The sequence below is a fragment of the Atractosteus spatula genome, chromosome 3, assembly GCF_055471065.1.
Source record: "Atractosteus spatula isolate fAtrSpa1 chromosome 3, fAtrSpa1.hap1, whole genome shotgun sequence".
NCBI classification, from domain to species: Eukaryota; Metazoa; Chordata; class Actinopteri; order Semionotiformes; family Lepisosteidae; genus Atractosteus; species Atractosteus spatula.
The window spans coordinates 42,939,346-43,079,137 of NC_142708.1; the positions used below are offsets into that span (position 1 = coordinate 42,939,346).

At 39.5% G+C, this 139,792-nt stretch overlaps 3 protein-coding genes across 5 annotated transcripts; 1 reads left to right on the plus strand and 2 right to left on the minus strand.

The window, feature by feature from the left end:
• Positions 1-20,981: 20,981 nt before the first annotated feature.
• Positions 20,982-35,540, plus strand: LOC148837805 (uncharacterized). The gene is made up of 4 exons (XM_088911137.1): positions 20,982-21,021; positions 21,188-21,517; positions 22,446-22,724; positions 35,452-35,540. Exons 1-4 carry the CDS (start codon positions 20,982-20,984, stop codon positions 35,538-35,540), a joined length of 738 nt encoding a protein of 245 aa, XP_088767263.1.
• Positions 35,541-36,466: 926 nt separating this feature from the next.
• Positions 36,467-70,575, minus strand: LOC148837806 (programmed cell death 1 ligand 1-like). Of its 3 annotated transcripts, XM_088909833.1 has the most exons (8): positions 70,410-70,575; positions 62,865-62,924; positions 60,396-60,512; positions 55,427-55,783; positions 50,614-50,901; positions 48,829-48,978; positions 42,845-42,891; positions 36,467-36,640 (listed from the first exon to the last, which is right to left on the minus strand). In XM_088909833.1, the coding sequence occupies exons 3-8, from the start codon at positions 60,451-60,453 to the stop codon at positions 36,617-36,619; spliced, it is 924 nt and encodes a 307-aa protein (XP_088765959.1). In that variant the 5' UTR covers positions 60,454-60,512; positions 62,865-62,924; positions 70,410-70,575; the 3' UTR covers positions 36,467-36,616. The 3 variants fall into 3 exon arrangements, with proteins under 3 accessions (XP_088765959.1, XP_088765958.1, XP_088765960.1); XM_088909832.1 differs by lacking the exon at positions 62,865-62,924; XM_088909834.1 differs by lacking the exons at positions 36,467-36,640; positions 42,845-42,891; positions 62,865-62,924 and having other exon boundaries at positions 47,914-48,978.
• A 19,771-nt stretch (positions 70,576-90,346) lies between these two features.
• Positions 90,347-110,957, minus strand: LOC148837807 (programmed cell death 1 ligand 1-like). Its single transcript, XM_088911804.1, has 8 exons — positions 110,854-110,957; positions 105,569-105,628; positions 104,016-104,372; positions 102,571-102,852; positions 99,253-99,378; positions 98,453-98,506; positions 96,336-96,392; positions 90,347-92,921 (listed from the first exon to the last, which is right to left on the minus strand). The coding sequence occupies exons 2-8, from the start codon at positions 105,621-105,623 to the stop codon at positions 92,905-92,907; spliced, it is 948 nt and encodes a 315-aa protein (XP_088767930.1). The 5' UTR covers positions 105,624-105,628; positions 110,854-110,957; the 3' UTR covers positions 90,347-92,904.
• Between the last annotated feature and the right edge of the window lie 28,835 nt (positions 110,958-139,792).

The window sequence follows — 139,792 nt, forward strand, 5'->3', positions numbered from 1 at the left end:
CTGTCTTGCACCATGCGTGATCTCACCATCCCAATGCCGACGCTCTCTCGTGGTGCCCCTGTGAGGCCGCGGACTGCCGCTACTGCGCCCCGGCAGGAGCAGCGGGAGGGGGCTGTCCGCACTGTGGCGGGCCTGTCAGATCTGGCGCAGCAACAGGCAGCTGATCCTGATGTGGGGCCGGTGCTCTGCTAGAAGGTGGGAGGAGCTCGCCCCGCACCCCAAGTCCGTCAAGGCCCTCTGCTCCCTGTGAGAGGCCTTGGAGTTAAAGGACGGGGTGCTGCGGGTGCACTCCAGTGGCGAGATCTGATGGTGCCACAGTCACTCCGCGGGGCTGTGCTCTGAGCGGTGCATGGCCATCAGGGCGTGGGGCATTTTGGCCGTAAAAAACCCTGCAGCTTCTCTGAGGCCATTTTTTGGGGGGTCTTTGCCACTGGGATGTGGAATGGTATTGTAAAACGTGTGCTGAATGTGTGTGGTGTGCATGGTGCAGAAGGGTCCCCCCCGAGCGCTCTTGGGTCCCCCTCCAACAACACCAGGTAGGGGTTCCTATGGCGTGGGTGGGGGTGAATGTTTTGAGCCTGTTTCCGTGCACTGAGGCCGGGAACTGCTATGTCCTGGTGGCAATGGACTATTTTACGAAGTGGCCGGAGGCCTATGCCCTCCCGGACCAGAGTCTCCCCATCGTGGCTGATGCACTACTGGAAGGGATGTTTGCCCTGCTAAGGGTGCCAGAGGAGTTACACAGTGACTAGGGGCGTAACTTCGAGTCCCAGGTCTTCGCCAGAGTGTGCCACTGCCTGGGGATCTCTAAGATGCGGACTACCCCACTGCATCCCCAGAGTGACGGGTTGGTGGAGAGGTTTAATCGGACACTCACCACCCAGGTGTCCCGGCACCAACGGGACTGGGACCGCCACCTCCCCCTTGTGCTCTGGGCGTTTCGGACCGCGGTCCAGGAATCTTCCGGGTGCACCTCGGCCTTGCTCATGCTGGGCCGGGAAATGCGAACCCAGGTGGACCTGGTCTTTGGCCCGTCACCCGGAGACGAGTTGGTACCGCTGGCTGGATCGGACTACGTGTGGGACCTGCGGCAGCAGATGCGGCGGGTGCACAGCTTTGCCCGGACCCACCTGACTCAGGCAGGAGTCCGGCAGAAGTGGCACTACGACCTGCACTACAGGGGGGCTGTCTTTCAGCCCGGGAACTTGGTTTTGGTGTACAGCCCACGCTGCCACAAAGGCCTCAGCCCTAAGCTGGCGCCATCGTGGGAGGGGGCCCACTGAGGTCTTCGGGGTGATGGGCGAGGTCTGCTACTGGGTTCGGTTACGAACACGGGGGAGAGTGGTGGTCCTGCACCAAGACTGCCTGGCTCCCTACCAGATCCGGGAGGAGGAGCCACACAGGGAGGCACCGGAGGAGCAGCCGGAGCCGGAGCCGGAGCTGGCCAACAATGTGCCAACAATGGGGTGACCGCGGGCCACCAGCTGCCACCGCGGCGCAGCGGCCGCTCACGCAGAGTTCCGCAGCCTTTAACCGAGTATGAGTACAGCTTAAGGGGGGTGTTCAACGTCGGCAGGATGCCAGACGCTTCAGGTGGGGGCAGTGTAATGCCCTTGCCCGGTGGTGAGGAGGAAGAGCACCTAGGCACTCATAGTACCGCGGAGCAGGCTGGGAGTTGTAGCCGGGGGGGAGTCTGAGGATCAGCACGATGACCAGCAGCTGACCCTGCATATGTAAATAGTGTTATAGTAGTTTTAGTGTCCTGTGTAGCCTTATAGGTGTATAGCCTGTTGATAACGAATTACCACCCGAAAGATGTGTACGTGTTCCGTTGGTCTCCTCATATCCTGTGTATATCCTCCGTTTGTTTTTTTTTGTGGTTTTAAGAGGAGAATAAAGCAGTCGCTTGGTTTACTATCGCATCTCCACTTGTCTTTTGTCCTGAAGGAACCTGAAAACGCTACAATATTTTGGAATGAACGCGCCAATTATGAATTGTCAGCACATCTGTGTTTTCCTAGATCATCGTGTTTTAATTTTAAATATGCCAGACTAATATTGCTATTGGAAAATACACAGCGTTCCCCCCCCAGATATATGAACCCTCGTTCGTTTATTTTATGAATGGTCTTTTTCTAAAAAAAAAACCTCTCATTTTAATGACGTTAGCAACGGGCCCCCTTAGATCTGTGCCCGGATGCAATTGCACTCATTGCACCCCCCGTAGCACCATTCATTATTTCATTAAACTACAGCTATTCAATTTAATCCTACAAATGGGCTTTAATATTATTATTGTTTATGCGCTATGAATTATGTTTACTAAGAAACCTTTAGAAGTTTCTTTGGACTGAGGTTTTTTTGCAAAGCATGCAAACCTAATCGTACTACCTTGGACTGTCTAAGTTTTAGGATTCATCAGCTGATTTTGAGGCTTCAACGACATAGAGTAAGGTGGATGCTTTTACTTATATACAGGAGAGTGCGGCTTCGTTTTCAATAAAAAACGGACTTTCAGTCATTGTGTATAATTCATTTTTTAAGAACAGGAAGTCTTCAAGAGTAAATTATGACAGTGTTTTACTAGCTCTGCTAGTTTCTGATACTCACTGTACTCGGTTGGGTGATGTGCTCTTAAGTGTCGTATTAGGTTAGTTTTATTAAAATTCTTTGTGTTGCTCCCCCACCGAGACACGTTAGTTTTACAAACATTGCAAATAGTAGTGGCTTGATCAGGATCACATAAAAACTGCCCGATGGATGACATGTTTTCATTCTATGACACATGGCAAAATTTTGGTTCAAATATGAAAGATAAAAGGAACTTTAGCTGATCGCCGATCACATACAGTATTATAGCGTTTTCAGGTTCCCTCAGGACAAAGGACTAGTGGAGACAATTTTGATTTTTAAGAACTTTATTTTCTTTTCACAAAAATACAGGGAATCACAAAATGGAAAGCTTTACAATTATATACATACTTAAAACAGTATATATGATTACATCTCATTAAGTTTTGACGCAATAATAGCTATATAGCAACAATTTCTCCTGTTCTGGTGCAAAGCACATTCTTTACTTAAACATGATAATGTTTTTCACAGCTTCTTGAGATATTGTCCTGTGCCGTCTATTTCCCACAGATTTTCTGCTGCCTTCTCTCCACTCTCTCTCTCTGAGGTAGCACTGCAGCCCGGACTGCAACAGAACAGCCCTGAGACCCAGAACACACAACACACAACACCCACCCCCAACCCGCAAAGACACACCCACCTCCACACAACCTGACACCCCTACAACCCCCACCACCAACTCCCACTTACCCAGTACCCCCACCGTAGCAAACACCACACCCACTGCACCCCCCGGCACCCCAAATCCCCTCACAACTCCACTGCCCAAAAGCACATCCACCTTGCCGAACACTCAGGGTGACCCACACACACACCCGGCCCCACCCAACTCCTCCACCTCACACACTGCACCCCCCCAAGCAGCCGCCCGCCCGGCAGCACAGCGCCCCTCCAGCAGACTGGACACCAGAGGCAGACGCATGGAAGTAGCCCTTCTCATCGACTCCAACGGGAGGTACATCGATGAGCACAGGCTCTTCCCGGGATTACAAACAGCAAAGCTCTGGTGTCCGACGACAGAGAAGGCCCTGCAGCTGCTGTCCAGGTCGGTACTGGGAGCCCCTCAGCACATCATCATCCACACCGGCACCAACGACCTGAGGACCCAGAGGGAGCAGGTGGCCCAGTCCATCAGGAGAGTGGCAGAGAGGGCCATACAGGAGTTCCCTCGCGCCCGAATTGTCATCTCCACCCTGCTGCCGAGACAGGACGAGCAGCACCACACCATCCAGAGAATCAACGCCGAGATCTCACGGTGCTGCGCCCTGCTCCCAAACGTCTACCTGGCCCATCACTCCACCCTTGGACCACAGCACCTACACGACCATAAACACCTCAAAAAACAGACCATTGGACTCTTCACAAAAACTCTGAAAGACACCACACTGGGCAGACACCCGAACAGCACCCCAGAGAGAAACAGGAGGACTACCAGAGGAACGCCCCAGCACCCACACCCCCAACCCAGACCAGCTCAACCCACAAAGAACAGAACCAGCACCACCCTACAGCCCTCCAACCCAGACCAACGACCTAACAGGACCAGAACCAGCGCCCCACCCCATGCCCCTCACCCAGACCAGCAGCTGAACCGGACCAGAACCACAACCCCTCCCCACCCAGCACAACTACAGAGCCGGACCGAGCCCCTCCTGCACAGCTACGCCGCAGCCCTGGCCAGACCAGCAGTCCCGAGCAGTTTGGAGCTGGGAGAAATCCGGCAGCTCCTGAACCTCATCTGCACCCGGCTTATGAGCTGAACTTCCACCACCCACAGCGACAGACAAAAACCCAGCACAATACTTGTTTCTGTCGATGATGTAAATGTCCAACACAAATTTGATACAGTTCCAGAAAACAATAACAACTTGCAAAGATAATTCAAGCGATAACAATGAGATCTCTAAAGATAAGTATGTGGAACATTCAGGGTCTGGGCTCGTCAGCATTTGGGCTGAAGAGCACTGATCCTGAATTTATCAAGGATGTAAAGGAGACAGACATCATGATCCTACAGGAGACATGGTGTCGGGGAGACTTGGCTACCCACTGTCCCCCAGGCTACAAGGAGATCATGGTGCCCTCTGTCAAAAAACCCCAAATCACCCGGGGCAGAGACTCTGGGGGGATCATTGTGTGGTACAGAGCGGAGCTCAGTCACTCCATACAATTAGTAAAGAAAGAAGAGTCACGAGTTTGGCTTAAAATCAAAAGAAATACCATCTGTACAGAAAACGAGGTTTTCCTGTGTGCTGTCTACATCCCGCCCTCAGAATCCCCCTACTACAGTGAGGGAATTCTCCCCAGTCTCCACACGGAGATCGGTCACTTCCAGGGCCAGGGAAACGTGCTGCTCTATGGTGACCTCAACGCACGAACAGGCACACTGGCAGACTTCACCAGCACACAGGGAAACACTCACATATTCGGACAATCCCCTCTGTACCACACACCGGTCACCTCACACAGGTGCAGCCATGACACTACGGTCAACAGCACCGGGCGCGAGCTGCTGCAGCTCTGTCAAGGGCTGGGCCTGTACATCGTCAACGGCAGGACTAGAGGGGACTCTCTAGGCAGGTTCACCTACAGCTCAGCTCTGGGTAGCAGTGTGGTGGACTACGCCATCACCGACCTGGACCCCTCCTGTATCAGTGCCTTCACTGTCAGGCCACAAACTCCCCTCTCCGACCACAGCCAGATCACACTCTACATGAAGAGAGCACACCAGTACAGAGACACACGGACACAGCCCAGCCAGCTGTATGACCTCAACCAGGCGTACAGATGGGACACAGACAGCCTGGACAGATACCAAACTGCACTGGGCGATGACGAAATTCAGACACTGATGGACACATTCCTAAACACTCCGTATCAAACCAACAAATTAGGCATCAACTTGGCCACACAAAAACTAAATCACCTATTCCACAAACTAGCATCAAAATCTAAGCTAAAAACAACTAAATCAAAAAACTACCAAAAAACAAAAGCAAAAGAAAAGTGGTTTGATACGGAGTGCAAAAACATCAGAAATGCACTACGAAAAGTCTCAAATGAAAAACACAGACAACCACACAACACAGATCTGCGACTCAGGTACTGTGACATGGTAAAACTTTACAAACACACGCTGAAAAAGAAAAGAAACACATACATAGACAAACAACTTGCAGAAATTGAGGAGTCACTAAATCAGAACTGTTTCTGGGAGAAGTGGAACAACTTAAACAAATCAAAACCAGAAGAATTGGCCATCCAAAATGGAACAATCTGGCAAACATACTTTGAAAGTCTGTATGAAAAGCTCCCAAATACAAATCAATCAGACCAAAACACCATTTATGAAAAACTCAAAATTTTGGAATTGGCTATCAAAGACAACCAAAACCCCTTAGACTCCCCAATCACTGAGCAGGAGCTACTGGACAAACTCCAGGCCCTCAGACCACGCAAAGCCTGTGGCCATGATGGTGTCATAAATGAGATGCTGAGACACAGCAGCCCAAAGTTGCAACAAGCCCTGCTCAAACTCCTCAATCTCATCATGACAGCTGGATGTTTCCCCGAGGCCTGGAACCAAGGACTGATCACGCCCATCTATAAGAGTGGAGATAAACTCGATCCCAGCAACTACCGGGGCATCTGTGTGAACAGTAACCTGGGGAAGGTATTCTGCAGTATCCTGAATACACGAATACTGGCCTTCCTTACCGAACACAATGTCCTGAGTAAAAGTCAGATTGGCTTCTTGCCAGATCACCGCACATCTGATCACATTTACACCCTGCACACACTGATAGACAAACACGTCCACCAAAAACACAAAGGAAAAATTTTTGCCTGTTTTGTCGATTTCAAAAAAGCATTTGACTCGATTTGGCATGAGAGATTGTTTTATAAACTACTCCAAAGCGGCATAGGGGGCAAAGTGTACGACATAATTAAATCAATGTATTCAGAGAGCAAATGTGCAGTGAAAATTGGAAACAAAAGGACTAAATTCTTCACCCAAGGCCGCGGGGTGAGACAGGGCTGCAGCCTGAGCCCAACACTGTTCAATATCTATATCAACGAATTAGCAGGAATGTTGGAGCAGTCTGCAGCTCCTGGTCTCACACTACACGACACAGAAATCAAGTTCCTGCTCTACGCAGATGACCTGGTCCTGCTGTCGCCCACAGAACAGGGGCTGCAGCAGAACCTGGCACTGCTGGAGCAGTACTGTCAGACCTGGGCACTGACAGTCAATCTGGACAAGACCAGAGTTATGGTTTTCCAGAAGAAAGCCAGACCTCAGGGAAACAGGTACAAATTCACACTGAACAACAACACATTGGAGCACACATCCAGCTACACATATCTCGGTCTCACCATCAGCTCTTCCGGGAGTTTTGACCTGGCAGTGAAGGCACTGAGGGAGAAGGCACTCAGGGCTTTCTACGCAATAAGAAAGAGGCTCTTCAACATCAACCCACCAACAAGAATCTGGCTCCAAATACTTGAAAGTGTAATCCAACCCATTGCCCTATACGGCAGTGAAGTGTGGGGTCCCCTCACAGACCAGGATTACACCCAATGGGACAAACACCCCACAGAAACTCTGCACATGGAGATCTGTAGAAACATCCTCCGTGTGCAGAGAAGAACTCCTAACAACGGGTGCAGGGCCGAATTAGGCCAGTACCCACTATTGATAAACATACAGAAAAGAATATTCAAGTATTGGCTACACCTAAAAAACAGTGACCAAAATTCCTACCACCACAAAGCCCTGCTGAGCCAAGAGCTGAGCCCAAAACAGAGCCCCCTGAGCCAGCTGGTCCTGAGGCTCACCGACCTGAGCCACACCGACACTAACCAGCCTCAGGACAGCACTGCTAGAGCACCACAACCCAGACTCAACCACATCACAGCACAGATCAAACAGCAATATCTCACACACTGGGACACACACACACAGACACAACATAAACTGGAATGTTACAGAACCTTAAACAGACAATACACACTAGCTGAATATTTGACCAAAATAAAAAATAACAAACAGAAACAGACCCTGACGAAGTACAGGCTCAGTGACCACAACCTGGCCATAGAAACTGGGCGACACAGGCAGACCTGGCTGTCCAGAGAGGACAGGCTGTGCTCCCACTGCCAGCGGGGAGAAATAGAGACAGAGGTGCACTTCCTACTGCACTGTGACAGATACTCTGGGATTAGAGAAACATTCTTCCCGAAATTCAGAAATCTAATCCCAGAGTTCCCACACCTGCCAGAATCACAACGGGTCCCAATCCTACTGGGAGAGGGAGGAGGGAACTCAGTTGAACTGGCAGCCCAGTATGTGATCTCCTGTCACAGCCTGAGGAACAGTGAGTCTGTCTCCCAATAATGCTCCAGCCGCCTACAGAATATGTCAATATTGTATAATATGTCTTTGTTGTAAATGTCTGTAATATGTCTGTAGATTTTATTTTACTTCTATTTTTGTTTTGTTTCATGTAAATATCATTACTTTCATTTGCTTTGGCAACACTGATTGTACCCATCGGTCATGCTAATAAAGCACCTTGAATTGAATTGAATTGAATTAATAATTTTCTCAGGTGATGAACAGGACCAGGCTACCTGCTGCCTTGACTGGGACCTCGATGCCTTTGAACACCCTGTCACCGACCAAGTGACCAGGTTTGGCTTAAAAGAAAAGAAACTTCCACACAGCAGTCTTCAAATGCAAACAAAACTGGATTTATTGCCATTAAAATAGGGATAACAAAAAAAAACCTTCACAGGAGTACTCTCCACACCTTTCCTCCAAGGCACCCTCCTCCCTACTGAGCTCTCCCAGTCCCTTTTATAGCCCCTCCTCTTCTAAGGACCATCCTCTTAAAGGGACTCGCTCACATTTTCTTAACAGAGATGGGCAATTTGCTCAAAATAAAGTATTCAACCATCCAAAAAAGCCTTATAAATTTTAACAGAGTCATGCAACCGTGATATATTTGCTTAAACAAAACACCTAACCTTGCATGGGTTATTTATAGATGGCTCACCAGTAACCTTTCCCTTTAAGATCATTTGTGTGATACTACAAACAGGAAAGGTGACTAGTGGCCATCTTGATCAACACAAAACAATACAGTACTCCAAATGGGGAAAACACTGCAGTGCTTTTAGGGAAACAACAAAAAAGGGTAAGTATCATTCACTTCATTCGTATCACATACACTCTCTCAAACATACCAGAAGGGTAGGGGGAAGTATTGGAGTATTTCACATTCAGAGAAAAAAAAACAAGCACTCTGTCACACACCCCCATGTTCCTCACTCTCCACAGGGCGTCTTTCCCACTGTTCACCACGGCCCAGATCCTGTCAAACACGTCAGGAGGAAGTTTGACAGGAGAGATGCCATATATAACGAAAGCAGCGGTCAGGGAAAACTGGGGCAAGAGAGCTTGCAACCAGTCTTCAAACTGGGCCCAGAAGGCCTTAGCAAAAAAAGCAGGACCACAGGAGATGGGTCACAGTCTCCTCCTCACCGCAGCCCACCCTAACACAGCGAGGGCTGGGGGTGAGGCCCCTGCGGTACAAGAAAGTTCGCACCGGTAAGCACTGGTGGATGACACTCCAGGCTAAGTCTCTGTGAACGTTGCACAGAAACTTAGAGGATGTGTGTTTCCACACCATCCTTGTTTGGGCTGATGTTAAAATGCCCATAGGGGTCTGCCTATTGTTCTGGGGTGCAACGAAATCTTCCAGTTTTTGGAAGTTTTTGGCAATTGGGTGAGATCTTAGAAAACTTTTAACTGTCCCATAAATTGCAGGGCATCTGTCAGAGAGTGAGACATCCAGCTTGGGTCTGTTACCCCACACTCTTAACACCTCCCTACCTACCCAGAGCCTGGCAAAATAAGTCGAGGTACGCGCTTCAGGTGCTGTTGCAAAGCCTCTCAGCACAGAGGCCAGGAAAATGCACAGCAGCTTCGTAGCAATATCTGAGACAGACTTCCCCCCTGAGGGTAGCAGCCTGTACATTATTTCCCTCCTGAGTCTTTCCTGCTTCCCACCCCATAGAAATTGAAACATCAATCTCCTCAGCACTGCCGCAACACGGTGTGGGATTGGGAAAGTAGAAGCCAGAAAATTCAAGACAGGCAAGAGCTCGGCTTTGATGACCAGCACCTTCCCTGTCATGGTAAGGTCTCGGTCCTTCCATTGCATAAGTTTTTTGTTTAAAATTGGCAATTTGTTCTGCCAATTTACTGTTCCCATCTCTTCTCTAAAATACACCCCCAGGACCTTAATTCTCTTCTCTTGCAGCCTGAGATCATGTTCTTCTTTTGGCTCCCTCCAGTTCTGATAAAAAATCTCACTCTTGGATTTATTAATTTTTGCAGAGGAAGCCAATGAGAACCGATCACAGCACTGCAGAGCTCTGCTAATTGAGGCATTGTCAGAGAGGAGCAGGGTGAAGTCATCCATGTACAGAGACGTCTTTACCTCTCCTCCCCCACTTCCAGGCACTGGTATCCCATTAATGGCCTTATCCTGGCGCAAGGCACAGGCTAAGGGCTCCATAGCCAATACGAATAACAAGGGGGATAATGGGCAGCCCTGCCTCACCCCAGAACAGACCTCAAAGGGGCGTGATCTATAGCCATTAACCATTACTCTGCTGTTGCTACCTGTGTACAGCAGGTTAATCCACTTTCTCATGATGGGGCCAAACTTCATGTGCTCAAGTACCGATGTTAAGAACTGCCGGTTCAGGCGGTCAAAGGCCTTTTCTAGGTCTACAACTAAAATGCACAGAGGGAGGGAGCGGTCCTCTGAGTACAGACAGACATCCCTCAACAAGGCCAGGTTGTCACTCATCAGGCATCCTGCTATCCCACAAGTGTGTTCTTTCCCTACTAGTGAGGCCACTACATATAGTAGGCGCAGAAAAAGGGCTTTGGACAGGATCTTAGTGTCCACGCCTAACAGGCTGAGGGGTCTCCAATTCTTTATGTCATTTTTCGCTCCTTTCTTAAACAAGAGAGAGATAGTGCTTTCTCTTAAGGAGTCAGGCAGCAATTCTGTCTTAAAGCTTTCCTCGAATAGGAGCAGTAGTGGATCCTTAAGCAGATCCCAAAAGGTGCAATAAAATTCTTTTGGGAGCCCGTCAGCACCCGGAGTTTTCCCCTTCTGTAAGCTCTCCATAGCCTGTCTCAGCTCTTCTACTGTCAAATCCCTCTCAAGTACTTCCCTATCTTCTTCGCTCAAAATGTTTTCTAGCTTTGAGGTAAAAAAATGAATTTCTTCATCCTTTACCTCTGTAGAGCTGTACAGTCTTGAGTAGAAGACCTCGATGCAGGTGAGGATAGCACTAGGCTCTGTTCTCTCTCTTCCTTCCTCATCAACTACACTTTCCATGACAGACTTGGAGCCTACCACTTTCCTGAAAAAGAAGCGAGTACACTTCTCATTTTCTTCCAAGAACTGCACTCTGCTTCTTAACAGCACTCCTCGATTACTTTCTTCCACTATGCTCCGGATGTCCTTTTTTAAAAGGATGATATCCTCGAGCACATCGAAGCCACTGTGCAACATCGTGTAGAGACACTGCAGCTGCCTCTGTTTCCTGGCTAGCACTCCTCTCCGTCTGGCAGCAGCCTTCCTCCCCTCAGCCATGAAAAAGGGCCTTGTCCTCACCTTCACCTCCTCCCACCACTCTCCTACTGACTTGTACAGACACTGCAAGGACAGCCACTGTGATAGTTTCTCCTTGTAGCGGGATACTACCCCCTCGTTCTCTAGCAGTTTTGTGTTGAGTTTCCAGGGGCCTGGGCTGAAGACAGTCCCGCCCTGGAGTTGCACTCTACACCCTAAAGCCTGATGATCTGAGAAGAAGACAGGCTAAAGAGTGACCCCAACAACTTTCACTCTCTCTGAGGCAAAGCAATAGTCAATTCTGGAGCTACTATTCCTCCCTGACCATGTATATCCTGCTGTTGTGGGATATATACATCTATATGTGTCTGAGAGTTTAAAGTCTCAAACTAAGTTTTGCAGGGCCAGTGAGCTGGAATCCAATTTTATCGGAGAGCTAGACTGCCTGTCTGTGTGCTCTAAGATACAATTAAAATCCCCTCCCACTATCACGTCTGTGCTACATAACAATAGGGGAGAGAGCTCCACCCTTCGTCCCACGTCAGTAGGACAATACACGTTGATTAGACGCAGGTTAACGGTCCCCCATTCAACATCCACACACAGCAACCTGCCATCTATGACCCTTTGAATACTTTTCAATTTGAATGCCCATCCTTTGAAAAGAATGGCCACGCCAGAGGCTCTGTTGTTATTGTCCCCTGACCAAACAGAAGGCCCTTTATCCCACCTATCTTCAAAGCTTTTATACCTCTCTTGATAGGCTAAAGCACACTCCTGCAACATCAACACATCTCCCTCTCTCTGCTGGAGGTAATCAAAGACAGACTGGCATTTAACTCTGTCATTAATACCTCTGGTGTTAAGAGAAATTATGTTTAGAGCCATATTACATACAGTAAGAAAGTGGAACCAGTCTTTACAAAACACATTTCTCTTCTGTCTCACCTGTTACCTTCTTCTTTTTCTTTTTCTTCTTACCAATTTCCTGCCAGCCATCCTCTGAATGAGCCTTCATCAGGGTGGCAGCAGTAAAAGCGTTCACGGAGTCCATTTCAAGGAAGGGGGTAGAGAGGGGGGTAGAGGGGTTCCAGCTGTCCCCATCGCCATGCTCTCCTTCCTCCTCGCTTGGGGAGAAAACAGAGTCATTTTACCTTTTCCCCAAGTCAAGTTCCTGGGAGCACTGAGGGGAATGGGGTGCAGCCGATGCACCAGTCTCCTCTTCTCCCTCACCCACCAGCTGCTGCAGATCCTCTGTGATGGACTGGATGGAGGAGAGGAGGGCATCTGTAGCACTTGCAGAGTCTGAGAAAAGCAGCTCTGCTGAATCCTGGGCATCCTTGCTGGACCCGCTCCACCGCGGGGCCCCACACTGGCCCTCGTTCTGAGGAGCAGGAGCAGGAGCAGGAGCAGGAGCGGGAGCGGGAGCGGGAGCGGGGTCTCACCCCCCTCCAGACCAAACCAAAATTTGTGCCTCTCCAGAAATACCTCAGATCTACTCTACGGATCCTCAGCTAATAGTACATAACCATGGTTTTGTCATATAAGTGTCTTTGCTAAAGTTTCCGGGGTTTATAAGACTACTTGCTGTTCCCAGACTGGGACCGTGCAGTGATGGTGCAGGGAAAAGTGTAAACAACAACCGTGATCCCAACCAAAGTAATGCTGACACTGAAGATCAAAGTATTGCGACCAAAACCATAGCTGTGACACGGAGTAAGCATACAATAAAAAAACGGTTCTTAGGCACAGAGTGGATGACTGGCAATGTTTTGAAAAGGCATAAACTGTAATGCATCTGTAAATCACCCAACAAACAAAAAACAAAGGTGGAGTGCGATGCTTGCAATGAGTGGTTTAACTTTGTGTAGGTATTACATAGAATGACAAAGATATTGAATCTGTGGGGTTTCTGTGTTGCTCAGAAAAATGTGATGTTAAAATCATGGCATTAAAAACTGGGTTCGGTTTCTTGAACAAATGTGAAGCAATCAGCAGTGTAATACATAAGTCATATGCAACCAAAAAAAAAGTAACATTGATGTATCACATGTCAGCATTGGAAACAGCACTGGATTATCTCATTTTTGGGGCTTATTGTGGTAAGACAGACAATAAACAGATGGTTTCCCAGGATAGGGAGGTCAAGCTAAATGGTGACACAGAAGTGGAAAATAGTATTGCATGTAGTGCATCCGTCACCCACGGAAATTGTTCCTCATGTTATTACCTCTGAAAGCAAAATGCACAGTATGGATGCCAGAAGAAGTGGTGTCGATGGTATGACTCTAGATGGTAGCTGTTATGAGAACACCCCTGAAATTAAAACACACAAGATAAGGCATCCGGACAGTAGTGGGGACCTGACACTAGGTTGAGAGCACAGTGGTAATTTTCCAAAACCAGCTATAATAACCTGGGAAACTTTGCAGAGATAATTTTATCAGAAAAAATCGAGGTGAAGTTTTTCAGAAGCACAATACAAACAAAATTACACTTTTCCCTTTCCTAGGAACTGCCTTTGCTGTCTTAGTGCAGCATCTCAAGGGAAGGTAATACTGTACATGGGAACATGTGTTTGGAGCAAAAATCAATGAGAGAAACCAATATTGTGACATAATGTTTAAGTCAAGCAGGTTTAACAACTGTATTAGAAGATGTTCTAGGAACCACTGTATCTGAAAATACATGGGTACTGTGGTCATAAGTCCTGTAAAATAAGCTACTTGATAGTGACAAACCAGCTGCAGTTCGATTTTTGAAACAGACACCTGAAAGTGGAGATAAAACTAGCATATGTGAAAGGATTTATTCAAATTATACTAGCTGCACCATTAAAGGTGGTATGTTTAGTTGAATCAGGTGTTTGATTGTAGCATGACTAGACGTGCAGCAACCCAGCTTTTCGGGATGTAACACAGGGAATTGTTAAATCGGATTTGGCCAAGAAACAAGCTTTGTATTAAGAGGCGATTGTATGCAGTCCTGTCCCACCAAGACACTTATATGACAAAACCATGGTTATGTACTATTAGCTGAGGGTCTGTAGAGTAGATCTGAGGTATTTTCGGAGAGGCACAAATGTTTGTTTGGTCTGGAGGGGAGTGAGACCGCTCCCTGTCCATTGCTGCACGGTCCCAGTCTGGGAATGGGAGGTGCTCTATAAACCCCAGTTACTTTAGCAAAGACACCTATCTGACAAAACCATGGTGATTTTCTATTAGCTGAGGGTCTGTAGAGTAGATTTGAGGTATTTTTGAAGAAGCACAAATTTTGGTTTGGTCAGGAGGGTGGTGAGACCACTGCCTGCACCATCACTGCACGGTCCCAGTCTTGGAGGTGCTCTATAAACCCCAGCAGTTTTGACAGAGACACTTATCTGACAAAAACAAGGTGATTTTCTATTAGCTGAGGGTCTGTGCAATAGATTCCATCTACCTTTGGGGAGGTACAAATTTTCCCCATCCAATTCTGCACTGCAGTTTTTCTAGAGGTTATACACCCAGACCAACAATATTAATAAAGTAGTTCAGGTGGGTAGCTGCGTCAGCATGCGTAGGCTGCATGCTCAGGTGGGTAGCTGCGTCAGCATGCGTATTTGCAGCCTACGCGTATTTGCAGCCTACGCATGCTGACGCAGCTACCCACCTGAACTACTACCGCCTACAGCTGCTGCGACCCACTATGCCTTCCTCCAAATCTTTTTCTAGATCTCTTCGTCATACCTTCTCTTCCTCCCTGGGCCACTTGCCCGCTTCTCTCACTAAACCAGCATTCTGTCTCTTCACAGCTATCTGTTCCAAGACCAGGCTTTCTAACCACCTTCTATTCCTTTACAGATGTCGTCGACATAATATCATCCCTAAAGGATTTCGCCTTAAATTTAATACCTTTTCTTTTGACTCTGATACCACTCAGAGACTTCTAAAACAATTTTCTAGGAAACTAATGCTCTCTACCATTTTCTCCCTCAAAAAACAGATTATCCTTTCCGACAACAACATCAAAGAGGCTAAGGAATTTCTACGGCTGACAACTCCACATCATCTTCCCTTCATAACTAAACTCATTAGATCTCTCAACTCTGAACTCTTCCAGTTTCTCACTACAGAGAAGGACAAAAAACTCAGTCACCATCTACAGAAGAAAACCATCAACACCCCAAACACCCTCACCAACCCTAACCTTGTTGTCACCATACCTTCTGACCTTTCCCTTTCACAGGATGAGCGATCCCTCCTCAGCAAAGGGCTCAGTTTTGTACCAGTTCCCAGGAAGCTGGACATCCCCCAGACCAATGTCGACCTTAACCGCTTTTACCGCAGGATCAGTCTCAGAGCACATTTTGCCGACGATTCCTCTTCACAGGCAGCTGATAACAACCCGGTTATTGATGTCATTAACAACATTAATCCCAAACAGAGCTGTTGGACTCCCCCCTCTGGCCGTTTTCCACCAGTTGATTATTTCATCAACCAATGCACTAATCAAGCTCCCAAGGCACTCTCTATACCCAGTAAACACAGGTCTAACATCACCCAAGGAGAAAATCAGGCGCTCCAGTCTCTCCGCAACAGGGATGATATCGTCATCAAACCAGCAGACAAAGGAGGCGCTGTTGTGGTGTGGCGTAAGGATCTATATATCTTTGAAGCCTCTAGACAACTAACTGACACTTCTGCCTACCTCCCTCTTCAACAGGACCCTACCACTGACTACCAAAAGGAAGTGGTATCCACCATTTCTCTTCTTATCAGCAGTAATGAGCTCCCCCAGGAGGCGAACCGGCTCATCATGGAACATCCGCAGGTATCTCAATTTTACCTCCTCCCCAAAATCCACAAACCGGACACCCCTGGACGCCCCATCGTATCAGCATGTAACTGTCCAACTACTTACATCTCAGCCTTTCTCGACAGCCTCATGAGACCGCTGGTTGAAGATCTTCCCTCATACATCAAAGACACCAACCACGCGCTCCAACTTTTTAATGATTTCCAATTTCAGGCTACCGAATGCTACATTTTTACCATGGACATCACATCTCTGTACACCGTCATTCCCCATAATGACGGCCTTACAGCCCTCAAGCACACGCTGGACAAACGCACAGTGCTTGATCCACCCACCCACACCCTGGTACGCCTTGCAGAATTGGTCCTCACACTGAACGCATTCTCTTTCAATAATCTTTTTTACCAACAGGTCAGTGGAGTTGCCATGGGCACCAGAATGGGACCCAGCTATGCCAATATTTTTGTCGGCTGGGTAGAAGAACGCTTCTTCGCTTCCTACACTGGCTATGTCCCTGACCTCTACAAACGATATATTGATGACTGCGTCAGTGCCGCCACATGCTCCAACGATCGGCTTGAGTTCTTCCTGCACCATTTCACCAACTTCCACCCGTCCCTCAAATATACGGTTAACATATCTTCCACTACTCTTCCGTTTCTAGACATCAACTTCTCCATCAACTACCCCCGACTGTCCACTTCAGTTTATTACAAACCCAAGGATTCACACAGCTACCTCCTGTACAGCTCATTTCACCCCAACCACACTAAAAACTCTCTTCCTTTTTCACAGTTCCTTAGGCTACGACGATTATGCAGCGACGACATCGACTTCCAGAACCAAGCCCTCGAAATGTACTCCTTTTTCATCAACAGAGGATACCCCAGCAGTGTGATTGACAGGGCCCTTGCCCGAGCCAAAAACACCCTCCGGACCATCAACCCGATCAGGAACCCCCGCCGTAACAACCGCATTCCTTTGGTGCTTCCTTACCACCCTAACACACTTCCTATCCCCAGGACCATTAACCACAACCTACAGGATGATCCCTCCATTGGGGCCCTCTTTTCTGATCGCCCTATCATTTCATTTCCCCGACCACCTAATCTGCGTAACCTCCTTGTTCACAGCTCCCTTGACCGCCCTCAACAACCATCCACACCAGGCACTTTCCCTTGCAACAGAGCTCGCTGTATCACCTGCAAGTACACATTCACCACCACACTCATTCAAGGCCCCTCAGGACAATTTCGGATCACCCAGACAGCATCTTGTACCTCCAGCAACCTTATTTACTGTATCTCTTGCAGTAAATGCCCAGGCATCTACATTGGAGAAACAGGAAGGAGACTCGGAGACTGCTTCAGAGAACACGTCAGGGCTGTGAAGATTAAAGATCTCTCCAAGCCCATTGTTTCTCATTTCACCTCTGACGGCCACGACCACTCTAATCTCTCTGTCTGTGTTCTCAAAGACGGTTTTCTGAACTCATACATCAGAAAGACCACCGAAACCAAAATTATTCTGCAGCTAGGATCACACATTCTCCCTTCTCTTAACGACAGACTACTGTTCTTTTAAATTTTCTCCATTCATTGGAAGTTTCATTTCATACCTCTCTGCACCCATTCTGACTTTACACCTCTTGATTGTCCTCTCTTTCTGTCCCCTGCTCCCGCCTCTCACTCCTCCTCCCTCCCAACCTTTGTTCTCCCGCTACTTTACCTTTGCCTACTGCCCTGTCTCTCTCACACCTGAAGAAGGCTCCACGGCCGAAACGTTGTGTTCTCTTTCTTCTTTTTTTCAGCATGGAATAAACCTATTACTTGTTCCTTTGCAATATTAATAAAGGCTTAAAACTGAATGAAGAAGGGTGATTTGCTATTGGCTGACTGTCTTAACATTGTATGTTTCACCACTTTTCATGGTGCAAAAAACAATTTTTGTCCCTGGCTATAGTTTAAAAGCTGATTGAATTTAAATATAATAAAGGATTTGATTTAATTACAAATTTCAGATACAGCTCCTTTAAAAGTTTTTTCATTGAACAGAAAAAAACATTTCTATGAAAAAAATGACAATGTTTACAGTAGTATAAATGGAAGAAATGTGCTGTAAAATTAATAAAAACTTCTAATAATCTTAGATTTGTCAAACTTGGAGATTAGTGGAGGCAATTTAAAAAAGGACCCTCTCAAATTTTGGCAGAATGTTCAAGGAATTACAGTTAACCACGAAGAAATAACAAAGCAGGTGTTTCAGCTGCTTGTCACTTCGCTTAATGTTGCTATACTCCTCATACGCTACTGTAGTAGCTGAAGGGCTTTTATTTTGATTGAAATTTGGCTATTTACATACTGTACACTTTCGGATCATTCCTGTCGTTTAGTGTAGCTTGTTCTCACGCTCATGGAAGTAGTGTTAGTGGGGCCAGCAGTGGGTGTTCATCCTGCAGTCCACATGGGTCCTAATGCCCCAGTGACAGGGACACTACACTGTAAAAAGGTGCCATCTTTCGGATGAGATGTGAAACCGAGGTCCTGATTCTCTGTGGTCACTAAAAATCCCAGGGCATTTCTCGAAAAGAGTAGGGTTGTTACCTGTCCTGGCCAAATTTCCCATTGGCCCTTACCAATCATAGCCTCCTAATATTCCCTATCTATGAGTTGGCTTCATCACTCTGTTCTCCTCCCCACTGATAGCTGATGTGTGGTGAGCATTCTGGCGCACTATAGCTGCCGTCGCATCATCCAGGTGGATGCTGGACATTGGTCGTGGTGGAGGGGAGTCCCCATTACCTGTAAAGCGCTTTGAGTGGAGTGTTCAGAAAAGCCCTATAAAAGTGCAAGCAATTATTATTATTTCAATTAGTTTGTTTAAAAACTAATCCATTATCCAGTGAAACACATTTTATCTAATCTCAAATACACATTAATTTCTTTCATATATACAGAAAACATGGCCTCAGGAGACAGATAGACACATCATAAATACAGACTAGTTTATCACATTGTGCAAATTCTTTTGTCAGTATGGCCGAGAGATCTGGACCAATGTCCAAGAAAGGTTCCCACAATGTTATAGTCCCAGCATCCCACCATCAGAGGGCACCTCAACATCTAAGCTTACTTTTTCTGGACAGCAGAGGCGCAGATTAGCCAAACAGCAGCAGCCATCCCCTGCTCGCCTAGTGTTCCTTCATCACCATGCCTCCTCTCCCTAAACCTATTTAAACCCTGCTCTTCCTTTAGGTGGTACTCAGTATTGTTAAAAAATTTTGAGCTTAGGCTCTTACCTATGCTGGATACTTCCTGGACTTCTGGTTTTTGGCTTGTTTTCTGATCTTGGTTCTTGGTTTGTATCTCTGGTGCTTGATTTCTAATCTGATTTTTGGTTCTAGACTTTTGCTTGCCTCTTGACCCTGGCCTTGGATTTCCCTTACTACATGGATTAGGATATTTGTGATCTCGAAACCAGGATAGGGTCCTTCCTTGTTTTGTTAAACTTTTCGCCAGTTTAACACACATGATAAAAAGCATCTAAGTTTTGAATGTAATAGACAAGTTAAGTAATCTAAAGGCACATATTCCAGTGTAATCCTATATTTACTATAGTAGGCATCTTATCTGAGATCTACAGCAAAAGGATGTTTTTCCTTGCACAGAATGTTGGCATGTATAAGAATATGGCATATTTTAAAGCCCTTTTTGTTAGTATTTTAGGTATATCGTTGCTGGGAAGGCCACCTAAGTAATACAGTGGATGTATTCCAACCTTAATTCCCCAAATTTTCTGAATTTCCTGGGCCACATCCCACCAGAACTTTGTAGTGTCACAGGACTGTAGGCAATGAGTGATACTGCCCATGTCCTTTTTGCACTTAGGGCAGAGGAGAGAAACCTGTTCCGAATTTGCTTTTATGACTGGGGATATATGCACTGCCTGTATTATCTTAAGCTGAATAGCTTTCATCCTGTTAGTTATTTTTTTAGCATTCTCCCAGACCTCTTGCACATCTCCTCTGTTATCCCTATACTCAACTCAGTCTCCTAGATTCTCCTCAGGCTCTGAGTAGTGGTATTAGGGTAGCTTTTCATAAAAAAAGCTAATAATGCTGTTCCCTTTTGTGAGAAAATGTCTCTTAACAGAGGAGAAACAGACATGTTTTCCTTTATAAAGTCCCTTATCTGCTAATAGCATAAAAAATATCATTAGAATTTTTAAAATTATCTGATTAAAGGACATCAGTGTAGAATCATCAAATCATTAATATTGACAATCACTCTTGATGTCTATAGTGTAAAATCAGAATCCATAATGCCTTGTAAGAAGTCAGGATTGTCAGTAGTTCGGAATAAATGTACAAGCTAGTCCTGGTCTCCCCTTAGTGTGGCTTGACTGTACTGCTTATTATTGGTTTTTCACAACACTCTGATTGACTTAAAATTTTTAAGGAACAACAAGGACATTTTGATAGTAAAGAGTCAATATGAATCCAAATTGAGGAGAGATAATTACATACCCAATCAGCTATAGATCCTATGTGGGCACTTACTGTAACTAGTATCTTTTAACATAATCAACAAGTGAGGTCTAGGCCTCAGTTGACACTTGGTAGGTACAATACTACCATCTTAAGTAGGGGTATCCAGTTGCACGATATAAAAAAGTTAAACCAGCCATTTAAGTTTGTCAAGATTTTGTGAGAGAATATAACAGGAATCATTTGAATAGGATAAAGTAACCGAGGGAGGAAGTTCATTTTTAGAAGTGAAATTTGTCTGAGTCAGTAATGGGGAGTGTGTTCCACTGCTCTAGGTCCTGCCTAGTTCTGTTAAAGAAGGAGATTAAGTTTAAATGATTTCTCATTATTGCAGATTCCCCGGCATGATGGTCCTGGTGTTTGTCCTTAGTGTGGTTTACTTTCAAGGTAGGGGTTCATAATATTCATTCACTCACCTCTGAAGAAGTACTGTCCACAAGAAATTAAAGTGATGTATGTAGTCCTGTCACTCTTACTGTTGTTTACTTTAAGGGAGCTGATGTTTCACTTGTGTTGCCTCTGTCTGTAACTGCTCTCTGTCACTGTTTCTCAGTGTCTTTAGCTGTTGTCTCTGTGTCTGTAACACATGGGGACACAGTTGCTCTTCCTTGTGATGGGGGCTCCTACAGTGGCATTCCAGACCAGATTTATGTCGACTGGCAGACTGCAGACTGCCGTGTGCTGGAGTTTCACAGTGGACGAATCTACACTGGAGCTGGGTTCGGAAATAGAGTAGAGTTGTCCAGAGAGAGGATCAGACAAGGAGATTACTCCCTGAGCCTTTATAATGCTACATTTTTGGATGAAGATATATATGAATGTCGATTCATAAATGACGAACACAAGAGGATATTCCTTGGAGCAGTGAAGCTAACAGTTACAGGTAATCTCCATTTTTGTCCATGTAATCTGAGCGGATTGAGGGGATCAGTTGTGTAAAGAATTATCAACAACCTGACCTACTGTTATTTTACCTTTTTGTTCTTTTGGGTGCACCAGCATCTGTAGTTTTTTTTTACAAACTCCATCTCCTTCATCCCATCCCAGATCAGAGCAGATAGTAAATTTTAGATCTTTAACCTGGCTGTGGCAGGGGCTCAATTCAGATGTTATGGGTTTGCGGCTGAATTATTTCTTCAGGGCAGAGAAAGGGAATTGTGAGACAAGACCATGTGACTTGACTGGTATTGCTGACTGATCACTTTTCAATTTCTTTTGTAGGTCACAAGGAGAATACCAGTCTCTCCTGCGGGGAGACACTCAGTGTCCCTATGCACACACACAGCAGGATGTAGAACTGTGGTTCAGACCTGACCAAGGAGAGTCTCGCTGGCTGTGCTCTGTGGTGAACGGCACTGTGATCCCACAATCTAGCAAGCTGAAGGCATTGGTTCAGTACCAGGTGTTGAAGATCTCCTGTGTAAAAGCTGAAGATAGAGGCACTTACATAGTGCAGGACTCCAAGAGGAAACCCATCAACACTGTTCATGTCACTGTGGGAGGTGAGGAGTGGGTCTTAAGTGTGTAACTTGATATTTTCTTTCATGAGTATCAATATCTGATGTTTGGTTTAGTAGGAGTAGTTAAATGTGATTAGGTATTTATTTTGTAACATTAAGGATGTTATGTGCTTTTAAAGTATTTAAATATATTTTATTTGACTTGGTCAGAAAACAAATACCATGTTCTATTGCAAAATGTTGCTTCAGTTTTAAGACTTTAATATGATAAATATGGTATCCTCTTAATGAACACTCAATAGATGATTAATTGCTGTGTGCATCATTCTTACCCTTTACCTTTATTTTCAGCTCGATCAGATGTCCTCACCCTGCAATCCGGACACAATCTGTCTCTCCCTCTTCACACTGCTTTTCCAGTGGAGGTGCTGTTTGATCTTGCAGGATCTGCTGAGTCTCACAAAGTTATACTGAGCAGCGCAGGTCTCCCTGGCCCTGGGTATGAGCAGAGGGTGTCAGTGCAGGACAGCTCTCTGATACTGTGCTCCCTCACATCAGCTGATCAGGGAAACTACATAGTGAGGGACCTTCAAGGAAACCCCATCAGCACTGCTGCACTCACTGTGAAAGGTAAGACTGTTTTTGGCACAGGAAAATTTGAGTTAAACTAGCCTCCTTGTATTATTTATTAGACAAACTAATACACTGATAAACTGAAATTGATAAACTGTGTAATGCAAGTACTTAAAAAATTAGCACCTTGGTTCAGTTGTTTCAGTGCTGGTACATTTTCTCTTTGAAGTCTTATGCCAATTGCTCAGGTTCCAGTATGTCAGTTGGCATTTTGTATAAATGAAGTGAAAAACACAGTTCTTCCAGCCCCTTTCCAGCCAGCTATAAGATGTGATTTGAAACGGATCAGGATGTGATCCATGACCAAGTGCCAGGTATATCAACTAGTAATCTAGAACACTTTAATTCGAAGAAACCCTTGTGCTGGGTATTTTTTTTGCTGTTCTAGGTAATTTGCTTTTTACTTTATTTTCTCGTTTTTGTTTTTTCAGAGGTTATGACCACATCATGGCCTCAAATTGTTGCAGTCATCACCATGGTAGTGATTATGCTTGCTCCGTGCTGTTCTCTCTACAAAATGGGTCAAGAGAAGAGATACAGTACGGTATGAAAACCACAGTTCCACAGTGTGAAACTCCAGCAAATTAATCTGATAGCCAGGTTAGAGTACACAAGATACTATTTAGTTCATCTGCTTGTCATGTACTCTTGGTAATATCTCTGTGCTTTAATAACTTTAATAAGAGTTAGAGGTAGGGGTCATTTTATTAGGTTGATCAGAGTCCCATTAATAGCACTATGTAAACAAGATCTAATAGTTCTACAGGAAGGAAACTGCATTTTCATGGTACACTTAAAGCCGGCAAGACAACAAGTGAAATGTTTCAACAAGTCACCACACGGTGGAGTTACAGCCTTATGATAGAGAGCATCTGAGGTTGCTTATACAATATGTTGTGAAACGTAAAAGGCAATTCATTTATGTATGACATTTAGAATCACTTCTTTCAACCTTCACGCATAAGCAGACATTGAGAAATGATCAATTATTTTGACTTAAAATCCCTTCATCTTGAAGAGGCCTCTGAGTAGATCGTCAGACGTTCCATGTCTGTAGCCCCATCATGAGGGTACAATTCAGATGTAGTAGAAAAACCTGTGATGCACACATGCTAATTCTCTGCTCAAGCCTTCAGCTTTGTCTTGTTTATTACAGAGTATTAATTCTAAAATGTATTGTTTTACATATTGGAATTATACTAACAGACTAAACCTGTCATCATAACAAGTGTTGGCAAACAAATTCTTATTTAAGATGTTTACTAATCTCATTGAAATATATTGATTCAACCCTGGCTCTCTGTTATAGTTCCTGTTTTGGTGACCAACAAGAGGCAGCTTGCAGTCAACTGTTACTCTTCTGGGTAGCCTAAATTATCTGGGTCCAGTTTATATTTTTAAATTAATCCACAGTTTTGAGTGAAACCAAATGGTATTGTAATGTAGACGTAAGTGAAATTACCTACCCCAAGGCCAAAGAAGATTGTCAAGGTAATAAATTACAAATGGAGTTAATGAAAGTCCGGTAGGGATGACAACAACCAAATTCAATCAGACTCGGCCGTCAATAATTAGCAATCACCCCAACGTCATTTCCTCTCCTAAAACAGTATAAATACCTATGTGATCCCCTTCTCTCTCTTGCGTACATCTTTTCCATCCCACCTCCACCCCGTCTCCACCTCTGCAGTGTCTCCTTGGTTACTCTGCAGGGGAGTCCTGGCCTCCTCGTCCTATGGTCACGAGGTCAGCCATCAGCCTTTCATGACACTTTATTCTTGGGTGTTGTTATTCTTATTGAAATGCAAAAAGGACACTGGAAGAGTAAAGCTGGAGAAAAGTACTGTCAAACATTAGAGGATAAACTGTTTCAGACCTAAAGCTAGGAAAAAAAATCACCTTTCATCAGGACAGTGATCCTGAGCACTAGGCCATATCTACATTGGAATGGTTTCAGAATAAGAAACTGAATGTCATTAAGTGGCCTAGTTAAAGTCTTCGCTTGAATCCTATTGACAACCTGCAGAAAGACTTGAAAACTGATGTTCATAAATAGTCCTTAAGCATCTTGAGAGAACTTGAGCAAATCTGCCAAGAAAAATGTTAGCAATGTTTTTGCTAACATTTACTGTAACTTTTCTAAGAAACAGAAATGTCTATGCATCTTTTTGTAGTTCGACACAATAGGACAACATAAAAGGGGTCTGCATGTTTGCAAGGTATGTTAGTCTAGTGTATATACATACTGTACCAATGTGTATACATTTGGTAGCAATACAATTCTGATGGGGAATTATCCCTGTAATGTGTGAACTAAATATTGAATTAAGGTGGACTTTTACGTTTAACCAAAGCACTCATGATTTACAGCAACAGCAGATATTTGCAGTATATTGCTGATCTACAGCATATTGAAGGCAGTTACTGTGTTCTTTCAAAACAACACAATCCTTCAATTTCCTCCATTTTTCATTGTCTTGGTGAACAAAAAGTTTACAGAAGCATTGAATATTATTTATATTTACAATATAATATTGTTACAAATAGGGGGTTATGAAAATTGTGAAAATCATGAATTTGACCAAGCAGTTTAGTCGATAAGTAAAATAATTATTCACAGCCCCCAACTTGTAAGTAATTTCAGAATATACCCAAGCGGTTGATATAATTAGAAGCATATGAATTCTTTGTCCTCTGGCACAGCTTTGGTGAGAACAGTAATAATCCAGGAACACTTGGTTAAACAAATATTTATTAAAAATGACAAGACACAAACTACACTACACACAACAAAACTCAAGTTACTCCATGTACACTATTTACAAACAAGGCATTTCAGAGGCCTAACATTCCAATAACCCAGAAAAAAACCCACACTGCTACTAAGCATTAAACCCTTAATGCCTCCAGAGGCCAAATAAGGGATAAGCTGCCTTCTAACGAAATACAATGCAACCTGCAGTTAAATTTCTCTCTGCACCCTGGATGCCATAAAATAAGTGGGAGCCTATCTCCCTATGTTAGAAATGCACCTGAAGCAGGAAAGACATCTCTAACCAAGGTATCCTACTCAGGAAACTCAAGTTCCCTAAAAACACGAAGAAAACACAGAAGAGCAGTTTCTCTTTAGTAAGGTTCAAATATAGTACTTGGCTCCAGTCAGGTTTTGTTTGGATGATCATAAAGTAGGGGCTCTCGCCTGGTGCAAGTCCCAACTCTTCTCGACTCTCCTCTCTTTTTCTTCCCTGCTTCTTGTTCTTTCTTCTCTTCTTTTTTTTGTTTCCTTTGTTCTTAATGTCATCTTATATTGTGTGTTTCTGTACTATTCATTGACAATCATTAACCCACAACATACTTAGATATACAAAGCGAAACTTTACAATTGTTTCTGCTCAAGGGAGACCTCAGCAAACATCCTCTCTGCTTTGAAGCTAGAAGTGTTTTTAATCTGCCAAGTGTCACAAACTTTATCTAAAATCTAAGAGACACTGCTCAGTCACCTAAAACTGTAACGATATTATATATTTATAATATTATTATAAATTTAAAGTATATTTATTTTTTTAATTCAAGTAAAAATATTCTTTCTCTTGGTAAGTACAAACTTTACCCTTTTGCAGCAATTAAAATACATTGGACTGGACTGTATTGTTCAATGTTTAATTCAGGAGATATGAGAACAGAGATGGTTCACTGGTCTGTGTAAACATACAGTACTTTCATACCTTGGCCATGAGGACTAGATAGAGGGAACCCCCTGTGGAAAATGAGCTGAGGTAGTGAACGGGGAGGACAAGGGGAAGGGATTTATCATAGCAAACTGTCAGCAAGGAAATCCTTTTTCCTGCTTCTATGCCCAAAGAGGAACCTAAGCCTGTATTGTGAGCAGGGGATTTCTTTAAATATTGTATGAATAAGCACTAAATATCTCAGATACATGCAGACTTTAGTTTCTTTTTTGTCATTGGAAATGCATTAAAAACAGATTATCTTTTCACATACCCCAGCTTGCTCTCCATGAGACACACAGAGAGAAAGCCCAGGGTCAGAGCACAGGGTCTGCCATTGTACGGTGCCCCCGGAGGAGTTGGGGTTAAGGGCCTTGCTCAGGAGCCCAACGGAGTAGAATTCCTCTGCCGGCTGTGAAATTTGACCTGGCAACCTTCTAACCACAGGCGCAGATCCTCTGCCACAGAGCCACCACTCTGCCCCTTTCTCAACAGATACAGATTAATTACCAAAAACAGATTATTACAGCTCATGTTCCACACAGAAATGCATGAAGTGCTCCACATGTTGCATTTCTTACCGATGGCCGGGGTCAGGGTTGCCTCCCGATCCCACAATAAATAATATTACTTTCTATCTAAACTTCTACCCAAAGCAACTTAACCATTCTTGTTTTTATATCTAACATTTTTCCATGTTTGGTTTTTCTGGAACAATAAAGCTAAAATACTTAATTGAAGAGCACTTAGGACCCCCATCCTGATATTTGACCCCACAGCTCTCCTGTCTGCAGGGCATTAACCTCACCCCAACTATACAGACACCACGTAGTAGGACAGTTTTTTAATGGTACCCTTAAATGAAAGAGTCAGTTTTATTTGTCTCCTTCGATTTATAGTGGTAATATAAAATTAATTTCAAGGCTTATGAGGGCAGCTGGAAAACCTAATTATGCTGTCCAAAAGCACATAGAAAACAATTTTCATTTAGAAAAGAAAATGATCAAAGAAATGTATGCAAATCTGTACAAAGATTTCCTTTAAAACTCCTACATTCCCTAAGACAGCAATTTACATTAAAAACAACTGCACCCTTAATATTTGAATAAAATAGGGGTGTTGGCAGTTTGTCGCCATAAAGCATGTTAAGGGGTGTATCTTGTCAAATTCAAAAATACATTATTGCCCCCCTCAGGCATCTTTTGGGAATGAGAAAATCAAGGGAAGTTACACTTTACTGTTGACATTTCCTGTAAATGTATACAGTGTTTGTCTCTTACAAAAGCAGGAATGAAAATGAGTCCTTTTATAAATCTGCTCTTTGTGTATTACATGTTAATAGGAAATTCCTCCCTCTATGCTATCTCTATACACAGCATTCTGATGGCACAATTAAAACTTTAACATTCTTGTAGTACTTTCTACCACGGAAGAAAAAAACGTTGGAATTTACTGTTTTTTTTAAACTAATGTTCAGTTTCTGTATGTATGCAGGTTCTTTTTAACATTGATTAAAATCTTTTTACAAATATCTATTTAATATTATTTAGAGAGAAGAACTGATATGAAACCATTGCAATATTTTTATGCAACTGCTTTATTCTTCAAAAGTCTACTTTAGACACTAAAGAAAGGTCTGTTTCTACTACTGGCAGCTTTTCTAGTATTGTATGTCTTTCCATGTAGTTCGAAAAGCTACCCACAGAGAGAGCTTTGCTGTCAAAATGTTTTGAGCAATTGGAAGTCCCCTTAATCACATTCCCAGTAAAACACATCACTTTCAATATGCAGTAGAGAACTACATTACTGGAAGGGTGTTCAGAAAAGCTATTTAAGATATTTATCTGATTACAGTTACTAGGGAAGTGTTTGTTTACTTGAGGAGAAATGAAACCTTATCAAAATATCTTACCTGAAAAAAATAATGTGCATTTTTAGGTTTGTTATCTCTGTAGCTGTTCTTGTAAATTGCATGCATGTGAATTGAATTCTGAGAGAGAGAGAATTAAAAGAATGTATATATGTATTCTATGTGAATAGAAGTAATACCTGCACTGTTTATTCTGTTAAGTGAAATTATTAAGTTATATTTATTTTTTAATAATCTTATTAAACTTTCATTCATCCCAGCAAAAGATAATTGTGATATATCATTGTGCTTTGGACTTTACTTTTGATTGCTCCATTTTTCTTGACACACATATGAAGGGAGAAAAACACATTGCATGGGATAAAAGCACAAACATGAGCTCAACCATTTTGGACATCTGCATTAAATTTCAGACATCAGCAAAATGGAAGCATTTTATGACCTGGGTATGATCAAACCTAACAATCTGAATTTAATAAAAGCAACTGTAGCACACACACTGTCCACACAAACAGGCCTTCAAGGACAGCTAAGAAGACAACCCTTGTATTTCAATTAATACTGTATGTAATCTCAAAGGCACAATGGATGAACAAGTTCATATTTAGAGTATAGACATTTCTGCATCCAATGGTGCTTTACTGCAGCAGTTAAACTTTAACTGTGAAGGGCCTCTGCACCATGGGGCCTCTGTGATGAAAGTGTATTTGAGGTAATTCAATTTTTCAGCAACAACATGTGAGGGAATTGTTTTATGGGGAGTGGAGTTTTGTAATCTAGTGCACAATGTATAGCATATGCAATTCATAGAATGTACCTTTTTTCTGTAGAACTTCTTATCTAACATCATAACATAACATAACATCATAACATCACTTTATTAGTCCTATACAATTTCTTGCATTAGGAATTCTTCTTTTCACATACCCCAGCTTGCTCTCCATGAGACACACAGACAGGGAGAGAAGCCTGGGGTCAGAGCACAGGGTCAGCTATTGTACAGCACCCCTGGAGTACTTGGGGTTAAGGGCCTTGCTCAGGGTGCCGACGAAGTAGGATTCCTCTGCCAGCTGCGGGATTTAAGCCGGCAACCTTCCAGCCACCGGTGCAGATCCTTAGCCACAGAGGCACCGCTTCGCCCCAAACCACATACACAAACAGAAAATAAATTCCACTGCGCTATATTTAATGTGGTGCTAGTTTCAGTTTAAGTGGCTCATTGGTGTTGTGTACAAGCACAAAGATTCAGTTTTCCACTGTACTTGAATTTCTTGGTTTCCTTGGTAGGAAACAAACAGAAATGTGTTCTGATGGCATCAGGGAAATCTGTACAGCACAATTGTCTTGTGTACTGCATGTATTATTTTTCTTCTGGGGTGGTAAAGAATAAGTTAAAAAGTTGCAAAGTGTTAGAAACAACTTTCTAAAATCTCCCTTGTAACTCTGTATTACTTTCTAAACAAAGATTTTCCTTCTTTACTAATTTTTTTTAAGCGAAACAAAAAAAAACAGGAATCTGATGTCCTAAGAATAGAAGTTTTGTATTTTAAATGTATATATTGTAATTATAATAATAATAATTGCTTACACTTATATAGTGCTTTTCTGGACACTCCACTCAAAGCGCTTTACAGGTAACGGGGACTCCCCTCCACCACCACCAATGTGCAGCATCCACCTGGATGATGCGACGGCAGCCATAGTGCGCCAGAACACTCACCCCACATCAGCTATCAGTGGGGAGGAGAGCAGAGTAATGAAGCCAATTCATAGATAGGGATTATTAGGGGGCCATGATTGATAAGGGCCAATGGGAATTTTGGCCAGGACACCGGGGTTACACCCCTACTCTTTTCAAGAAACACCCTGGGATTGTAATGACCAGAGAGTGTCAGGACCTCGGTTTTACATCTCATCCGAAGGACGGTGCCTGTTTACAGTATAGTGTCCCCGTCACTATACTGGGGCATTAGGACCCACATAGACCACAGGGTGAGCACCCCCTGCTGGCCACACTAACACCTCTTCCAGCAGCAACCTTAGTTTTTCCCAGGCGGTCTCACATCCAGGTACTGACCAGGCTCACACCTGCTTAGCTTCAGTGGGTTGTCAGTTGTCAGTTGTGAGTTGCAGGGTGATATGGATACTGGCTTGCCTCTCCTCTTTAATTATGAGTTGAACTATGTTTTGTTCCTAATGTATAACCTTATCTTACGTCATTCTTATTATTTATTCATCGTATTTAAATATTTTAATGCGGAAAATTGATTTTTATCAATTGTTGTTGTTTTCATTTTAAATGAATTATGCTTTTCCTGAAGAGTTTTTAAATATACAAGACCCTTGCCAAGCCCATCTGCCATAATCTAACCATTTTATTGCTGTTTATGAAGTTACATTGAGATTATATAGTCAAAGTCAAATGCTTTAAATCACTGTGTATATATATATATCAATATACAATTGCTGTATGTATGCATTTGTACTGCAAGTCCATTAAACTCTGGAATGCCTATCAAACAGCATATTTTGACTGACAGATGAAAGTGAAAGAGCTTTAAGTTCCTCTTGTCAGCTGACTATGAGTAAGGCAGAGGAAATGATTAATGCAAATTAACATTGTTGTGAGAGTTCATATAATTTGGTTGCCATGTACCATATGATATACAGAATATTGTGCTCTACACAGAGGTGTTATAAAGGGTGGCACAGTGGCACTGCTTGGATCCTAGGATGTTATCTGAGTGGAGTTTTTATGTTCTCCCTGTGTTCCCCATGTTCCCTGGGTTTCATCCGGTTTCTGGTTTCTTCCCACAGTCCAAAAACATACTGGTAGGTTATTTGGCTTCTGAGAAGATTGGCCCTAGGTGTGAGTGTGTTTGTGTCTGTCCTGAGATAGAGTGGTGGTTTGTCCAGGGTTTTCCATGCCTTGTGTCCGTTGCTTGCTGGGATAGGGTCTAGCCCCCCACAACCATGAATTAGAAAAAGTTGTTACGAAATAGATGGATGGGAAGAGTTATAGAAGCCTCCATTATACAGTACTTTACATTCAAAATATCAGAAAATAATGTCTATTCTGTAATTGGTTATTGTGCACATTCGTTGAGGTTATGGCTGAGAGTGCAAAAATAAGTAAAAATTAGAAAAAAGAAAATGTTTTAAATGTGTCAGAAAAATCTATAAATCAAAGGGACAGGTAAAAGTTGATTCCATATTGAAAGGAAAAGAAAAGAGACAAGGTTTAAGCTGTGGCGCCTTCTTCAGGTGTATTTTCACACATCTCCATGAAAATATTGTTTGGTTTAAGAGGAAATGTGCTTTCATTTATTTCAGATGTATTAAAGATTCCATTGTTTATAAGTACAGTATGTATAACAGTTTTTAACTTTTTTTGTAAGCGTCATGCAGTACAGTTAATTGTCATACAATAGGTCAGTTGTGACCTGCATGGACGGCAAACGATTCGAATAAACAAATATTAGTCTCTTACCTATCATGCAAATACAATAGTTCAGGTGGGTAGCTGCATCAACATGCATAGGCTGCAAAGGAACAAGTAATAGGTTTATTCCATGTTGAAAAAAAGAAGAAAGAAAACAGTAAGCAAAGGTAATATAGTGGAAGAACAAAAGCTGGGAGAGAGGAGGAGTGAGAGGCGGGAGCAGGGGACAGAAAGAGAGGCCAATCAACAGGTGTGAAGTCAGGATAGGTGAAGAGAGGTGTGAAATGAAACTTGCAATGAATAGAGAGAATTTAGAATTTAGTCTTTGAGAACACAGACAGAAAGATTAGAGTGGTCATGGCCATCAGAGGTGAAATGAGAGACAATGGGCTTGGAGAGATCTTTAATCTTCACAGCCCTGACATGTTCTCTGAAGCGGTCTCCGAGTCTCCTTCCTGTTTCTCCAATGTAGACGGCTGGGCATTTACCGCAAGAGATACAGTAAATAAGGTTTCTGGAGGTCCAAGATGCCATTTGGGTGATCCGGAATTGTCCTGAGGGGCCTTGAATGAGTGTGGTGTTAGATGTGTCCTTGCAGGTGATACATCGAGTTCTGTTGCAAGGGAAAGTGCCTGTTGTGGATGGTTGCTGAGTGCGGTCAAGGGAGCTGTGAACAAGAAGGTTACGCAGATTAGGTGGTTGGCGATATAAGAAGGGGTGTCAGGAAAGAGGGCCCCAATGGAGGGATCATCCTGTAGGAGTGAAAAGTTGTCGTTAAAAGTCCTGGGGATAGGAATTGTGTTGGGGTGGTAGGGAAGCACCAAAGCACCAAAGCATCCTGGACGCCCCCTCGTATCAGCATGCAACTGTCCGACTACTATGCAAATACAATAGTCCACTTTGAAAATAAAATAAAATGTTGTACAGTTGGTGAATTAAGTGCATCAGCCAAAAGTAAAGAAAAAATTACCTCTGTCACAATAATGCACATAGTGGGTGACTCTCGCTGTTTTTGTTTAGTCTGAGTATTCAGAATTGAAAGTCTGGCAAGCCCACATCTTGACAATTGACTCCCATTCCAGTAATTTCAGATGTGTATGCTGATGAATGCAAAATCAAACAGAATATGTATTGTGATAACTGTGATTCATACAATGAATCACAGTATTCTTAGGCAGTTAAGTCAGAGCATTTATAAAAAATGCCTTGAAGGTAGTATTTCCTAATCATATTCATAAGCCTTTGTTTGTTAATATAATTTGTTTCTTTATTTACCTATAACCTATCCTACTATTACTTTGACAAGACAGGCAAATAAAAAACGGTGTGTCAAAATTGTGCTTTTCTGTTGGAACATCTGAAAGAATTTTTGTTGCCTTTTGATTTGCTGTTCAGGATAGTGTGACACCCCATGCTTCATCAAGTTCTCTGTATAGACAACAAAGGGGTAGGCCCTTTCTAGCGTTTTTAAGTTGAAAGTACTTTAGTGCATTTTCACACTGAATTTTTATAAAGTTTATAAAACTGTAAATTTGAGACAAGGAGAGAAATTGGTGTGTAACTGAGAGTTTCATTCTATCTCCTTGTTTCCAGACATGAATCTTTTCAAAGGTGATCTCTAGCTCTTCAAAGAACTGGAAAGTGATGCAGAAGTCAAATCTAAATAGACACAATAACATATCTCCAAAAACCTACATTGAGTAAAAATAACAATAACACAAAGCAGTAAATGGTACAAAGACAAATTACAGTACATAAATAAACTGTATACTAGAGTATACAGATCTGTGTTACAGTATACAGTACACATTTGAAACATACATTTTCCCTCAAAGAAAAATTACATGAACATAAGGTACATAAGAAAACATTTTCATGTTTGAGTAACGGTAGCATATATAAGAAGTAATAGGTTTATTCCACACCTGAAGAAGACTCCACGGCCGAAACGTTGTGTTCTCTTTCTTCTTTTTTTCAGCATGGAATAAACCTATTACTTGTTCCTTTGCAGCCTATGCATGCTGACGCAGCTACCCACCTGAACTATATATATAAGAATACACATCTTCTAATTTTCCACTCACTGGTAGGTTTTTATGTCCATACTGTACCTGAAATAGTCCCCTCATTTGACTTTGTCACTACTGTTCAGACTTTTGAGCACTTGAACAAAGTTTGCTCATTGTCTTGTTTACTCATTACCTTAATTTTCTTGGTCTGAGACACATTTTAAGGGTGCTTGGACACCTTTTCCCTTGCAATGTGTTCCTTATATCTTCCAGAACTACCAGTGCACCCATGGACCAGACAAGACGGTCATCCCACATGATTTCTCTTTTTATTACCTACCAATTCAACATTCAACACTACACCCATGACACAACAATGTCTGTCACTTCCTACCCAACACACAGAACATGACACAGTTTAACCACTCACACACCATATGAACACTATGGAGCCCATCAACCCAAGCCATGTCCCGAAGGAAATGTCCTGCAGCATTATTCTCCCAAGATCAGCTCCGGCCAGTGACCTGGTGTGCGTCCTTTTGCCACACGGCAGAAGTCTGTGTAGTCTTTTGGTGATCTTAGGCATCTCTGGCCATCCTGAACAAAGTGGTTCTTTAGCCTCCCCTTTGTTTAATCTGAGTCCAGTATGGGGGGGAGACGGTGCCATAGCCTTCCTCTGCTGATCCTTGTAGCATCCCTGGTATCCAAGTCCTCTCCTAGTGGTACTAACTGTGTCTCCTGTGTGAGTTCTCTGACTGGGACTTACAGTATGTCTTGGGTGTGGCCAGAGCTAACAGCACAGGGCTAATTAACAAACTGGCTGTATACAGATGACCAGGTATAAAGGTGCATTATCTATTTCTCTCCTTGCCTTTGAGTCCTCCTCTGGTCCAGGACTGGTTTATGCTGGCTCAGCCCTTACTGTGTGGTAATTGAATTATGTCTGAGCAAACAGTGTGCCCTTCAGTCTCTGTTTATTGGCACCTGCCCCACTCTCTGCACTTTGATGTGGGGAGGAAGCTCAAAGGACAAAGGACTGAAATAGAGACAGTGGCCACTCTAGGCAAATTTAAAGTCAATGTAGTCTATTTGACATGTTATCTAAGACCCTTTTTCACTTTGTAACATAAACATTGAATCAGTGAATCTGTACTATTGTTTTCTTGTCTATACTTCATAGAGTTTTAAAAAGTTTTGTAATGTAGAAATATATTATTGTGCTCTGGAGGTACAGTATACTAGTTTTACTCATCTGGATTATGACCATAGTCATTTAATGCCATTTAGCCCAAACAGCCCAGCTAACAAGGGGCCATCCTCATTTGGTTCCTTTATGTCTAGTGAGCTAGGACATTTGCTACTTGACGAGGTTGGAGGCTTATTCAGTGTGTTCTCTGCAACTATCTACCATCTGGAAATCTGTGACTAAGGCAGACCTGGGGAAGACAAGAGGTGAGTTGTGCTGACTAGGAATGGAATATTGTGAGAACTGGCACTGACAATTCTTAGCCGCATATACTGAGCTCCTTTCATTGGAGTAGATGGTACAATTTAGTGGAGGCCTATGTTAAAGAAGCCCAAACAAGGTAATAAAACAACAAGTCAAGGGGTATATTATTGGTTCAGAAAGCCCAGTCTAGTAAGACATAACTTTCTCTCTTTCATTCTCCAGATCTGAAGAGGCAAAATGCTGTGAATTCCACCTCCCTACAGATCCAAAGCACCAGCACTTCTGCCTACTCCTGGATGACTGAAAGATAACAGGTATTTCTGATACAGAAATAATAAAACAGAAATAATATTTAAAGGCAAAGGTCCATGCTTTTTATATTTAAGGGAGGATATCTTTCTTCTTAGTACCTACTAAGAGACAAAGCTTGTATCTCTTGCATTATATGCATTATATTGCTGCATTATATTGTTTAGAGAAACAATTCTCATACGTGTGCATTGGTTTTAGAGAGGAAAAAAGCCTTATGGAGGGTCTTTTGCAGTTAAGAAACCCGCATTACCACCCTCAATCGTGTCTCTGTTGGTGTGCACAAGGTTTGTCTATATTTGTAGGAAAAAGTCAGGATAGCTTTGGATGGTAAAAAGTCAAGACTAGCAGTTTTTAAAAATGACTTGCAAATCATTTTATAATTGTTTTGCTTCCCCTTATAATCCCATCTCATAATCCCAAGGAAATGGCTGAATTTCATTACTTTAAAGGGTGTGTTATCTGGTATTTATTTTAAACTGGTTGCAGGATTAGTTTTACTTTTACTTTTATACAAAATCAGTGCCCTCTTTTATTGAGTTGTGATTTATACCCTGGGGGACAGCAACACAGATAAAGTTTGCAACTGTAAGTTTATTCCACATAACTCATAAACGTGTGTGAAGGTACAAAGGATCTGTACTTGTATGAAATACAGAAGTACAGAGCTACTGTTAATATTTTCATACAACTTCCTATGTGTACATGCATACCTTCATTACACAGAAACATAAACTACAAACACATGTACAAACCTTAGCACATTCTAAATATTACAGCAATAAATTTGGAAAATAAAACATTTCTGGAATATTAGGCTGATTTGTATAAAAAAAATGTATTTTTTTGTTGTCATGTTAAACAAACCCAATAACACTTATGCATCAAAACAGAAAAAATGAAGTTTAATTAATACCATGGAAAAATTTTTACAGAAATAATAGATCAGAAGTGTAACTTTTTATGCTTATTGCCATGACTTTACAAATTTTTGCCTTTTATTTTCTGTACTTACTAAGCAGTTTTATCTTTAGGAGGCTTTTAGTAGTAAATCCCTTGAAGATGCAATGAAAAGTCTTCAGGGTATCTGTGTTTCCAAAGGCTGAAAAAAATAAACAACACTGTGTGTACAGTATTTATGGATAGTTGACATTCCGAATAAGTAGAAAGTTATACAATTTTCCAAAAACGTTTGTTCCATAACAGTTTGCCTTTCATCTTCTCAAGTAATCACACCAGTTTACAAGCAGTTAACAAGTTAGCAATAAAATAAGAAGCAATAAAGTAGATCAGAAAAATATTTTTTATATAAAAGAGTAGTATTGAAAATGCAGTTGGTCATCTGCACCAGATTTTAGAGTAGAGCAAAACTGTGTAGTCTGTTCTGCTCTTCTGTACTAAGTGAGCACTAAAATGCTGAAAAGTGGTACCTATTTATAACTGTCTAGACCTTCAGTTCTGTTCTAGAACAGGAAGTGAGATGTTTAGTTCTAGCATTGCATCTAGTCAGAAAGAAACAAATGAAATCATGCCAGACACATTAAAGCAGAAATATCTGCTTCTATACATAGACAAATGTATGATACAAGATTTCAACCTCACTGAAAACATCTAATGATAAACTGAAGCTTATGGAGTTCATTTGAAATATTTCAAGTACTGATAGACCATAAAAGTTTATCTTAGCAAGTTAACTTTTTGTTTGGGGTACTGTCATAATTTTGCTGTGGTTTATATTGACCATTAATGTCTTTAATACAAAGGACCACAGAATTACAAGCACTTGCCATGGTTCAGTGTAGTAAAGCACTGAAAATACACTTTGAAACTGCACACCTACTGTATTACTAAGAGGCATTCAGTCATAATCTCATAAATAGAAGCTTTGCATCATTGACTTTTTGTGGCAATGCTACACATTTATCGCCACAATCACAACCATGCTAGTGTGTTAGCTTAATTTTCCATGTTTTAAGTGGCCTGATATTAATTCTCACAGACAGATCCCATCTGGGCTCCTAGCTTGTTCACTGGTCTCTTCTTGGAGAAGTCTACACAGGGTGCTCAAGCAATTGCAAGCACTGAAAGACTGTGTCACCTAATCATACTTCCTTGATCACTAATATGATCATGGGAGACCTTCTGGGAAAAACTAAGGTTGCTACTGGGACGGTTGTTATGGGTTCAGTAGGGGGCGCTCACCCTTTAGACTGTGTGGGTCCTACTGCCCCAGTATAGTGATAGGGACACTATACTGTAAAAAGGCGCTGTCTTTCAGATGAGACATAAAACCGAGGTCCTGACTCTCTGTGGTCATTAAAAATCCCATTGAGTTTCTTGAAAAGAGTAGGGGTTTAACCCCGGCGTCCTGGCCAAAGTTCCTATTGGCCTTTACCAATCATGGCCTTATAATCCCCATCTATGAATTGGCTTCATTACTCTGCTCTCCTCCTCACTGATAGCTGATGTGTGTGTCACAGATGTCCGAAGGGACGAACCGTGGAGAGGCAGGACAGCGGAAAAAGACCCATATGTGTAGCGGCGGAATGGGGGATTAGCCCGGGCTGAGCAGTTCAGGAGTCATATAGAAACCAATGCCCTCAGGCAGCAGACGTGGGGCGACCTGGATGCTAGGCGGGTCTCAGGACATCCGAACGTCAATGCTGAGCAAAGGAGAATCAGTGACCCGGAAATATGTTTCTCTTTTTCTCTGTTTCTCTTCTCTCTGTCCCATTGTCCTCAATATTATACATGAATCCATGAGCACTGGCATTGTACCAATGGTCCTTAAAACTGCTGCCATTACCCCCGTGTCACAAAAGCCTAACATGGCTCTCGACAATCTTAACAATTTTCTCCCCATTTCCAACTTACCCTTTCTTTCTAAAATTCTAGAACATGCTGTCACACTTCAGTTTCATAACCACCTCATGACAAACAACCTTTTCGAACCCCTCCAATCTGGCTTCCGTCAACTTCACAGCACAGAAACTGCCCTGGTCAAAGTCACCAACGATCTTCTAATAGCTTCTGATTCTGGTTCCCTTTCTATACTCATCCTTGTTGATCTCAGCGCTGCTTTTGACACTGTTGACCATAACATCTTACTTTCTCATCTTGAGACTGTGTTTGGAGTTTCTGACACTGCCCTCAAATGGTTCAAATCTTACCTCACTGACCGCTGTCACTTTATCTCTCTCAATGGGTACAGGTCTGAAATTGGTCTTGTTAAGTCTGGTGTTCCTCAGGGCTCAATACTGGGCCCCTTGCTCTTCAGTATTTACATGTTCCCACTTGGTCAGTTTTTAAGATCACATGGCCTCAGCTTTCATTTTTATGCTGACGATACTCAAAAATACATCCATACCAAACCTGACACTGATGTGGCTGTCTCTATTCTATCTAATTGCAACTCTGACATAAAAATTTGGATGACTCAAAACTTTATCTTAACTGCGACAAGACTGAAGTCATGCTTATTGGCACCCCCCATCAACTTCCTAAAGCCAGTCCTGTAACCCTATCTGTAGATGGCTCTGTACTTGAGCTTCAATCAAAATGGAAAAACCTTGGGGTTATATTCGATTCTGGCTAAACATTCAACCCACACGTGCAGCATATTGTCAAAACATCTTTTTTTCACCTTAGAAATATCGCTAGACTATACACTATGCTATCATTAACTGTGGCTGAAAAGGTGATCAACACATTTGTATTCTCTCGAATTGACTACTGTAATGCTCTACTTGCCGGGGTATGTAAATCTAATCTGAACAAACAGCAGTATGTCCAAAATTCAGCAGCCAGAATCCTGAACAGGTCTAGTGTTCACATTACTCCTATCCTGGAGTCCTTGCACTGGCTTCCGGTCAAATTCCGTGTAGACTTTAAAATCCTCATGCTCACCTATAAGGTTCTGCATGGCTTGGCACCTCAGTACCTGTCTGAACTATTATCCCCCTACTCCCCACCTCGCAACCTCCGCTCTTTAAATTCTGCTCTCCTTACTGTCCCCCAAGCCCGTCTACATTGTATGGGTGACAGGGCCTTCTCCTGTTATGCCCCCAAGCTCTGGAACTCTCTCCCCAAGGATATCAGAGAGCCACCTTCTCTAAACTCCTTCAGATCCAGACTCAAAACCCTCTTCGTCAGAAAAGCCTTTACTTAAGTGGTTCCATTCTTCACCCCTCTGCTCTTCTTAGTACCACCATCCACGGTCTCCTCTATATATTGTAATCGTGTTTTATCTTGTGTATTCTTCTTATTTATTGTTGTATTCTTCTTATTTATTGTTATTGACATCCTGTAAAGCATTTTGAGAAGCCACCTTTAAAGGCACTATATAAAATAAAATTTTATTATTATTATTATAGTTTATTATATATATAGCCCCAGAGAGAGAGATACTGGAAGGACAGCAAAGTACTGGAAACTAGGGACAGGACAGAGTAGGAGCACCCTCTGGCTGCAGAGGGCATGAAAGTACCCCCCCCCCTTCATGGGTGGCTCCTGACGCCCATACAAATAAGTGAGCTGCACAGCACTTGGGGGAGGAAAATTTAACTGAAAGGAAACCTCCGGGAGTCCAAGGCTGAGAGCTGCCCCCTCCTCCAAGGTATAAATCTTTATTGGGTAGAAGAAGGGGGGGTCAGGTAGAGCTCTGGAGGCTTAAAACAAACAAACAAACAAAATAGACAAGTACACAAGCACAAACAACAACAGAAGTAAACCTGGGAGACCAGGGTAACAAACCACAAGAAACAGATAGGAACCAAAAGTTCCACAACACCGGGGTCAGGGGGACCAGAAAGAAGGGGAAATCAGGAAGTGAAAAACTCAAAACAAAAATAAAATCAAAAACCCGGAAAAAATACCGCAGACTGGGCCATAGGCATGTTAACATTCTATCACCGATATCGGAGTGGACAACCCGAGGAAAGCCAGGTCACAGCCCGCTTACAGGCACGGATGTCCAGAGTGATATTCAGCAATAAGAATGGAGGAACGGCAAAAAAGGCTCACCAAACTAATGCTGATATCGGCAGAAGACAACCCGAGGAAAGCCAGGCCACAGCCTGCTCACAGGTATGGGTGTCAGGAAGGTGATATCCAGCAATTAGAATTGGAGAGGAAAAAAGGCTCACCACCCTATCACTGATATTGGAGTGGACAACCCGAGGAAAGCCAGGCACATGACCCGCTCACAGGCACGGATGACTGGAGTAATATCCAGCGATGAGGACAAGAGGGCCAGCTCACCATTCAATCACGGATGCCAGAAAGACAACCCAAGGAAAGCCAGGCCGGAGCCCACTCACAGGCACAGGAGTCGAAAAAAGTATCCCGCGATTAGAATAGGAGAGCTGAGAGGGAAAAAAAACTGCGGAAAAACAAAAAGCGCCACTTGCTCAGTAGGAGGCTCAGCATTTTGTCACGGGTGTCGGAAGGGACGAACCGTGGAGAGGCAGGAGAGCAGAAAAAGACCCATATGCGTAGCGGCGGAACAGGGGATTAGCCTGGGCTGAGCAGTTCAGGAGTCGTATAGAAACCAATGCCCTCAGGCAGCGGATGTGGGGCGACCTGGATGCTAGAGGGGTCTCAGGACATCCAAATGTCAATGTTGAGCGAAGGAGAATCAGTGACCCGGCTGCAGAGGGCGTGACAGTGTGGTGAGGGTTCTGGGGCACTATGGCTGCCATCGCATCATCCAGGTGGATGCCGCACATTGGTGGTGGTGGAGGAGAGTTTCCATTACCTGTAAAGTGCTTTGAATGGAGTGTCCAGAAAAGCGCTATATAAGTGTAAGCAATTATTATAAAGCACAAGGCCAAAGTCACACTGAAGTGATGTGACAAGAGATCAAATGGCCTTAATTAATGAAAGTTCTATTATTATTATTATTATTATTATCCCTTTAACTCAATCAGCTCTGCTCTTTGAACTCTTTGCTCCTTGTTTTCTCTTCCAGCTCTTCACAAACCACCATTCACCCTTTTCATCTCTAACTACATAGGGTGATCCTGCACAGCCAACAAAGCCACAATTCTGACTCGGCAGCAGCTGGTTTGTTGCTCTCTCATACACACCTGTATACTGGTGGCAAAGCCAAGGAATACTCACAACTGCAACTACGCTATCTAGACCCCCTCTCAGTTGTGGGGTGGAGATATACAAGGTGATGTCCTACTCCTCCATGTACAAGACTTCCCCATCAGCCCTGGCTCAGCTGGCCAGCCCCCTGCTTCAGCAGCACTCTTCAACCTTGTTGAGCCTGGCAAATCCTACCATGACCCAGGAAAGAGATTGGTGTTCCTTCCTCATCTTCGAGCCTTTTTTTTTTGCAAGTCTTCACCACATCCTTCACTTTTGTTAGTCTGTTGGAAAAACCCTTTCCTAGATACCATACAGCCTACCTGTCCAGCACTTGTGATCTCCTCAGTGTAACCTAAGCTACATCTTTTCAAGCATCCCTTGCTCCATGAGTGCCACAAGCCTGTAAGCCAGCTGTTGCTGAGACTTCCATCCAAAGCTCTCAATCTCCTTTACTCCCAGCTGGAGCCTAGACACTGACTGAAACCCTTTTCCTCCTGGCTGTTCTTCCCATAAGCCCAGGGGAAGCCAATACCACACAGAGCCTATCCTGTCTTGTAGTCTATTTCAATTCACTGTCTTGCTCTGGATGCTAATTATTCAAACCTATTACAGCAACAAATTATTAGTAAGGTAAAACTAATCTGTCTTACGATGGTCTAAACCTAGTTCAAAATAATATGATATAATTACCAAGGCAAAACGTTGTTGAGGGAGGTAAGCTTGTGGGAATATATGCTATTCCAGTAACATGTAAAAACTGGAAAATTAAAGGGAAGTTATAAACTAAACCAAATCTAGACAGCTACTAGGATACTGATCTATAAAAAAGAAATTGTGACTCAGAATGCAAATATATAGTTACTATAAAAAAAAGTATTAACCCTGAGAAAAACACAAAGTTTCATACTGTCAGTTTTCCAACGAGTCTTCTACATTGTACTGTATATATAACACCCACAACTGATTTCAGTATATAATAACTCAGTGTTTTACAGTTACAGGACATCACTTTTATATTGTTCTAACGTAAAATAGAGCAAATGTAGATATTTTTGTAGGGAAAAAACAATACTTGTGGTTAATTATTTAATGATTAATATAAATGAATATTTACAAATCTAAAAAGAGATCATATATCAATATATGTACTTCCTGTTTTTTTATAGCAGCTGATGTACAGTATTTTAAAATGGTATGTAATGGTAATACTCACTTCCTTTTCCTCCTGCTGCTTATAGACAGCTGTATCTTCAATAGATCCTGGAAAGGAACAAAAACAAGAAAACAAAGATAACAGGTGAGTAGTATATCTGAAACCACATGACTGTTCATTTTTTAAATCAGTACTAATTCAACTAGCTTGGATGTAATTTTACCAAATCACACAGCAGGATCTCAGATTCTCACAACTGTGTTTCCAGTAAAGAAATGAATCACCATGACTATTCAAAAGCTTTTTCCCAGAAAAATCCCTTGTTCATTTTAAATGTTTAATCACATTCTGGGGTATCAGAAAGTGTGAAGAAACACTGGATCTTAACAGCTACAAGCACCAAAACAATTACACTGCCAAAAGGAAGCTAACAATATTTTGTGGAATATGCTGAGATTATTTCCTGGTAATAATGAAAAGTTAGTTCTCCCCACAAGGCAGGAAACACTGACATTTAATTTTATTAAAAGAAAATGTGCATTATCTATGTCATGAATTCCCCCTGTATTTTCTGTAATATATTTCTTTATCTTTCATTAACCACATATGTTTTTGTTAATTTCTTTTACTGTCAGTTTCAGATGCAAAAAATTCTTCCCAATTGGAATAAGAAACAATCAAATATAATTTTATACAACAATTAAATCAGAAATTCTTAAATTATGTGTAATAATGTAGTGTGCCACTTGAAAACACCAGAAGATAGTCAAAAGGCCTGCTAACAGGAAGAGGTAACTTGACTTGTTTTACATAGTAAGCAGTATTCTGTACCCACTGATCTGAGGAACTCATCCACCCAAGTCTTGAGAGCACTGGTGGTACTCACTTCAGCCACATGACCGGGTGGCTTATTTCAGACTCCCACAACCCCTTAGGTGAAATTGTCCTCCCATTCTATGTTTTAAATGCACTTTGCCTTAGTTTCCATTATTATTCTCACACATCACTGTTAATTCTGAAGAAGTCCATAGGATTAATTTTGTCAGTGCCTTCAAGGATTTAGAATAACCGAATCAGGTCCCCCTGAGCCTCTGTTTTTTCATATTGTGGTGCTCGAAATCTTACACAATATTCTAAATGGGGTTTTACTAGTGCATTGTACATTTTTAGCATAATCTCTTGATGTTTTTGTTACTTCCATATAACACTGTGCATAATTAAATTAAATGCCTTCTGGCAGTGTTTTCACTCCCCCAGTTCATAGTATGCTTCACCATAACAACCTTATGTACTGTACTGTATGTTCATATGAAAACATAAGCACTATGAGGGTTATGTGTGCTTCCTAAAACAATAACTCATAATATTTTCCAGCGAATGTATTAGTCTTTTGTTGAACACCAGCAGTAATAGAAACTTTAAAAAATGACAGATCTGTAGGCTCTATTGAATAAATTACACAGCCTTGTTGTTGAAGCCGGTGCCCTGGCTTCTTTCAAGAAATGGCTGGGTGAAATCCTTGAATCAATTAACTGCTAGCTACCAAATGTGCTAAATTGAGTCAAACGGTCTCCTCTTGTTTTTAACTGTTCTTATGTGTTATCTACTTTTAAAATAGAAAAAGATTTCTTGGAAAATTCCACCTCAATAAATAAGCATGAAATATTTGCAATTCATGACAGGCTTTAGTGTTTATGATCATAATTCAGGATAATATAAAACATGCACATACAATAATATAACTGCTTTTATGAAAGCAGCAAAGAATCGTGCATGTTGATTACTGAAAATGAATACTTGATTTGTAAAACTCTTGTAAGTAAGGTCACCCAGTGTTGGTTGTTTTACAAGTATATAATCATGACTGTGTTTTATGCACCTTTTTGAACAGAAGAATTCCCCTTTCCCTGTATTCATTTTATGGAGCTGCCCAAAATGAAAATGTAATCTCTAATACAGCTGGTATTTCTACACTGGAGAATTTCCTGTATTTGTTACTTCATCTGTTGGATGTCTTCCAGGTTACCTGAATCATCCTGTTTTGTATCATCACAACTTGTACTGGTAAGAACACTGAACTGATAGAGTTGCTTATCTTCAGAAATAAAAAGTATTGGAACACAGAAAGGCATTACTAATGTATTTAAACAGGCTGCTCCACACAAGGCCCTCTCCATTCATGCCGTTGACAGATACGATAGCAATTGTCTCCTTACTGTGAGGCATTTCATCCTCTATAATATTTTGCTTACCATATTCTTATACTGTACTTTCCTATTGCTAATTTTCTAGTATTCCTTTCACAAGCATTATTATCTTTCTGTTTTAAATGGTTTTATAATATCTTCCATGTTGTATAATACACACAGTATGAATAATATACTGAATGGGTATTAAGTATCTAGAAAAGTCCTTTGTACTTTCTGATCCTAAAATAGAGATTTACCTTATTTCAACCTCAGCCCCTTTGTTGAGCTGGCAGTATTCCAGTGTGCATCTGATGTATTCCACCTCTCCTTTTATAATACTATTATATATATTATAATAAATATAGAAAATACATATCAAAGAATGCCTAAATATTTGACACTGGTGGAAATCATATGTATTGATTTACTTTCAAATGCAACAATGTAATTTTTAATTTCTCTCAATATATATACAGTACATTCTTCAAAGAAGAAAAATAGATAAAGAACAGACCATTGTGGCCTGAAATCCACTAACACCTTTTGCTTGTTCACAGAAAAACTGAGGTGGGATATAGTCTATGAACAGAGTATTGTTCCATTTAGTGGTGCTTTATGTAGTGTGTAGCATCATGCTACAGAAGCATCAAGCACTTTCAAGATCTGTGAAGAGAATAATCCAGCCAGACTATAGTCAAGACCACAAAGTTAAGAAAACATAAGCAATGTGAAAGAACAGAGAGAATAAAATAACATTTAAACATTAAACATAGTTGTAATATTTGAAGAATGTAATAAGGTATACCAGATATAAATTAAGTAACTGATTTTGAAGGTGCTATAGAAATGTTACTTCTCTCATCCTAGCGTTAATCCCGCATCAGCAGGGTCCACTTGTCGGCACGCCTGTCTCCATTTGGTGGTTTGAACCAAATCTTTTTGCTGATGTTGCCATTAAACGTGACCAAGAATACTCCAACCGGCACGTCGCTCTGCCTACCGTCAGAGTGGGAGGGGGAGGAGAACAAAGTAATGTAGCTAATTCATAGAGGGGGATTATTAGGAGGCATGGGAAATTTGGCTAGGACACCAGGGTTACACCCCTACTCTTTTCAAGAAACACCCTGGGATTTTTAATGACCACAGAGAGTCAGGACCTCAGTTGTACGTCTCATCTGAAAGACAGTGCTTGTTTATAGTATAGTGTCCCCGTCACTATACTGGGGCATTAGGACCCACATGGACCACAGGGTGAGTACCCTCTGCTGGCCTCACTAACACCTCTTCCAGCAGCAACCTTAGTTTTTCCCAGGAGGTCTCCCATCCAGGTACTGACCAGGCTCACACCTGCTTAGCTTCAATGGGTTGCCAACTGTAAGTTGCAGGGTGACGGCTGCTGGCAGCACTATAGAAATGTTACTTAAACATTGAAAATAAATACTCTACTTAAAACATGTGCAATATATTCTCCTTTATGGTTAATCTTATTTCATAAGTGTACAGTTTCCTCAATGGACACTGATGTCTCACAAGAAAATGAATAAGATTAGGCTCTGGACGAGAAACACAGGGGGACAGGGATAGGAAAAGAGGAAAACAAAGACACGAAGAAAAGACAAAATGCCATGATATCTGGCAATGTACTGTTTATATGATCAGCTGCACATTCCTGCCCTTCATTCAGGTTCTGGAGTTGTGGTCAGAAAGGAGACAGAAAAACCCAGTCAGTGGAAATAGAGGACTTGACTTGCGCTCCCTGGGACTGTCGGGATGGAGGAGGATCCTAGTGAGATGACCAAAGAACTGTCCAGAACTTTCTTTCTCCTTTCTTTCGCACTGTAAAAGGAAGCATTCCGGGATTGCTGGACTGAGCTGATTAAGTACTCACATGGAAGAGAATTCTGGTGGAGGAGTTTTTGTTTTAATATGAGGGTGGCTCGTTGTTTGCGTTTTTTTGGAAGATGACGAAATGGAGAGAGACCGGACTGGGTTGCTGTGTGTAAAGAGTGCCCCTAGTTTTTATTCCTTTAATGTTGTTCTTATTTTTACTAGGGACTATGTTTTTTAAGAAGTGTGTCCCTTGTAGATACTTTTTCCCTTGTTTTTAAGTAGAAGGAGACACCTTATTGTAATTGGTGTCTATTATTATTGCTAGTATCTAGTAGAATAATACTGCAATAATTGTGTCTACTTGTGTTGTGTTGGTCTGGGTTTACACTGGTACACATCCGATAGGCTGTGCAGGGAGAAGGGTCCTAGCACTTTTAAAATTGCTAGGTGGGTTAGTCAGCTACAGTTGTGGCAATTGGACATGATTGTGACGTGTATACGCTTTATGAAAGTGAAGAACGGCCAAGTAAACATCTCTCTCATTATCCTTTTTTAATCATTTTGACAGTCCAACAATTGATTTAGCCATCAGTAAGAATAATAAGGATAAGAACAACCTTCAAAATTGAATGATTTTTCTTTCAGCTGTTTGGCCAATGCAAAAATGGAAGACACAAGTAACTTATTGTTCCCTATTTGAATTATTTAAAAAATATTCAGTAGTTAATCTCCTCTCCCTGTGTGATCGTCACAGTTCCATGCAGATCGTGCCCCCCCACCACCCATCCCATCCCATCCCACACACCTGGGATGCAAACCCAGGTCTGTGGTGTAACACAACAGGGAACCAACCGCGTGAGCTAAAGGAGACCTTTCTTTCAGCCTAGGCAGCTGAGGTCCCTGCTATGCGCAGTGAGGTCGCTGACATCACCGCACTAGCTCCACTACACCTGCATTGGATACCGTTCTGGTTTTTAACTTTGTCTTGTTTTCGTCTTGTCTGGATTTCCCGGTTTTTGGACTCTTGGACTTCGCCCTGGATTTCCCCCCCCAGACTCCCTCGGACTTGTTTGGCATGGCCACGCCCCCCGAGCACCAGTTCACCGTCGTCACGCCCCCCTGTTTGTCAACCTGCCCAGTTCCTAGTTGTCTCCTCCCCGTGTTTGCTTAGGGTCCTGATTTACACTTCCTGACACCCCCACATGCATTTCATGCATTCCTATCTTGTCTCTATTAACCGATGACATACAAAATTGTACTACACATGTGCACTGTTAGTAACATTAAACATTCATTTTATTGATGTACTCTAATATATACATCTTGAATACATGAGAAAAGCAGAAAATGTCGCAATACAATCATCAATAAGAATACTTCTCAACCATTTTGTCTTGATCTAGATTAGTGCTATTATTTAAGTTTACAATTTATTATTATTAGGTTGGTGGAGTTATAGCATTCAGTTTGGTTAATCTATGATTTTGAATCAATTGTGGAAAATACTTGTTAGCTCAAGATCAAGGTTTGTTATGTCTTATTAGGGATAATGATGCAGCCCTCTGAATATGGCTATGCACATTATAACAAACAACAAAGCAGAACTGAGTTTTTTGGAGTGACACCATGGATATATCTATCTGACTGTGGAAATAGCTAGTCTCACAGTACACATAGAAACGTTCTACAATGACACATTTGTATTTCTTTCAAAACAGATTTTACAGTCATTTTATTCCAAGAAAGGTCTATGGATACATCCAAAAGTGGTTTGTAGATGTGTTAACGTTAGTTCCTGTGTGCTAATGCTGAAAAACTAGAAGATTCCCTTAATTTCTGCTTCCTGTTTTATATTACAACACAATTTTAAACTTAGAACAGTGGTATTTTTGTGGTTCACGTTTGCAGAAGACTTAACAGTTTGAGGGCGTGTTTAGAATAATTCAGGTTTTGACACATGATATTACTAATGGTGGTGCTGTAATGTAGGGTTTCATTTAGACTTTTCTACAGTTACAAGCATACCTGCAGAGTGAAAACATTTTGATCTCTTCCTTTTCATGATGAACAGGAATCCTGGACATAAAAGCAGCAGAAGAAACAATCCCACAGTCAAAGGCACCACCAACTCCAAAGATGTGTGTGCTCCAATAGTTTCCAAAGTCATGTTCACATCTGAAAAAGTCAACAGTGATTGGGGAATACACTATACTTTGGTCTCAACCAAACTACAGTATGCTCATAAACCTGAAGTTTGCAGTTTGTCATTTTTCTTCAACAGAGCAAAGCTTTATATTTGAAATGTTTTTTAAATGACATTATCATTTTGCACTCTTGATTGATGGCATGAAATATGAGGAATGAAAATTAATATTTATTACATTTGATTACAGTTTTAAACAAAGGTTTATGGATAAAGGATTCAGAGTCTAATCAGTGTTCTCAGTAATAAGACCTTAAATAGGTAAATTGTCAATATTTGATAAAATGTTCAGTTCAGGGGTTGAAGCAGAAAAAAAGGATGGATGAGCTGCATGACCAGTCATAAAGTAAGAGACCTTAAATGACAGGGATGCCTTTTACTGAGTGTAAGTAACAACCTGTCTGAAGGCAATAAATAAATCTATCAAATCTGTAAATCTATTTTCTTTCTTCAGTAAGTGCAAATTAGATGGATGAGAAGAGAAAAAAAGATTAGAAACTTATCTACTCCTGGTAGAGACCAAATCTTTAGGCTTCTTTGATGGAGGAGTAGACTTAAGTGTCCATTTGCTTCTAAGCATCTTTCCACATCTTGAAAATGTTTTTTTTAGTTGACGTGACTTCTAGAGCTTTGAAAGGAAACGTGTGACAAGGGATAATGTGCAGTAGTTTTGAGATGCTACAGTATGTTCCACTCCCTTACACACAGGTTTATTCCTATGTTTGTGGGGATGCTATTATTATATCGTTTCATACTATTTGAGACTTATCCAAAATGAAAATCCATAAAGAAGAGATATCTGCTGAGTCGCAAAATGTGGTAGTCAGCAGCCCCTTGGAGTGGAAGGGGAGGTCAATATCCCCATATGAAGCTGCCCTTCCTGACACTGTCTCCTCTAAGGAGAGAAGAAGGAACAGGGGTACAGAGAATGAGAAGCGCTCACTTGAGCAGATTAGCCACAAGGAGAAGTGAAGCTTTTTGTTTTATTGCCTTTTTAGGATTTTTAGGACTCTTTCTAGTTTTCTTGAGTGGTTTAGATTCAGTAGCATTTTGGGAGTATGGAATAAGCTGCCCAGCCTTTGTTACTGAAGCCCATACCCTGGATCCTTTCACACAAGGCTAGATGAGGTCATCTGGCTGTTAAGGAGGCTCAATGGGCTACATGACCTCCTCTCCTTTGTAACTTTTCTTACAATAGCTTCTTATGATTTTAAGAAGCTTTTGTTTCCTCCTTTTAGTTTTTTTTATGAACCTATAGAAGAAAAATGACTTGCTATCTATTCTGTCGTTCTTCACTTGTCTAATATCTGCAGTGTGGAAAACAGGTTACGAACCTAGCAGTTGTTACTGTCGGGATTATTTAAAATAGAAAACTATTGGGTCTTGTGGGTCCTGGTGTCTGATGGTTGCCACAAGCTGGCACAGTCTATATTAAGAGTGTAATCATTTTTAGTTACCTTCTATTATTTTGTCTATTCTAATACTTAAATTTTTAAGCTTACTTTCTGAAAGATCTCAAAGGTCTCTACATCCACAACTTGTCTTGATAAAACAGTGATACTTTCTAAAGCAGAATTTAAAATGATCTTAAAGTTGGTGAACATTACCCATAAAAACGAGGGAAGCTGATGTCTCCTCATTTGCTGTACCGCTTTTGAAGGTGCAATTGTAGGTGACTCCGCATCCTGCCTTAACCTTGAAGTAGCTTTTCACAATAAACAGGCCTTCTTCGTTCTTTTTGTGGGTGGTTGTTGTAGTGTTGAAGGAATGGCCTGACATATCTGTCCACTGCACATCAGCCAAAGGAAATCCTTCTGCTTCACAGCTGAGCTCCAGGTGACCTTCTGGCCCTTGGCATTTCCCTGCAACTGCCGTCTTTATATTCCTGTATGGGGCTGACAGTTACATACTTTCTTAGTGTAAGCCTAGGCCTCTTTAAAGTGAAACATGCTGTAACAAAACACACCCTGGAAAAAAAGTGTTGTATGAAACCATCTGTATAAACAATGGCTTTAAGATGACTTTATTAAATATCTTTATTCTCCTTCCTTTGTCCTTTGAACAGCTATTACATGTTTACCAGTTTTATCAGGGGTCAAAAGTAATCTAATATAGACTAACTTAAAAGTAACACAGAATAAAACAAAAAATCACACAAATAAAAAAAAAACATTTCAATATATAAAAAGTCTTCTTTGGGCTCTCAATTTACTCAATGAATCAATGAATTAAGGTCTTTTTATCTTAACCCTTCTGAAAAATCTACTTTTCCAGAGCACTGGCAGTAGAGAAAACAATATGGTCTGAAGGTATTCTTAATTTAGATATTATTTGGATGATGATGATGATGATGATGACTGCCATGGTGCACCACACACCTGCTTTCAGTTTGGAGGTGAACAGAGTGATAAAGCCAATTATGGATGGGGATTATTGGGAGGCCATGACTGGTAAATGTCAATGAGAAACTCGGCCAGGACACTGGGGTAACACTCTTTTTGAGAAACACCCTGGGATTCTTACCGACCACCTTTTTACACTACAGTGTCCCCTTCACTATACTGGGGCATTAGGACCCACTCAGACTGCAGGGTGAGCACCCCCTGCTGGCCCCACTAACACCTCTTCCAGCAGCAACTTTAGTTTTTTCCAGGAGGTCTCCATCCAGGTACCCATCAGGCTCACATCTGCTTAGCTTCAGTGGGTTGCTATTAAGTGCTGCAGGGTGATATGGCTGCTGGCTACTGTATAAGCTCATTGGTTTTTCTTTGTTTTAGCAGGGTAATAAAGTCTCATACTCCTTTAATTGCTAATGTTTCTAAGATTGTTAGACTTTGGCTCCCTGCAACCATGAATTGGATGAAGTTAGTGTCCTGGTAACATCACACTGTCTTTGTACAGTACGAACAGTATGAAGGAGAGAGAACTTTGATGGAACTTAAAATGACAAAAATAAAACAGTATGGCATATATTAAGAAGAAGGCTAAATCCAGTGGACCTGTGTCACATTGGATCTGGGTTTGAAGCAGCAAATAGAGCTAAAATGGCTACAGTGACACACTTATCATATTGGTAATCCAGTATATGGTGCATAAATAACTTACACAAGGAAAGAAAACAAACCAGAACAAAGGCAGAAGATGCGCGGTAGAGTTTTTTGTTTATTTTAGAATATGACAGATCTTCAGTTTAATTTAAAATAGACTCTACTATGGTGTCAAGTTTAAACATTTTATTTGACTTTTCTTGTTTTTTCGTATAAAAAAAGTTTAAACATTTAACCTGAGCCTGCATCACAGAGTGAAAAGAATGGGTGTGGGGGGGCACCAGGTGTTAAGGGTTGTATTGATGTTAAGTCACATGATGAGCCATTGGAGCACTGTTGATACAGTTTTGCTCCTTATTGTGTTTCTAGTCGTGATAAAAGGCCCTCTTAACATAAGTGCCAGGCAATTATAGTACCACACCATGCAGGGATAATGTGTGGGGTTGCAAATAGGTTCGACTAAACCTGTGATTGAGAGAGGAGCCAAGACAGATCACAGCATTCAACTCAGAAGAGCATGCTGACACCAGGGACTCTACAGGGAGCAGCTGAGAATCATCTTACTCCCCCTCACCTGACACTCGACTCTGAAACCAAGGTGGGGGGGTGATGGGCATAAGGGAAGCATGCTATTCAGCACAGCCAGGACTGGAGAGAATGCCTGAGAACCATCAAAGGAACTACATGGAGGACAGAACCATGTACCATGAACGCAGGACAGCATTATTTTGGGGCATTCAGTAGGTGACTGGGATTCGACTGAATATCTGTGGCCCATCAAGAATGTATGTCTTTAGAGTTGTTTTTTTAATATGTGCTCTGAGTGTTCAGTGGACAGTGCTAAATGTTATTAAACACTAGAAAATAAAAAGGGCACTTTAGCCATACTACTGTCTGTTGCTGGTCTGTGCGTGCACTGGTGATTCTGGGAGATGAACAGAACCTGTGGCAAGAAAAAAAGGGTCCTAGCATACTTCATAATTGCTAGGATGTGTAGTTGTGCATGAAGCAAGGGTAATTCTTGTTCGAGAGGTATCAACAACACTTGTTTTAAACAAATATTTGTTGTTAGTTCTCCCAACAGTCTGGAGTAGAAAGGAACTGAGATGTTGAAAACAGGTGCATGCTAAGCACTGCTAACATGAAAAACAACTGAAATTAGTTTCTAGTGTTGCTCTACTGGCAGCCAACAAGATTGCAATTGCTGGGTTTACTGCTTTATTATTTGCTCTTATATATATTTGTGATTTTAATGACTTGTTTATGTAGTTGCCGCATTTGACTATGCACTCTGATTGTGATTTTTCATGTATATTTTGGGGAATTCTGTTTCCATTACGATTTTCCACCATTTTTCCATCTGATTTAACTTTTAGCATAAATAATTAAAAGTTATTTAAATGGATAATATATACAACATAAAACACAAAAGGCCTGGCCTCTGTAAAAATAAAGGATTTCTTTGCGTTATTGTGATGTCAATAACAGTAAAGTTTTCATGTAAAATCCACATGATATAAAACAATGTAAATATTTTGTCTTACAGATGCTACATTGTCCTGTTTTCTCCATTCAGTTGACAATGATGATCAGAAATGTTCATTAAGGAGAAAATTCATCCAGGGGAAAATAAAAAACGGAATGACATAGATCACATTCTGATATAGATCACATATCTGGTAAACATCTGTATGGCAGAAAGCAGGATGAACCTGGAATGGCTAGTACTGTTAAACAGGCACACTTAATAACACATTGGACTCTGTTTATTGTATTATAAATCTCATCCAATAACAACAGTAATAATCCTTCTCTACTGAAATATAAGAGATTACCCTAAAGGTGAGTTGGTCTATTTCCAGTGGCAATTCCAGCAGCAATAAATTGAAGCATCAATTCTATGTATTAATGTCTGTTGAGTTTATGTTTCATATCAATGTTTTTATCGTGCCACCACTGCCCATAAATCCTTGAGGCTGTCTGAAATGGCACAGCCATGCCTGCTGTTACCATCATCAATGTAGAGCAACAATTATGCCTCCTGTGAGATAGCTTTTATCAGATTTTTTCCCATGCAACAATTCACAGAGGAAAAGGCCTGGTATGTTACTACTTTACAGTCTTCAGGAATCATGGGATGTACCATAACAGGTATGTCATGCCTACCACTATGGGTAGGATGGGATTCTTGCTTAATGACTGGCAATATTGTGTTTTTTGATGATCCAGTATTGTGTGATTTCAGTATGATGATTGAACATTTCATACATTATTCTGCATATTACATAAAGTTCCAAGAACATATTTAGCAATAAAATATATGTGTACCTTCACTTTCAATATTTATGTTTAAGAAAGCCAGCCAGAAAATAGTGGAAATTTGAAATCCCTGTGACAAGAAATATACAACTAAAAACAGAATCATTATTTTCATTTAAGTACAAAGTCAAAGAGTATCTGACACCAAAACAGCCTTAAAGACGTCCACACCCACTCATGAAGATAATGGTAAATAGTGTGCATTCTCAAAAATACCAGGCTATTTTAGGCCACAGTACATGAAGCGAAAAGGACAAGAAGTTGTTCTGCATTTTGAATGCTGACATTTGAATGCTGATATACTGAATAAATATAGTGCACTGCATTTCCAGAATAATAAAACAAAAAACAACATATTATATGTCTTTGTTGCAATAATTTTATAATCAGAATTCCTTTGATATTTTTTACATTATATCTCTTTAGATTTTCCTTTCCTTTTTGGGACTGCAGTATTCAAGTAAACACGGTGACTGAAGACTAAAGAAGCGCACACAATGCACTTTAAATTTATGCAGGGACATCAGTGTTTGAACAAAATGAACCGAATAAGAATACTAGATCTATTCATACTGCTTTCAAGATATACTGAAGCACTGAAGTTGGTTTAAAAGATATTATATACAGTAAGGTGGAGACCAATTCAGAAGCAATCAAATTCAACATAGTGATTGCCCAAACATACAGAAATACAATGTCCAAACCCTTTCAGTCAGTTCCTGCCAGTAAGGTGTGTGTCTGTGCTTATAGAGGTTCAACGTATAGTGGATACTTGTTGCCATATTGTCCTGAAAATGTTGCACAATCCCATCTAATTGTTAGCATGTAGTATAACTATATTTTACTCAGACTTCCAAGGTTATAGGTCTTTGGACATACATTACTTGTATAAAAAGGAAGGTTATATAAATAGATATAAAGGTCTTAAAGTAATATTATGCACCTGCAGCATGCTCTTTGCTCTTTTGTTTTGACATTAAAGGTTTGCATATTAAAGTCCCAATAAGCTTTTGTAACAAGTGTAAAAGGTAGGTTCTTAAACAGCTCTCCGTACCTCTCACATTGAGGGTGGCCTCTTTATAGTCAGCTCCTCCCTGTTCAACAATGCACCTGTACTTCCCAGAGTCAGAGATGCTGAGATTGGACATCTGTAAGACAGCCTGGCCCTGCTTCAGCCTGTCCTTCTGCAGGTTCACTCTGCCTTTATACCTGGGGTGCTGGGTGCTCAGGTCCTCCTTTCCGCTCTCCAGCTTGTACACTTCCAGGAGAGGCTCAGGCAGGATGCGATGCCAGTAGACTCTGAGGCTGGACAGGGTCTCGCCACCCCCTGTAGGGAATCGACACTCCATAGTGACGTTCCCCCTAAACTCAGCCAGAAAGAAAGACTCAGCCATATCCACAGTGAAAAGAGCTGGAAAAAAAACAGAAAAAAAAAGAAAAATTACAAAAACCTATATGCTCTCTAGGGTGGAATGGTGGCACACTGGCTAGCATTGCTCCCTGTGGTACTGTGGCCCTGGGCTCAATCCCCAGTTCTATCTGTGTGGAGTCTGTATGTTTTCCCACTTTTTTACATGAGTATTCTCTGGATGCTCTGGTATCCTCCCACAGTCCAAAAACATACTGGCATGTTCTGGGAAAATGGGCCCTCGTGTCTGTGTCTCTGTGTTTACCCTGCGATGGACTGGCCTCCCATCTACCTGTACCTGTTGCTTCCTGGAATAGGCTTTGGCTTCCCCATGACCCAGCATCGGATGAAGGGATTAGAAAATGGATGGGTGGATAGATATACTGTATGTTCCACTTTACTGGAATACTTTAAACTGTATTTCACTTTATTAGTTTGGAATTCAAGACAATTTAATTTTCAGAATTTCCATGATATTTAGAAAGATGAATCATTATTATCATTTAAACTTCTCTTTCTTGGTTACACGTTAAAACTATTACCCGTGAGAGTTGTAGTTAGCTGTATATGTACTTCTACACAAAACCACATAAACTATTTTGTTACTATTTTTGGTATGCCCTACATTTACCTTTTAAATACATTGCACAGAATTTTTGTACCTAAGGATGTGGATATACAGTAACTGTGAAAAATGAAGTTAAGTCCAAGCTTTTACAAAATGTTCTTACAACTGTTGAATATTGAATACAGAAAGAACCCCTGTATTTGCTGTGAATTATTCAAACCAGTATAGCAGGATATACTGTAGCTCTGAATCATTGCAATTAATAGGAATATGGTCCCTTTTTATTTCACACTTTTAGAATTTTGGTCTCCAATTGCTTTCAACCTTCAAGATTTCAAAGGTAGAAAATGATGGGATACACCACCAACATTACAATCTTGTATTTTTCAATGTGAAATGAAAACAGGTTATGGGGAGAAATTAAAAAAAAAGATTTTGAAAGAAAAGTTCATGACTCACCATAGTTACTGTCACCTAGTTAGTTACTGTTATCCAAAGATGTTACTGCCTGCTGCAGTTGTCTCTAGATACTAACAATGCAAATCTAAGAAATGTGTAACATTGATTTTGAGAATAGTGATGTACTACTGTATCATTAGTGTTTGTATTTATTTTACATCTCCCCTCTAGTGTGGTGTCTCCTTGGCTAAGGATCTGAGGCTGTGGCTGGAAGGTTACCGGTTCGTATCCCATGGCTGGCGGAGGAATCCTACTCCATTGGGCCTATGAGCAAGGCCTTTAACCCCAACTAATCCAGGGGTGCCATATAAAAATGGCTGACCCTGCCCTTTGACCCCAAGCTTCTCTCCCTGTCTGTGTGTGTGTCTCATGGAGAGCAAGTTGGGGTATGCGAAAAGACAAATTCCTATTACAAGAAATTGTATATGGCCAATAAAGTGATCTTATGGAACAATACAAAAAAGCAAGTAGTGACAGTATTGTGAGTTTAGTGCAAAAGCAGCCGGCGGCAAAGTTGGGAAAGAAGGATTAAGAAGTGGTGTTCAGATGTTTTATGGCTTTGAGAAAGGTAGAATCTGCAGAGGGAAAATTTGCATTCCCTGTATTCCTAGGGCGGTTAACATTTTCTTAATTACCTTATCTGCCATTCTGAGGCTGTGTGTAGTAAAGATGGTCTGAATGGAGGGGAGTTCTGTACCAGTGATGGCCTGGGCTCCACCTCCAGTTTAGTTTTTTACGGTCATGAGCTGAGCAATTACCTTACCAAACTGTAAGAATGGTGAGAATGCTTCCTATTATACATCTGTAGAAATTTCAATGTTTTTTTTAAATGTGAAGCTGCTGACCATCTCCACAGCAGCCCCATTGATAAAAACAGGGGTATCCTCCTACCTGCTTCCTGAAATCATCATCTAGCTCCTTAATTTTGTTGACGTTGATGGAGAGGTTATGGTCTCGTCATCATACTACCAGGTCCTTAACCTCTTTCTGTTTCAGCATTGTTTCCAAACTCTGCTTTAGGACCTGATACTACAAAACAGTCAGTGGCTGTGAAGTAAAAAGCATCTTATCTTGCTTTGTAATTGGCAGAGTTTCACAAAGAATAACAACAGCCTATAAGAAAATCCTTTTGGGAATGTTTATTGAGAAGTTACACAAAAGAGTCTTTGTCTTCACCTGCTTGGCTGAGCGTCAACCACCTGCTCATAGGAGGAAGTTAGGAACACTGTCACGATCGCAAACCCCTCCTCTTAAGGTCGCTCCAGCCCTTCCTCGTTTGCCTCATTCCACGCACGTGTTCTTGTTCCTACCCCGTTTCAGTTCACCTTTAAAAGCCAGGCGCTTACTTCAATCGAGGCTCTGCATCTGATTTCCACATCGTGCGAGCCCGGGACCTGGTTGTGCCTGGCTCCGTTATGTTTTTAGCTTCCTGCTCCTGTTCCCATTCATCCCCCCCGGTCCCGACCCGGCACCTGTTTTTAATCCCTTGTTTTGGATGGATTACCCGGCCATGGATTTTTGCTTGTTTTTTGGATTCTCCCTTGGACTTCTTCTTGGATTGTTTGCCTCGACCACACCTCCCCGGATCACCAGCACTGCATGGACACGTCCCCTTGTTTTCATCCCCGTATTCCTGCATGACTTTTTCCCCAGTGTTTCCTCACTATTCTGGATTGTGTCGTCTGCACAGGGTCCGGAAAGATCTGTTCGTGACAGAATGCAGAGCCCACACCTGGACCCGCGGACGGCATTCTAGCAGCCTGGACTCTTTTTATTTTTGTTTTGTTTAGGGCTTCGGAGCCGCCCTGGAAAGGAGGGGGGTACTGTCGCGATCGCTACTCCTCCTCTTAAGGGCGCTCCAGCCCTTCCTCGTTTTTCCCATTACCCGCACCTGTTCCTAATTCCAGCCCCTCTTCAGTTCCACCTTAAAATCCAGACGCAGACGTCACTCGAGGCTCTTCATTGAATCCTGTTTCGTGAGAGCCCGGGTCCTGCTGCGTCTGGCTCTGTTATGATTTAACTTTCTGTTCCTGATCCCCTCCCGCCGGTTCCGACCCGTTTCCCGTGTTTTATTCCCCGGATGGATCGCCTGGCCATGGACTTTAGCTTCAGTCTTGGATTACCCGTTTGGATTTCTACATGGATTGTTCGCCCCGGACTCACTCCCTCTGGACACCTGCACCCCTTGGACACGCCCCCTGTCTCCATACCCTCTCCTGCATGACTTTTTTTCCCCAGTGTTTCATCACTAATCGTGTCGTCTGCATAGAGCCCGGAAAGAACTGTTCATGACAAACACCATGCAGAGTGAGGACTTCACAGACAGATAGCTGCAACAGTGGAGACGAGATGGAGGAAGGATGCAGAAAGGCGAATGCAAGGAAAAGAAAGGGTCATTCTATGGTACTTATAGCTTTTTTGGGAAGTGACATAATGGAAGAGTATGACTTAGAGTAGTAGAGGAGAAGAAGAGATGCTGTCAATCCAACCATGTTTTCATTAAAAACTGGGTAAAGTTTAAACTTTACTAAAAAATTAGTAAAGTTTAAAAGGACATCACTTTCTGCCTACAGTATTTGATAAACAAATGACATATTGATGAACAGTGACTTGTCTTTAATGGAGACCATCTAAATTGTATTGGGAAAGTTAATAGTTAATAAGAACTAAATTAAATTGCTTTTGAATGTCTGATAGAATATCTGCAGTTTCCTGTTCCATTCCTGCACAAGAAGAGCAGGGAGATACTGTCACGACCACGCAGAATCAAACACCAGACCTTTCCTGCAAATGCTGACACATTCTCACGACCATAGACCATCAGGCACCAGTTCTTCCCAATTCCTGCAGATGCATTAACTAATCATCCAATCGCACATCTCACTCTTCACTGCACCTTCTGCCTCCCAGTATACTTAAGGGCTCACTACCATCACCACAACCCTCAGTATTGGTTTCACCAGTGGAGCTCCCATCTCTCACTTTTTTGAGAAACTCCTGACTGTCGTTAAACTTCTGATCCTCCGGCTTTCTCACCTGTGACTGAACCTAGACTATGATTCTTGATCCTTGATTTGGCTTAGTACACCTGGCTTTTTCTCTGTTGCGCTTCTTTCCCTCTCTCTCACCCAACGTGTGAGATCTAGCTTTTTTGCACAGGGTCCCTCAAATCTAATTTTTGGCTACAGTGCCGTTACAAAGACATTAGGAGTGCTGACAATTCTGCATGACCTGGGGTTTGCTGGTCTGTGTCAAGCCTATTCCACTAGACTTCAGTGGTATATGATTTTCTGAAGATAAGACTCAAGCGCTCCTTTCTAATACTGAATGTCCTGCTTTCTATGACCAATAAATGCGTGATTTCCAAATAATTAATTGCACAGTATCTGAATATAAACATGCAATCTGGTAAAAGTAAAAATACTAACATTTTGGGATAACATCTTTAATACTATCTTAAACACCCTGCCACAAACTGGAGTGAATCTGAAACAAATTAAAACATCTTTGATGCAACACCTTGCATCCTTCCATTTACTAGTTGTACTTTTTCAGCCACATGCGGAACAGCTTTGCTTCTTTACATACCTGTATAAAAGGAGGGACATCTGATCAAGAGCAGAACGATCAATACATTTCTCCCCATTGAGTCCAGAGCTCTGCTCACACATTTAACAATGTTTTTTTTTTCAGAACCAAAGGCCCCTGCCAAGAAACATTAAAATGAGTTATTATAAAAGAACATTATAAATAGGTTTTGGCCACATTTACTTTGTACAACTATGTGGTCTAGGGCCCTCACAGTACATTGCATGTTAAGAGTTATGATTTCAGGGTAATATGCAGTAGAATCTCTGTTAAATATTTAAAAACTCTTTGGTAAATATTTAAAATATATACAGTATATAAAATACTATGTGAAATTGGGTCTTGACAAACTTGCTCTTTCCAGTCTTGCAATCTCTGCTGCCTTCCTTGAGCCATTCACTCACAGAAATGAGTTTTTTTCATGTTCTCCAATTACTTTCATAATCATCTGACTCTCTGGCCTTGGGGTTAAATGAAGAAGGGGTGGTGAACGTTTTGCTTACTGTATTGACGCAGATGGACACTGACCCAAGAAACAATGTTTGAGTAAAAGGAAAGGCATATTGTTTTTTCAGTTTATTTTCAAAATGATATTATTTTCTAGAAATTGTAAATTATTGATTAATATAAAACAGTAAATGATATTTCAAAGTGAACCTGGTATGTCTTCAACTCTTCAACAACTTGCCCTGAGACAGTTAGAATGATATTCTGACAGTGGCAACACACAGCCATTCTATTTGTCCATTTTGATGTACAGTATGCTTTGGTTCACTGAGTTTCTTGACAAAGGGAGCTGGGTCTTTGACCAAAACATCATAGTAAGTGCTAGAGTTCATCAGTCTTAACAAATGCTCTGGGATCATCTGTGCCATAGATTAATAATATTCTCAAAACGTCTGCCGCCATAGTGAACGAGTGCTTTATCAGCATGTGCTTCACCTTTTACAGTATGTCAAACAAAGGGATGAAGACCATGAGCATAAAGCTCAATCTGACCATATAACATGGTTCCAATTATAATCTAACATTACTCTGGTATTTTTAGGATGTCTCTTTTTGTGTTTCTCCCACAGAAGAGCCTTTTTTTCTTACAACTTGGCCAAAAATGACAAAATGGAAGATTTAGACACTTTGTATCCTGAAGTTGCCAGGATATTTTTGAGAACAACTGTTGTCTTTGGACTTAGGGTTGCCACCCAAACCACTTGTCTCACTGCCTGCAATGACAAGATACATTTGTGTCCTGTTTTAGGAAGTGATGACATTATGCTAGTATTTTTAAATTTCTTAATGTAGAATACACTACGTGTAAGATTCAGCATCTTAAAGATACTTTTTGAACAAACTTGTGAAGGTCAATGTCCATTTGCGTGCCATATCTCTGACCTTAACCAAGCATAAAGTGGTGAGAGTGCTAGCAGTACCTTCTTTAGAGTATAAAGCTAAGACTAGGAGAACACATGTTCTAATGCTGCATTTACTTTAAGGCATAAAAATGTTTAAGTTATTCTTGCAATTTGACAGGTGTGATTGTGATATTAAACCTTTTCTGACACAGAACTGGCATTTCCAAAATTATGGAAGGAAAGGGCCATGTGAAAAATAGGAGAAAGGCCAATTCACACAAAGACAGCAACATAGGATGTGTTGATATCCTGTTGTGTTGACATATAATTTTCATTGGCAATCCCTCCATCTTGGAAACCATCATGCTCATCTCACTTGTGCAAGAGAAGAAGCCACTTACACTCTGGTACAGTCACAGTAATTTCCCTAAGACTAATTTAAAAGAGAATGTATGTCACACAAGAGGAGATTAATCATTTCTGTTAGATGTTAAATAACCAAGGGGATTAAAAAGGAATGTGAATAATATCTGAGAATTCACCAACACATTGCTTGTTTTCCAAAATAATTGTGTACATTTTTTTATATGTGAAGTCACAGTAAAAATTACTTAAATGAAAAGTGTTGCAAACCCTAATTCTGCAGGCAGCTTTGTGCAGATGGCTGGCATTCAGTTTCATTCACACAAGTGTGTTGCACTTATTACTGTTTCACAGTCAATATTTGTGTTGCTGTAAGGGCGAGCAACACCCTTCTCATCCCAAAATACTGTCAATTTTATGACACTTGGACAAGAATTGAATGGTTTTGGATGTATGTGGATGGGTAGTGTGGGGGGAGTAGAGTAGAGTGTGGGGTTGTACTGGGTAACCTGTACCCACGCGCCATTAGGGCTACAATACAATGCATTGAAGAGCTTGGTTTTGGCAATGAAACAGAGACCTGTAGTCCTGCCTTAAACCACATGAGGGTGCCATCAGGCCCTATACTTGTTCTCCATGGATTTCCATGCGAGAAGTTACACTGTTTATCCCTCACATGAAGATCCTAATTACAAGTGTCTTTCATTCCTAAGAGTATAAAAGAGTTGCTTAGTTGCTTGAGAACTGCATTCCGTACCTCAACTTGCTTAGAGGACAACAGAGCTCATATTCTATTCATTCATGATCCAGACTGCACCTGTGTCAGAAATGCAAGAGAAGTCAGTGACCATGTTGGATTTTAGGCTGGTTCTCATTTATTGTGAAGTTTGCCTATCCAAGCAGAAACAATGGTCATAGATTAGGGCTCTTCCAGGTTAGTAGTGGGGAGCCAAAAGATAGAAAACCAAACTGGCCCCTATCACCTCTGTCAATGCAGAGAAGGAGGGGTGTTTTAGGCAAATTACTGGACAAATGGGAGTGAGCCTTGTGGTTGTTCTCAAAGAAGGTGGTGGTCATAGTTAGATAACAGCCCAGAGTAGCGTCAGTGAGCTGGGAGATGGCTTGAGGAGATATAGGAAGACAGAATACTGTACTGGCCCAGATGATGGACAGACGATGCAAAATGCATTTCCTCTGTGAGGCCTGGTCATAAATCTAAGGAGAGGATGGTGCTACTTTCTCCACTACAGGGAAAGAAGCTGAAGAAAGATCATTGACCAAAGGTCTAGGATTATACAAAGATGGCAATAAATACAACTGAGAGTAATACTAAGGAGATACTCAGGGCTGCTGGGCAAGTTTCAGGTCACCTACAGAAAAAATAGTATTTTATTAGGAAGGTTATTGAAAGTCATATAACAGAAGTAGACTTTAACATGTCCAAACTGTAGAGTGATTGAGACCTTCTTATAGCTATTACTCCACCCATCTTACAGCACAGACCTTCAATTGTTGGTTTTTATCTTTGTCTGCTTAGATCACAGAATGCAGGTCTTGTTCATATTCCACAAATTAATAAAATAACAGTTGGCAGTAAAGCCTTTAGTTACAGGGCCCCTAGCTTATGGAACAGTCTCCCACCCCATATTCGGGATGCCAAGTCAATCTCAGTATTCAAATCCAGACTATTATTTCAGCCTAGCCTAATTGCACCTTACATTATAGCCTGCTGCAATCATGGCTAGTGTTGCTGCAGTACATGCCATTGTGTGTCTCTGTGTTGGCTCACCAGATAGATACATCTGTTCTGACCAAATATCCTATTCTCCTCCCCACATGTCCGGGCTTGGCACCATCTGAGTTGGATGCTGCATCACAGCCATGGATTCAAGAAGGACATCGGAGATATAGCTATCGTTTAGGAGGAATTACTGGTCTTCAGAGATCTGCATGGAGTACTAACACACAGAAGACATGATGGATGGATGGATTAATACCCTCATCGTTTCCTTTTTTAAAATTATATAATGTTAGCATGCCCAAAGGGGTTGGGCAACCAGTTGACCTCTGACCCCTAGAGTTTTTTTTCTGCTTACTAAGGTGTTTTTGGTTCCTCTCCTCCATTGTCTTCTGGTCTTCTGTTCTGTATTGACAAAATGTATGGTCACTTGCATTGTTAAGTGCCTTCAGGCAACCTTGTTGTGAAAGGCGCTATATAAAAATAAATTAAATTGAATTGAATTGTCTGGACAAAAAAATTAATCTTCCCTAGACTGCAAATTCAGTGAAGAGAGGATCGTCAAGTTGTCATTAGAGGCTCAGGCAGCAACTAACATCATTTTATAATGCACTGAAGTGGTGTCAGAAGTGTGTGCATAGACAAGACCACTATAAGGTATGGTCCACTATTCTTCATTTTGTAATACTGGAATGTTTTCATATTCATGGTGCAAAGCAGGACTACTCGGTGGATAGGATGGCAGCCCAATGTAAAGCACATACAAAAAGGGACAATTTAGAGACATCAGTTAACTTGACAGGAAATCAATTATGAAATCAAATGAGAACATGCAGACTCCACACAAAGGCTCATCCTGTCAAACCCAGGACCAAAGAGTTCTCAAAGTGTTTTAAGGGCAACATCACTATCTGCCACATCACTATTCTGCCTGATACTAGAATACTATAACATAGCATAGTAGAACATATTACAATGTAGCAATACTGTTGTTGCCCACAGAAACAGTTCATTTTCTTAATCTTCTTTGACAGTCCACCATAAAAATGTACTCAGAGCCATTTGGTAATTCCAAGAGAAAGTGATCTCATATAATCAATATTATTTTTTATCATTTCCACCTTTACCATTGTATATTTGAGGATTTAAAACATCACGCAAGTAGTACTGATGCTAATAAAAGATTTCTTAAAAGAAAAAAGTCACAGTGAGGTCAAACTGGGCTACACACTGAAAATACTGGTTGCTGTGGGGATATCAAAGATCTACTGTACATTATTCTTCTGTGAGGCTGCACCCAAGGTACTGTAACTTGTTTGTGCTATATTATAAATTTGCACAAGTTAAATCTAAAATATATTTGAAGCTGTGGTCACTAATACTGTAAATTTACTGCAAAAGATTAAATATAAAGACCTGTCTACTCTGATCCCATTGTTTTGCAGTATGCTGATATAAATATATTTTGGTAAATTGCCGATATTTCAAAACTTTGGTCATTCAAATTCACACAGATAGAATGAGAGTACAGAAGTGACATGGATCAGCATAAAAAAACAACAGTGAGTGCAGGAATTGTTGTACTGGTCTAAAGTAAAACGAAAAGAGATTGCTACTTCACAGATGTGCAGTTTCTACACATGAAGTCCAACCAGGACATATAGATACTGATCACAAGAAAATAAGAGCATCAGAAAAGACTGAGAAGAACACAGATTTTCCCATTTTTTTCAGTTATTTACAGTTCATGGGTTCTTGAAAATGATTTCAGAGCACTTGTCATTTATAAGAAAGCTGCTTATTCCTAGCAAAGGTTGCAGCAGGGTATCATAGGTCTCAGAATTGTAGGGCCAGGGACTGATTGAGGCACAGGAAGACCAGGCAGACTAGTGTTATGCTCAGGGCAGCAGAACATTTAGACAAACAGAAAAGACTGAGATTGAAAGTTCTAAAAAAATACAGAAATCAATGGACTTGAACATGACAGTAAATGAGCAGCAGTCTCATTTACTCATCTTAGAAAAGTCTTATAAAAGACATTTCACATTCACAATCAAGTCAAACTTTAAACACTGAATGTCTACCCTGTGAGTGGGTGCCATAGTGACAAGTCTAAATGATCAAGTAAAGGTTTATTCCATGCCAAAAAGAGAAGAAAAGAAACACAACATTTCAGCTGTGGAGCTTTCTTTGTAATGTGACTATGTCCAAGCAAAGAAAACACTGGGCACCTGGGCACCAGGTCAGGGCTGTGATGTGGGTGGACCAGAGCACTGTAGACTCTCAGGGGGGTGGCTGGTAGAGTGCAGTCTTCTGCTTGATAAAAGCCAAGATATGATACAGTGAAAACATAATGATCATTAATTATATATATATATTATTACATATACATATACATATTATTATTATTGTTATTATTATTATTATTTACCCCTATAAAGTAATAGTAAATAGGTAGATATTTTAGATATAGACTCCAAACTAAAAAAGGTACTAAATGCTTCTAGTACAGTAAGTATATTAATGACATGTATTAAGAAATTCAGAAGATCCTTTATTGCATAATATTTCAACCACTTTGCTATGGGAAAACTAAAATCAGTTCAGGTACAAAAGAAAAGATCACAAAATTGGTGTAATTGCATTTGTTTCTTTCAAGCAACACTCGCATAGTAAATTGGTTATGAAAACCAGGAAGTTCTAACTTGAAGTAAATTGAAAATTTATGGTGAGGCTTGACAGTTTTAGTCCTTCAACTATTTCCAATGAGCCTGTCAGAAGAATTCATGCAGTGAAGGAAGGACAAAATTACAATATGCCACTGTGAAAAGTAGGTAGAGACCTAACCAGAAATGCTGACAGTAGGTTTCCTCAACATAATCTTAAACTTAAGCTTAATCTATTTAGGAAAAGTGGGTATATAAGCACTTTACAGGGAAGGATTCTTAATAGAAGGAACTAATCATTATATAACTATTGTGTAATATAATGAAGTAAAATGCATTTGGGACAGAAATGGGAAACTTCAAGAAAATGAAAGCGAAATAGCTGATGTTTTATATTAGTGTTTGCTCAGGTTTTTAACAAAGAAGCAGTCAACACAATGCCTCAGGCAGTGGAAGGAGCAAAATCTATATTAAATAATATAAACATGGAAAAGACAGATGTATTTTGGGTACTAGAAGCACTCAAAACTAATACATCCTCAGGGTCTGATGATATATTAGCAAATGTACTCAAGGAAACGAGAGATATTCAGAAGCTATTGATGCAAATCTTCCAACAGACACTCAGGTGCTGACAGACTGAAGAAGTGCTAATGCAGTGAAAGGCTAATGCATAAGAAAGGCAAAAATACTGAAACAAGTAATTATTGACCAATAAGCATGAGTTATATTACATGTAAGTTTATGGAAACAATTTTCAGAGCTAAACTAGAGGATTCACATATGGAAATAATAACTTAGGGGGAATAGTCAACATGGATTCAGAAAAAGCAGGACTTCTCTTATAAATGTGCTGGAGTTCTTAGAATAAGCATGAACAGTAATGCATACAAACAATGCAAATGATATGGTGCATTTAGATTTTCAGAAGGCTTTTGATAAAGTTTGTCATAAAAGATGCATTCAGGAAATGTAGGGATCTAAACTAAGACCACTGCTTCTCTTAATTTATATCAATGAGTTAGGTTCTTGTACAGTTATTAAACTAGTTGATTCCAAACTAGGAGGATCAGCAAACACTATAGAAGCAGCATATGAAGTTCTAAGAGTAAACAGACACCTGGCGGAAGACGTATAATATATACAAGTGCAGACAACTGTAGACATTTTTGCACATAGGAGATAAAAATATAAACTATACATACAAAATGGAAAAGACTGAACTAGAAGAGGCAACGTATGAAAAAGAATTAGGTGCTTACAGTATATTGACACATGATTTACATCTTCTAGACAATGAGGAGAAACAATAAAAAGGCAAACAAAATGTTAGTGTTAGGAATCCCTGGTGGGAAGATACAAGGATCCTGTGCAGACGCAGGCACGGATAGTAGATGAGGCAGGCGAACAATCCAAAACGAGAGGCAAGGTCGTGGTCAAAAGGCGTAAAGTAAATCGTAATCCAGGAAGAACACCGGTGGCAAACAGTCCGAGGTGAGAGGCAAGGTCCAAAGTTGAAAAGGCAGAAGGGGAGTCCGATATCCAGAATAAACGAGGTACGGGAAAACGCCAGGTAGAGCTCTCTAGGAGTAGACTCAATACTGAGCAGCGGGAAGCAGGTAAAGAAGGTATAAATAGCACTGCGCACCACACGGTGGAGTGTGTGCAGGTGGTTTAACTCATGCGGCGGCGTTTGTTAATAATCACCTGCTGCTGGTGCTGATTAGATCGCTTAAGAGATGGTCTTGACTGCCTGGCGGTCGTGACAGTTAGGTTATATAGTCAATTAAGTTAAGCCTCATTTAGAATATTGTGCACAACTTTGGTCACCACATACCAAAAATTGTACAGTATTGCTGCTCCGGAATCAAAGGAGAAGAACCAGAAGAATTCCAGAATTTAAGGGCATGCCCTAAACTGACAGGCCAAACAGTCTGAACCATACTAACATTGCACCTGATTAACTTCTTAGGTTTTTTATATTTTCTGTTTTTCTTGTGTAATTTGTTTTTTTTTCACCGTATACAAGAAATAAATATATAGTACAGTGTTGGAATATTTTGGGTGAGGAACAAAAACAAGGACAAAAAAGACAAGGGAATTCCACATTATTAAAATGGGAACTGGAACTGCAGAGACTAAAGAAACCTGTTTACTGTTGGTTTTGTTAGTAAACCTCTTAAGAATTTAGAAGTATCCTGCACTGGAAATCTCAAAAACACAATAACTATGAAAACAATAAAGTCTTCATAAACATGATTCAGACTGGTGAATCTTTGTGTACTGAGGAAAGTATTTCAAAAGACAAAAAACGTGTCACTAATTTTATTGTCATTTTGTAGCTGAAAGTAGTTACTCAGAAAATATTAGCCTTCTTATCAGCAAAAAAAAATGTTTCTACACAATGGAATTTTGTTGTCATTTTGTAATTTCCTGTAATGTTGCTAGTCTGCTAGTTTTAGTGCATATTTTTTAATTTTCCCATTAAAAACATATTTACTCTGTAAATCGTCACACTGCTTCTTCCAGAAAATTCTGTACTGTATCCCATAAAGCATGTAGGGAATCTTTTTACACAGAAGGAAATTGAACTGAACTTTGCTAGTCCATAATATGACACCATTGGTTGGGGTCTCTGTATCATGACTCTGTAAGCACCAAAGTGATGGTTACTAAACCATACCAAAAAGCTCAGGCATCTAACAGGATGTTACCAGAAAACCTTATATACCTGCTAAACTAAGGGTGAGCTAAATATGTATTTTGATTTTAGTTATCTGCAGTTATTTTAGGGCAGTCTCTGGGTAGGGTGACATGGCGGTAGTTCCTGTGTTTGGTTGGAAACCTTCTGCATGAAGTTTCTCCCTGGGGCTGTATTAGATAGTAATTTCAAATGGATAGAGGAGAGCAGTTCTTTTTATGATGTAATTATTTCAAATCTTACATCCAGACTAAAATTTGTGTTGGTCAGTGGCATTCTCTCTGTTTCACTATGTATGTCACTTAGTTCTAGCAGGGAAGAGCTCCAAAAGGAGTTGTGATTTTCTCTCTAACAAAACTACAAGATTAGAGATGCCTATCACGTCACTGGGCTCAGATATCAGTAGACGGTTACCACCATATTACAGTATATCAGGTGGCAATTCCATAACCCCATGCTGGAACTGATCCCAGATCCCCAAAACTCAGAAATAAGAGCACTATCCTCACTGCACTGTGCCGAATACACAACATAAAAAATAAAAATCGATTAAATTGAAAGCTGAGACAACGCACTTAAAACTGCATTATCATTTTGAAAGTGACGTGCAGGTTTTTGGTTTTGATAGAAAAAAGATTTAACTCAAGGAGATACTATTCGGAAGACTGAAAAGAGTGTCATTTTTATCACAAGAACATGATCTGTAAAAGCTTTATCATTATTATGATAGTTGTGGTGTGGGCATGCTATCGTGGATTAGACAGGTTCTACTGTATACATATATTATATAGTTTAATCTATTTATTTCAATCTCTTTCGCAAACTCATATACTAAAATGTTTACGCACGCACAGCATGTTTTTTTTCATACAGTACAAAAACAGATGTTCTCATCCCCATCAGACACTACGTCGGCAAAACCAAATATTCAGCAATTTAGAAGACTTTTGTATAGCTTTCATGAAATAATCAATGAGCATCTAATACCATAACGTAAATCAGCACACAACTACAATAAAACACTCCACAACATTTCCCAGCAACACGTAATCTGTGAGTAATTTATCCTGGATTGCATTTCAAGAATTTTTGTTTTGCTTTTGAAAAATACGCATAATTTGTATTTTCTTGCACAAATAAAAAAATATTATTTTAGCTTTGTAGACAACCGATGTAGAAAACAGACAAATGCCTTACCCGACTCTTCAGGTAGTATACCGTTTAATGAAGACGAGATAGCGAATAACAGTCACTTAGCACCATTCTCATACTCAAAAGGAAAGTTGGCTCTTTCAGATTCGATTCACAAACTGACTGTCAAGACCTTTCGTTTTTACATGATGGTTCTAAAAAGTTCTAAAACATTTTGAGGCCATTTATATTTTGAGGCCAGTGGCAAGAAGCTGCCTTCTACAGCCCACATGGAAGGCTGAATTTTGTATTTTATTACCGTAATGCGTTTAATATATATTTTTCAAATTCTGTAAATTAACTCCCGTGTGCGTGGGTGTCATTGCGAAAGTAGGATGTAGATTTATTTGTCACGGTTTAGTTGGGACAGACAAACAGCTGGATGTGACAATTTATAGTAGAAATATGCTATTTATGTGTCGAATTAACAAAATATGTTTTGCATTTTAAGGTTCTTCGGTGATATAAGAAGGAACCCATCCAGAAATAAAATAGAAGACCTTAAAACCTAAACGGAATAATAGCAGTCATTACAGAAATATTACACTGCTTTGTCTTCGAAATTACTTTAGAATACAACAAGGTGTTTATGAAATTACACATTGAAAAAAGTGCTCTCGTATGTCGGAGCAATGAATTGACGTACATATTACAATTTCTATGAAATTTCTATAACCCCCTCTTGGTTATTCTGTGAAGACGTTCAATCTGTGTGAGAGTGGTTGGAAAACTTTATGAACAGCACTGATCTCACTGCCGACGGTATTCGGGAAACATTAATCCGCATTTCATTTTAAACTATACAGTAATAGCGTCCCATGTTAACTGTGACTTTTCATTTTTATCTTGGAGATTGTTTTTAGAATAGATTACTTATAGTGATATAAATAATAGTTTCTATGCCATATAGGGCTGTTTTGTGCCTTTGTAAAGTGTATAGAAATGCCCGTTCAAATAGTTTCGGTTCCTGTACGATTAGGCTTCGTAATCCAGTCATTGTTCTGAATTGTGGAACGATTCCTAGAAGTAGATTATAAAGGGTTACTCTTTTCCAAAGTTATTGTTCTATATCTACATTTCCTATCATACTGTACATTTTTCTACTGACTATTGTTATGTGCAGTAAATTACAATTTATTATTAATTATCGGTGAAAAAATGAATAGCCCTATGAACTGCCGTGACTAAGCGAAATACATTGTGCTTAACTAGTGGCAGTGGGCGGTCACATGAGGACGTGTACAGCAGATATGACTTGAGTTTTTCATTGCCTGAAGTCCAGTTGTTAACCTTAACATACAGTAAAAGCGTTTATATAAAAGCACAACATCACCAATGAACAGATAGACTGGACTTCAAAATGAAATACTTGTTTACTAAACAATTGACTTGAAACACAATATAACACAAACACCTCCTTTAAATTTACAAAAATAAATTTAAATCATTTTCACAGGTTACTCTCTACCATCATGTTACTGTATAAGTAAAAATTCACATTCCAGGAATGACTCCTTGAGACAAAAGAAAATCTGTGTTGCAGTTTCCAGTTTATTCTACTGAAATGTCTTTGAGGTGTTTTAACACATCAAATCTATGATATCACCTCATATCACCTTTCATTGTACTGTACATCCAGAGTGCTGTGCAAACATATAATATAATGAGACATATAATGAGACAGGTACAGTATAAACAAATAAAAATGAAATTAAAAACAATTAAAAACTAGTATATGAAGTTAGTTATTAGATAGGGTTTCAAAGTACAGATGGACTTGCAAGATCTTATATGGTGTTAAAGATCATTCCACAGTTTTGGGCCAACAGTGAAGAACAGCAAGTACAGTCCCCAAGTGTCTGGAGTCTCGTATTAAGAAATGAAAGAAAGTCAGTCTGAAGAGGACAAAACAACACACATAAGTAAGGTAGTTTAAGAGTTCACTGATGTAGTCGAGGAGCTTAACTGTTCAAGCCAAGATGAGCAGAAGTATTTTAAGTCTCATTCTGAAATCCACAAAGAGACAGTGAAAGGAAGCCACTCCAGGTGTAACATGCTGATGTATTTTGTAAGACTGATATTTCTGACTTCTAGGAAAGAACAATATTGTTTTGATCCCTTTCATAATAGGAACATGTACCTGTGTTCTTCTGGATGAATTAAACCAGGTATATTTTTAAGAGAAAATATTCAAATATTTTAAAGACTTATACCAACAGGAATCAACATACACATGCTCTAAAAGTGTCCTATTTTCATATTAATTGCAATCCATGCATAATACACAAATGTTTTTTATTGTGCCTAATAAGTTTAAATACAAATAAGATCACATTTCAAAGGAACTACTATACAAAAGCTTCATCTTGCATTCTGAAAATCAGTCTACTGATCTTGGCACAATCAGGAAATATGACTCAAGCTGACACTGTTACTGTAGTTTGTAGACCCATTTACTGTCTGTCATGGTCATATACAGTAGATTGCTCACGTTCCCGAAACTCATCGAGTGCAAGGTTCACTCAGCAGAATACACAAATAGAGCAATTTAAATATTTCATTATTCAACCAAAAGTAAGAGTGATGAGTTAAAAAGGTCAGGAAACAGCACAAGGGATCTGACACTGTTGGGCTATACAACTACACTACACTACTATCTGTACTCATTGTGAATTCGGTCAGTGATAATAATGAAAAACATGACACATGACGGTTGTGTTCGTGTGCACACGACAGAAATTATTAACATAAATCTAATTAGGAAAATCTGTAGAGAAAGCAATTTCCAAAATGAATAAAAAGTGAAAAAAGAGCATTAAAATGGAGGATAAAATAAATAATAAATTAAGTAAATAAGTTTTTCTGTATTACAAAAGTAAATATGCAGTAGAGTAAGGGATGAATGGGATGGAAAGTATGTATGCAAATGAAAAGCTTTTGGACAATGAAGGAGAAAAAAGCTGGGGCTGTACAGGCTGAACACTTAACCTTAAACCCGCAGAACCTAACACACTAACAAGCATGAGAAAGACAGACTTACTAACAAGGAATTCAAGGAAAGTAAAAACAAGGGAGTGTAAATGGAAGGGGAGAGGACAGAATGCGCTTGACTGGTTGCCCAAGTTAAAATAATGAATAGTAACAAAATCTGGTCGAATGTATAGTTCTTTATAAAATGGACAGGCTTTATGACTGCAAATAAGGTATATTTAAGCAATTGTGTCTGCTTTTGATTTTTCAGAATGTTTCTATGATGGAGGGTTCTGTCACTGTGCAATCTCCCTATCTGCAGATTGAATAAAAACTGAAATAGCTGATGTATCAAAAAAAACTTCACAAAAGCTTGCCACAGAAGATATTGACAGTATGTCTCGGATTGAGGGAAATAATATAAGTACAGAAGAGGCGGATGTGTTACAAGAACTACAGGTACTTAACATTAACAATATTTCACTGTCTAGTCGTGTTTTATAAGTTGTACTAAAAAAATAAATGTTATTCATAACAAAACTCTTCCAGCAGTCGCTCAAAACAGAGCAACAGGTGCAATACACACTGACTGGAAAACCATTCATCCATAAAAAGGTTAGCATAACAAACAGTTACTGTACTTATAAGTAAGGCTATGGAACATTAATTTAATAGGAACTAAATTAGAAATCACCTAATGCATCTGGCAATAGGATTCTAGATGACTAGTCTGAAAAGTTTGCCTTATTTAACTTGCTAGCGTTTTTGAATAAAACTAGAGTAATGCACAAGAGCAAGAGCATAGCATACGCATAAGAGCATATGATAGGGTATGAACATTTTGGTCTACATGGTAAACTTAATTGGTAGTAGGTAGTAAAACAGCAGTAAGGCTTTTATGCTAATTTCAAATCATTTTCACTTTAATTTAGACTGAGGCTTGTATTTCAAGTTTTACTTTCACTGGGTGAGACATGGCTGTCACTTGCATTTCTTACAACTTTAATTTAATTACAGGTCTTGTTTGTCTGCTGTGTCTGACCTTAATCATTACATATCTTTTCATAATTATCTATATGACTATTTACAGCATTTTTGATCTATTAGCAGCTCTTTACCAAGTTAATTAGATGAGCCTTCTCTCCTTACAATTACATTTATGTTCATATAAAGTATTTTATGTTTTTAGCATGTGAGAAAAGAAAATGAATGTGTACTTTGTATGGTTTTTGTTATACTGTTGGGAAATAGCCTCAAACATCCAATTAAAAAGCAACTGGGATAAAATAAATTCCTGAGATCTTTTGCTGAATCATTTTATTGGACATGTTGTTTCTATTCATCGTACTATTCATTTAATGAGACATTGTACTAGAAAATGTAGGCCAAGCTAATAGCACTGCTAATGGATGTGAGAAATGAGAGAGAACAGCACTGACAGTGAACACTGACAAGAGGTATCACTACCTCTTTAAAGAAGCCACTATACACTCTACTAATCTATTACTTAGCAAGTAGCCAAAACTGCTCCTATTAAAGTGGGAAAATGACCTTTTGTCTTCAACTGCTTTAATGAAAATCGTAACAATCTCTCAAAAGAATGTGAAAATGGGACAGACATCAGGGCATTTGTGAAATTCATCATCATTAAACAACAGTTGACATAGGGGCACCTTGACACTGAAAAATTGACATTTCTGGAAAGAGTAACTTATAACTTAACTTTAGTAACTATAATCTGTTATTAACCACTTTGTTCTAGAGTAAAACCAGAGACAGGTAGAAAGTGATATAATGTGACTGTGGTAGTCATATGTGATAAAGTGAAAATCTGCCCATTACAGATAAACCATTTATCTATAAATATTTTTAAAATGTTGCATATTTCCACCTCTACATTAACTACTGGGTTAATTAAACTGTTAGCATCCGACCTGTCAGCATTGATTGAAATAAAGTAAGAAATCAAGAAAGTTGTACATGAATTATCATGGTAGGAAACCTTCAATTTCTTTTACTTTCTTTTCTTGGGGATGCACATTCATTTGGCATTCTGGTTTAGGAATTGGCTTCCTCATTTGTACCACAGCTAGAAAACTAGAAACTACACAACTATACCATTCATAATTAACCTGTTAATAAAACCATAGATACTGTAAATGCTTGAGTCCTTGGAGTTACACTAACCATTCTGGTTTTTGGACTTCAGTTTCACATTTGCACAAAAAAAAATTCCCTTTTGTATGTAAGACCACTTCAATACACTGGTTTGTGGCACAATTACTTCATGAAACATTGTGGTCTTTATAATTTTCATGACATAGATTTATTCTTAGGAGTGTAATAATAATAGTAAAATCTAATTTACTGGCAATCTTCAGTACTTGCCCAGTTCTAGTCCATGCACGTGGCAGTACTTTTTCTTGACTATAAGCTGGTATGTGACTGTGATTTACTAGTATTTATAGTGCCCATGTACACCAGAGTGTTTGCACTTTACATGGTAAAACCAAAAACACACACAAAAAAACAAAAAATAAAATAAAAAAAGACAGAGATAAAAAACATGGAAAAGGGCGAAAGGGCAAACACTAAAAAGACTAAGCAGATTTAGTCTAGATTTAAAGACTGTAAAAGAGATTATGGAGGGAGTGAGTTCCAGAGCTGAGAAGCGAGGTGGCTGAGAGAGCCTGCATCCCGAGAGGCTTGTACCTGTGAGAAAGGTACTTTAACTGCCACATGATAGGTGAATTGCATTACTTTTCATGCCTCAGCAGAGCATGAGCTTGGTACACAGGGAGCAATGAGAGATGCTAAGCATTGCAGGGATTTACTGTCTAAGACTGTCAGATCTCATAGAACCAACAGAGCCAGGGTCTGAGTTTACTAGATCATTTAAAAATGAGACCAGGATCAAATCTGCTAATTAAGGTCATTTGAGTACAAAATAGATTGTAATTGAAAAGCAACTAGTTTTTCCAATATCTTTGAAAAGAAAGGAAGATGATAAATAGAATGGTAATTTGCAAATGCATAGGCATCTAAACTAAATTTTTGAAGCAAGAGATAATCACAGCTTTTTTTAAACAGCCTGGAAGAAAACTGCGGGTGAGACAGAATTATCATATGAAGTCTAAAATTAGATTTTAGAAGATGGGATGGGAAAGGATCCAAAGAACAAAAGGTGGTCTTCAGGGTGGAAAACAGTTCCTACCGTGGCAGGAGCAAACTTGGGATGCAGTGGAACAGTGGTGTTGAGTTTCTGGGTGTGAGTGTGCACATGAGTTGTGGCTGCTGCCTTTTACAAAGCAAATATCTTATTAGTGAAATAATCCATGAGGTCCTGACACTGAGCATCAGATGAAGCTGAGAAGATAAGAACCCTCTGAGATAATAGCAATTTATCAATAGTGAAGAATTAAAATCTAAAGTTGTTCTTATTGTTCTTACTGAGCTGTGATTAGCTCAGAGAAGTATGTCATTTTTGAAAAATTATGATTTCAACATCTTGCCAAATCTGTTTTATGAATTGCTAATTAAGTCTGTTTGCATTGTTCTGTAGTTTTGTTTACATTTAATTTCATAAGTAGCTATGAGATCATTTGAAAAAAGGGGTGAGTTTCTATTGTGAATCTCAGAAATAGAGTTGTTATAAATGGCTTCAGCAGAACATTCAGAATGTGAAATATAAATTGGTAGAATCAGAAGCTAACACCAATACACATCACATTAGTTTGTGATACATTATAATGCATTTTTAATAATAATAATTGCTTACACTTATATAGTGCTTTTGTGGACACTCAACTCAAAGTGCTTCACAGGTAATGGGGACTCCCCTCCACTACCACCAATGTGCAGCATCCACCTGGATGATGCGACGGCAGCCATAGTGCAGCAGAACCCTCACCACACATCAGCTATTAGTGGAGAGGAGAACAGAGAAATGAAGCCAATTCATAGATGGGGATTATTAGGAGGCCATGATTGGTAAAGGCCAATGGGAAATTTGGCCAGGATGCCAGGGTTACACCCCTACTCTTTTCGAGAAACGCCCTGGGATTTTTAATGACCACACAGAGTCAGGACTCGGTTTTACATCTCATCTGAAGGATGGTGCCTTTTTACAGTATAGTGTCCCCATCACTATACTGGGGCATTAGGACCCACACAGACCGCAGTGTGAGTGCCCCCTGCTGGCTCTAATAACACCTCTTCCAGCAGGTTTTCCCAGGAGGTCTCCCATCCAGGTACTGACCAGGCTCACACCTGCTTATCTTCAGTGGGCTGCAGGATGACATGGCTGCTGGCATAAAAGACATAGGCATAGAAGACACTTTTATATGTGCTCTACAGTCTGATGTACCACTTCCTGAAATAATACACCACCATTCTGATGGTTAAAACCTTTGCTTTTAATTTAAGTCTTTAACAGAGAAGTCTATAAAGCAGCTTAGTTCAAGTATACAAGATTTCAAAGATATTTTCTAAGACAACTTAATGGGCTTCTTCAGGACCTGTTGTCCTGTTGTGAAACAGGGGGTACAAATGGTTGCTATGGAGAAGTGCTCTGTAAGAAGCTACCTGAGAATAGCAAGCACTTCTATGCACATAGGATTGTGAAAGAAAGGAACATGTTGCCCAGCCATTTTGTCAAAGCTGATGCTTTTGCTTCTTTTAAGAAACAGCTTGTTGAGATCCTTGTGTCACTTGATTAGTAGTTACCACATACTGTAACTGCAATAGTCTGATTGAATGGCCTCATTGTTTCCCTTCTCATGTTCCAGTCTCAGGCTCAGTGAACTTTTTGTGCTATTTTCAAAGTATTTTTCAGTAATGGTGCTCTGGAATCTATGCAGAGAAGAGTAACCAGAATCAGGCCTTACGATAAAGAGACAGGATGAAGGAAATGAATCAAATGAACTCTTTTACAGTCATGAACATAGAGGGAACTGATACAAGTATTCAAAATCCTTATTGACAAAACCAACAGAAAATTTAATCAGAATGAACACTGAAACACAAACCAGAAGGCACCAATGAAAACTATAAAGAAGTGCATTTAAAACCAAGAACAGATAGTGCTTCTTTACCTACAGATACCTGCTTCTTTAGAGTTGTGGGAGTATGGAATAAATTATCCTGTCATGTTTTTGAAGCTGATACTCCATTTTATTCAAGTAACAGGTGGATGAGGTCATTGGATCATTTAACTACCTGTTCTTATGTTGTATACTCTGCATTTTATTTTTCGATTACACCAAATGAGAGACAGCTTGACCCTCAACACTCCTGAGGGTCTTGAGAAACTGCTGATCTTAATTAATAAACATATTTTATATATTCAACCTTATTCATATTTGTTAATGTAAATGATAAAGTTCTTCCTACAGTATATAACATTTTTCAGTTCTGTTTTGTCATTTTCTTACCTCCTACTTTACTGTTTTCATTTGATTAAAGAAAAATCTTGGGAAATGTTTTGAGAAGCATTTCAAAACTCATTTTTGAAAAAGAAGAAAAATCCCTTACAATGCCTGGGAAGAAATTAAAGATTAATCACTTTAACTGCCACATGATAGGTGAATTGCATTACTTCTCTCAAAAGTCAATCAAAAGAAACATAGAGCATTCTCTGAAGGTTTGTGAAGTGAACAATAGAGACAATTTTCAGCTGTTTACAAATTCATGGTTATACCCAGAGGTGCTCTCAGATACTGTAGGTGTGCAATACTGCCCAGCATGGCTATCTCAGATTTCAAAGAATCTATTCTCAAGGTTTTTTAGAAGATTTTATAAATTAAAATGTAATATGTATCAGAGAATGTAAATACAAACCTGTTTCTTCCTACTAATTTTCCAATAGCTGCTATTCATGTTCTAAAAATTAGCACTGTATAAAAACATGCAGGACATTAACAATTTTATGGCTAAAATATGTTTAAAATCATGTCCACTGTGAGTAAAAGTAACATTCATAACAATTTTGGGCCATAATACCCTTGTACTTAAACAAGGTTAATAAAGACTTGTTGTGGATCTTTGTAAATCTACTGAATTCTGAAAATCAACCACATGTTTTCTGCTATTGATTTTACAATTAACAATATATAAAAAAAATAAGTTAAGAAAGATTACAAAAAAGAGACATTTGGTCCATCTGTCTTATTCTGGATCCTAGGGCTAATTTATCCAATAATCGTATCCAGTTCTTGAAAGAAGCAAGGGTATCATCTTTGACAACATTTAACGTTTAATCCATCAAATAAATTTTAATTGTTTTAAAAAGGAAATACTTAGTGACTGATACCCAGAATAATCTTTCTCTTTATGCCAGGAATGAGAAGTTGCACTGAAACAGGTAACTGAAAAAACTGATAGCGGAAATCAGCTTAATAGGTCTCAATAATGCCCAAATCCAATAACTAAGAAACCATGGCTCACACAGCCTATTGAAAAGAAAAACACAGGAAACCATTACTGCTACCACGAGAAGCATTTCAATATCTTTGTGCTTAAAGCTGTAAGCTTTTTAATGACTTTTTAATGACTTTGAACTCTGGAAGAGGTTATTACCTATAAAAACTATGAGACTGTAAATTCTCAACTGCCCGTACATGTGACAGTGAAATTTGCACTGTCATGCATAGGGAAACTTCACACAAAAGTCCCATGAGCAATCACGTCAGAAAGAGGAAGCTCAGCTTGCATTGTGCGTGTAGTACCTGACATGTGCATGAGGCTCTGAGAATTCTCTACTGGCTTCGCCCTTAGAGAGAAAGTCAATCACCTTAACAGATAAAATCAAAACGGGGTAGTCCGGCTTTTTACCCGTACAGTCACAAGACACAAAAGCCCATTTCATTTTATCTGTTAAAGACTGTGATTTTTTTTGCTGTTCGAAAACTGTCAAATATAACATTGGCTTTAAGGATTATTTATGGTTGCCATTTAGCAACATGCTCACAAAAAACGTATATCTGATCAAAATGATTCTGGAGCTGTTTTGTATAGAATGTGCAGTAAAAAGGAATTCTGTAATCTTTTGAATAATCTATATTCTAGTAAATTCCTGGCAAAGGCACACTGAAATGCAGAGATTTATGGATATTTTTTATATGAATTATTGGTATAAACTAATGGTGAAGATTTAAATAATAGTATAGAAAATCGGTATGCAAGTTTATGGTGGTGAACTACTTGAAAGTTTACCATGGTGAGCTACAGTATTTGAGCTGAGCATAAGCACTGTCTACACTCATGATATCTAAAACAAAAACAAACTAAAACAAAATCTATAGGAATTGCATATGTACTCAGACATACAGTATGTATAGCATTTTCTATAAAACTAAGGAATACCGAGATACAACCTTACTTAGAAATGTGATATTTGTTCTAAGCACAGACAATACAAAATAGAACTAGCAACAGTATCAAACTCTAATGATGCATGATGCTTTACATTTGGATTAAAAGATTGTTTTAGACACACTTAATTGTAAGTATTTGTAATTGTAAAACAGCACTGACTGGAAACTGCATCACACATTTGAACTTCCGTTTACGTAAATAATTATTTCAGTCATGCAAAATATTAAATATATAAAGTATAAAAATATTAAAATATGTATGCCATTATTGCATCCGGAGTTCAGAAGGAACAGATTCTTGAAGAAAGTGCAAAACTGTTAGAACGCTACAAACATAATAATGTAATTATGCATGTAAACAGATGTAGTCATTAATTTTAAAATGCAAGGTTTTAATAGTACTTTATTAGTGCATCAGGATCCCACAGAATATGGCAGATAAAAACATTACTGTGTTTAATTCTCTTTTTAAATTATATTTATTTTTGTAGAGAAAGATTACTGTTTACAAATTACTCCGTAACTACAATTGAATTTTCTGGCTATCTCTTTTTTCTTTGTATAAAAACTACAAAGCTACATTGATTTCTATGAAATAGACATTTACAGTTTTTACATAAAGAACATAAACAACTTTCAAGAATATTTGTGAATCCTTAAGGCAAAGCTATGAAGTCCTTTAAAGACATCAATAGTAAGGTTGTCCATATTGCTGTCATCTGTAGCTCCATTTCACTTATCTCTGATTAAAAATGCAATGGTGACCCTCTTCCTAACATCCCTTTTAAACATGCCAGTGGTAGTCACAGTACACTTTACAGTATATTGTTATTTCCAAGCAAAAACTGAAGTGAGAATTAAAATAGTAAAGTTTAATGAACTTAATTTAATAAAACAACAGGACCAAAAACACTTGATGGTACTGTATATGTAATGATTATTTTATAGGACATTTTTTCCTAATTTTAAAAACTTAATTTTACTGGTATTCAAATGGCATTTTTTTATTTAAAAAGAGAATTACAAGAATAACGTTATTCAATAAACAGAAGAAAATATTCTGATTACAATTTTGCAGAGGGTCTCAGATAGATGGGTATCATTTGGTTGAATTCTGTGAGATTGTGGTCCTCAGAGGTCTCTTAGATAATTATCTGGCACTCAATGTAATTAGACTTTATGATTTCACCCTTTGCCATAAAATTGCCTTCCTCTTTCCAGCCTACATGTCTCTTGAGTATATGCTTGTCTGTGAACAAATAAAAAGAAAGACGAATCTACCTGCAAAACACATAGTCTTTTTTGGGGCCCTGCGTGGGTGCTTTTTTCCATTTACACAATTAGTGTCTAGTTGTCTGTCAGCAGTGTCTCCCAATTCTCAGAAGCTTGGCCAAGGCTCCAGACTATCAAAAGAATTGTAACATGTCATTAATCCACTAGGACCTTGTCACGCCCCACACTCACCCTCGCAAATGCCATTATATTCCCAAACCCACTGTTTCACGATCCCATTCCTAATTGAACCCATCACATTCTCACAGGCACCAAATTCCACAGATTCTCACTCCTGAACCAATTATCCAACCATGTCTCTCTCCCTTCACTATTTAAAGTTCCCTCACGCAGCAAGCATTGCTTGCTATTGAAAAGCCTCCTTTAGTGTTTTCCAGTCTCTGGTCTGGTCTGGTCTGGTCTGGTCTTTGGACTTAACTTTTCCCTTTTGATCTTGTCTCTTGGATTTTGCCTTTAGTATTGTCTTCTTGGTTTGTCTTGGCTCTTTCTGGTTTACTGATCTCTAGCTTCTCCTATTGGTCTTGCTTCTGGATTATGATTTTGGATTATTTGCCTCTGCATCTTGCGGAACTCATGGCTATGTGCAGGATCCCTGACAGACCTGATCAATTCCACCTGCATGATGGACTTTCCTAGAGACAATTTACATTCTCAGGATCCCAAAGACAGTAGTACAGCTTCACTTTTCTTTGTGTGGACCCTGTTTAGATTTTAATTATTTAATTCAAATTGATGTCCATTCATTTTCTAAACTGCTTTATCTGGTACAGGGTAACAGGGGAAGCTAGAGCCTATCCTGCCAAGCAACAGTCACAAGGCCAGGAAGGGAAGCCAGTTCATCGCAACCACGCACAGACACCAAAATGTGCACTCATACCAGGGCAATTGTTTCTACATTGAAGTATGTCTTTAGACTGTGGGAGGAAAAGAGAGTATCCAGAGTAAACCCATGAGAACCAAGAAGGATATACAGAATCCACAAGTACCCCAGGACTTAACAAAGAGCTGCAACATTGCTAACCACTGTTGCCCCATGAAACTCAAGCATGAATTCAGATCAATTCAAAATTATTCTACTGGTTTATTAGCTTTCTGGCTTTTAAAATTGTGTAGCCTGTGCCTTTTTTTACAGAAATCTGACTCATTTCAGGATTGAAGGAATTTTTAGATGTTCAGATGTCCTAAAACAGAGATTGGCAGCAGTGTGGAACAGTGGTTATGGTTCTCCAGAAAGTTGTGGATTCATATACTAGATGATAATAAACTTTATTTTATATAGTGCCTTTAAAGGTGGCTTCTCAAAGCGCTTTACAGGATGACAATAACAATAAATAAGAAGAATACACAAAATAAAACACAATTACAATATATAGAGGAGACCGTGGATGGTGGTACTAAGAAGAGCAGAGGGGTAGAGAATGGAACCAGTTAAGTAAAGGCTTTTCTGAAGAAGAGGGTTTTGAGTCTGGATTTGAAGGAGTTTAGAGAAGGTGACTCTCTGATATCCTTGGGCAAAGAGTTCCAGAGCTTGAGGGCATAACAGGAGAAGGCCCTGTCACCCATACAATATAGACGGGCTTGGGGGACAGTAAGGAGGGCAGAATTTAAAGAGCGGAGGTTGCGAGGGGGGGAGTAGGGCGATAATAGTTCAGACAGGTACTGAGGTGCCAAGCCATGCAGAGCCTTATAGGTGAGCATGAGGATTTTAAAGTCTACACGGAATTTGATCGGAAGCCAGTGCAAGGACTCCAGGATAGGAGTAATGTGAACACTTGCACTAGACCTGGTCAGGATTCTGGCTGCTGAATTTTGGACATACTGCAGTTTGTTCAGAGTAGATTTAGATACCCCAGCGAGTAGAGTATTACAGTAATCAATTTGAGAGAATACAAATGTGTTGATTAGCTTTTCAGCCACAGTTAATGATAGCATAGGGCATAGTCTTGTGATAAGTTCTAAGGTGAAAAAAAGATGTTTTGACAGTATGCTGCACATGTGGGTCGAATGTTAAGCCAGAATCTAATATAACCCCAAGGTTTTTCAATTTTAATTGAAGTTCGAGTACAGAGCTATCTACGGATAGGGTCACAGGACTGGCTTTACGAAGTAGATGGGGGGTACCGATAAGCATTACTTCAGTCTTGTCGCAGTTAAGATGAAGGAAGTTTCGAGTCATCCAAATTTTTATGTCAGAGATTCAATTAGAATAGAGACAGCCACATCAGTGTCAGGTTTGGTATGGATGTATATTTGAGTATTGTCAGCGTAAAAATGAAAGCTGAGGCCATGTGATCTTAAAAGCTGACCAAGTGGGAACATGTACTGTAAATGCTGAAGAGCAAGGGGCCCAGTTTTGAGCCCTGAGGAACACCAGACTTAACAAGACCAATTTCAGACCTGTACCCATTGAGAGAGACAAAGTGACAGCGATCAGTGAGGTAAGATTTGAACCATTTGAGGGCAGTGTCAGAAACTCCAAACACAGTCTCAAGACAAGAAAGTGAGATGTTATGGTCAACAGTGTCAAAAGCAGCACTGAGATCAAGAAGGATAAGTATAGAAAGAGAATCAGAATCAGAAGCTATCAGAAGATCGTTGGTGACTTTGACCAGGGCAGTTTCTGTGCTGTGAAGTTGACGGAAGCCAGATTGGAGGGGTTCGAAAAGGTTGTTTGTCATGAGGTGGTTATGTAACTGAAGTGTGACAGCACGTTCTAGAATTTTAGAAAGAAAGGGTAAGTTGTAGATGGGGTGAAAATTGTTAAGATTGTCGAGAGCCATGTTAGGCTTTTTTGGCACGGGGGTAATGGCAACAGTTTTGAGGACCGTCGGTACAATGCCAGTGCTCATGGATTCATGTATAATATTGAGGACAATGGGACAGAGAGAAGAGAAACAGGACTGGAATAAAGTGGTGGGAATGGTGTCACGGACGTCCAAAGGGACTAACCGTGGGGAGCAGGAGAGCGGAAAAAGATCCATATGCGTAGCGGCGAGACGGGAAAAAGGCCCGGGCTCATAGTGCAAAGAGTTCAGGAATGCCGTATAGAAACCTATGCCCTCAGGGAGCGGACGTGGGGCGCCCTGGTGCTAGGCGGGTCTCAGGACATCCGAACGTCAATGCTGAGCGAGGACAGAGTGCAAGACCCGGAAATATATAGCCCAAGGGAAAGAGAGGGACAGGAAGGACAGCAGACCGGAAACTAGGGACAGGACAGAGAAGGAGCGCCCTCTGGCTGCAGAGGGCGTGACAAATGGGATCTAAGATGTGGTGGGTTTCATGCATGTAATTAGTTTGTTGAGGGATGCTGAGTCAAGAAGAGAGAAGCTGAAGAGAAGGGAACCAGAGAAGTTGGGTGAGGAGGGAGGAGGTATGGAAATGATATGCGTAGTGGAGAGAATGTGATGCTGGATGTTGTCAATTTTAGAACTAAAGAAATCTAAGAATGTGTTGCAAAGTTGTGATGAGGCAGGTAATGTGGTAGGGCAGTTTGGCTTGAGCAGTCTGTTAATGGTGAAGAAAAGATGTCTGGGGTTGTTTTGGTGATTTTCAATGATGTGAGAGAAGTAGGTGGAACTAGCAGACTCTATAGTAACCTTATATTCAGATAAGTAATCTCTCCAAGCCTGATAGTGTACATTTAGGCCGGAAAGACGCCACCTATGCTCAAGTTTGCGAGAGGCTGCCTTCATGGATCCTAGATGGTCATTGTACCAGGGGGAAGGGTGAGAGAAAGAGATGGTTCGAGTTTTTAAAGGAGCAAAGGTGTCAAGGGTAGATAAAAGAGAACTGTCAAGTAACTGTATTTTGTCCTCTAGAGCAGTGGTTCTCAAACTTTTTGGACCAAGTACCACCCCTAATCCAACCAAAGCATCCAAGTACCACCTACAAGTCATCTTCTCATAGGAACCCCAGAAATTCTCAATGACCAACATGAGCGCGCGTGCACACACTCACACATACATATAATAAATATTATAATAATAAACTGAATTTGATATAGCGCCTTTAAAGGTGGCTTCTCAAAGTGTTTTACAGAAAAAAAACATTAACAACAACTAATAAAAAAGCACCATTTCAGTGAGAGGGGTGAGCCTGTTTAGTTGAGCAAAGCAGATGTGAATTAATTTTTCGAGCCTTGATACAATTCACAACGGAGTCTAACATATTAAATCGTCAGGCATTTTCTTGACGGCAAAGATCCCGCGGTGGATGTTGTAATGCATACATTAATTTCTGGAGCAACCTCTCTAATTCGTGCAACTACACCGTTATGTCGGCTTGTCATTGCTCTAGCACCGTCTGTACAAACTCCGACGCATTTTATCCAGTCGAGGCCATTCTCTTCGATAAATTCATTCAGAAGCTGAAATATGTGCTCTCCTGTAGTTCCTGTTGGTAGCGGTTTACAGAACAGAAAGTCTTCATGGGACATGCCCTCAAACTCGTATCTAACGTAAACGAGCAAATTGGCCAAATCGACTACAGACTCATCTAATTGCAGTGAAAAACATCTGCTCATCTTAACGCGCTCTATCAGTGTACTTTTGATATAATCCTTCATTTCAATAATTCTATGAATGACTGTGTCTTTCAGGGGGAGGGGGGCAGCAGGTCGAGCTGTTTAGCAGCTTTTTCTCTACACATAATACGTGTCAGCTCTTTTGCCAACGGTAAATAAGGTTCTTCAAAAATAGTGTAGCTTACCTGCTTTAGCAATCCGCAAGCTTGCATTTTTCCTCGTTTCCGTTTTTATTTCCGTATTTATTTAAAGTTTTTTTTCATGGGCATGGGAGCGAAACACAGAGACGCTCGTGTATTTTTTTCAAATTAGCACAGTTCTGAAATATTTTTCTGTTATCACGCTTTCGTGTGCTCACAAGATTACCTGCGTTCGTAGCACGTATTTCTATGCATTCCTGTGTTTACAACGTTAGCATTGTTCCAAAATCACGCACATTCTCCTTTCTCCCTATTTGCTGGAGATACAGTAGCTTTTTCTAAATACAATTGGTCATTTGCATTCGTAGTACGCATTCCTATAGAGTGGTATAGAATTACAGAGTATCTCTTGTGTCCACTGAACTATTAGATCGTAGTACGTAGGCTGCGTATTCGACACGTATTAAAATACAAAATATGAAAACCCGTCCCGATTTTTCTGCACACACGACACAGTTCCAGGGTCATTTGGCGTACCACTTGGCGGCACTCCACGTACCACTGCCAGTACGCGTACCACAGTTTGAGAACCACTGCTCTAGAGGGTCAGAGGAAGAGAAACAGGATAAGGAGGACAGAACAGAATTTGCAAACCTTGGGTGATCAATTGATCGCCAGTTGCGGAAATTTACAGAGCGTGAGTGGGAAGTGTTAGAAACAGGTAATTCCAGATTGAAGAGAATGGCTAAGTGGTCAGAGAGGCCTAGATCAAGGGGAGAGCAGAGGGAGACAAAGGAGTCATTTGCAATAATTAAATCTAAGGTGTGTCCTTTGTTATGTGTAGGGGTACAAACAAACTGAGTAAGGTCAAAGCATCCCAAAAGAGAAAGGAAGTCTTTAGCCAGACTGGAAGAGGTTGAATCGATGTGTATATTAAAGTCCCCTAGAATAAGGATCCTTTTAAACTTAAGGCATAAGAATGAGAGAAAATCAGCAAACTCACCTAAGAAGGCTCCACTGGGTTTGGGTGGTCTATGAACTGTGGCAATGATAGTAGATTAGGGGATAGAAACATTTAAAACAAGACACTCAAAAGAAGAGGGAGGAGGTATAGTAATAGGACTTAGACTGTAAAAAAGGTTGTAAATAACAATGATGCCCCTGCCTCTGCCTGAAAGACGCGGAAGGTCAAACAAACCATACCCAGGAGGAATTAGTTGGTTGAACAGGAGTCCATCGTTTTGTTTGTGCCAGGTTTCAGTTAAGCACAGAAGGCCCAATTTTTTTTCTTTGATGATGTCACATAAGAGAAGAGCCTTGTTGTTAATGGAGCGGGTGTTGAGTAGCGCTGATCTGGCCAGTCTCGGGGATTCAGGGGGAAACGTAGTGCGCTCCAGGTGCGGTAGTGAGAGGAGATTTTTTAGGTCGGCGCTGGTGCGTGATGGACTTACAGTCGTGCGCCGAAAGGCGGGGATAGAGACTCCGCTGGCAGACGAACGAAAAAAACGGCGTTCTGTGCTGTGATGGATGTAGTGACTCGGTTGTAAAATCCCATTAAAATGGAAATAATTGAATGTGTCTTTCACCAGGAAGTAGCTTTGTTTTAGTTGAAGAAGTTGCAGTGCAGTGTACCTCAGAGACATGATTGATGAATCAAGACGGGAAGGAAATCCAGAGAAGGCGGTAGCAAGTGGTGAAGGTCTTCAGTTGAGCAAATTCACGATGCAAGTGGAAGTCGCATTTGTGAATTTGTAACATGGAGCTGATAACGTGAAGCTGATGTAAAATGAAACTGAAGACTATTTTTGTGTACAATTTGACCAAGAGGAAGCATATAAACAAAGATGTAAAACTACTCTTGAGAAGGTTACACCCACATTACTTAAGTAACATACAAAGCTATGTAAATGAGTACAACTGTACATTGCTTTGTTTAAAATATCCAGCCAAATTAATTAGTAAATGGCTTTTGATTTAAGTTCACAGTCATGCATGTCAGGTCCCGTGATAGGGGTGAATAAAGCAATCTTACTTAAAGAAGCTCTTGTTAAGGTTTCTCGTAAAAAGACTGATTCACACATTCATGGTGTGCAACAGGGCACATTACTTTCAACAGTTTATATGCTTCCTCCTGGTCAAATTTTACACAAAAATGGTCTTCAGTTTCATTGTAATGCAGATAATAGTCAGGTTTACATTAAGACCTCTTCCCCCTGTGATCAATAACTTATTTCATGTTTGTATGGCATCAAGCTTTGATTGACATTAAATTCCCTGAAGCTAAATTGCAACAAAACAGAAATTTTACTGGTGGGCAGCAAACATTAGCTGTAAAAGCTGTAGAACTCTACAGTAATGATGTATGGCTGCCCCATTCACGTGTCAGTCATATTCAGGAATGTGGGAGTCACATACGAGACTTTCCTGTCTCTTGAGCCCCACATTTTTTCAGCTTAGAAATGTTGCCCGCATTAGACAATTTCTATCCATATCCAAAAGTAAGTACCTGATTCAAGCATCAAACATCAAAGCTGCAACTCTTTACACTATAGGTTCTCTAACACTCTTCTTAATACAGTAAGTTGCAACATATACAAAACTAGATTTCTAACCCACACCAGACCTTGGAAGCATATCACTCCTACACTAAAGTCTCTACATTGATTGCCTGTAAAGTCACGTATTCGATACAAGATCTTGTTACTGACATTTAAGGCTATATATAATCTGGGTCCCCATACTGTATATCTCTGAACTCATGTAGTAGGCTCCGTTCAGTTGAGGATTTTCCTTTGCTCACTGCACCCAGGACTAAATCTCAGACTTTTGGTGACAGTGCTTTCTCTGTCGCTGGTCCTTTACAGAATGCCCTTTCTCAGACTCTAACAGAGACAAATTATTTGACTCTCTGCAAATCTGAACTCAAAACTCACCTTTGTACTGGGGCCTATGTCTGATTGACCTATGTTCTATCCTGTATGTTTTTGTTTATTTTTTTCTTTTACTTTATATTGTACTTTGTCCTTTTCTTTATCACTATGTATAGTGTCCTTTGCTTTGGAAAGAGGTTTTATAAATAATTACAAAGTGATAGAAAACTGAGAAAAAATGTGCACATGAATTGAGAACTGTGAGAACTGGAACTGGAAACGTGTATTTAGTCACTCACTGCGATTCCTAGTCGTATAATTTGACACCCTATAGGATAGAAAAGGCAGCGAGATTCAGCAACTGTCGTCATTAAATTTGACATGCTTGCCGACTAGAAGTCATGACAAGTGATGTAGTGTGACAAAGGCTTTTAGGAGGATAACTTCTAAATAAGCTGATGTTTGCAGTGTTCTGCCACAGGGACCCACTTTTTCCCATTCTATATCAGCTATTTACAATGTGATATAGATGACAAACTAGTGGAATTTGCCAATATAAAAGTATGAGGAGTGGCAAATACAGAATCAGGATTGGGAAGACAAAGCAAATTAAATTTAACATAGAAAAGTGAAAAGTGATCTACAACAATGATACACAAAATTAGTAGGGACATACATACAGTATAACTGTTGATTTAGAGGACACAAGACTCGAAAGAGATTTAGGAGTTTATGTTGATTCTTCTATTTCTTTATCAAGACATTGTAGGGGGACAATAAAACAGGAAACAGAATGGTTAGGTCTCTAACTAAAAGTGTGAAATTTAAATACAGAGAATGTTAAGCATTAATTTACAATTCACTAGTAATTGACCTCACTTAGAATATTGTGGCACAAAAAGGATATTCTAGCCTTAGAAAGGGTTCAAAGAGGAGCAACAGGAATTATTACTGGTTTCAAGGAATTTTATATACAGCCAGGATGAAATATTTCTTCACAAAAAAAGGAGATTGAGATGAAAAAGGATACAAGATACATAAAAGGTATAGATAGATTTAACCCAGAGGACCATTTCAAATTATAACATTGTAACGGTTCTTTGGGTTTCTGCCCTCGCTGCTGCTGCCCTGCCAGTTCGTCCCTCACTACCTGGGCGTGAACCTGGGTCTCTGGTGTCACGCAACAGGGAACTTGCCGGCTGAGCTAAAGGAAACCTCCTTCAGCCCAGTCAGCCGAGATCCTTGTTATACACAAAACAAGGACACAGGGTTACCATTAGAAATTAAAAGGGAATTAATTACCTGCGAAGAATATAAAACATTTCTTTGCACTAAGGCTTGTGGGAATCTGGCACAGACTTCAAAGCAGGGTGACTGAGGCCAAACTCTGGGCACTTTTAAGATATGGTAGGGCAAAAGTTTTATTTCTTATTCTTATGTAATTCATGTGAAGCAGAATCTGCAGACTCATAGACCTTTCTATGTTACAAAGCCATTAAGCTTCCTGAATACATATGTACAATACATGAAAACTGACATTTAAACAGGGATGCTATAACTTCTAACCTGAAGTGAATTAGAATTTAAGAAGATAAGAAAGGTCATCAACAGCATTAAATCTAACCTGTAGCCAGCAGCTTATTGACATACTGTATATACTTGTAGTATATCTAACAATACTGAATCCCATGGAGTCAACTTCACCCTGGTGACTAGTGTTCATTCCACTCCTACAATTTGTATGTACAGAAGAGTGTGTTTTCTGCCTTGAATTTAAAAACCTATTTGGTTATAGGTGCATTAACTGTGTCTTATAAATCTAAATCTGCACTGACTGCATTCTAGAATACAGTGTTTATTTGGATCTTTCAGATTTAGTTCTTTACATTTTTAATTTCAGATGTAATTGGTATAAGGTTGATTGGGCTATAATTCTGGCTGTATTTTGTCCCCTTTTATGAAAGGTTATTATATTTAAAATCAGTGTACACATTCACTCCCCTAAGAGTCATCTAAAATCCCCTAGTGAGTGGTCTACAAACTCAGATGATTTCTTTAAGCAGAGCTGAGTAAATACTATTTGGTCCAAACAATTTGTTTTACACTTCATTCTCTGATGTTCTGTCATAGAGTGACATAAGACATAAGAGTGGCTTGTCTTTTAGTCAGTGACATGTTATTTTCTCCTTTTTAAATACTTGTGTAAAAAATATTCATTGAAATTCCAGCTCATCCTGAATTAATTGTCCTAATCATTTATGACTTCACTTGCTGAATTAGGAGACTTAGTTCTTTTTCATTCCTTTTAGAATAAATAACACATTTTAAGTATTTATCACAGAAGTTAAACAATTCAGCTACAATCAACAACTTCAATAAGGACCTTGATATTCTTTGTTAAAATTTGGTTTTAAATTCTGGTTTCCTGAATGATGTGTAACAGCGATCCTGATGGCAGTAAAATTAGCAAATATGCTTTAAATTTTATGAATTACTATTAAATTAAAATTTTATGAATTACTATTACAATAAAAGCTATTGAAAATCTACAAAAAAATAACTTTTATAGTTACATTTAAAGAGTCGGGTAACTGACATTTATGGCCTTAGTTATGCAATAGTTATGTTTAATGCAACAATTGTCTGGTTTGGATTAATCTATTGTGTACGGCAGTAAAACAAAACTGTTTTTAGCATTTATAAATTATATAATAAATACAAGAGTTAGAGGCCAAACTGAGGTAAAAGTGCTTTCCAACACATTTTTCAATGTGTTTTCACGGAATTAAAGTGCTGAAATAGCAAACAAAATAAAAACACAACATTGGCTACAGTTTACACAGGAAACAAGTCCCGTTGCAAACAGATAACAAGGCATTTTGCAGCATTCCCTCTTGTAATCTAGTGGATTATCTGCTATCTGCAGAGCTCCAGTGCAGAATCCAAACAGTCTGTGAAGTTACTGCATCCTTCATTGCAAGCTCTGACTAGAACCCTTCCACACTGATGGTCCCCTTGAAACATTTTCAAAGATTCCTGTAGTTTTGCATTCTCTTGGCAGTACTCAACTAGAATGCACACAGCATCAACAGGACCTGTCAAAGATGCCCTCAGGCTGCGCTGATATCACTGTTCTCTGTATGCCATTTCATCATACAGGTCTCCCTTGGCACCCTCCAAATGAAGCAGCAATTGGTTTGCATGAATGGAGACTGAAGGCACCAAAGCTCTTGGCCCGTGTCCAAGTAGTAACCGAGGCATTGACCAGGACGGTTTCTCCACAAGGAGACTGTTCTCCTATCATCATCTTCTGTGACATTGGCAGTAGGACTGTCATGCCTTGAGGTTGCCTGTCAGGAGAGCAAAAAAAGAGAACATAAGGGTAAGAACCTAATTTTAAAATGTTGTACAACACCATTGCTACTGTAAGTCCTTGCACTGTAGTTTAGAGAAAATTGTTAGTGAAGAATGTATCACAATTTCAGAAACAGTGCTACAACATTTTTCACTTAAGAAGGGCTTCAGACTGGGCAGGAGGAGATATGCTCACTAAACTGTCAGTGGGATCTCTAAGGGCTTGTTTTTGCACAGAGCTTCCAATACTGCTCTCTGGATGTACATGGGAGTGATAGAACACTGTATGTGGAAAGATGAATTTTATATGATACTAGATTTCCATAGTAGCTGTCTATATAACTGAATGAACATTATTTATTTACATTTCACACTGAAGCCAAGATCCATGGCATTAGATGCAATCTTTTGAGCTTTAAAATGTTTTTTGTTAATTTATGATGAGAGAAATTCAATGTTACTGTTGAGATATTTTTATAAACTAGAATTTAGTTTGATTACAAGCAGCATGAAAACAAGGCAAAAAGTATATTAAATAAGAACTTTAAAAGGGGAGAAGGGGTGGGCTAGAAACAACTAATATGAGCATATCTGCTTATATCATTTAGAAGCAAACTGATGAAAACAGGAACAGAGAATCACTGCTGAGCCCACCACTTATGACAGGTTGCTTTGTCATTAATTGAGGCAGTATCTTTTTCATTTTTATTCAATTTGTATGGTCAGTGTGTGAGAAAGAGAGAGGTGGCTGCATGAGATAGCCACCATCTTGGCTGACATTCCAGGCTCAGTGGTGTAGTCTTGAGCCAAAATTAGCTTTGAGAAGCCACCTTTAAAGGGGCTATATAAAATAAAGTTTATTATTATTAAAATGACCTGTTAATTGGGAAAATCTGTACAATAAGGCACAGCTAGTCTGAGTGAGTATCACTCTGAGGGAGTGAGATTCCACATGAGGGAAATAGGTTGTCAGAATAGGTAGTGCATGGAATCAGTCACTCCTCTGGGCTAAGTAAGAGGATTAGAAGACCAATTTGGAAGAGAAAAGGTTTCCACCTGCTTTCTGGGCACATCCCTCTTCCCTCTGCTGGGGAGAATATATGCTGTTTCCTTGCTAAGCAATGCCTCATTCCTTCAGGTGTCAACACCTCCAGCCCAGGTACAGCAGGCCATCCCTGTTCCTCATTCCTTATTGAACTGGGCTTGGTGAATAAGCTAATGCAGCTCTCCTGTCCAGAAACTGTGATGCCCCTCACTCATGTTTTGCAGCAGCCATGTCACCCTGCAGCTCACAATTAGCAACCCACTGAAGTTAAGCAGGAATGAGCCTGGTCAGTACCTGGACGAGAGACCTCCTGGGAAAAACTAAGGTTGCTGCTGGAAGAGGTGTTAGTGGGGCCAGCAGGGGGTGCTCACCCTGCGGTCTGTGTGGGTCATAATGCCCCTGTATCGTGATGGGGACACTATACTGTAAAAAGGCACCACTGTTCTTTGGATGAGATGTAAAACTGAGGTCCTGGCTCTCTGTGGTCATTAAAAATCCCAGGAAAAAATATTCTCAAAAAGAGTAGGGGTGTTACCCCAGTGTCCTGGCCAAATTTCTCATCCGTCTTTACCAATCATCTATGAATTGGCTTCATCACTCTGTTCTCCTCCCCACTGATAGCTGGTGTGTGGTGGGCATACTGGCGCACTTTAGCTGCTGTTGTATCATCCAGGTGGATGCTGCACATTGGTGGTGGTGGAGGGAAGTCCCCATTACCAGAAAAGGATTTTGAGTAGAGTGTCCAGGAATTTGTCGTCTTCTTCTTCTTCTTCTTCTTCTTATTATTATTATTATTATTATTGCCACTACAGACTAAGCTGTACCTTTGGCCTGTAAGCTTAAAAAGATCTCTCACTCTCTCTCCTTCCAAGCCTGCAAGGTATAGTACATGCTACCTCACACAGTGCATTCACAAGAGTATATTTATTACAGAAATTACATCTGATAACCCTAAAACCAAACAGCAATTATCCAACATTTTGGAATAACCTCTCCTACTGTTTATGTAAGTAAAAAAATATTGAAAGTATTTCAAAGATAGGGGTAGAAAAATGTTGAAACAAAGTATATGCCTTCCACATTTTTAAGATACAGTGAGGCATGTTTTTACACAAAGGATTGTGCGAATATAAAGCAAGTCACGCAGCCATGATGTTGAAGCCATCTTTTAAGAAAAGGCTGGATGACATCCTTGCAAACAGGCTAGATGGCCCAAAGGTTTATCTCATCTGTTAAATAATCATTCCTTCAGGGTTTACATATTGTAATCCAAGGGTGGAGCTGAAACTCAGACCACAGACACTGCACAATAAAGGAAATCTGATTTCACTTTCTATTTCATTATACATGCTTCAAGCTCCAGACTCCTCATTAACTGTTTTCTTAGATAATTCAGTGTTATTTTAATTCTTCTCCCCTGCTGGATGACTAACATCAGCATTCCTCCCCTAGCGACATTGTTTAGAAATACATGCTTTCTAGTAAAAGCTGGTTCTCTTTTTGTTTAGTATCCCCCACCTACACAGTAAGTCTATGAATGTCTATTATTATTGGCCAATGACAAAGAAGATGAAATGACAATGAAGGTCCTATTTCTACTACTGGGTCCTTCCTAATGTGTCTCCACACAGATGTGGCTGGATGTTTTTATGGATATTTTATCAATATGGATAAACAAGGCCTGAGCTTCCACTCTCCAGGCCTGGGGTCTGGCCTATTTCAATAAATAATATATATGTTGCATTTCTATAAGGAGTGTACTTTTATTTGTGTTTTATATACACAGAATTTAGGAATTTATTTAGGAAAGTATTTTTGTGAGATCTTTGAGATATGTTGTATAGTATTATTAGTATAGTTTCGGTAGTGACCATCCTAGACTAGCAGTTAATGTGAGGTAATGTACAATTAACCCTTTCCACATATTCCTTTTAATAGAAGTGCTTTTATTTATGCAATAGCTAAAACAGCTTTTAAAAGAAGGTCACATGCTTTGTGGCTTTTCAGCTGTTCATCCTCATCATTTTTTACTGATCTGTGACAGGAACTCTGCACCAGTAATCAAGCTGACAAAATTAATAAAAACAACTTGTGACTCTAGTCATGAGGACGCAGGGTGACACTAATTTGGTATTTTGGTTTCCTGAAGAACAATACTCAATCATTCAGAACCTCTCTTACGTAACCTTTGGTCCAACCTTTCTATACTTGAGAGGGCTGTTGACCTCAGGTTACAGATGTGGCCTCTTTCAAATATCCAATATTGACCAATTGTTTTTTTTTCTTTTCAATACAGGCAAGTATGTCTGACAGAACTGCTTGGATTCAGTTCTGTACAGCTGAAATACCAAATTAACTGACGTACCTTCTTCATGGGTGACAACAGAAGTTGGAACTTCACTATTTATGGTGAGGGCAGTGGCTGTTTGAAAGAAAAATAATATTTTCAATAGTCAGTATAGAAAACAATATAAATTGAGTTTGACATTTAAAAAAAAAAAGACAAAGTGTGACAGCTTCAAAACTCATTATGTATCTACCTCACACCCAGTACCTTCCACAAAAGATTACTTTTGATATGAAGTGGAAAATCAAAAGAAGCAGATAGGAAGTGACGTATTACGTCAAATATATTAACCATAACAGGTAAGGATATCATTTCATTATATTAAGAATACATTTTCATAAAAATCAGTGAACAACTGAACAGACACATAAATCACTACCTGTAGCATCAACTACAGGCCGCAGGGGACCAGTACCCTCTGAGTGAAAGAAAGTAAGAAAGCAATTAAAGCACACTTAAATTCACCGATTTTATTTGCATTTTATTTAAAGATGCAGTAAGTCTTTCAAAGGGAAACATAGTGATGTATAATTGATCTACAGTATACTGATTCAAGACAGGCATCACTCATCACTCGTCATTCAAAAGACCCAGGCTTAGAAAGCATGACTATCAATGGACTGTCAAAGCTTTTCACTACAGAGTGCAATTTTCTCTTACGGCTCCAAAGGTTTAGATAAAAATACAAGCCAGGCAATATTTAGTTGACATAAATGTAAATTTAAGATTTAAAATTAGCTTTATTTTGAAGAATTTGTGTAAAGGAGTAAAAAGGTTTGAAAGTGATCCTGTACTATATTATACTAGGGTATAGGGTATAAGGGTAGTCTCAATGGTATTCTCAGCTATAGCTGCCACAGTACAGAGACAAGAGACACTGTGCTGTAGGAGCACCCGTCCTTTAGATGACACATTTAATGGAGATCCTGTCTACTTGGCTATTAAAGACCTCATATTGTTTGGGATGGATGGGTATTGTAAAATTTAGAAACAATGGGTTTAAACAATGTTTAATTTAACTTAGTTGCAGTTGAAATTACAGACAGAAAAACACAGAGGATCAAAGGGAATTTTCTAGTTTACTCTAGTTAATTAAAGTCTTCAATAGTCCAGAAACATAGATTAAAAAGAGGGAAAGGAAAGAAGAGAGACAGAGAGAAGAAACACTGTCACCCATCTCTTGCTCTACGTTTGTGCCAGGTGAGACCAGACTCTGACTAATTATTTGGATCCCTGTTTTAGACATATTGGTATCCGTTATTTTAGGAAATTGTGATTTCCTTTACTGTGGAATCCTAGAATAGAAAGATAGATTCACATTTGCTTTTGGACATCCATGTAATAGAAAGGGAGATTCAGATCTGTGTTGTGTTCTTTTATCTGTCTTTTAGGCCAGTGAAAGTGTTGTATAAGATTTCAAGTTACAGGGTAGCACTCAGAAATTTCTGGGTTTGTAGAAAGCAGGCTTCTGAGATGCCTTGTGTTGTAAACAATGTAACTGGAATACATGTTTTTGTTTAATGTTGTATGTTACTGTAAAATTTTGTGTTGCGTAGTTTATGATATTTGTTAATAAATGTTTTTTTACATTTGCTTCTGATTTATTACTCCTTTGCCAGAACTGTGCCAGACAATAATGAACCTATGTACACGCCCAGAACTCATTTGCTGTAAATTACACCAACCACTGAGGTTTATTTTAATTATTTTATATTTATTTTGTTTGTCACATTCTATTTACCTTCATAAGGACACGTGGGTTTTTTTTGTCAGTTTTGAATTTAGATGTTTCTGAACCTTATATCAGCATGTTTAATAAAAGAGCAATGTTCAGGCTATTTCAAGCCTGCAATACTTGTTGAATCACAATTTTTGAGGCACAACAACATTGTGAAAGATCTACTGTCTAACAGTTTTGAATGATTTTAAACACAAATGGTTTCAAATGCTAAAGTATTCTTGATCTTTTTGAAACCATATTGCTACATTTCACAATACAATTTGTAATATTTCTGTTAATTTGTGTTAATACTGCACATATTGTCCTAATACTTTACACGTTACAACCCTATTGCACCCTCATCAACAAAGCAATATGACTGACATACTTAACTAACGATCTTAATCATACGTACATAAGGCATCAAAGTCTTCCTCCTTTCTCTTACTTCTTTTGAGTCCCTTTACATCTGTGAAAATAGATTTGAAAAAAAAATTGAATTTAAAGGAAATCCACAGTCCCATGTTTTAAAATTCCCTAAGGTTATGGGCCACAGAGGGGGATGTCTTCAAAAGAGGCAGTTAAAAGCAATATAGAAAATGCAAAGTCAAAGCATATATTAAGCCACTTAATAAATAAGAAATGCAGTTAAATAATAACACAATACTTAAAAATACTGAAAAAGTCCTACTTATTGTCATATTCAGAATATATATTTTTTCATGGCTACAGCATACAATGTTTCTAAGGCTTCTGTGGCCATCATAGACTTCCCCTGGTGAATACAATATGTTGCTTCACAGCATACAGGGAACCTCCAACTTTCTCTTCAAGAAATACAAAAGGTTAAAAGCTACACTGTTTACTGAAGCAAAGCAGAGCTACAGAGGTGTTAATGAAACAAGATGTTCTATATTTCGCCTCATCTGAGTTTGTCTTAACTTTTAGGTACTAGATTTAGCAAACTAGAACTGAGCATCCCATAGAGATTACCTGACAGCATTAGCTAACAAAGCCCCGTTACAGACTAAGAAAAACTGACAAATGTAATTGGGACTTTATGGGTACAGCACTGTTTAGCAATTCATTATTCAGTGTTTGCTCAACCCCTGGTGAAAATGGTAACTCAGGCCCATTATCACTGGAACCAACACAGCTCAGACCATAGGCTTGATCTGTTATTTTTAAGAGATCTTACATATAAACAGAAATTACCTTTAAACCTGTGATTTACCAAGATAGCCACAGTCACCACTACTGCAGCCACAACCATTATGGCCCAAACTATAGTTGAAGACTTTCTCCCTGCTGGGGGTTGTTCTTTAGTTTTCTTCATATCATCTATTAGGCAAAGAAAGGCAAAAAATGGAATGTTATGTGAAATGTTATGATTATTCTAATTTGATCAAATTACCAATTATGATAAATATTTATTTAAACGTATTATTTATTTAAATATGAAATATTTACGATATGTGTAAAGTAAAGCTTGCTAATGAATCTTTTGTTTTTGGAAACCTGTTAACAGATCATTTTGTATGTTATAGAATATGTACTTTTTCCACCTTTCATTATAGAAAGTAGAAACCATTCAATAACATCATCGTGTACATTGTTGTACCGTATGTTCACAAAATTAAGATGAGTAAATAAAATGAAAATACAAGAGCATAGGATTTTAACAAGAGAAGGCAGTGTACAAAGTGCTGGCACAATATATTTTTGATTTACAGTACAAGTAATAAACAGAACAACAGATGTAATTAATTGAAGCTAAAACTCATCTCTCATTCAGAGACAGAAACAGCCATGAGATCAGTGTTCTTCAGTGTGTCCTAAAGTTTTCTGCATTCCTCAACTGCGCTTTAAGACTCTGCTCAGCAGACTGGATAGCTTCATTTAGAATTTGTGGAACTTTAGTTGTGACTAAGCAGTAAATGTTCCACGACATTAATACAAGCTGGAAATAACCTAATTTCACAAAAAAACATTCCAGATAGGCAGCACTTCTCTAAAAGTGATTGCATAGAAGAAAAATGCAAGCACCTGAAAATCATTAAATCTGTTAATTGTACACAACTAATACAAAAGGGAGTTTCAATCAGTGTTGCTCTGCAAGAGTCAAGTAGAGCAGGTTCGTCTACGCTCAAGGGTCTCCACACATACAGTATGCAGAAAATCAAGTGTGCCAGAGGCAATACCGCCACAAGCTGAGGTGCCAAAGTCACCCATCAGAGTAGGGCTGGGACTAGCTGACCAGAGCTGTCCTGACTCCCAGCTAAGCAACGGCCCTGCAATGTACTCAACATCTCCAGCACCGTGGTGACATCCCTGAGGGACAAACCTCTCCTCTAATTGATGTTTAACCTCTGCATGTTGCTGCAAAACTTGTAACGGGTCCAAAAGTTGACGGGTGGGTGGAGTTGGAACTTTTTCATTGCAGAGGGCATTGCTGTGAGCCAAAACGTAAAGATATGACTGGAAATTCCAAATTAGGTGGGTATATAGTAAAAAAAAAACTGATGATGTTTTTCCATTTATGGAAAAATGCAAGGGGAAGCCCCACAATCTATCAACAACCAAAGGGAAAACCTTCACTTATCTTACTTTTACTTACCTTTACCTTTATCCCTGAAAATATTTAGCCCTAGAGCCTGTGATAGCTGATATCTGGCCCTGACCGCAATATCATCCACAATGTGAATTCACACTTTCAACGCACACAAATAGCAAACATAAGAGAGAAATGCACTAAGGTCTATCGATTAATTCTACAAAGGATAAGTAGGTAAATCTAAAAAATGTTCACCTTTTTATCTGAATAACATACTCTCATCTCAAGGATGAAAAATTAAAAATAATCTAAATCTATACCTAATTCTAATATGCTTGTATTGTTGTTGTAAGTTGCGGTGGATCACCTGCAGAAGAAAGTCTCATCTCCCCTTGTATTAGTTGTTGATATGTATCACAAATTTGGTGAAATGGTTTTCTTACTACATATACTTTCACACACAAATGTAATCTGGATTTCCATACTTGATGACTAAATAGCATCAGGAAAATGGATAATTCATCCAAAATTTTGAGCTTATTGCTGTGTTTCTCAAAGGAAACAAAACATATCCTTTAGAAAATTATCTATTCTATTAACAGATTCTGAATTGCTGATGCTTTAGCAAAAGAATATCTGTGCTCACTAGTTCAGGTGACTAAATATTATTATTAGGGTGGAGGGGGTCTTGACTGGCTCACCCATATTAGGAAAGGCCAGGAGATGAGGAAAGACATCATGCCCTGCAGACCCAAGCTTGTACCTTGATCATTCTACCCACTGTTTGCTGCAAGTAGTTCTCAGAGATTATGCAAAGTTACCAAAAAGCACCAGGGTTGGGCTGGTGTTGCAGAGTAGACTAGGAGATCCCTGTATCTAACAGTGACACTGCGCTCCTGTGTAAATATAAACTGTCTGCTGTCTGTGTTCTGAAACTTCACCATGAGAAAAACCATCTCTTCTTACTTGCCTTAAATGATAATACTTTGCAGATACAAAGTTTTAACAGATGAATGTATTTCTGCAACAGAAAGTTCTGATGGATAATTGGCAAATTAAACAGAGGCCAAAATAATAACAGGTTCCAGATTTTTTCTATTTTTTTTCAACAAATGCACTCCACGTTAAGGCACATGATGGATTTATGGTGTAGTGTATAGAACAAGGATATCAGAAGGATTCTAAAACATCATTCCTGTTTCTAAATTTAGTTTTACGGAAATGTTAAATGATTTCACATGAATTTTCTATGCTAATTCCATCCTTGTTTGCAGACAGGAGAGATATGTGACTTCTCTTTTTGATGTCATGACTCATGAGAAACAGGTTTTCCAGAAGAACGTTTAAAACAATACTGTCCTTTCATCTAATAACACTATATGCATGCAGCTCATAGTATTAATTGTTTTTTAAATAGCTTTCCCTCTTCTTGTTTTGTTAAGATTTTCCCTTTCCTCACATGCCTGATTTAATCAAGAATATTAATCTTGACTTTCCTCTGATAAATTAAATTTGTATGGGGCAATTGGTAATATACAGATATACCTGTACTGTTGTACCTGCATCACTCCACACAACTATTCCTATTTCATGTCAGATCCCAGCCCAGCCTACAAAATATTTCAGAAATGACATTGCTAGAAAAGTATTAGGATGTAACCTCCTACTTTGTTTCATGCTATGTTATATAATTTAAGTGGGAATTTCATAACCAAATAAAGCTATTATTTAATTTGTAATTAACTAATACTAAATAAACAAAACTTTTTAACAGTGGTTTTATTTTTTGTGTAAGGGTACTTTTGAAATATTCCATTGTCTCAAAGTGTCCCTTGGAATAGGTGTCTAAATAGGTCTGTGCATCACACACAAAGCATCTACTATGAATTGAGCAACGTAATAAACACTAAAGGAGCTCTTGCCAGATGTTTGTTTTTGAAGAATATGGGAACAATAGATGTAAGGGATTGCTATCATACCTGGAATAGTAAGATTCGTTGCGTAGTTGATCGTACTCTCGTTCCAGAAAGTGCAGGTGTACGTGTTGTTTACGGTATTGTTTACAATGACACGGCTGTTTATGTGGTACCGTTGATCAGGGAGTAAGAATATGCTTTCATTGGCGTTTGAGATGAGGTTCAGACCACTTGCATCTGACCAGATCACCTTGGCCAACGGGTAGCCTTCTGACTTGCAGGTCAGTTCCACCTTCTCATCATCTGGGGTTCGACTTATGTCTGTTTTTATAGGTGTATAGGCAGCTGAAAGACAAAAGGATGCATGTTCTAACTACATTAAAGTAAGAAATGTTATAAGTGAGGGGAGCTCTTAAGAGATTTGGGTTTAACCTGGTGCTTGTAAGTAAAATATGTAAGAACAGTCTGTTCACAGATATTCATTTATTCATCCTGGGCCTCTTACAGAGCTTGTAAGATTTGACAAGATAAAACTACATGGTGTACAAACACCTATAGGACATTTAGGCTTTTATCACAGGTAATGAGAGGTTTATTCAAGACTTTGAAAACAAATGTTATACAGTAGCATTACCTGGCATCAAAATATTGGTTGAAAAATTTAACAGAGTCAGTAGCCAGAGCTGCTTAGTGTGAAAATACACACACCTCTGCAGGTGTAAAGCTTTCAAACAAGGAGGAGACCATTTTTGGTTATTCTTATGAGGTCCAATTCAGCCACCTTCTAAAGTATAATGGTAAAAAGAACACTTGTACTCCATTAAGTAACCAACAATTCATTATAATTAATTATCTTTTCAGATTTCACTATGCATTTTGAGATTGCTTACAGTAAATAACATAAATAATTAACATCAATTACTGTTTTAAAGAGGCACTGTTCTCAGCTATGCAATTACCATGTATTTTTATTCATTAAGAAGGTATGTGTTTCTGTTTAGGGTTTTATTATGGTAGTAGAGGTTCTGGAATCATTTTCATCCCCTTAACTTCATTCTTTTCCTTGTTCTGAAATACATATCACATGTACAGTATGTGTACAGTGTCCTGTAACCTTTTAATTATTGTGACTTTTTTACATAAAAGAAACAGCAGAAACTAACCAGACATCAGTTATCTGTCATGTTTTTTGGATGTTTCTGTGAAATAATTGGGCCAGACCTATATGGGAGAATGAATGTGATTTACTTCTATGTCCTAATGTGTGATGTGCATCTTTGAGTCATGACACAGGGCTGGTGTTCCTGATAATTTACAAGTAATTTACAGATCAAATCACAAGTCATTTGAATGCAAGCCAAGAAGGATAATCACTGTCTCTCACTTCTCTCCTCGTGTAGAAAGCTAGATTGTCTAAGGTCTAGAGCACTGGAAGCATTTGGTACATCTAGGATTTATTACTGTTAGCAATTGACAGATAATAAAAAATGCAAATATATGTAACTCACCTCTCACATTGAGGGTGGCCTCTTTATAGTCAGCTCCTCCCTGTTCAACAATGCACCTGTACTTCCCAGAGTCAGAGATGCTGAGATTGGACATCTGTAGGACAGCCTGGCCCAGCTTCAGCCTGTCCTTCTGCAGGTTCACTCTGCCTTTATACCCGGGGTGCTGGGTGCTCAGGTCCTCCTTTCCGCTCTCCAGCTTGTACACTTCCAGGAGAGGCTCAGGCAGGATGCGGTGCCAGTAGACTCTGAGGCTGGACAGGGTCTCACCACCCCCTGTAGGGAATCGACACTCCATAGTGACGTTCCCCCTAAACTCAGCCAGAAAGGAAGACTCAGTCATATCCACAGTGAAAAGAGCTGGGAAAACAGAAAAAAAATAATATTTTTGGTACATACACCATTAAATTTTACTTTACAAAATGTACTTGAACAACTTTTCCAATGGCAAAATATGATATATATTAATAAGTAATCCATCCATTAAATTTCTAACTGCTTCTTCCAAAGTTGGGCTGCAGGCTAATTAATAATCTAAAATAATGTAAATCAATCAAACTTAATTAATTTAATTTCATTGATTAAAATATTAGTAGTATAAGTGAAGTTCTTTACACAGGTGTACAACAGCACAACCCAGGACTCAAAGCCATAATCTTTTAATTATAGAGCAATAACTAGTACTCTTCAATACCCTATTGTTCTACACTAACTATAAACACTAACTAATAGTTATACACTAACTATAAGTATATGTGTTCCATAAGGCACAAGATGGTTGAAGACACTAATGTACAGACTACAGTTCCAGACTGAATTGATTCAAATAACTTACTTAATTTACTCATGAGACTCAAGTCTCATAATCTAAGTCTTGTCACTTTTACACATTGATGATATAAGCACAGCTGGTAAAGACCTGTTGGATTGGCTCTCCATAACCAGGGGATTGACCACCCTGATACATACTTAGGGATGTTCCTAAAAAAGTCTTAAACTCATCAGATGTTCTTCAATTGAAAAAATGTAGGCACTCTCATTTGCCATCTTGCATTTGTAGTCCAGGTTTAACAATGGATTTAAAAAAGGTCAAATTAAATATCATTCTACTTAATAATGATCCAACATACAGTCTCATTTAGACCTTTTAATGAGCACTGCTGTTCATTTTCAACATGTATTATGGGCACCAGAAAATCATACTTTACTGTCAGATTCCATTAGAGCCGAATTAAGCTGCCATTACTTCATTATACAGTAGTTCATTATGCCTACACACTACAAAATGGAGACAAATATCTAGAATGTCCAGTATACCTGACTATAGAAATTATAAACACTATAGCACGAGTTCCTACAGCATGAAACACAGTATGTGATGTTGCAAAGTTGCAATGATAAGTAGATAAGTACCAGTGAATCTGTGGACCTGCTCACCAAAAAAACAAAACAGGCCAAGCCTGTAGCTCTTAGCTGTAGATCTTGTTTCTTTTGATAATAACAACTTTTAACATTTTCCTCAAGTCTTATAAAAAGTAAAACAACATAACTCATACCTGGAAACATAGGCCACATTGCAACTTGAAATATAATAAGGAGTGAGTTATCCATTTCTCCTGAAAACAAATAAGATGAAACTTTACAAAGGATACAATTAATCTGTCAAATTTGTATGAGTCAGAAAAGAAATTACATCATTTGCACATCTATTAATCACAAATCTTGCACCACATCATTTTTGCATGGTTTGCATTTTCATAAATATTTCTACAGCTTATTAAGCAGCTTGTGACCAAAAAAGAAAGCTTTGTTATTCTATATAATTATCATTACTTGTTTCAAAATTGCAAAGTGACCATTTAAGGTTGTACAAATGTGTCAAGCCAAGATAACATTCAGTGTTTTGTTTGAATAAAACGTTCTTAACCTGCTGTGGAGTGCATGTAGCAGAAAATGGAGAAAAAAAATATGGTATTTAATCTCACAGATGAAAGTAATTTAGTCAGAAACACTACTGGAAATCCTATAGATTTCTGTAGATTCCAAATGAATGTTCTGTTGGTTTCCAAAGGGATTCCATTGTCGATAATAAATAAAATTTTAGTAGGAAATGCTATTGAAATCATATTCCAAAACTTTATGGGATACCAGTAGGATGTTTTCCATGGGATTTCAAACAATTTTTTGATTAGATTCTCTGCAGATAATAAAATTAATAGAATTTCTTAGGTTTTCTGTAGGTAATCAGTAATTAGAGCCATTCATAATTAATATATTGTATAATATAGACAAAAATACACACATTTTTCAACCATTGACTTTAACATTTCTAATGTTCACAAATGGAGCTTGTGGAGAAAATACAATATATTTCCGGGTTGAATAACAGTGTTGAAGAAACAACAGCACATTCTGGTATAATTTATTAATGTATGAATAAAATTCAAAATACATTTATATTAATAAAGTGCTCGGTTTATCTTGGTATTTTAGTTTTAAAAATCCACAGGGTTCTGATGTCCATTCACCTTTCATATCCCAAGGGGATAATCTAATTAGAAATAAAAAATGTTCTATTAAATAGCATTGCTTTACAAAATTGATGAAAATACAGAAAACATTATCCAGTAAAAAAAAAATCAGTTTTTAATTCACAATTATTTTAATGGAATTGGGAAAAGACCTACTGCTAAAATCTATTTAATACAATTTGAAATGAAGCTCTTAAAGGCAACCTGCTAGAAACTAAAAGAACACAATTAGAATTATTTAAACTTTTTATGATTTCTTCTGAAAAAAATGAAAAATTAATAGGTGTTTTTGAGCAGAGTAAGGTGTTATCCAGACATTTCCTGAAAGAAGCCAAGTTGTCAGCTTCAACAGCATGGGTTATTAAACAACATGGTAGGCCAATACATTGTGTTACATTTCCAAAGCTATAATGGCCTTATTACAGGTGAATAAAGCTGAAGGCCACAACTGACAAACTATAGAGGACCAGTTCAATACATTCCAATTTTCTTGGTGAGAAACTACCTGTTAACTCAAAAGGCACAAAAGTGTTTAAGGAAGATGGTATCCTAAATTATAATGCCTTCACAAATCAAAAATGTAGAAATAAGTCACCACTTACTCAACCCAAAAAGAACCAAGCAGGAACCTTCATAACGGGATACATGACATAGTGTCCTGAACACCTACGAGAATTTATGACATCCAAGAAAATGCATGTGTGTTTCTGTTAGTTCATAAAATCAGTTTTCATCTATAGTGCCTTTTCATGTGGAACACCATCACAATTAAAAATGTGGTCTTACATCCTGTTTATTATTAAAAGTTTAGTAGGAATAGTAAAAGTGTATTAGAAGAGGAAGAGAAAGTATACTGTAAATACAGTACCTACATAACCATAATTACTGTACATACATTACCTACATAACTGACTTTCTCAAAATTCAGCAGACTAATATACTTTAATTTCACATATTTCAAATTCACAATAGCAATTAATGAAAATAGCATTTCCTAACAGCAATGGATTCCTCTCTTCCCCACAACACATATTACACTGTAAAACAGTCACATTCCTAATTACGAGAGACATACAACAATATGACAACCTTGTATCCATCTCTTTTCAACAAAAATATTTTGAATACTATCAAAACTATCACAAATGAACACCTTCACACAAGTCACACAATTACATTTTCTGTCTTTGCAATTGTAATATTTGATGATACAACCCACAGTAAAAAATCATCATATACAGTGCAGTCCGAAAGTATTTGGACCGTGTCACAAATTTTGATGTTTTGGCTCTGTACTGCAGCATGTTGGAGTTGAAGAGAAACAATGGCTATGAGGTTAAAGTACAGAATATCAGCTTTAATTCGAGGGTATTTACGTTTATATTGGGTGAACCATAAAGGAAACACTTCCCATTTTAGGGGACCAAGAGTAATTGGACAATTGGCTGCTCATTGACTGTGTGTTGATGCATCGTTAGTTCATGCACAAGAGAGCTAACAAAAGGTCTAGAGGTGATTCTAGATGTGGCATTTGCATCTGGAGTCTGTTGCTGTTGTTTCTCAACATGAGGACCAAAGAAGTGTTAAAGCCATTAAAGCGAGCCATCATGAGGCTGAAACAGAAGCAAGAACGCAATGGTGAGCTTAGCAATAGCAAACAACCTGGGAGACTATGGAAGAATACTTTCAATCGTGAAGAAAAACACCTTTATAACTGTTGAACAGATTTGGAACACTCTCCAGGATATAGGCATAGATGTGTGAAAGACTACCATAAAGAGAGGAATACACCAGCATAATCTCAGAGGGTTCACCACAAGATGCAAACCACTGGTAAGAAAGGCCACAGAAAGGCCAGGTTACAGTTTGCAAAAAAGTAATAAAAAAGCATCTAGAGTTCTGGGACAAAGCCTTATGGACAGATGAGACAAAGATTAACCTCTACCAGAGTGATGGAAAGAGAAAAGTATGGATTAGAAATGGAGCTGCTCATGATCCAAAGCATACCACCTCATCTGTGAAACATGGTGAAGGTAGTGTCATGGCTTGGGCATGTATGGCTGCCAGTGGCTAGTGGAACTGGCTCACTTGTCTTTATTGACAATGTGACTGCAGACGGCAGCAGCAGGATGAATTCTGAAGTGTACAGAAGCATCTTATCTGCTCAGATCCAAACAAATGCTTCAAAACTCAATGGGTGGCGCTTTACCTTGCAGCAGGCCAATTACCCCATACATACTGCTAAAGCAACCATGGAGTTTTTCAGGGCCAAAACGTGGAATGTTTTTAACTGGCCAAGTCAATCAACCGAGAATCCCATTGAGCATGCATTTCACTTACTGAAGACAAGACTGAAAACAAAAAGCCACCGAAACAAGCAGGAACTGAAAATGGCTGAATTACAGGCCTGGCAGAGCATCACCAGGAAAGATACCCAACGTCTGGTGATGTCTGTGGGTCGCAGACTTCAGGCAGTCATCAACTGCAAAGGATTTGCAAACATGCCAAATTTTATTTACGATTATGTTAATGTGTCCAATTACTTTTGGTCCCATGAATTGGGGGGACTATGTAATTCCTATAAGGTTCACCCAATATAGATGTAAATACCCTCTAATTAAAGCTGACATTCTGCACTTTAACCTCATAGTCATTGTATCATTTCAAATCCAATGTGACAGAGCCAAAACAACACAAATTGTGTCACTTTCCAAATAGTTATGGACTGCACTATACATACAGTATGCATTTCCAAAGCTCAGAAACAGTTAACTAACCAGGTAAAGAAATAATAACACATACAGTAATACCCGTAAAAACTGGAAGATTCACAGGTTTATATACACATAGGTATGATCAGCTGAACAAACAAAGGTTTAAAGTAATCTAAAATTGTGATGATAAATAAACTGTAGTGATTAAAGTAGAAAACTATACAATGATCTAAGCACACAAGCCTTGTCAATATTTCCCGCAAATTACGCTTTCCATTCAGTAACTCGGACAGTAGTATATATATGTTGAGAAGAAGAGCAGAAATTGGCACTAACACCGCGAACTATGTCAAAAGTTAATTCGGTAATGTGCTATAAGTAAACGGAAAGGAAGAATCAAAAGCACGATACTTTTCCCTTTGGTACGATGTATCAAATCTGCCCACGCGGGATTACTTTGGTTCATCAACCCACGTAAAATTCAACAGTGAAATGTCATTCATATTTGTTATATACAGCTATCGAACGATTGACACATTTCACCCATTACTTTGGCACTCACCGTTGTCAGCAAAATATTGCATGACTTATTCAACGGAATATAACATTATACCAGGACTGTCAAATTGAAACAAATAAGTGGGTAGTACATAGCACTTCATCATAGTGGATTCTTGTAAACGCCTTCAATGGCTTGCCCCGCGCCTTATACAATATATAATGCGAATAACACCTACAGTACATTTATCTTGTAAAACTACACCCACGTATGGCTAGCTTACCTTCTGACGTCGCGTATTCGCTATATAATATACTTACTGTATTTTCCGTGCAAAGTACGAAAATTTGCACTCAGACAACCTTTTCGCTGTGAAATTAAAACTGCTTCTTTTAAGTGTAGGTGGGATTTTAATGGCAAGAGAAGTAGCGGTAAAATCATACAGGATTATTAATCCAATCAGTTAGGTAACAGGTTGTTTGCGTTGAATACTACAATCACTACACTTAAATGTAGTTTATGAAAATGTAGTTTGATGGAAAACTGCAGCTGGAGCCAACAACACTCATTGCAAAGCGCAACTAATGGTATATCGGAAACGGTAAAATGTTGACGTTCCTCAAACGGACTATTATTCTAAGTAATTGTTACTGTTTCTAATATTGTCAACACACCCGTTTAATACTCACTTCTAATTAACTGAGTATTTTTAATGTAATCCTCACGCAGCCCATAATAAAGTAAAACAATTAGGTCCGAAATATACAGCACAACGGTACTGCGTTTCTGAGAAAGGAGCAATACATTTAGAAGTCTAAAGACCACTGACAAATATCTAAGGTGTAATTCACTACTTATACAGTACTTTACCGTAATTACTAGAAAATATGTTTAATATTTCTCTTTCATCATATTGTCCACGAGAATAAAGACATCGCTGAACAGACTTAGAAATAAACCTTAGTGTCACGGTTTTTTATCTGGTACCAGAAAGTGTCATAATTAAGCTAGTAATAACGCTAAAGACACAGTGACCATATGCAGCATACATTAACGACATCACCAGCAAATAATGACAGATTAGCATGTAACAGTACCTTCGTGACGCGAACTTCTCAGCTTGCCTATTCTCCGTCTTCTGCTGAGCCTGAAAAACACCAGACGTATTAAATACAGAGGAAACTTTCGCTTTAGTCTTCCAACTTCCTCTTCATGTTGAACCCAACACAGTGTTTACACAGGACGTTCATCAGTTTACATACGGTAACTCGATGCTTTGCTCACGAGAAAAAAAACAATAATCAAATAACATAAGCAGGACCTTTAAATAAAAATATATAATTATAGGTTAATTCATAAATTATGTATAAAAGACAGGTTAAGCGTACGTGTCCAATACAAGATCTGCAAGACAAGCGTTTAACTCATCCTACATTTGCCGTCAGAATTGCTTATATCGCCCGATGATTTTTTGTATGCTTCAAGTGAACCCCTGCGAACTTTCACAACTATACTCCAGGGGATCACACAGTATGATTATTTACGAGGAAATATTGCCGCTGCTCTAGTTAGCGTTTTCTTTTACTGTTTGAAAATGTTAGGAGTGTACATGGATTTTTCCCCATCTTCCTTCCTTAAATTTTAATGTAGACTAAATAAAGACTACAAATAATGAACATCCACGTCAATTTATGCTTTGACTCTACGAACTGAACATTTTTAGGGGTGAACGGCTTATACCATTTCTTGAGGATGTTAGGCACGGGGAGTTAGAGCTCAGTGCTCAACGCATTTCGGTGCACGAGATAGGAACTAGCAGTTAAACGTAGCAAGTGGAAAGGGTTGTGGTAAAGTACTCTGTAATAAACAGTTTTTAAAGTCTAGCTATAAAGCAAAAATGAAATTAAAAAATGTTTAATGGGGGGCACTGTGGATGAATTGCTTCAGAGTCCAAAGGTGTGTGGTTTTTAATCATGGACAGATAGATGCTACTTTCTTGCTGTGTCCTGCAGTTGCTGTATTAAAGCAAGTGTATATCTGCTAGCAGTTGAAGTGTTGATGTTGACTTGCTTGACGTCAGTAGATCATTTCGGTCTACAAAAATGGAACAAGCAGAGGTTAATTCCCCACTGAAAACTACGTTAAAGCATGGGATTAACCACTACCTGTTGCTCCCCACTCTAACATCAACAATCTTTTATTTGCATTATAGTTTGGATAATATTAATTTTGAAACCTAATCACAGTTTTTCATGGAGAGCACTGAAAGCACTTCACAACATATAGTATTGTGACACTTTAATAGGGCTTATTGTTCCAACGACGCAATCCCCTGGAATTTTAGATGGTATAGAAATGAGTCCTATTACGCTACAAAAGGAAAAAGTAAGATTATGAGCAGAAGAGATTATAAAATGATCAGTGCAGTAATCAAGTTTCAAAATTAAATTGCTTGAAGCTAAAAAATACAGATTCAGCACACAATAATAAAGCATATTAAATGTCCATTGACACATAAAGCTCCAGGACCTTAAATTTCTACTGTCAACATATTGCTTACAGACTTAGAAAAAAAAATCTAAAGGTGTATAAGTACTATAAGAAAGTAGAATGGTTTGGTAAAAAAAATTAAAACACAGATAATTATGTAAGAATGAATATTTTACTATGACTTCAACAAAGGTAGTAGGTTAAACTAAAGGAAAAGAGGTGATACTGCTTCAGTAAATGTAGGAAAGACACTTTGTGGTGTCTGGTAACTGAATCCATTGTGAACCATCTGAGAGATTCTGAAATAGCATTAAAATTCCATGAAATCTGCAACACTAAGGAAATTTTTCAAATGAACAAAAACTATTTATTAGGTCCATGACAACTTCAGGATTTTGTGAGTAAGAACCTTTCTTTCAGATTAAAAAAAACACACTTTGCAAATTTGGAGAACCAGGAAATAAAGAACACAGTTACTGTAAGCTGACTAGTTATTCCTTCTAACAGAGTCAAAGAGAGGAACTGTATATGACTCATCAAATTTCAAAGGACAGCACAACTTTTCACACATATCTATTTCTGTTTCCTTGGTCAAAGTTTCATTTGGTTATTTAAGTATCCTTGATTACTCAGAAAAGTTTTTCTATATCTTTTTCTTATTCTTTCAACAGGTTTTGTTCTGGGAAACAAAAGTTTCAGGAGCATTTCCAATTCAGTCTTAACTCACTCTAACAGATCTTCCCAAAAGAGGCTGAATATGGTAAAAATATTCCTGATAATAAAACTCCCGTGGCAAATTGCTTTCCAATATGCAGTAATAGGAAAAGCCAGCCTTGCAAGAGTTAGTTAGCAGCTAAAATTACGATTCTGTTAGTAGAAAGACTGGCAGAGGGCAACTAAAGCTTATTATGACAAAGATATTTCCAGGCACATCATTGGTTTCTGGGCTTTACTGCATCTGCATGAAGTTGACACAAGCCATGAGTCCACAATTTCATTGTTCTAATATTTTGTGACTAGTCAATTACGCTAACTACTGTATTTTTTTTTCTTATAAAATGTACTTTATTCCGAAAAAAAAACATCTCAAAAGGAAACATCTCACACATGTTAACACTCCACGTAATAAAAACAACGGTGGAACAGCGGTGATTGTCCGTTATCAATCATTGCAAGTGTGGGCGGATTTGCGCTATTATGAGAGTCCCTCCAAACCCTACCACTTGCTGTTGTCCATTAATCCCTATACAGGGTCCAAAGTCCTTTCCAGCGCTCCCTCGCCGTGGGGAAACCCCATTTGGCAACGTCGCGCTTCATCCTCCTCCTGAGGTCCGCCAGGATCCTCTCCTCCAGCTCCCTCGCTCCCCACTTGATGTTGTGCCTGATGAGATTGTTCCTTGTGTCCCACAGGCCTTTTTTTGTGAGGGACAGCAGCAGCCACATCAGAAACTGCGTCCCCTTGTCTAATCCGGTAGGTGCCAGCCCCAGCAGAATGTACTGGTAACTGAGCACCGCACCCGTTCCCAGGAGTTGCATAATGTTGTCCATTCTGCCCCACACCGCCTTGGCGAAGGGGCAGCTCCAGAACACGTGCTCCTGAGTCTCCTCGATGAAACACGTGTCCCGGGGGCAATGCGGATTCCTGGAGATCGAGTGTCTGTAGAGGACCTCTCTGGTAGCCAGTCTCTTGTGTACGGCCATTCAGTTGAGGTCCATCAGTTCGTTGTCCATTTCCTTCGGCTGCGTTCTTTCCCAGACTTGTCTAGGAACTTGCAGCCTTTCGTTGGCAACCAGATGCCCCCTCACCTCTTTGTACAGGGCTCTGTGGTTGGTGCAGAGCTCTGGCTGTCTCGTGGCCTCGTACCTCCTGCTCCACTTGACAGCGTGGGTGTAGAACTCCGGTCGCCTCTCTGCCTTGGGCCCAGTGTTTGACCACTGGACCAAGTGCCTCATCGGGATGGAGAGCCACAGCCTGACAAAGTACTGGTACTTGTGGCCGATGGGCGCCCAGGCGATGGCGTCTCTGGTCAGCTGGAGGTTCCAGCTGACGGATCGCCCATCCACCCCACACGTCTAACTACTGTATACACTCTTCTACTAAGGCATGAGAATGGTAGAGAATTGTATGTTCCTTAAAGTGACCCATACTGTCCAAAGCAGAGGGAAGAGCCCAACTCATGGTGTGCCTTATGATTTCTCAGGACTGTAAAGTAGTAGCAGACCTGGCCTTTTCTCAATGAGCAGTACTATATTAAAGTGTCTGATGTTACTGTATGTAAATGGCCTCTTAGGAAGCATATTTGTCAGTGCATGAACCTTTAGTGCATTAGTCAAGGCAACAGTTAACTCAAGTGATAAACCAGAGAACCACAAAGGTTTACAGGCAGTATCGGGCAATATCGTACTGTATATTGTGCAGTGCTGCATCTATGCATTGATAATGCAATAGGGGTACTGTCTAATCTTTTGGTAGGGTATTATATATTAATACAATCTGGGTCCAAGTTGCATTTTCTCTCTCAGTAAGAGCATCTTAAACAATACAAAACAAGCATTCAAACAAGGAGTAACAAGTCTATCATTTTATTGTCCTGACTGTCTCTCTACAACTTCCAGTTGCACTTACAGTAACTTTATTGCTAGTACACAGGATGGTACATTGTAAATCCACCACTCAATCCTCAGTTGACAGATCACATGGATATTGGCTTTTTTTGATTAAGCACATATGGTTTCATATATGTGTCTCAGAATAAACATAACCATTTCCAAGTTTTGCATTTCACTACTTAAATGAAAGTGCAAAAGGAAGGAGCAAAGTTATTTTGTATTTGGCCTTTAGGAAAGCTCAGAGGTCTTGGGAAAGATATTTCATATTTCATACATATAAAGATACAGCATATAAGGTTTTTTTCTTCTAGACTTTGTCTGTAGTCTCCAAGGAAATATGAGACAGTTTACATCTGAGTTTAAAGAACTCATCATATGCTGATTGAGTAATCACTAGAAGTATACTAACCAAATCGGAATTTATTTAAAAATAAATGTAATTTTAAAAAAAATTACACAGTTGTCCATGGAGCTCTTAAAGGTATGGGTTATATGCAGTTTTTGCACAAAATTGCAGTCATGCATTTAGTGATCAGTTTCATTTATGCAAAAATCTTGATAGAATGTATTAAAGTTGCACAACACCTAGTTTGGAGATAATTGTCCAAGCTCGTGATGAAGGGCATCAATTATGGGATGCATTTTGCAATGCCCATGATAACCTATTGTGGGAATACAAAGTTTTGCTCTAAACAGTGCAAGTGCAAATTCTATTTGTGTGGAAATATGCCAATTTTCAAATCAATTAGTGCAGCAGTTCCCAAGACAGAAGCCGTCTGAGCTGTGAGAACAAAATAGCTAGGTGGCCATTTTGGTTTCAGCATGTTTTGTTACCTGTACTGATACAAATAAAACAGGGCTCCTGCAGGAAACAAAAGGCATTTAATGATTTTGCAGTTAGGTGACCAAACAGGCTCTGAGTGCTACAGAGAGTGCTTTACAGAGTTAACATTACAGAATGTGCTTTTCCAACCAGTTGATTGACTCATGGTGGACAAAGTTTTCAGTGAGGCAAGTTTGTCTTAAAATACTTTGATGGGAATCATCTCCTAATGTACCTGTACCAAATTGTGATTCAATCAGCTTAGAAGTTGCATAGATCAGGAACAAGATTTTTTTTTTGTAGAACACATAAGAGTTCATGTTTGTGTTCCATAGTAACCATGACCCAATCTGCCTTCTTACAGATATTTTTTCATTTCATCTAAAGGACAGTCATATATGGCTGATGAAATCAACTTAATTCAATTGTAGACTATAAATTCCAAAAATTACTATTCTATATTATACACATGTCTGCAACATTACATGTATACTGTATGACACATGATACATGTACAGTACGTGTATACTACAGATACAATGCCCTCCATATTTGTTCATATTCCTGATTAAATTAGAACAAAAACCACCAAATAGCAGAAAGATATACAGATTTAATAGTGTGTCCTACTGAAAATAAATAATTTTAATACAATTACAGTATAACATTTTTAGTTGTTTTTTTAGCAAGACACATTATCCAATCCAGAACTTATTCAGTTACAGTATGTGATAACTCCAGTGGTATGAATACATCTGGAGGGCAATGTATATCACACAATATACAAAGATATGCATATTTCAATCTAGATGTAAAATCTGAGCAAAGGAGCAGCCTTCATGTCTCTTCTCGTAGGCATTAAAACAGTGAATTTCTCACTACATGGGTGGGGGGTGGCAAGCAGGGGCAGGAGTGAGTCATGTCTCAATAAATCACACTGACCTCCAATAACCCGGAGTGTTCAGCTGCATAACAGGGGATGGGTTACTATGCTATTTGAAGAGTAGACCTAGTCCACAACATCACATACTGTCCTTTTTTGACAAACCCACCCTGCCGAAGGAGGAAGTAGATGTGTGTGCTTATACAGAGAGTTTCATGCAGAGCCACCCTTTTTTTAACAGCTTGGTTTTCAAAGCTTGCACAAATGCTGCATAAACTATGAACTCTGAGGAAATATGAAAAAGGAAATAAAAAACTATGAATCAGTTGTAATACACAGATGTTTATTACATCTGTACATGTTTATTACAGTTCTGAGTAGTTAACAGAGTGGCTTATGTCCAAAAAATATATATTAATAACGAACTTCAAGGATGCATGGATGGAAGTTGGTGAAGTGTGTAGAAATTACTTTATTAAATTGTTTGAGCAGAAACACAATCATTAATGTATTGCTTATAAAGTTTAGGGACCAAGCCAATACAGGAGGAGATGTTACCATAATGTCACGATTGTAGTCCCTCCCCCTTAAGGGCGCTCCGGCTCGTTCACTTTTTAGTTGATTTTGTGCACCTGCTCCCTGTTCCAGCCTCCCTACAAAAGCCAGACGCTCACTCTGTTCCAGGCTCTGCATTGGAACTCGCCTACCACCGAGTCACTCTATGGCCGCAGCGCCACCCTTCGCTGGACGTTTTTAACTTTGTCATGTCTGTCTACAACCCCTCGCCGGATTCCGCTCCGGCTTTTAACTTTGTTTTGTTCATCTTGGATTGATCACCTGGCCCTGGACCTTTGCCTGCACTGGACTTCCCTTTGGACTCCCTTTTGGACTGTTTGCCTGGACCACGCCCCCCGGAGCACCTTCCTCACGCCCCCCCCCCCAGTTCCTCTACCAGCCAAGTTCCTCGTCTCCTCCCTGTGTGTGTTCACTCCCTTCCGGATTGTGTCGTCTGCATAGGGCCCTGAAAGATGATTTGTAACAATAATATGGTATCATCCTGGTAGCCATGGCATGGTTTCAACAGTGTTAAGTGAAGGAAGAGTACAAGTTGCCCCTGTATAGCACTCACATCTACTCCAGGTTGAACCTCCAGCAATGCAGAAAAGCCTGGACAGACTGGAGCAATAAAAGTTATAACCTTAATGAAGGTTATACAGGAGTGTCTGCAGTCAGGCGTGAGCACACTTTCTCATATTGAATCTGAAGTTCTCGTCTTCGTGCCACCAAGGTACCAATGGTGGATTTCTGTAAGACTGATTCTGGTACAGGTTGCTTTTGTGTGCCAGGCACTGGAGATGTAGGATGTACTACTTGATCAAACATTGGGAAATGCCCCCCTTGCAACTTTGTTGTTTCCTGGCATTCAAGGGCTAGAGGTGCCCGAAACAGTTTTTACCTAACAGTTTTGAAAACTAAGAACCCTAACCTTTAAACTAGCATGATGTGATTGGTTTCCTGACAGCACATTTATTCTAAGGAACAAGTAATAGGTTTGTTTCATGCTGAAAAGAGAAGAAAGAAAAACACAGCGTTTCTGCCGTGGAACTTTCTTCAAGCCTTCTTCTTCTTACACCTGAAGAAGGCTCCAGGGCCAAAAACGTTGTGTTTTGTATTTTCTCTTTTCAGCATGGAATAAACTATTACTTGTTCCTTTGCAGCCTACGCATGCTGACGCAGGTACCCACCTGAAGTACATTTAATTCTAGTCATGCCAAATCAGCATAAAGCCAGGCAGTGATAACATTTTAGAGTTTGGAACATGTAGTGAATACAGTGGAACCTAGTAAAGTAATCTCAAGTGTTTATCTAAAGAAAGCTATTCTGACTGACAAATCACAACATGCCTTCAGGTTTCCTTCAGTGACATATGTATGATCTTGAAAAGGGTTAGTGAAGCTGATGCTGTTGATGATAAAAATGGTTGAGGAAGGAATCCAGTGTCCAACTGTGAGGTGAAGATCCTCAGAGTAAATTATCTGGGTGAGAGGTGATGATCCAGTACAGAATCAATAAGTTGTGAATGCTCTTATTTGACTACAGGAGTTAATGTCTTTTATGGAACAGTCTCAATTACTTAATAATGAGTGCTGGAAAGTAACAACAAAAGAAAAACACTGAAATGAAAAAGTGGGATGAAATGACCTGAATAAAAGTGCTCCTTACAGACAAGATATGGTTTTAGCTATTTGGCAATAGCCAATCAGGGAGGGGCTGTATTTCCCTGGAGACTTGTCTAACATGGAAAACACCTTGATCACTGATTTGATACTGGTGAATCCTGATCCACTGTGCCAAACTCTCAGGAATGCAATTCATTAAGGCAGGTCATTTTCATCTTTATAAATGACAAGGACCCCAGTCCTACAGCCAAAGCACTGAGAATCTGGAAGGAGGCTGGTGCAACATTCACAAAGACTATGTGAATATCATTGAGATTTTACAGTATGTACTTGTACACATTCAAAACAATTAAACATTAACCAAACAAAATGAATGCATAGTGGAAGGTGTTACAGGACATTTATACAAATTTCTGAATTCCTTCATTAATAAGCTTTGTACATATACCTATAAAACATACCTATAAAATAAGATGTAAACCTCACATAATGAGGTATAATCCACTGTTACATTACCATAAAACCATCATTTCTGGCTCAGCAAAACTCCAGAACAATATTTAATATTGCTTGAAATAGAAAACATTTTGTTATCTACTGTAAACCTACTTTAATAGTTAACAGCACATACTGTATTACATTTGATACTTAAGTATAAGTAGGTTGAAGTGCCCTTTGTCAAACTCTTGACATCTACAGTATATCCTTTCTGTGATGAGGTGATTGGTCTTCCATACAGCAATTTAGAGATGGCCAATCAGTAACACCATCACAACACTCTTCCCCTCAAAACATCTCCCCCTTTTTAATGTGTCATCTATCTAAATAAAAAGAGTGACGTAGCCTTCTAAAGAGGGTGTAAAACAGTCCCAGACCAACTGTGTTTTAGGGATGAAGGGGATCCAAGTTAGGTGAAGCCTAGGGGATTAAAAGCCTGTCCTTATCCCCTGGAAATTTTAGAAATGCACAGCAAGATGGTGCAATTTAGTACATTTCAGGCCTGAAGAATAAGGAAGTGACGGTAGTTTTTTCCCTGCCGGAACTTCCCACATTTATATTTGAAAATTAACAAATGTTTTGCTAACTCTTTAAGATTCAATCAGTCTCCTGTGTGTTTTTAACATATCCTAAATATTCTTCAATTAACTATCTAGACTTCTTTTGTTTTTGTGTGGAATTAAACATAATGATTTCCTTCAATTGCCCATCTTGGCTAAAGGTCTCTGATACAATACTCATAATGATTTTATAAATTAAACACATGAAAGATCTGATATTTAATATGGACAAAATGACTATTCATGCTGTTTTCTGCATAAAATACTATTTATTTGACTAACACTGAATATATATGTAACATGAAATTACTGCATTGACTTAGACATTTAAAAGCCTTTAATGGGGTGTAGATCATTTAAAGTTCATGATTCGAAGTTGTATTGTAGTTGTATTTATATATTTATTGTTACCACTGGATTTCTTTAATTAATTTCAATCTCTTTCAACCCCAGTAGATGAGTTGGATCTTATTTCATGTCTGTAACTTAGCCAGAAAATTGGTGTAGTGTTGAGAGAAAATTGTTTTATTTTTAATATTTTAATACAGCTTAGCAGTATTTCAAATCGTTATAAAATGAAACGAGAGCTGACACTTGATGGATTGACAGACAATTGGGAAACAATGAGGAATTCTAGATCTGCATGTTTCATCCATGTTTTTGGTGCTTGAAGAAAGATTTGAAGTTACAGTAATAGACATACAGTGTGCCAAACAGTCATGCAAAATCATTGTTCTATTTGTAGCTCATGGCTTAGATACAGAGCTTATACAGAGAAATGTCTACAGAGGAATACTAAAGGCTGAAATGATCACACTAAGTGATATAAAATTTATAAAAGTATTTGCTGTGAGTCAAATTATTATTTTTACATCAAATTACAACTTTCTTAAACAAGGTCTTACGTTTAAAATGGTGATACAGTATGTTTTGTGAATGTTATCCAGTGAGTCCTTAGTTAAGATTTGCAGAATACACTGTATTGTATTGGGGATGTGCATTTATGCAACAAGACCTCATGTGTTATTCAGCAAAACGGGAAGACTTATCCAGTATGTACACTGGTGGGTAGAAAATAAATCTTACTATTTAATGTAGTATACACAGTCCAAAATGCAAATGAAGAGGTAGGATCTAAAATGAAAATCAATCAAAACTGTTAGTGCTCAGTGTATGTTTAGATAACTTCTTACATGCAGTTTTCAGTACAAATAATATTGTTTCCATGCTCAGCAGTGTGCTTTTTAGACAAAAACATTGCTACAATATGTACAGGGGCAAAGATTACGTACAGTACATCTGCAGACACTTGATGCCGTGATTTAAAATCAAAGATCAGTTTCTATGTGCCACAAGCAAAAATTATGACACAAAGCGAAGCTGATTTGCTCCTAAAATGGATTATTTTAAAAGCAATCTGTACCACAGCAACTACACTAAACAAACTTATGCTCCACCCTTATTGTTTAACTCCAATTATTTCAAAGAAGATGAATTCTTCAGTGCATTGATACTGATGATGTTCTTTTAGGTAGTATGGAGGCAAAGAAATTAGTTGTCAGTGAACCAAGGAAGACTCATCTAGGCTGTCATCCTTCCACACCAGGCCTGCTGCAAGAAGAGCACTGGAGGCCGAATAGACAGCCAAAGGCTGACAACAGTGCCATTTCAAGAGGACATAGTTTCATTTGGAATTGTGATTGGTTTTTGTTAAGAAATATAAATAACACAGAAACCATATAACCATTGTCACCTGGTATTTGAAAGATAAAATGTAAAAAAACACAGAAGCAGAAAGACAGACCCAATCATCCAAGTTCAAAGCCTTTAAATTTTTCCTAATTCCCATCTATCCATTTTCACTTCCATCACTTCTTCCAATTCAGGGTCACAGGGGAGCCTGAGCCTTTCCCTGCAAAGAATGGGCAGAAGGCAGAGTAGACACTGCTAGACGCTAGCAGGTACCTAGCCCAAAAGTCCCAAAATAGGCTAAACTCCAAATCTTATGAACAAATTCCTCATTCACTAAGAATAACAATATCCAAGATTTAAGGGTACTGAAATTTATGGAGTGTTTTAGTCACAATAAAATCTGGCTTAACAGTTCAGTTCACTTCATTGTCATTCTGCACTTATATAAATGTACAAGAGAGAATGAAATATAGTTTCTCCTGGGCCGAGGTGCACAATATACTAGAACAGTCAGCATAATGTCACAGTACAACACAAAAGAACACACACGAGGAGGGGGGCCGAGAATCATTAGCAGCTATTGAGGTAGTATTGGTATATAAGTAAAAATAAAACAATGTAAAGAGTAGATAAATAAATGAATACATGGGTATGTACAGTAGTGTAAGGTGTAATGTGCAAATAAGCATTCTGCAATACAGGGGTGGTGGGGGGGAGCGGGAGATAAGTGCAGACAATAGTGCAAGACATAGTCATATAACAACATGACTGTGCAAAAATTACAAGTCATACAGTCAGTGAGACGGTGGTAATAGCACTGCAGTGGGTGGTTGTTCAGCAGGTGGTGATCAGTCCATGTGCTGCTTGGAATTCAGTAATCTAACAGTCTGCGGGAAAAAGCTATTCCTGAGCCTGGTAGTGCTGGCTCACAAACTGCGATACCGTCTTCCAGAAGGCAGGGGTGTAAAGAGAGTGCGAAAATGGTGAGAGGGGTCTTTGATGAATCTGCATGCTCTCCTGACATACTGCTTGTTGTATGTGCTCTGGATGGTGGGTGGTGAAGTCATGGTGATGGACTGGGCTGTCTTCACTACACGCTGTAGAGCTCCCCAGTGAAAGACGCACCTATAGAAACTGGTGAGGATGGAGGGTGGAAGTCCGGCTCTTTTCAGCCTTCTCAAGAAGTGGAGACGATGCTGTGCCTTTTTGACTAAGTGTGATGTATTGTGTGTCCAAGAGAGGTCTTCGGTGATATGCACTCCCAGAAATTTGAAGCTGTGCACTAACTCCACCACTGAACCATTGATACAGTGGAGTGTGAACGGCCCGAGTCGTTCTGAGGTCAACAATCATCTACTTGGTCTTGTCAACATTGAGACACAGATTGTTGCCCTTACACCAGGCTGAAAGCCACTCCACTGCATCCCTGTAGGCTGATTCATTGCTGTTAGTGATGAGGCCTGCAACTGTGGTGTCATCAGCATACTTGATGATTACTGCTGTATTTGGCAATACAGTCGTGGGGCAGCTCTGAGCTAAGCACACAGCCTTGCAATGCACCAGTGTTCAGAACGATGGTGTGGGAAGTGTTACCATGGATCCTCACAGCCTGGGACCTGTTGGTAAGGAACTCCAGGATCCAGTTGCACAGTGGAGTGTTCAGACCTAGTGAGGACAGCTTGTGTACCAATTGTTAGGGGATGATGGTTATTGAATGCTGGATTAAAGTCTATGAACAGCATTCTGACATAACAGTCTATACCCTCCAGATGGGTCAGGGCCAGATGTACTGCAGCGGCAGTGGCATCTTCGCTGGATCTGTTGTGGCAATAGGCATACTGGTGTGGGTCTAATGTGGGTGAGATAGAGGCCTCGATGTGTGAAATGACTAGTCTCTTGAAGCACTTCATAATCCCATCCCACACTTTTATTATAAACTTCATTTATAATACATAGTTGCTTTGTAGTTGTATTTTCTTTTGGATACCCAGTCAATAACAATAAAATGTATTTTTCCACACAAGCTACATGCAAGACAATTCCTTGAATCGTAATCTGCATAGTGCAGAAATTTATTGACAACTGGAGCACAACACCCCACTCATTTTACCTCCATTCATGCAGGGCCAAGTGTCAGAGAATATTACTAGGTGCAAAGTCTTTTCAGTTTTCAGTTCCTGGAGCCTCGAACAAGCTGAGCAAAAGATCCAATCAAAAGCAACATACAAAAAATGTGCTTACCCAGAGGAGCTAATATTGCTTTTGATGATATTTCTAAGAATTTAGAATATTACTACAGTACTCAGAATACTGAAGAGTTGACGAGATTTGTTCAAATTAATAAGCTTTATTGTGGAGAGAGGATGCCTTTTTCTTTTGTTTTCTCGACTATCATTGTGGTTTCCTTCACGTGAAGGTGCCCTGTGTGATTAGATCATTGGGATTCTCAAGGTGTTTTAAAGAGGAATTCCTCCTAAACATGCTTCTGTTTTTAATTTTATTTTTATTATGCCACCAGATATACTACAGGCACTGTCTATAGGGGCTGGGAAAGTTCTTGTTGAGAACTACAAATGAAAAAAAAACACCTATGCAGAAAAAGGAACTGAGTATACTCCATCTGAAAGGGGCAACCTCTCTACCTTGCTTGCTGTTCTAAATGTGAATTTAAAATGGTGATGGTGTCTTCCTAAGACAGATGTGTTGGTAGAGAAAATCATTATTTTGTAAGTCAGCAGTATAACTCCTTTTTTCTCTTATTTAAAAGAAAGGAAGAAAAAAATATCCAAACTGAATGCACATAATTTTCACATGCACATGGTACAAATAAACAGGATTACCTGTTCTGCAAGAATGCAACTGTATTTTTTATATGTTGATGTTTACTGTATATACTAATCTAGTAGTACTTTAATGGCATGTTTTAAACTGTTTTTTTCAGTCAAGATCAAAATGCACTTCATGAATTATTTCTTGTCTGGCAAACATGAGGATATTGATTAACTCTATTCATTCAGTCATTTTTAGAATAGATTTATTATAGATTAATTGTATACTCTGCATTTGTTTGTACAAATGCTTGATCAACTGTGGGATATGTTTTTAGATGTATCCTGCAGTCCAGAATTTCAATCTGCATTAAAATCTAAGTCTTTACTTCATTGATTCCCACATTACAGCCACGGAGTAAAATTCAGGAAAAAATAGGTCCCTATGCACTTTAGCTTTTATTTACTATAATTACACAGAGTCATGGTCAAAACCACATACCAACTAACCTAACTGGCACAAGTCCTAGGATTGTTTTTGCTGTTGAGTTTTGAATTGAAGAAACCTAGGCATGCTGGGAAAGCACAAAGCAGTAAAAAAGTTATTGAGTTCTTAATTGTTAACTCCTAACAGGCATAGGTTCCTTCACAACTAAATGTTATTTTAGATTGGCTCAGAATCAGACAGCCAGCATGAGAAACACACACTTGATTTTTACAAATAAAAATACTATACATACTGTACCACTGAAAATTAACTATAATTCATATCTAGGCTTTCATAAGAACATATTTTAGTAAACTAATGAGGGAAATTTCATTCGACAATAGCAGACATAATGAAAGTGCAAGGTGTTAACTTTATGTATTTAGAAAGTTGAACAAAGAAATTAGATTTATAGCATTGGTTTTGGTAAGATATGAGTAACAGTGTTAAAAGTCAAACCTAATTCACATTTTAGCTACAGCTGTAAACATCCCTAAATCTACATTATTCATACATGAAAAGCAATACTGTATGTATTTTCAAAATAAATACTAATCAACACAGATAGCCTGTCTATGTCTTTAGAAATCATGGCGGAGAAACCCCATTACAGAAATATTTGATGTTTATCTACTGAAATTCATTGGAAAATGTAGTTTCATCTTTTATCAGTGTTTTCTCAGACCTTCCAACTTTTCTTTTCATTACAAAAACAGTCCCACTGACATCCCTGCTCTGTAATGTACAGGAAATGCATTATACAGTGCAATTATAACTTATATTGAGCAGGTAATATAGTTGAGTGAAGTTGTATGATATCATCTGGGCAAAAAAGCAGGGGAAAATCTGGTTGATGGGAAACAGATCGTGTTCAAGGAAGAAGAGATTCTTACCAGACATTCCATAATATACAGCTCTCATGTACGTTGTCAGTTACAATTATGCATAGCCTGGAAATTTGTTAAAAGTATAATTGAGTCACTCATCTTGCTCATTTGGCTGCTAGTAGGTTATTGATCCACGGATCTCATCTGGATGTCTTCTGAAGCATCCAATGGGATGAGATCGAACAATATGGTTGGGATGTCCATTTGGGATGTTTGCCCCAAACCTCTGCAAGTTTTCTTCAAACCTCTTCTAAGTAGAGTGGAGTGTGATATACCTCTGAAAAATAAATATTTCAGTGAACACATTTCACTACCATTTTGCTCTGATGAAACTCTGATTCTCTGTGATGGATTATCCATTTCCTTTTTGGTCAGTTGAAAGAAAACAGACCTCTGAACTAATTGAGGAAGGTGAGCTGCTGAAAAGCCAGCTGCAGAATGATTTGGATGGAGTGAATAACTGAGTTACAAAGCTTGAATGAGGGGAACAAAGTATGATATCTATATTGTCCTTTCACAGCATGGGTTAGAAAGTTAGGGATTGCAAAAAATACAGACCAGTAGCATAAATGGCGTATTTCCCAATTAGCAATTGGGAAATCATCAATGGTGATTTCATTTCCACATCAGATCTCTCCATTTTAAACAAAAAAGTGAAGAGAACTCTTTAGAAAGTTAGTATGATGGGCAGAGTTGCTTGGAAGCTTTTTTTCCCATTTGTTTAGAACACTAGACAATATTTGACATGGACACATAAACACATAAAAAGTTTTTATTTTTCTAAACCACACAAAACTGGAGAGAGACTTCAACAATGTGTCTGTAGTGAATCATGACCGGCAACAAAATATGTTGTGGTTTGTAGGTGATAGGCTCAGAAAAGTTTTAAGTGAAAGTAAAACTAACTGTAAAAAACTAGTTCAACCTAATTACACAGTAAATGAGATTAAAAAAAAAACTTGTTGGAAAGCTTGTGTGTTGTTATTGTTATTCCCCTAGCCTCATGGTGTTCAAAATGTTCAAAAGTAAGTTTGACAAAAAAAAGGAAAAGAGAATGCCAGGCAACATAGATATGATAAGAGAAATTATTTTGATTGTATGAACCGTAGACAACAATATATTGCTGAAGCAATATAAAATGTTGAGTTCATGTACAGTTGTGATAGATAACATTACTGGGGCATTTTATAAGACATTTTCGCAGTTAAATGAGAGTAACATTCTTGTTTTTGGTTTATTGATTTAAAAAACTTCAGACATTTTCATATTAGTCAGTAATTTATGCTTATTTCTCCCTTCTGTATTATATTTCAATAATATTGTCTAGGTATGTTTTAATATCAGTGCATTCTGTTGTGTCTGTCCTTTACATCTGGACATCTGGAGCAAGCAGCCAATCATATTGCTAAAAGGAGATTACCTGGGTTTCTTCTAAACATCCAGATAAGTCACTAGCAACCAATTGAACAACATGGGTCAAATTGCTTCCTTCTTCTCATTTGTAACCTTTCTTGGATCCAATATGGAAAAATCCTGAAATCCCACTATCAATTTTTTTGTCCTCCTGTTACAATACTTTTGTCTAATGGCCTAATGGTCACTTCACTAATTAATGAAGTGGGTTCTCCTCTGTAGGTAAAAGTATTATGGGATGAAAAGTATTATACAAATTCAAGGAATCATTATTATCTCTAATGTGAGAGATGCTAAAGAGAAAATTTGTTGATTTATGGAAGACTACGTGTTGTTTCAGATCCATTCTTTACAGTCGAGTGAACCATGACTGACTGCACTGTGCCTCGTATTTAAATTTGAATACAGCAAATTCCTGTAAGTGAGCTGGAAGGGAACTGCAATCTTCATTCACAGACATAATGAAAGCACAGTTTGATTTTGCACTATGGTGATGAAAGACCATAAAAAAGAGAACATCAAGAAATAAGTGCAGAAAATCATGAAATGCAATAACAACACTGATCAAAAAGGCTAGTGAGACAAAAACATGCATATTTGCATATTGAGAAATCATTCAACACTTAGCTGCAGGACAAGGTTCAGTAACAACTATGTTCAAAGGTAGCTATGCACAAAACAGATGATAGATGCTTTGAAGATTCTTAATTCTTAATTCTTAATTCTTAATTCTTAATTCTTGCCTAAGGTGTTGATTGTGGCCAAATCATTAAATTTACTGAGGAATGCCAGGAGAAGTTAAACATTTTGATTAACAGGTATACTGAGAATAGAAATAGACAAAACTGGCATAAGAAAAAAGTCTTCAGTTCTTCAAAGACCTGTAAGATTTATTAAAAATCTGATTTTCAGGATTGTATTTTTCAAAAGCAGTTTATTAACATATCCTTTTTATGATTCCATGTAGCACAGTGGTTAGCATTGTTGCCTTGCAGCAGTGGGGTCCCCAATTCAAGTCTGGACCTGGGGTGCTATCTGCATGGAGTTTGTATGTTCTCCCTGTGCTTGCATGGGTTTCCTCTGGGAGCTTCGGTTTCCTCGCACTATCAAAAAACATGCTGGTACAATAGTGAAAATTGCCCCTAGGTGTGAGTGTATGTCTGTGTGTGCCCTGCAATGGAATGGTGTCCTGTCTAGGGTGTAGCCTGCCTTGATCCCTTTGCTCGCTGGGATAGGTTTGGACTGGGCTCCTCCATGACCCTGAATTAGTAGAAGCAGTTAGACAATGAATGGATGGAAGTTTCCATGTACGGTAGAAAACTCAGATTGTATACTACTACTTTTTTCAGCATTATATTTTAGCACTCAGCACTTAAAGGTGATCTACAGTGAAAGAACTATACTGCACTCTCATCCACTGCTTCTGAATGATTCATTTTTCTCAAAAGTGTGAATATTTTCTGTATTTTTAAGTCTATTCCCTTACATAGCTCCACTTAAGACTTAAATGAAAACCTTACTGTAAAAGTTGATTGCAAGACTGTTCCTTTTTCTCAAAATTCAGAGGGTACATAAAACTCTAAATTGAAACAGAAACTGTTCTGTGAGGCATAACAGCTTGGTTTTTATTAATGTTTTCTTACATCCTCTGCTGAAAATATGTCTCTCTGAGTGCTGAGTGAGCATTTCATAACTGGGAGGGTTTTTTTTTACCTTATTATTTACCAAAACACCAAATGTCTTTCAGTGATTCCTGTTGGTGCTCCAAAGTTGGCCAGCATGCCACATTACCACAGACAAAGCAGGAACCTTTCAGGACTGGTTCCAATATTAGCCAAATGTGCCATTGATGGCTTAATTCTAATGCATTAAGTTAACCAGCACTGCCTACATTTACAAATGCTTTGCTGATTGAATTGTACCTAAAAATGCAAGCAGTCTTCCTATATACAGTAAGTCATTAATGACTTCCGCTGTTATAATGATGACAAGTTTAGATAGAATTATTTATAATATCTCATATGAACCATTGTAGTTGTACTTGGATGAAGCTTAAATTGCGACAGTATTCTTTTCATACCCTAGTAAAATGTTCTGACAGCAGTATTTTGTGTCAGTTTCCACTACATTTTAAGTACAATAAATTCCACCTTTGAAAAAAATAAATGACCTCTGTGATTATTACACTGTAATCTTTACTTTTATTTGTATATTGCAGGTGCTCCCGATAAAAAATAAAAGTTCCAATATACATACAGACCTTTACAATTACACTAAAAAGATAATGAAAAAATAAATCTTTTATTTTTAAGATGCGTTAGGTAGACAGCGCCATCTATCGCTTATGTAACCTCAACCCGTAATCAATTCCAATACACTTTCTTTGAATTCTAAGAACTCGATAACATATAATACTGTAATATGAATTTTTAATAATTACTTTTACACATTAACAATAAGAACTGAATGAAATACACCAGAACACAGAATTAAAGCTATGCAGCTATTAAAAATCAAAGTACTGTACCCTGTGAACTTTTGATATGCTATTCTACTCATTAAATGGCATACTTGAATAGTTTTAAATACTCTAAAATATATTTCAAACTCAAACATATTAAACATACAATTTTAATACTTTATTTAATGTTATTTGAAATGTCTGAACAGACGCCATTATTTGTTTATACATCTTTTTTGTGGTTCACCTTTTTAACCATTCTCCTTTATTTTAATGCTGCTAATGTAAATACTCATGCTGATACTGCTTCAGTATGTTAGCTAATAGTTTACCTCAGTGGTTCTCAGTTCTGTTTTACGAAACTGTTCCTTGTACCAGTGGTTCCCAAGAGCTGGAATGAAAACAAACAGACAAGGTGTTATTCATGGTGACTAGGGTTGGGAACCCCAGCACCTGTACAGACTGTAAAGCTTGGATCTACTCTGCACTCCTGTACTGGCCGAAGTTAATGTTCGATACACGGGTATTATTTCAGGCTCGTAGTGGACTTGGTTTATTTGTACCTGATTAGTACCAGGATTACCATTACCATGTACCATTCCTGGACATCCTTCCATTTTCTAACCACTTTTGTCATTCAATATTCAATGTAGCCTGACAGAATAATCAGCACAGGACACAAATATATTTTTGGGGTTCTTTATTTCTAGGTGAGTATGTGGTCTGATCTGTTCTTAGTTTAAAAAAAAACAAAACAAAAGAAATGACATATAATGATAGTTTTATCTACACAAAATACAGTAGTGGCTCTTTCACGCAGCGCATGCAGAAATAGGCTGCTCACAGGCTGCGCAGGTCACCTCTCAGCTCTACCCTCACTGAAAACGTTACAACTCTCTGTAGTAATTTCGGGTTCTTTTTAACGGTAACTCACTGCTTCTTAGTCCCTACTGCCCATGCGCAGAACGCTGAAATCAACTGACAGGAACTAAGATACACCGCGAGCTAAGAGGTAGCGCCATCTAGTGGATTTGGTATAACAGGCTATTCACCACTAGGTCACATCAATACAGGGTTCTGGGGGAGCCGGAGCCTATCCTGGCACGCAATGGGTGCAAGGTGGGATATACAATGGACAGAACACCAGGTCATCGCAGGGCAGATTGACTCTAATACAGACACGAGCACATTCACACAAGGGCCAATTTTTCCAGATGCCACCAATTAACCAGTACATCTCTGAACTGTGGGAGGAAAACAGAGCACTCACAGGTAACCCACGCAAACATTAGGGGAACATAGCCAGCAGCCATAGCACTCTGCAACTCACAACTGGCAACCCACTGAAGCTAAGCAGGTGTGAGCCTGGTCAGTACCTGGATGGAGACCTCCTGGGAAAAACTAAGGTTGCTGCTGGAAGAGGTGTTAGTGGGGCCAGCAGGGGGTGCTCACCCTGTGGTCTGTGTGGGTCCTAATGCCCCAGTATAGTGACGGGGACACTATACTGTAAACAAGTGCCGTCCTTCGGATGAGATGGAAAACCAAGGTCCTGACTCTCTGTGGTCATTAAAAATCCCAGGGCGTTTTTCGAAACGGTGTAACCCTGGTGTCCTGGCCAAATTTGCCCTTACAAATCATGGCCTCCTAATAATCCCCATCTCTGAATTGGCTTCATTACTCTGCTCTCCTTCCCACTGATAGCTGATGTGTGGTGAGTGTTCTGGTGCACTATGGCTACCATCGCATCGCCCAGGTGGATGCTGCACATTGGTGGTGGTGGAGGGGAATTTTGTAATGAGCTTTGAGTGGAGTGTCCAGAAAAGCGCTATATAATTGTAAGCAATTATTAACATATAAACATGGGGAAACCAAGAACTATACTACAAGAAGACCATTATTTATATTACATTGTTATTTATATTGTTTGTAGGGAGATTACTCTCAAATTTTAAACTAGACTTTCAATATTTTAGGCTGGATCTTAGACTTTTTGACCACCAGATCACAGAGTGTGAGGGTAAATGGTTTCATATCAGAGCACCTTTGTTCTTCCACTGGATCTCCCCAGACTGTGTGGTATGCCCCCATCCTGTACATTCTTTATACAGACAGCTGTAGAAGCCTTTCTGAGGACAGACACATCATTAAGTTTGCTGATGATGCAGTTCACGTCACCAAAGGTTTGGTTGTCTCATTCTGAATCATAGAATATGGCTTTGCGCGAACCTGGAAATTTTGTGCATTTTGTGACGTAAATTAGAGTTTTTACACATTACTGTGTACGTTACTTTCATTGTAGTTCGAAATGCAAAATATAAAAATACAATTGCACTTCCCCTTTAATTTCCGAAAAACACAGGAATCTTCAACCGGAAGAGTAACCATGTGCCAATGACAGAAGGAAAATGGCATTCAAATCCACAAGATTTATTTTCTCCAGTAAAAATTGTTGAGTCAGAACTATACAAAAACTGGAAACATTACATGAGTGCAGACCAATATCTCCTCACTAATAAATACCAGCACTACTTATGGAGCTATAAATAGAAGAAACAATTAACTAGATTTAAACAGAAATAATTACAAAAATATCTACATATCTAGATACAGATTAATGAATTTTAAAGAAAAACAGCCCTACTACTCAAAACTGCAGAGGATAATAATAATTATAATTATAATAATAATTGCTTACACTTATATAGCGCTTTTCTGGACACTCCACTCAAAGCGCTTTACAGGTAAGGGGGACTCCCCTTCACCACCACCAATGTGCAGCATCCACCTGGATGATGCGACGGCAGCCATAGTGTGCCAGAATGCTCACCACACACCAGCTATCAGTGGGGAGGAGAGCAAAGTAATGAAGCCAATTCATAGATGGGGATTATTAGGAGGCCATGATTGGTAAGGGCCAATGGGAAATTTGGCCAGTATGCCGAGGTTACACCCCTACTCTTTTCGAGAAACACCCTGGGATTTTTAATGACCACAGAGAGTTAGGACCTCGGTTTTACATCTCATCCGAAGGACAGCACTTGTTTACAGTGTAGCGGCGAGGCTTATTAATAAGACAGAATTAAGTGTTGCTGTGCTTTCCCAAATGAGGCCCCATCTCTCTCTTCATCTCTGTGGTGCAGCCACAGAGAAACTATTCATGCAGGCTGATTTAAAGATGTTTTCTTTTGATAAGGGACAGCTCCCAAATGGGGATGCACTTAGCTAAGCCTGGCTATCATGATCAATGGTCATCCATTGGCGCCTATCTGTCTAGGGAGTGCCAGATTGACATCTGGACTGCATTCCTAAGTGTCAGGAGTAAGTGACTCATATTTCACCTTGATCAACCAATCAGGGACTGGTAGGGCCAAGTAACCCACGTGGGTCTCTAATGCCCATGAAACTTTCAGCCAATGAACGAGCTGAAGTTCCTCCAGGTAAAAACAGGCAACACAGAGAGTCTGAGGAGACTAATTAAAAAGAGAATTAAAGGAGAATTCCAGGGGTGCGAGACAATTCCAGGGCAGGACGGCCCAGGAGCAGAAAGGCTCCCAAGGGCAGGACATTCTTGCAGCGCGCCTCCTGACCATCCTGAGACTCAGCCTGGACAACCACGGAATGGCCAGTGTGACCGAGTGCCAGAACTTTGCTTTGTTCTAAGAGTCTAGAGCGGAGGTTGCCAGAGAGTAACCAGAGGATCCACCCGAGGTTAGCACCAGCAGCAAGCCTCGTGAACAGGTCGGAACTGTAGACAGCTGAATCACTATTCAGAACTAGCTTCATCAGGAACGAACCGGTCCTCTTCCTGACTTGCTGGGACCCACAGTCATCTTTTCTCCTGTGCACAACTGTGCTAGTTTCAGCCAAAAATAACTAGCCGGTCTTCAGAGAGCATCAGCAGCGCACCGTCGCAAGACGCACAGCACAGCCTGGCACAAAGCCAGAGAGCGCGGATTGGACAGCAACAAGCCTGCAACTGTTTCTTTGTGCCTGCAGGAGATCTGAATCCCCAGAGATTGGATGAGTATTCAACTTCACTGCATTACTGCTCGAGAATTCAATTGTTATCCCAACCAGTTGATATCAATTTAATTCCTAAGAGTTATGTACTTGTTTTGAGTATCTAATGTAGAAGTTGTAACCAAGTTCAATTACGAAACGGTCTAAATGAATGATATACTGAACGTATGTCCTCTTGATATATGTAACTCTTCGTAACTGAATGAATATATACCTTTGTATTCTGATAACCCTCACGATAGGATCTGTAAGGTTTATATGCATATTCTATGTATTAATAAATGTATCCTCGTGTATTAGTACCTGTGTGTGTGTGTTGTTTGAGTTATATCACATGGTTGGATTCTAAGGCCATTAAAAGAATCAATTTTGTGATTTACTGCTACAATTAATAATTGTCCCAGTAAATGCCCAAACCCCTACAGAACTGGTGCCTCGTGAGAGCACACTACAACAGTATAGTGTCCCCATCACTATACTGGGGCATTAGGACCCACATGGACCACAGGATGAGCACCCCCTGCTGGCCCCACTAACACCTCTTTCAGAAGCAACCTTATTTTTCCCAGGAGGTCTCTCATGCAGGTACTGACCAGGCTCACACCTGCTTAGCTCCAGTGGGTTGCCAGTTGTGAGTTGCAGAGTGATATGGCTGCTGGCAAGGAGGAGCATGAAACATTCTTTTACAGAAACAACAACCAAATTTATGCCATACAACTTAAAGCAGTCAGCAAAAAGACATTTCTTGGTTTCCCAATGCCATATAACTGAAATGCATTTAGCAGTTTGTCCCAGAGAGAAATGAAAAACAAAAATACAGTATGTGCTCAATCTTGTGTCAGCATAGGCTTGTACCAAGGAAAATCCCCTCCCCACCGACTAAGTCTTGTGTCCTTACAATCGTCTTTATAAAGTTTGTGTGCCATACTAGTGAAAATCATCCTTCACTAATTGAAACAGCCATGTACCCAGGTTTTTAGTAAAATATTATTCTTTTAATCTAGGAGGTAACTGACCTTTTAGTGGAGTGGGCAGACCTATGTACAGTACATCTGGATGTTCAGGCAGTTCAGGTACAGTATCTGTGGATCATTAGATGATAGCCCAAAGAAAGTCATGATCCCATGACTTTCTTAGAAACCTATGCCCTCAGGTAGCGGACGTGGGGCGACCTGGTGCTAGGCGGGTCTCGGGACATCCGAACGTCAATGCTGAGCGAAGGCAAATGAAAGACCCAGAAATATATAGCCCCAGAGAGAGAGAGACACTGGAAGGACAGCAAAGCACTGGAAACTAGGGACAGGACAGCAAAAATGAGCAAAAACCTCATTTAACTGAAAGGAAACCTCCGGGAGTCCACGGCTGAGAGCTACCCCCTCCTCCAGGTATAAACCTTTATTGGGTAGAGGAAGGGGGGGGTTGAGTAGAGATCTGGAGACTTAAAACAAAAAAGACAAGTACACAAGCACAAACCACAGACATAAACCTGGGAGACCAGGGTGACAGACCACAAAAAACAGATAGGAACCAAAGTTTCGAGACACAGGGAGCAGAGGGGACCAAATAGGAGGGGAAACCAGGAAGTGAAAAATCAAAACATCAGACAAAAAACAAGAATAAAAAAAACAAAATACCCGGGGGAAAATACCGCAGACTGGGCAATAGGCACGTTCATATTCTAACGCTGATATCGGAGTGGACAACTCAAGGAAAGCCAGACCGTAGTCCACTCAGAGACACGGATGCCCGGGGAGATATCCAGCGAAAAGAATGGAGGAACAGCAAAAGGCTCATCAAACTAACGCTGATATCGGAGTGGACAACCCATGGAAAGCCAGGTACAGGACCTGCTCACAGACACGGAAGACCGGAGTGATATCCAGCAATAAGGATGGGAGAGCCAGCTCAACATTCAATCGGGGATGCCGGGAGAGACAACCCGAGGAAAGCCAGTTTATTCAGGAGTGTATGTCTGAACGGCATGACACAGAATTACCCGCTCACAGACACAGGAAGTCAGGAGTACCATCCCGCGATTAGAATAGAAGAACTGAAAAAAAAGCCCAGAGAAAAAGAAAAAAAGCTGCAGAAAAAAAACAAAAGACGCCGCTCACGGGGTCGAAAATGGCTCAGCATTCTGTCATGGATGTCAGAAAGGATGAACCATGGAATGGCAGGAGAGCGAAAAGACCCTATGCGTAGTGGCGAGACGGGGTTAGCCCGGGCTCAGCTGTTCAGGAAATGCCATATAGAAACCTATGCCCTCAGGTAACGGACATGGGGTGACCTGGTGCTAGGCGGGTTTCAGGACATCCGAACGTTAATGCTGTGCAAAGGCAGAGTGAAAGACCCGGAAATATATAGCCCCAGAGAGAGAGAAACACCGGAAGGACAGCAAAGAACCGGAAATGAGAGACAGGACAGAGAAGGAGCGCCCTCTGGCTGCAGAGGGCGTGACATTGAGGAATATTTTATGAGAAATTCTGACAGTATGACTCAAAGAAACACAAAAAACCCAGACTCTGACTCTGCTTAAAAAATGCTCAACCAGCCTGCTATTCAGCTGATAGCTTTTGGCAAAGCCGATAGCACTAGCATGCTTGTCCCTGCACTTCACCAAACAATTCATGATATTACGGACAATATTACCCAGGCTCACAGCAGGTAAAGTGTTCAACAGTTTTGCTATATCTATGGAATTAATCGACTCGCTGGAATAAACAGCTGCTTAGTGCTGCTCTGTTTATCCACTGGACTCTCCGAGAACTGCTGGATGACAGGTCTGTGTGTAATCTAGGGACTGCTGCAAAGATTGATGCAAGACTCATGCTGTTATCACAAGCACTTCAAACCCATGCTAAAAAACGAGCTCCAGAAGCAGAGCAATGGATTACAACTGTGGAAGAAGCTGACTCGTCTAAGGCTCGGCTACAAGCACTGGAAAAACAGGTGCAGGAAATGGTCGATCTTATTGACCATCTGGAAAATAGAGGGCGAAGAAAGAATATACAGGTTGTTGTATATCCACATGCCCAGAGAACACAGAGAAAACCCAATCAAGGTTTTTGAGATTTGGCAGCCTAGGTTCCTGAACTGAAGCCAAATTACACTGCATTCAGGTTAAGAGAACCCACTGCACGCTAGCCCCCAAGCCAGGTCCAGACCAACAGCCACGACCTATTGTCATCAGATAGCTCAACTACGTAGAAAAGCATTAAGTGATTGAGGCATTGAGGACTCAAACAGTATGATCTTTCAGGACTTTTCAGCAGCAATGAAGGAGCAAAAGATCTGATGAAGGCACAGTTTACTTGCAGCTCTACCCAGCCTACCTGAAGATCACTCACAGCGGGTCCACTAAAGTGTTCGACGGTCTTGCTGTATCTATGGAATTCATCGACTTGCTTTAATAAACAACTGCTTAGTGCTGCTCTGTGTACCCACTGGACTCTCTGAGAACTGCTGGATGACAGGTCTGTGTGTAATCTAGGGACTACTGCAAAGATTGAGATAATCACAGGTTCTATGTTTATTTTACCCTTTCTTTCTCCCTCATTTATAGATCATGCAAATTGTGTTATTGTTGTCTGTATGTATAATAGTTATTGTTTGTATGTTTAATAATTCATTTGAAAATAAACGTTTCCCATCATTGATGATAGAGGTCAATATCTGCTTGATTCTTAAGAAGGGAAACTGTCCTGTAAGAAGAATGTGTCTCTTACAGGCCACTGGCACTTTTAAAAGTGGGCCTCAAGCTTCTGTCAAAAATACTGTACTTGCTACAAATCTTGAGGGGCTGCTGCCCTTGATAATCAAGGAAGATCAGGCTGGCTTTATTAGTGGCTGCAAATAATCTAATAACATCTGAAGGCTTATTCAGATATTTGAGAAGTGAGCAATAGATGGTCTTGTGCTCTCTCTGGATGCCATGTAGGCATTTGACTGCATTGCATGGCCTTACCCTTTTCCAGGGCTAGCTTCTGCATTTACTCCAATTACTGACAATCCTGACTTCTTACCAGGCATGCATGATGGATTCTGATTTTACATTATGGGTGTCAAAGGGATTGTTAATTTTAGTCATTTGTATAATGGTGCTATGCTGATGTCCTTTAATCAGGTTATTGAGAAATACAACATTTTTTTCTGCTACTTGCAGATAAGTGACTTTTTAAAGAAAAACCTACAAACTTACTAATCACATATTTCAATTTCTCATCTGTTAAAGGATGTTTTTTTCTCACTAAAGGAAACAGATCTATTAGCGTTCTTATGATATACTGAAGAACTACTTTAGCACCACTACTAAAGGCCTGAGGAGAATCAGAGAGAATGAGGTGAGTGTAGGGATAACAGAGGAGATGTGGGAAGAGGTCTGAGAAAATACTATGAAAATAAATGTACCAGGATGACTAATCAACTTAAGATAATACAAAGAGTGCATACATCTCCAGTCATCAAAGCAAATTTGGGTACTGGTAGTATTTGTGTGATGTGTCCGAGGAAATTCAGAAATTTTGGGAATTAAGGTTGGAATAGACCTAGTCTTTGTTAGGTAGCCATCCCAGTGGCCATATAACTAAATATACCAAGAAAAGGCTTTACAATATGCTAATACCCTGTGGAAGGAAAAACATACTTTTGCTGTGGATATTGGATAAGATGCCTACTATAGTAAATTGGCATAGGATTATACTGGAGTATGTGCCTTTACATTACTTAACTTGTCTATTACATTCAAACCTTTTATAACCCATTGAGAACATTCTTGGTATACATTGGTTCAGACATCTCGGCCATACTGGCAAGAGGATTTATAAAATGTGATAAACTAGCCTGTATTTATTATGTACTGTATATGTCTGTCTCCTGAGACCATGTATTCTGTATCTGTAAAAGAAATTCATGTGTATTTGAAATGAGCCACTTTTTTTGGTTAAGTTTTGTCTCTTTTTATTTTTGTATCTGTTGTTATGAAACATATTAATAAACAAAGTAAGATAAGAACACTTTGGGCAACTTGCCACTGGGCACCACCTACCTGACCATCTCCTGCACCCATGCTAGGAAAGGAAGAAATGCCACTTATCTGGATCCCCTTTTATGCCTCTGGACTAACTAGTGATCTTGTCAAGATATCCAAAGCCATTGCCATTTCTAGACCCTGGCTGGTACCTGTATCTAGTCTTAAAATTGAAAATTGCTAGATGAGGTGTCCAAAGCTCTTCCACACTTTCCAGTTCTGCTGTATGTAAGTGAGACAAGGGACAATATGAAAAGATAAGATGGTCATAAAATATTTCTGAAATCACCCGTTTTAAAGTAAAAAATATTAATTTAAAAGGGCTGTATTTGGAACCATTTCACTCAGTAGGATTTAAGACATGACAAGCACAGACTATTACCCATTATTGACCATCTGTTTTTAGTTAGGACCAAGGCCTAACATTACTGGCACCTGTGTAAAGATCAAAGGTCAGATCATAATCAGCAAAATCTCAAATGGGAGAACTAACTAAGACCTTTTTCAGATTTAACAAACCTTCTTCACTGTCTTTATCCTGACTTGCAGGTTCTGACTATACGGAGCATGTGTCTCCTTAGCTACTGCAACCAAAAGATTGTGCATGGGTTCCACCAACTTTGCATAACTTTAACAAAACAATTATAGTATCCCCAAAAAATAGGAAACGAGCTCCCACTCCTACTGTACAAATGCTCTTCAAATCCTGGTCTCTTCAAATGCCCCCTTTTTAACCAGATCAGTTGTTTCTCATTCTGACACAAATAAAACAACGTTCTGAAAAAAATGATATTTGCTAGGTCTTAATTTTGACCCATGTTGAGAGAAGATAAAATCGTTATCAGGAGTGTCAAACATATGACTTGCAGTCCAGGCTCATTTGTTTGGTGAGTGAGGCAGATGTCAGAAACGTGGCTGTGATTCAGTTCATACCTTGTCTGAGTCTGCATAACCCACCAAAGAGGTAGCTTTTTCACCTTGGTGATATTACTGTAACAGCCTCACATACACAGCATTCCCTGTGATTCTCTGACCTCTAATCCTGACCCATAAACACTTTTTTGGTATTTTTGTTGTTCAGATCTCTTTGACCTTGCTTTTAGCTGATTCTGTTTCCCACTTAAAACACTAAATACAGAAGAAAGCAAACTGTTTATCACAGGCAATGAGTATTAGTTTTATCAGACTCTCCTCCAGAGTTCAAAGGCAATGCTGACCACTAATTCCGTATAAATCAC

Excerpts from the sequence above, each read along its gene's own strand:
- LOC148837805 (XM_088911137.1), top strand. The coding sequence starts at position 20,982 with ATGGTCCTGGTGTTTGTCCTTAGTGTGGTTTACTTTCAAG. Across the intron at positions 21,518-22,445 it reads AGTGAAGCTAACAGTTACAG|CTCGATCAGATGTCCTCACC; the intron begins GTAATCTCCATT and ends CTTTATTTTCAG. Across the intron at positions 22,725-35,451 it reads TGCTGCACTCACTGTGAAAG|ATCTGAAGAGGCAAAATGCT; the intron begins GTAAGACTGTTT and ends TTCATTCTCCAG.
- LOC148837806 (XM_088909832.1), bottom strand. The coding sequence starts at position 60,453 with ATGGGGAGAAATGTATTGATCGTTCTGCTCTTGATCAGATGTCCCTCC. Across the intron at positions 55,784-60,395 it reads ATGTCCCTCCTTTTATACAG|CTCTTTTCACTGTGGATATG; the intron begins GTATGTAAAGAA and ends TTTTTTTTCCAG. Across the intron at positions 36,641-42,844 it reads AGCAGCAGGAGGAAAAGGAA|CCTTTGGAAACACAGATACC; the intron begins GTGAGTATTACC and ends TATTTTTTTCAG.
- LOC148837807 (XM_088911804.1), bottom strand. The coding sequence starts at position 105,623 with ATGGATAACTCACTCCTTATTATATTTCAAGTTGCAATGTGGCCTATG. Across the intron at positions 104,373-105,568 it reads AATGTGGCCTATGTTTCCAG|CTCTTTTCACTGTGGATATG; the intron begins GTATGAGTTATG and ends CTGTTTTCCCAG. Across the intron at positions 98,507-99,252 it reads GGTAAATCACAGGTTTAAAG|ATGTAAAGGGACTCAAAAGA; the intron begins GTAATTTCTGTT and ends CTATTTTCACAG.